Genomic DNA, 116,432 nt, shown 5'->3' on the forward strand with positions numbered 1-116,432 from the left:
GCACCTCGGCCTGCCAGGAGGGGGTCTTCTTGCTGGTCATGTGACGGCGGGCATGTTTGGTCAGGTGGTCGCTACGCATAAAGCGCCGTTCACACACGGGACACACAAACTTCTTCTCGCCCGTGTGGGTCCGGCGGTGACGCGAGAGCTCGTCAGAGCGCGCAAACTTCTTGTCGCAGCCCTCCCAACTGCAACTGAAGGGCTTCTCACCTGAGAGAGAAAATTAGAAATAAGAGTGTAAGTGAGCAGGTCATTATCATTTAGTCACCAACAAACCCCAACACGCTTTGAGTCAAATAAATGAACTTATAATCTTCAGTTTAAATCGTGATACACAAATCAAGATCCTAACATTTTATCCCAAAAATGTCAGGTTCTCTCTACTTCCACTCATCCATGAGAAGCACTGTGAACTCTCCCTTACCTGTGTGTGTTCGGAGGTGTGCCTTGAGGTGGGAGCTCTTGAAGTAAGTTTTCCTGCAGCCGGGGAAGTTGCACACGTAGTTCCTCCGGCGGGAGAAGTCCATCTTGGTGGCGCTGCAGGGCCCGGCGGGCACGTAGACCGGGGCGGGGGCCAGAGGTAGCAGCTTGGTGTGGCCCAGGGTCATGACAGTCTGTGGGGAGCAGTGGGGTGCCTGAGACATGTGGGACTGGGGGAGAACCAGCATCACAGTGCCCTGGGGCATAGCCTGGCCCATGAGGAAGGGCTGCTGGAGGGCCCCTAGAGGGCCAGACTGGGGCAGGATGGATGTGGGGGTCCTGGATGTCTGCATCGGGCCCTGGATGAACGCTGAGATCATCCCTGATTGGCTGGTCACCGGGAACATCTGGCAGATGATTGGAGGAATGGAGGTGGGGGGCGGGGAGAGGCGTGTGGGCAGGCTGTTTTGTGATTGTGTGTTAGCGGGAGGAGGGGAGGGGCTCTCCTTACAGTGGATAGCCTTTGGCTCTTCCTTCTCAGTCTTGACTGGCTGTTCCCTACAGGAAGAGATGAGGGCAAGGTTGGGTGTTAAGGGAGGTTTGCTGCTCTGTTCAGTCTTTACTGTGTGCTGTTGATGGACCACCAGCTCTGAGATCCTCTGTTGCTCAGTGGGGTGTGCTGGAATTTGCTTGCAGGGCTGTGTGTCTGCGGTGTGGCGGATGACGCTGGTTACCATTGCTCGGCAGGGTGCCGGTGGTGGGGACTTTCCAGTGGTTGGGGACTCAGCAATAGAGGCCATGAGCGGTCGTGGGACCCCACAGACCCTTACAGAAAGGCTGGAGCTGGGCCGGCTCAGAGGAGAGGTGCTTGTGTGGATGGCAGCGCTGGTGGGGGTTTCAGCAAAGCTGGGGCTGTGAGGAGGTGTCATACACTGGAAACCAGAGAGAAAAAGGCAAGACAGAATCAGTGTATGTGCACCATACTAGGAAGCTTTTTCAAACAGAAATGTGCATCCTGCAGCACTAATTCCAAAAAGTTTTGGGACACTGAAGTCCATGGAGAATAACAGTACCTCCTCCCAGCTGCCCACTGCACTGAGGCTAGGAAACACGGTCACCACCGATGAATCTACGATAATCTAGAGTTTCAATAAACATTTGTCTACGACTGGCCACGCTTTCCACCTAGCTACCCCAATCCCAACCAACAGCTCTGCAACCCCGCAGCAACTCGCCCAAGCGCCCCCAGCTTCTCCTTCACCCAAATCCAGACAGCTGATGTCCTGAAAAAGCTGCAAAACCTGGACCCCTACAAATTAGCTGGGCTAGACAATTTGGACCCCCTTCCGAAAATTATCCGCTGCCATTGTCGCAACCCCTATTACTAATCTGTTCAACCTCTTTCGTATCGTCTGAGATTCCTAAAGCTTGGAAAGCGGCCGCGGTCATCCCCCTTTTCAAAGCGGGTGAGACTCTAGACCCAAACTGTTACAGACCTATATCCATCCTGCCCTGCCTTTCTAAAGTCTTCGAAAGCCAAGTGAACAAACAGATCACCGACCATCTCGAATTCCACAGTACCTCCGCTATGCAATCAGGTTTCCGAGCTGGTCACAGGTGCACCTCAGCCACACTCAAGGTTCTAAACGATATTATAATGCCCATCGATAAAAATAAAAAAACAGTACTGTGCAGCAGTCTTCATCGACCTGGCCAAGGCTTTCGACTCTGTCAATCAAAGTACGCTAATGACTGCCTCGCCTGATTCACTAACTACTTCTCAGACAGAGTTCAGTGTGTCAAATTGGAGGGCATGTTGTCCGGACCTCTGGCAGTCTCTATGGGGGTGCCACAGGGTTCAATTCTCGGGCCGACTCTTTTCTCTGTATATATCAATGATGTCGCTCTTTCTTTTATCCACCTCTACGCAGACGACACCATTCTGTATACTTCTGGCCCTTCTTTGGACACTGTGTTAACTAACCTCCAAAACAAACTTCAATGCCATACGACTCTCCTTCTGTGGCCTCCAACTGCTCTTAAAACGCTAGTAAAACCAAATGCATGCTCTTCAACCGATCGCTGCCCGCACCCGCCCGCCCGCCAAGCATCACTACTCTGGACGGTTCTGACTTAAAATATGTGGACAACTATAAATACCTAGGAGTCTGGCTAGACTGTAAACTCTCCTTCCAGACTCATTAAGCATCTCCAATCCAAAGTTAAATCTAGAATCGCCTTCCAATTTCACAACAAAGCCTCCTTCACTCATGCTGCCAAACATACCCTCATAAAACTGACTATCCTACCAATCCTTTACTTCAGCGATGTCATTTACAAAATAGCCTCCAACACTACTCTGCAAATTGGATGCAGTCTATCACAGTGCCATCTGTTGTGTCACCAAAGCCCCATATACTACCCACCATTGCGACCTGTATGCTCTCGTTGGCTGGTCCTCGCTACATATTCGTCGCCAAACAATCTATAAGTCGTGGCTAGGTAAAGCTCCGCCTTATCTAAGCCCACTGGTCACCATAGCAACACCCACCCATAGCACGCGCTCCCGCAGGTACACAGATGAGTCTGAAGTTTACATAAACTGAGTTTAAATGTATTTGGCTAAGGTGTTTCACAATTCCTGACATTTAATCCTAGTAAAAATTCCCCGTCTTAGGTCAGTTAGGATCACCACTTTATTTTAAGAATGTGAACCCCTATAAGCTACAGGATTGAGGTCAGGGCTTTGTGATGGCCACTCCAATACGTTGACTTTGTTGTCCTTAAGCTATTTTGCCACAACTTTGGAAGTATGCTTGGGGTCATTGTCCATTTGGAAGACCCATTTGCGACCAAGCTTTAACTTTCTGACTGATGTCTTGAGATGTTGCTTCAATATATCCACATAATTTTCCTGCCTCATGATGCCATCTATTTTGTGAAGTGCACCAGTCCCCCCTGCAGCAAAGCACCCCCACAACATGATGCTGCCACCCCCGTGCTTCATGGTTGGGATGGTGTTCTTCGGCTTGCAAGCCTCCTCTTTTCCTCCAAACATAACGATGGTCATTATGACCAGAGGACATTTCTACAAAAAGTATGATTTTTGTCCCCAATGGCGGTTTTGGAGCATTGGCTTCTTCCTTGCTGAGCGGCCTTTCAGGTTATGTCGATATAGGACTCGTTTTACTGTGGCTATAGATACTTTTGTACCCATTTCCTCCAGCATCTTCACAAGGTCCTTTGCTGTTGTTCTGGGATTGATTTGCACTTTTCGCACCAAAGTACATTCATCTGTAGGAGACAACGTGGCTCCTTCCTGAGTGGTATGACCGCTGCGCGGCCCCATTGTGTTTATACTTGGTACTATTGTTTGTACAGATGGACATGGTACCTTCAGGCGTTTGGAAATTGCTTCCAAGGATGAACCAGACTTGTGGAGGTGTACAATTTTGGCTAATTTCTTTTGATTTTCCCATGATGTCAAGCAAAGAGGCACCGAGTTTGAAGGTAGGTCTTGAAATACATCCACAGGTACACCTCCAATCGACTCAAATGATGTAAATTAGCCTAACAGAAACTTCTAAAGCCACGGCATCATTTTCTGGAATTTTCAAAGCTGTTTAAAGGCACAGTCAATTTAGCATATGTAAACTTCTGACCCACTGGAATTGTTATACAGTGTATTATAAGTGAAATAATCTATCTGTAAACAGTTGTTGGAAACATTACTTGTGTCATGAACAAAGTAGATGTCCTAACTGACTTGGCAAAACCAATATTTGTTAACAAGAAGTTAGTGGAGTGGTTGAAAAACGAGTTTTAATGACTCCAACCTAAGTGTATGTAAACTTCCGAATTCAACTGTATATTTCACTGGTCATCCCCAAAGCCAACACCTCCTTTGGACGCCTTTCCTTACAGTTCTCTGCTGCCAATGACTGGAACGAATTACAAAAATCACTGAAGTTGGTGATATCTCCCTCACTAACTTCAAGCATCGGCTGTCAGAGCAGCTTACCGATCGCTGCAGCTGTACACAGCCCATCTGTAAATAGCCCATCCATCCAACCAACTACCTACCTCATCTCCATATTAGTTTTTTTTATGCTCTTTTGCACACCAGTGTTTCTACTTGCACATCCTCATATGCACATCTATCACTCCAGTGTTCATTGTTAAAATTGTAATTACGTCGCCACTATGGCCTATTTATTGCCTTACCTCCTTACTTCATTTGCACACACTGTATACATATTTTATATCGTGTTATTGACTGTATGTTTGTTTATCCCATGTGTAACACTGTGTTGTTGTTTTTGTTGCACTGCTTTGCTTTATCTTGGCCATGTCACAATTGTTAATGAGAACTTGTTTTGTAGAACAAAGAACCACTGTGGTGTTCTAGTACAGCCACTGTGATGTTCTAGTACAGCCAATGTGATGTTCTAGACCAGCCAATGTGATGTTCTAGTACAGCCACTGTGATGTTCTAGTACAGCCACTGTGATGTTCTAGTACAGCCACTGTGATGTTCTAGTACAGCCACTGTGATGTTCTAGTACAGCCACTGTGATGTTCTAGTACAGCCACTGTGATGTTCTAGTACAGCCACTGTGATGTTCTAGTACAGCCACTGTGATGTTCTAGTACAGCCACTGTGATGTTCTAGTACAGCCACTGTGGTGTTCTAGTACAGAAGTCCTAGGTTGGGTGTGTTCTGTTTCAAATTGGAGGTTTAATGTAGCTGTTAGGAGAGATACGTGACCACAGTAGGCACGTATGCACACTACACTAATGACTAGTTCGAGATGGGTGGCTGTAAAACAGTGATTTTTACAACCAGCAGCTGAGAGAGATGAGCACTGGGTGAAGTTGAAACCGCCTCTCTCTTTATCTCTTTCCTGACACCTGTGCAACAACCTCCCTAACCCCTCCAACCCCTATAAGCCATGCAAAGTTTTTAGCAAACACACCAACCTGAGATAAAGACACTGTCTCAACGCTGGTTTACACAGTAAGTCAAAGCTAGGACTCACAGATGTTTACGCGTGATGGTTGTTTTGGATGTGTGGTGTTTATGGTTGTCCATAGAGAATACACTCTTACCAGGGAGGAGAGCGAGACAAAGTCTTTGGGGGGCTCCGGTGGGTCCGGAGAGTCGCAGGAGTCCGAGGCGGGGGTAAGGGGTCTGGGTTTGCAGGGGTTGGGGCGGTGTTGGCCCCAAGAGCTCATGCAGACCAGAGCCTCTGCAGCCTCCAGGTCTGTGTACTCCAGACTGCAGCCTGGGGAGGACTGCTCACTGTAGTGCCTCTTCCTCTTCAGATAGGAGCCGCAATAGTCCATCACCATCCCATTCATCTGGAGGAAAGAAAGTTTTTCTGATGATGGTATAATAGAAGACTGGTGAGTCACAATAGGGACTAATCACAACGATAACTGGGAAATGAGACCCAATCAAAACCATACAGCTAGATGTATTCATTTGCATCCAAATGACCTCAAATAAATGTGTGAAATGTTTCTATTCTTACCAGTCATTAGCTTAATGTCAAGTGCCAGTTGCTGCGAGGTTGTCACAGTGTGGCCGTTAAGAGTGCTGAAGGAGCAGACTTTTGAGATTACATCCCATCTGCCCTAAGCCTACGAGCCAAGTAACCTCCCATTGCCAAATATAGACCAACTAGTAATGTATCCCTACCACTGGCCACGTGAGACCGAAACCCGCATGCACAGGGGATGTTACCCTGTGTGAACGCTGCATCAGGAAGTGCTTTGTCTGCAATGACACTATCAGTGATCGTATGGCCACTCCCAACATCAAATAATGTGACCAGTTTCACATAGTGAAAGCGTAGCCCGCCTAGGCAAAACAATACCACTCTACTGGGCTACCTGGTTATCATAGGGTGACGTTGGGTAACGTTAACACAGGTCAATAAAACAAATGCTACATTATTGCACAATTCTGTGAACTGGGCACTGTTGAATTAAAGATATTGGACCAACAGTCAATCATTGCGAAGTCATTGGATAATATGATTGGATGGTATAAATGTAAATAAGTCTCAATTAATCTTGTTTTTTTCTCAATAATAATTAACATGACTCAATTACCAACTGAATAATATTGTAACGGAAAAAGTCCAAAGTGAAACTAATAAACTGGAGTGACAAACAAATACAGTATCCTATTGACCGATTATTATTCGAACGTTTGCCATGAAATAACACGCATGTTGACTTGAAATAATAATATTAATTAAAAAATATAAATCTTCTTACCCCATACGAGACTTCAATTTCTGAACATTTTTGTAACGGCATTGTTTAGGTATATTTGAATTAAGTTTAGCGTCAACCGGATATGGAACAAAAGAAGCGGTGTCACTCCGCCCGATCAGTAGAGACTGGCTGTTCAATTCGTTTTCACTACGTCCTCTCTCAGCTGTGTAAAACATCAGGATAAAAAAAGGAAAACAAAATTCACAACACACAGGCGGATGGCAACATGCCACCAATGAAAAACAAATGTGTGTGAGATCTTATCCAATAGCAGGTGAGACGACGCGTGATCAGTGCATGGTGGCCGGACGATTGGAGGAAATAGGGTGCGTGGCTGTTGGTGGGCGTGCAAAGGGGTCATCGGTGTCAGAAAGAACCCGATGAACTGCAAGTCTGAAAACTAGGTGAAAGGTCTTATGCCGCGTTCATTACAACTGGGAGCTCGGAAATCTCTGACTTCAATGCGTATAAAACAACTGGGAACTCGGAAAAAACTAGCCTCGACTGGGAATAATCGATTTGTACGGTCAGAATTTCAGAATTCCAACTCGGGACTCTTTCTAGAGCTCCAATTTTCCGACATGAAAATCACTGACGTCATGATTCGACCTCGTATTTTCCGAGTTCCAAGATGTTTTGAACGCGGAACTAGTGCCGAATGAGGGGACTCCTGAGTTTCTCCCATATGTTTTTGACATACTTTTATGTTTATTATTTTTTACAGGATATCTAAAGCTTTTAGTTTGCCAATGAATACTCTCGTTTTTTGTCAGTTAGTAGTTTGTCAGCTATTAACATCACAATGCTTTTCAAATTCAGTAAAACGTCATGCTCTATTTTAACACCTTAATGATGTGCATTTCAAGCTACACCATTGTTACATCGTATCTACCTAACAAAGCAGGCGTAACATGAACATTGTATCAGACCTTAGTAACATTCATATTATATCTGTTACAAAACGTCTTTACTTATTGCTACATGTAGAATATATATTACTATGTAGCTAATGTTGGATTTATTTTGACACTTCTGTTTTCAAATACTGCATGAGACCATTGTGAACTTCAGAGGCCTCAGGTTGTCTAATGCATAAAAATATATAACAAACGTAAATCCAAAATCACATTGAAAATTCAACACCCCACAGTAATATAAACATTGTTGGGTCATATTTGAGTTAAATATTGTTTTTAGACCCACCCCTCTCAACCCCATATGGTTTATATGGGCTCATAAAAAACATCTTTAGAGGAATTCTAGGGTGGAGCTTGTGAACAACCTAGCCTCTCTGTTTTTGTCCATAGAGCCCAACATTTTGCTCCGGGCCCCATTGTTATGGTACGGAAAAACAGAGTACCGGTATGTAGGATATATCATGTCAAAATCACAGGATGTTGTGTAGGCCTAATACATAATGAAATATGTTATGAACTTAGAACAAAGACAATGCATCATATGGCTTCAGAGAAGGCTTACTGTAGCCCTGGACTCAACATTTCATTGCACCAAGAGCATAGCTGTGTTTTAACCATGGGCAACACATTTAATGTAATATCGAAACGGTATTAAATATCCAAATATAATTTTGTTTTTGCAGTTATTGTACATGTCTCTACATTACAGGCGGCTGGTGGCACCTTAAATGGGGAGGACGGGCTTAATAGCTGGAATGGAATAAATAGAAAGGTATCGAACACCCGGTTTCCATGTATTTGATACCATTTCATTCACTCCATTCTAACCATTATTATGAGCCATCCTCCCCTCAGCAGCCTCCTGTGCCTCTATATGTATGGTTTCTCAGAATTGCATGTCACAAATTCAAATGAGTGCTGACCTACATCTCCGAAACTTTGCATCATCCAAATTGTTTACACGATGGAAGAAACTATAGTGTATGTCAAAAACTCTGCAACTGCAGTAGCCTATGTAATTAGATTACAATCTAAGATCTCTGACACACAATTAACACTGTTTAAATGTTTTCTACATTCCCCATTCTCTGAACCTCTGAAAAGATTCAAATGAAACCGGTCATCTTCATTCTCTCTGTAGTTCAATTAACCACTTTTCCCACCCAAATGCCCTGGTGTGTCAGGAGCGACCAGGGAGGCCGTGCTCCATTTCCAGTCACATAAGAATGACCTCAGGCAGCAGGGCTGAGTAGGGCTTGGTTGTACAATGCAACCCAGTGCCAGCAGCACAGCATAAGCAGTGAGAGGTGCAGAGGGAGGAGCAGGGCTAGAGATAGAGGCTGCAGCAGCAACAGAAACTGTTTGTGATATAAGTGGGGTAGAACCGTATGAACTCGGCCAACAAGAAAACTGGAGGAAAGGTTAACGCTGGTCAAATCTAGGCTCACACCTCCCCTCGCCTGATAACTCCTCCTCTCAGGAACTTCCATGAGGGGACACAGAAAGGAGGAGTTGAGGGCTATTGCCCTGTGAGAGTTAGATATACCACCCCAGAGGCTATAACTCACTCCCACCCCCAAGCCCTGAAATGCGGTCACTTCGGACAGGGGAGCAGAGTCAAGTAGAGAAATAGTCATTCTCACAGAAGTGCTTGTGCAAGCCCCACTTTTCAACCTCTCAGATATCAGCCTGGTCTCATAGACTAGACGTAACATAGTACATGAAAATCCAGGACACTCAAATTCATATGATATGTTACGTTTGGCATGGTTACATAAGACAGAATGTTACTTAAGGCCAAAACAAAAAGAGGTGGTTAGTCAGGGTGTAGCAACCCAATGGTTGCGTATTCTAATCTCATCACGGACAAGTTTAGCATTTTAGCTAATTAGCAACTTTTCAAATACTTACTACTTTTTCGCTACTTTGCAACTACTTAGCATGTTAGCTAACCCTTCCTCTAACCCTAACCTTAACCCTTTAACCTAACTTCTAACCTTAACCCCTAGCCCTAATGTTAGCCAGCTAGCTAACATTAGTATTAGCCAGCTAGCTAACGTTAGCCACAACAAATTGGAATTTGTAACATATCATATGTTTTGCAAAATCTTGTAACATAGTGTAACATATTGTACGTTTTGCTAACTCGGGAACGTATCATTCAAAATTGAATTTGTAACATATCATACGGAATGGATGATGGACATCCACAAATTAATACGTACCATACATAACATATCATACTAAAGGAGTTTCCCCAGATTTACATACAGAATAATACCAAATGCTCTGGGACCAGGTTGCTGCCATGCATTATTGCAAACTTGTGCTGACTATACACCAAATAGTGTATTAATGATATCAAACCTGTTTGGATTTGTCAAGAGAGGGTTTGATATAATCAGCTGGTGTGATGGCACAATGGACAGGAATTTTGTTTTGGCAGTAACATGAGGATAATGATTAAATGCCTCAACTGAACAAACAGACAAGGGGCCTCAAAATGATTGATCAGGGTATCAACATTGAGCATGACAACATTATAACAAACTACCATTGGGCAAATTTGATCCCACAGGCACAAATGACATGTAATGCATTGAGTTCTAATTTGAACCAATACCCTAAAGTTGGTTAATAAATAATAGTTTTTTGATGGTATGACCATCTGGAGATTATCTATATGGGACTATCCAAATAAATTGTGACCATAAATGCAAAGTCCTTATTATGACTAATTGCTGTGTACTATAAAAAAGGAAATACTTGTTCATAGTAAACTAAATGTGTGTTCCTCTAAAATGATGTCCTGTTCAGATGTTATCAACATCTAGTTAAATGGTGAGAACTCTGAGTATGACTCTGGGTCCCAGAACATTATGGTCTCCAGGAAACATACGGCAGCAGCACCTGAATCTACATCAGTGGAGGGGAGGGCAGCTCATAATAATGGCCATAATGACCATGTGTTTGATGTATTTGATATCATTCCACCTATTCCGCTCCAGGCATTACCACGAGCCTGTCCTCCCCAATTAAGGTTCCACCAACCTCCTGTGGTCTACATACACACCTGTCTTCTGCTCTGTCAATTCAGACAGGCAGCCACGAGAAACATTGAACCCATGCCCTAGTGTGTGTTTGTTTGTGTGTCTGAGGAATGCTGAACCCATCCCCTAGTGGAAGCTTCACTGGGCATGGGACCATGAGGTTCCGAGGAGGGCCTGCCTAAAATACCTCGGAGAGATGACATTTCACGCTGACAGTCGGTCATGACAGTCATCGAAGCCACAAGGGGATTGGCATCTGGGTGAAAGGACAACAGCAAGTGAGACCGTCTACCTACCGTGTCACGAGTGGCACATGTCCCAATGGTCCTATGACCTGTCACTGTGCCTGTTGGCATGCAGAATTCAACCTGCCCTGTGGGGCACAGCCACTGTGCCATGCCATGCCTGGCATAGGTAGGGGGTTAGTTGTACTACTTCCTTTTACATTGCTGACAAGTTGTTGGCCTATGCTCTATTTTGATGTCAATCAGTGTGTTAGCCTATCTATTTTCGAAAAAGGTTTTGGCTTATGCTATGCCGTTTTTCCATGGTGCTCACAGAAGAACAGGTTGTCTCTTTGTGTGTGTGTGTGTATTGTTGTTGTTAAGTGTTACCCTTATCAATACTGACTGATTTGACTCCAAGCTTATTTGTCCCTCTAAATTGACTATATATTGTACATTGATTGATTAATATAAGATCAAGATGACTCAAAATAAGCACAATTGACAGCAAATAAATATGCAAACAAATGCTAATAAGCAGTTCTCATCAGATTTAAATGTGAAATGCTGGTTTAGCAGCAATCTCTGTTTTCAGGTGAATCATATTCCATACTTGGCTATCTGTTCAAGTCGGCCATTTTCCTTTTGTGGGAGTACTGTCTATCAATCATCTGAGAACAGGACACACCCCCCAAAGACATAGCAGTGCAATTCCTAACAGGACTCACTCAGGATTGGTGCGTATTGGATGCCAAAACCGATCTGTTACTATGACACATGAACACATTAGCTGCTAAATTTGCCTGCTGTTGTCTAGGTAACTGCGAGTGGCGAGGCAGGTTTGAAGGCTTGGCGGTTCCCTAGTGGAGCTCCATTGAGACGGTCTGGGCATGTATGGTACCTCTGAAATTCGAGAGAATTGGAGTATTTTGTGTTTGTACAAGGTATTGGGATCAGTGCCTGTTTTATTGTTTGTGGCCTTTGAAAATAGGGGATTCTGGCACCAGGATCAATACAACAAGATAGTAGTGTCTACCATCCATCTGTGCTGCTTATGTCTCCCTATAAACACTCAAGCTTTATCTGCAGTTGCAAAAAAGTAACTGAACCGTCAGTGGAAGGTTGAAGAGATGTTGATATCTACGGTGCCTTCGGAAGTATTCAGACCCCTTGACTTTCCCCACATTTTGTTACATTACAGCCTTATTCTAAAATGTATTAAATAAAACATTTCCCTCATCAATCTACACACAATAACCCATAATGATGAAGCGAAAACAGATTTTTTGAATTTATTAAAACGTATAAAATATATACATATATTTTACATAAATATTCAGACCCTTTGCTATGAGACTCAAAATTAGGCTCAGGTGCATCCTGTTTCCATTGATCCTCCTCGAGATGTTTCTACAACTTGATTGAGTCCATCTGTGGTAAATTCAATTGATTTGACATGATTTGGAAAGGCACACACCTGTCTATATAAGGTCCCACGGTTGACAGTGCAAGTCAGGGCAAAAACCAAGCCTTGAGGTCGAAAGAATTGTTCGTAGAGCTCCGAAACATGATTGTGTCGAGGCACAGATCTGGAGAAGGGTACCAAAACATTTCTGCAGAATTGACGGTCCCCAAGAACACAGTGGCCGCCATCATTTTGAAAAGGAAGCGGTTTGGAACCACCAAGACTCTTCCTAAAGCTGGCTGCCTGGCCAAACTGAGCAATCGTGGGAGAAGGGCCTTGGTCAGGGAGAAGGGCCTTGGCCAAGAATCCAATGGTCACTCTGATGGTCACTCTCCAGAGTTGATGAACGGAGCAAAGTACAGAGAGATCCTTGATGAAAACTTGCTCCAGAGCGCTCAGGACATCAGACTGGGGCAACAGGACAACGACCCTAAGCACACAGCCAAGACAACACAAGTGTGGCTTCAGGAGAAATGTCTCTGAATGTCCTCAAGTGACCCAGACAGAGCCTGGACTTCAACCCGATCGAACATCTCTGGAGAGACTTGAAAATAGCTGTGCAGCGACGCTCCCCATCCAACCTGACAGAGCTTGAGAGGATCTGCAGAGAAGAATGGGAGAAACTCCCCAAATACAGGTGTGCCAAGCTTGTAACGTCATACCCAAGAAGACTCGAGCCTGTAATCGCTGCCAAAGGTGCTTCAACAAAGTACTGAGTAAAGGGTCTGAATACTGAATGTAAATGTGATATTTCAGTTGTTTATTTTTAATCCTTTAAATCCATTTTAGAATAAGGCTGTAACATAACAAAACGTGGAAAAAGTCAAGGGGTCTGAATACTTTCTGAATGCACTGCACTCTACTTGGTCCTACAATCTCAATAACAACTGGAAAAGATGGGTGCTATGCAGCAAAGGGAATCTAATTGTGCACTCTAATAATCTATCCATGTTATAGTCCAACTGTGACCACTAAGCAAATTTACATGGATGCCTTTTCCAGATCCCACTCTGTGAAGTTCCCTCTTTGGCCAAGTGCACTTTCACTTAAGTCCAATAATGCCTCCCCTCAGTGCGTAAAATGAGCCGGACCGGAACAGGATCCAGCACCTCTCAATTTTGGACTGTTTTGTTCAGGAACCTATTTGACCGGATCCAGTACCTCTCGTGGTATGAATTTTTTCCTTTACTTTTTGCAATGTAAAATATATAATAAAAGGGATCAAAGTTCATTTGAGTTGCCTCTTCGTTAATTCTCCTGCCCCCCAAAGAAAACGTAATGTGAAAAAGTAGTTTTTGGTTATGGTTTATGGTTTGCGCAACATTGTAAACTATGTTTGAGACCAACGTGTGGCTGTGTGAGAAGTCCGCCTGTATCTCTCACAGAGCTAGAATGAAATGTACTTTCTTTTCTGATCTCTCTACTCTGATAGACAGGAGCCTGTAACTCTCATCTCTCTACTCTGATAGACATGAGCCTGTAACTCTCATCTCTCTACTCTGATAGACACGAGCCTGTAACTCTCATCTCTCTACTCTGATAGACACGAGCCTGTAACTCTCATCTCTCTACTCTGATAGACACGAGCCTGTAACTCTCATCTCTCTACTCTGATAGACACGAGCCTGTAACTCTCATCTCTCTACTCTGATAGACAGGAGCCTGTAACTCTCATCTCTCTACTCTGATTGACATGAGCCTGTAACTCTCATCTCTCTACTCTGATTGACATGAGCCTGTAACTCTCATCTCTCTACTCTGATAGACATGAGCCTGTAACTCTCATCTCTCTACTCTGATAGACATGAGCCTGTAACTCTCATCTCTCTACTCTGATAGACATGAGCCTGTAACTCTCATCTCTCTACTCTGATAGACATGAGCCTGTAACTCTCATCTCTCTAGCGTTGCAGCACCCCTGATAGATTTAAATACATCTGTTCAGAAATAAATGAAATAATTCATAATAGCCTCCTACACCCTGAGAAAGCCTGTAATTTAGCCAGAGAGGATCAATAGCTTTTTTAAAAAACATATCCTGACTGTGGAGTTTAGTCCAATTACAAGGCCTAGCCTACAGTCGGGAACATGCGGTATATCTGTCAGTCAACAAACAGCATGCAGACAAAACATTATTTCAAATGCAATCTTGGGAAACACAGGTTGGAAAGCAAATGGCTCCTGCTGAAGAGAGAAGATTGTCTGTTGCAGGCTACCAAAATATTTGATAAACTTCCCAAATATTGTTTTACCAACTTAAAGCGCACTAGCACGAGCATATCGGCCATCACCAGAGAGTGAGCTGCACATCATTGGGTGAGTCAGTGAAACTGGAAAGCATTTTTAGGACTAGAATTTCCTCTTCTCATTGTAGACTACAGTATGTGTCTCCATACACCTAGCCTATTGATGGATTGAAGATAAGGTCGTTTTTATTGATTTCAGATTCTCAGTTTGTCAATGTCAAATGATCCTGTCATTTCGATAATTTGTTTGGTATTATAAAAGATTCTAGATTAAAAAACATGAGCTGGCGCACACCCAGAAAAAATAGTTTGTGTGGAGCTGCTGACTAACGGCGAATAAACTATAAATGATCCAAATAAAGAAAGTCGCACACTCCAAATATAAACTGCCAGCAATTTAATGGGTATTTACCAACATTTCGGCATCACTGTGCCTTCCTCAGGGTAAAGTCCAGGTTATGTAGACAAACGGTGCAATTAGTGCAACCAATGACAATAGTGAGGGGTTTGTCATAATGATTAAGTTAATTAAAATTCATTTGTGAAACTGTTAAAAAAAACAATAGTTTATTGCATATAAAATATATTATGCTATTGTTATCATAGAAACATAATTGAATATTATACATTATACACATTATTGTTTAATTCAATTTCACATAATTGTTTCGTATTTCATTTCATATTTGTTACCTGTAATCTTTTGGTTCAACCTCAATGTATAATGAGCATCATCAACAGGGGGAACATATTAGGTGTATGCTAATAAGCTGTAGAAGGAATATATCAATTTATAAGACTTGTTCACAAATTATAAAAGATTCTGCCAATGTCTCCAGTCAAGTAAAATGACATAGAATTGCATGAAATGCATTTATAAAAGGCTAAATTCTCACACTCAGCTTTTATCACGGCACCTCCTGGTTTACAAATGAAGCACTGCCCTCACTGCCAACTCACTGTGTTGTGTATGGACACATATGGGTCTATGTGATAGGCTCAGAGATTCTTGGGAATATGGGTCAGGCGGAGGGCCAAGTAAGCCTCAGAGGTTCAGACACAGCCTCAAGAAGCAAAGTGTCACCGGCCGCATCATCGTGATGACGCAAAATGAATCACATGATGATGTGGCCGGTGAGACTTTGCTTCTTGTAAGTCCCAAAACTTCAAAACGGAACTGCTGAACTGCAAAACATTTTTGGAACTGTATCAACAATCGACTAATGAAAAATACCAAAATACCCTCAAGGAAACATGCAAACAGTGAGTGGGGAAAGCTGGGGCTTTCCCATGACAAACAGGTTTGGAATGTATCTCAAATGAGGTTCGTTTGACGATTCTGTGTAAGTGTTTTTTGTGTAGGTCAAATGACCAGCAACAAAATAATCATTATACATATGTGGGAAACATTTCATGGTACTCAAGGGGAGGGTGAGTTGGCCTCATAAGTGGGGTGAGGTACTAACTCATGCAATCTATCAAGACCATGCTGAATCATAAGGACTTGTTGAAATACGTGGGGCTGATCTATATCTCGAAGTATGGGTACAGTCAGTGGTGACCCGTCATTCAGGGAAGATGAGTTTGCAAACAATGTACAAAAAAAAGGTATATTATTCCCCTCTTAATTTAGCCTACTGTTCTGACTTGGTGGTGCACATGTGGCCTGTAGCCTGTTTTAGAGAAATGTAATCATCGAATATTGTAAGAGCTTTCATTGTCTGCTTAAATGCCCCCTGCATTTATCCTACGGTTCTGACTTGAGGTACAGGGAGAACATTGTAAGAACGGCCCATGTTCTGAATTCTGTCGCTGCACATTTCAAAAGTGCTGAACAAATAGTTATATTGACAACGTCCGTCCTAGCTCGCTCATCAATTTCTTAATAGAAATTATGGCCTCTTATCCGCTTGTCGTCCCCTTATGCCATAATTTTTACATCTCAATTGTCAGTAGAAACCACATTTGTTTAAGAAAGTCAGCCATATCAGCAAATGTTTTTTAGAGGCAGCAAATGAGGCTGAATGAACTGTTTCGCTGCCAGACAAGGTTCTGCTGATAGCCAGGTGTAAGTGGTAAGGTGTTGGGATTCTGCTGTTGGGACTCTACTGTTGGGACAGCTTTATGTAGGTCCTAACAGTTTGTGGGCACCGTCTGTTATAGTTATAGTTATACCGTTATATTGCAATTAATGTGTTGTTTAGTGTTGTGTTCTGTGGTGGCTTTGCTGGCAAACATAACACTTTTTATTTTTGCCACACCAAGATTTACATGTATTTTTACTGCTCTAATTACATTGCTAACCAGTTTATAATAGCAATAAGGCTCCTCAGGGGTTTATGGAAGATTGCCAATATACCACGGCTAAGGGCTGTATCCAGGCATTCCATGTTACCTCGTGCATAAGAACAGCCCTTAGCCGTGGTATATTGGCCACATACCTCATCCCCTCGGATCTTATTGTTTAATTGTATACTGTATAGACTCGGGAGAAATAAAGAGAGCACCTTGCGTCTCTAGCAATAATACCATTCTTTCCAGATTACTTTATTAGTGACCCAGAAGTATTTCAACGAGTGTTGTTAATCATGACTTGTGATCGGGAATCTTCTCCTACTATGATGCTATTTTGAGAGCTCTGAACAAACGCCTAAGAACCATCCAATCATTAATGAAGACCTGTCACAGAGTCAATAGTCCTCAATATGAGTCAACACATTAGGATAGACTGAACAGCAATATATAACTGATACGGGATGTTTACTTCAATGGACTCCCTATAAATATCCCGATCAATTTTGCACAAACACGCAGACTAAAACAGAACCATCACTGATGAAAATAGAGGTGTTGACCTGCATTTGAGGTCTCACTGTCTTGACCAAACAAAGAAACATCAGACAGTCATGCTTTCACTTGGTATTCCCACAGTAGAGCGGTCCAAGGTTACAAACCCCTGGTAGCAAAACAAACACATGTTCTTGAAAAGACATTGCTCAACTTCATTGGCTCTTTGAGATATGTTCCAAAGAGCTGAAATTAAAACACAAACTCAAGATATTAATAAAATGACTGACAGGGTTACACAGGATGTAATCATTAATAACTCAAATGCTATATATACGGTATTGTTCTAACTGAACCGGAATGTCTTTTTTTTAGCAAATAATGACTTGCCATGGAAATAGTGGCTCAAAACAAACCTGTGAGCGCAACAGGTGAGACGAAAGAGTCTCTGGGGTAAAATGCAGGACATTCTGAGAAAAATGCAACCGAGTTGCTAAGCAACCATGTCTTCCCCACCCCACCAGTCTACAGCAGCAGGCCCAGTCAGTCTCTGGCACTACTTCCCTCAAGCTATTCAAGTCTGTTTTTCACTCTCTAAGGGCAGTCTATGGACCCCAGCCAAGAAAGACTTTACGTTGCCTCTCTTATCGGGCGTTCCTCCTCCACCCAGTCCTGTGCCAGACAAGAAAAAGGGAGGATGAGTGGAAGAGAGCAGATGGCCTAGTGCTCATGGGTAGCACTCTAGGCTCCGCTGTGTGTATAAACTTTAACTTAATCTGTCCGCCTCGCCTCACGCCTCTTATCTTCATACCCAGAAATCTCAGTTAGTGGCTCAGTCATGGTTGTATAGCTCCGCCCTGTCCACCCACCCACTCAGCCCCAGATTTAGATTTATTTCACAGTATCCTGCTTTGGTTACAGCAGGCCAGGCCCATTCACATCCACAGCCATATAAGTCTCTCTGTCAGTCTGTCTTGTTGTCTAGGATATAATGAGCCACTTCAGAGGGCCAGGTGCTGTTTGTGGTTATGCAATAGGTGACATGGAAGTACAGTATCCAGTCTGCTAAAGTCTGTGAGGATTCTACATTGCGTTGAGCTGGAAAAAGCCCCTCTCTTTACTTCTAATACACATATCAGTTTAGGAGCATTACACCTGTTACATTTTCACCTTTATTTAACCAGGTAGGCAAGTTGAGAACAAGTTCTCATTTACAATTGCGACCTGGCCAAGATAAAGCAAAGCAGTTCGACACATACCACAATACAGAGTTACACATGAAGTAAAACAAACATACAGTCAATAATACAGTAGAAAAATAAGTCTATATACGATGTGAGCAAATGAGGTGAGATAAGGGAGGTAAAGGCAAAAGAAAAAAAGGCCATGGTGGCGAAGTAAATACAATATAGCAAGTAAAACACTGGAATGGTAGATTTTCAGTTGAAGAATGTGCAAGGTAGAGATAGAAATAATGGGGTGCAAAGGAGCAAAATAAATAAATAAATAAATACAGTAGGGGGAGAGGTAGTTGTTTGGGCTAAATTGTAGATGGGCTATGTACAGGTGCAGTAATCTGTGAGCTGCTCTGACAGCTGGTGCTTAAAGCTAGTGAGGGAGAAAAGTGTTTCCAGTTTCAGAGATTTTTGTAGTTTGTTCCAGTCATTGGCAGCAGAGAACTGGAAGGAGAGACAGCCAAAGGAGAATTGGTTTTGGGGGTGACCAGAGAGATATACCTGCTGGAGCGCGTGCTACAGGTGGGTGCTGCTATGGTGACCAGCGAGCTGAGATAAGGGGGGACTTTACCTAGCAGGGTCTTGTCTTAGATGACCTGGAGCCAGTGGGTTTGGCGACGAGTATGAAGCGAGGGCCAGCCAACGAGAGCGTACAGGTCACAGTGGTGGGTAGTATATGGGGCTTTGGTGACAAAACGGATGGCACTGTGATAGACTGCATCCAATTTATTGAGTAGGGTATTGGAGGCTATTTTGTAAATGACATTGCCGAAGTCGAGGAAGATGGTCAGTTTTACGAGGGTATGTTTTTGGCAGTGTAACAGTACAAGTTTTAGACCGTCCCCTCGCCCATACCCGGGCGCGAACTAGGGACCTTCTGCACACATCAACAACTCACCCTCGAAGCATCGTTACCCATCGCTCCACAAAAGCCGCGGCTCTTGCAGAGCAAGGGGAACTACTACTTCAAGGTCTCAGAGCAAGTGACGTCACTGATTGAAACGCTATTTAGCGCCCACGCTAACTAAGCTAGCCGTTTCACATCCGTTACACTCACCCCCCTTTTGACCTTCCTCCTTTTTCCGCAGCAACCAGTAATCCGGGTCAACAGCATCATTGTAACAGTATAAATTTAGACCGTCCCTCGCCCATACCCGGGCGCGAACTAGGGACCTTCTGCACACATCAACAGTCACCCTCGAAGCATCGTTACCCATCGCTCCACAAAAGCCGCGGCTCTTGCAGAGCAAGGGGAACTACTACTTCAAGGTCTCAGAGCAAGTGACGTCACTGATTGAAACGCTATTTAGCGCCCACGCTAACTAAGCTAGCCGTTTCACATCCGTTACAGCAGCATGAGTGAAGGATATTTTGTGGCAAAATAGGAAGCCAATTCTAGATTTAACTTTGGATTGGAGATGTTTGATGTGAGTTGTGAAGGAGAGTTTACAGTCTAACCAGACACCTAGGTATTTGTAGTTGTCCACATATTCTAAGTCAGAACCGTCCAGAGTAGTGATGTTGGACAGGCGGGCAGGTGCAGGCAGTGATCGGTTGAAGAGCATGCATTTAGTTTTACTTATGTTTAAGAGCAGTTGGAGGCCACGGAAGGAGAGTTGTATGGCATTGAAGCTCGTCTGAAGGGTTGTTAACACTGTGTCCAAAGAAGGGCCAGAAGTATACAGAATGGTGTCATCTGCGTAGAGGTGGATCAGAGACTCACCAGCAGCAAGAGCGACATCATTGATGTATACAGAGAAGAGAGTTGGTCCAAGAATTGAACCCTGTGGCACCCTCATAGAGACTGCCAGGGGCCCGGACAACAGGACCCCCAATTTGATACACTGAACTACATCAGAGAAGTAGTTGGTGAACCAGGCGAGGCAATCATTTGAGAAACCAAGGCTATCGAGTCTGCCGATGAGGATGTGGTGATTGACACAGTCGAAAGCCTTGGCCAGGTCAATGATTACGGCTGCACAGTATTGTTTCTTATCGATGGCGGTTAAGATATCGTTTAGTACCTTGAGCGTGGCTGAGGTGCACCCATGACCAGCTCTGAAACCAGATTGCATAGCGGAGAAGGTATGGTGGGATTCGAAATGGTCGGTAATCTGTTTGTTGACTTGGCTTTCGAAGACCTTAGAAAGGCAGGGTAGGATAGATATAGGTCTGTAGCAGTTTGGGTCAAGTGTGTCTCCCCCTTTGAAGAGGGGGATGACCGCAGCTGCTTTCCAATCTTTGGGAATCTCAGACGACACGAAAGAGAGGTTGAACAGGCTAGTAATAGGGGTTGCAACATTTTCGGCAGAAAGAAAAGGTCCAGATTGTCTAGCCTGGCTGATTTGTAGGGGTCCAGATTTTGCAGCTCTTTCAGAACATCAGCTGACTGGATTTGGGCGAAGGAGAAATGCCAAAAAGTTCAATTTTGGTTTCATCTGACCAGAGCACCTTCTTCCACATGTTTGGTGTGTCTCCCAGGTGGCTTGTGGCAAACTTTAAACGACACTTTTTATGGATATCTTTAAGAAATGGCTTTCTTGCCACTCTTCCATAAAGGCCAGATTTGTGCAATATACGACTGATTGTTGTCCTATGGACAGAGTCTCCCACCTCAGCTGTAGATCTCTGCAGTTCATCCAGAGTGATCATGGGCCTCTTGGCTGCATCTCTGATGAGTCTTCTCCTTGTATGAGCTGAAAGTTTAGAGGGACGGCCAGGTCTTGGTAGATTTGCAGTGGTCTGATACTCCTTCCATTTCAATATTATCGCTTGCACAGTGCTCCTTGGGATGTTTAAAGCTTGGGAAATCTTTTTGTATCCAAATCCGGCTTTAAACTTCTTCACAACAGTATCTCGGACCTGCCTGGTGTGTTTCTTGTTCTTCATGATGCTCTCTGCGCTTTTAACGGACCTCTGAGACTATCACAGTGCAGGTGCATTTATACGGAGACTTGATTACACACAGGTGGATTGTATTTATCATCATTAGTCATTTAGGTCAACATTGGATCATTCAGAGATCCTCACTGAACTTCTGGAGAGAGTTTGCTGCACTGAAAGTAAAGGGGCTGAATAATTTTGCACGCCCAATTTTTCAGTTTTTGATTTGTTAAAAAAGTTTGAAATATCCAATAAATGTCGTTCCAATTCATGATTGTGTCCCACTTGTTGTTGATTCTTCACAAAAAAAATACAGTTGTATATCTTTATGTTTGAAGCCTGAAATGTGGCAAAAGGTCGCAAAGTTCAAGGGGGCCGAATACTTTCGCAAGGCACTGTATATATATATATATACTGTGTATATATATATATATATAAAATCATATATATAAAATATTAAGAACACCTTCCTGATATTGCGTTATGCCCCCCCCTCCCTTAGGCATGGACTCTACAAGGTGTCAAAAGCGTTTTTCAGGCATGTTGGCAATTGTTGACTTCAATGCTTCCGACGGTTGTGTGAAGTTGCCTGGATGTCCTTTGGGTGGTGGACCATTCTTGATACACACAGGAAACGGTTGCACTTCTTGGCACAAATCGGTGCGCCTGGTACCTATTACCATACCCCGTTCAAAGGCACTAATCTTTTGCCTTGCCCATTTAACCCTCTGAATGGCACACACACAACCCATGTCTCAATTGTCTCAAGGCTTAAAAATCCTTCTTTAACCTGTCTATTCCCCTTCATCTACACTGATTAAAGTGGATCATAGCTTTCACCTGGATTCACCTGGTTAGTCTGTCATGGAACGAGCACGTGTTCACAATGTTTTGTACACTCAATGTATACAGTATATATACTGAACAAAAATATAAATGCAACAGGCAACAATTTAAAAGATTTTACTGAGTTACAGTTCACATAAGGAAATCACTCAATTGGAAAATGCATTACTCCCTAATCTATGGATTTCACATGACTGAGAATACAGATATGCATCTGTTGGTCACAGATACATAAAAAAAGGTAGGGGTGTGGATCAGAAAACCAGTCAGTATCTGGTGTGACCACCATTTGCCTCATGCAGCGCGACACATCTCCTTCACACAGAGTTGATCAGGCTGTTGATTGTAGCCTGTGGAGTGGCTGGGCTAAGTTGCTGGATATTGGCGGGAACTGGAACGTACATGACGATCCTGAGCATCCCAAACATGCTCAATGGGTGACATGTCTGGTAAGTATGCAGGCCATGGAATAACTGGGACATTTTCAGCTTCCAGGAATTGTGTACTGATCCTTGTGACATGGGGCTGTACATTATCATGCTGAAAAATGATGTCATGACGGCGGATGAATGGTACGACAACGGGCCTCAGGATCTCGGTACAGTATCTCTGTGCATTCAAATTGCCATTGATAAAATGCATATGTGTTTGTTATCCATAGCTTATGCCTGCCCATACCATAACCGCACCATGGGACACTCTGTTCACAACGTTGACATTAGCAAACCGCTCGCCCACACGAAGCCATACACGTGGTCTGCGGTTGTGAGGCTTGTTTGGTGTCCTGCCAAATTCTCTAGAAATACATTGGAGGCGGCTTATGGTAGAGAAATGAACATTCAATTATGTGGCAACAGCTCTAGTGGACATTCTTGCAGTCAGCATGCCAATTGCACGCTCCCTCAAAACTTGAGACATCTGTGGCATTTTATTGTGTGATAAAACTGCACATTTTAGAGTGGTCTTTAATTGTCCCCAGCACAAGATGCACCTGTGTAATGATCATGCTGTTTAATCAGCTCCTTGATATGCCACACCTGTCAGGTGGATGGATTATCTTGGCAAAATAGAAATGCTCACTCACAGGGATGTAAACAAATTTGTGCAAAACATTTTAGAGGAATAAGCTTTTTGTGCATATGGAAAATATCTGGGATCTTTTATTTCAGCTCATGAAAACCAACACGTTGCATGTTGCATTTATATTTTTGTTCAGTGTATATGGTAAAAAATACCCTTTTTCCCATTCTCATAATAAATATATAGACATTAAAGATACAATCCGGGATATTAACCACTTAACATATCATACGAATAAAACATTTTAAAGCATTTTGTTATTGTAGCAGGGTGTAACTTATCATGCGAAATGGATAACATAGTGGACAATATCCGGGAACAGGTTTTGGTTGGTGAGCACTACTTTTAAAACTACTGGCTGAAATTATACATAAGCGCTGGAGCATCACTTTGCTACTCTGGTGCAAAGAGGAGCTGTGACGGTACACAAGGAAAACAATGTCCCCCACATTTTTCAAATGGACACAAATGTCATGTTATCACACTATTACTGTGTCTGATATGTGTATGAAAAGAAAGGGAAAATCTGTCCATCTGAATGTGTTTGAGCTTCAATGACTGCCTTATTGCACTTCCTTTGTACTAATAGACTAATAGTCAATCACAGGAGGTTGGTGGCACCTTAACTGGGGAGAACAAGCTCATGGTATTGACTGGAGTGGAATCAGTAGAATGGTATCAAATACATTAAACGTGGTTTCCAGTTGTTCGATGTCATTCCATTTGCTCTGTTCTGGCCATTATTATGAGCCGTCCTCCCCTCAGCAGCCTCCTGTGGTCTGAATCCTATTCACACCATAGCTGAGTGACAGAAGGGTTGATACATTTTTATCTTATTATAATTTTTTGACATGTAATACTTATGAAGAGGCCATATGCTAAAGCAGTATGAGGGAAAATGTCTGCTCTCCCTTCTATCCAGAATCCATATGACACACACATACATTACATGCTCATTCTCAAAACACACATACAGTAGCAACAAACACAGATTATATCATACTAACTGCCAGACTGTGGTAGTGTGTACATTACATACATACTAAATACTGCCAGGATGTTTAGTATCAATACAGTGAGTAAGCCAACCAGGCCAAACCATCCTCTCTATTTACAATACGCGTTTGCACTCACCTTGTGTGCGAAATATCCTAATAGATATCCTAACAGATATCCTAATTTAATAGATTAAGATCTGTCTTCAGTACTATGGCATTCCGAGGTTTGTCACTAGTTACCACATAGTCATAGTTATGGCTAAACCCAGGCTATTTCTACAATTTCTCTTCTTTAAAATCTGATTTTAAACCTTACCCGAACCGTAACCTTAACCCTAACCACACAGCTAACCTTATTCCTAACCCTAACCACAAAGCTAACCTTATTCCTAACCCTAACCACAAAGCTAACCTTATTCCTAACCCTAACCTTAAATTAAGACCAAAAAGCTGCATTTTAGTTTTCATTAATTTTACAATATAGCCAATTTGGACTTTGTGGCTGTGGTAACTAGTGACAACCCTTTCCAAGGGGGCAGATATAATGCAGCCTGAGGCATAAGGATAGTTGTGTTTTCACTGTCTTGCCTTGTCTGGCTTGACAATCCCCACATGAATTGGCAAGACAGACCAAACAGATCGAGGACCAGGCTAAACGATTGCATACATCTCCAGATCACTATGACGCTAATGCCAAAAGCAATGCACTATTAGACTGATGCTTTCACTTATACCATATACAACACAAAGATACTGAGAGACACGCCACACAAATAAACAAAGATTCTCAAATGGCCTCAGCATACCTATAAGACATAGCTAAGAGGACTTCTTGTCAGACTCAATTCTTAAATACAAAAGTATCAAAAAAGTATGAAAAGTCTACATCAAGCCATCGACAGAATGTCATCGTGGCATAAGAGCAGTGGCTTTGTAACTTGGATTAGTGACATCACAAATAAAGAAGAACACAGACTCTCAGACAGGTGGACAGTTTAAACCTGGTCCCAGATCTGTCTATGCTGTCTCGAAACAATGTGATGATCATTGGTAAGCCTAACAACAGATCTGGGACCAGGCTAGTGGACCGTAGATACAGCTAATGTCTGAGACATTCTGTCCATTTTTGATGCCTGGGCCAATGCCATGTGTATCTGTAAACTAAGAGTCTTTACATTTACAACAACTTTACAAGCTGCCCTATCGCCACACTCTTTGCGGACTGAGCGGTGATAATGTCAATCACTCCCCACCCCTCCCTTTGGGCCAATCAGATTTCAGTCAGGGTGAGTTTATAAATGCCCCCTAGCTCCTCCATAGAGATCTGGAAGGTGTCTTCGTTGGAATAGTGTTTGATGATGTTGTCATCCATGTTGACTAGAATCCTAACAGAGGGATAGACAGAAATGTCAGTATCACAGTAATAAAATAAAATCATTACATTTCTATGGCCAGAGTCTTATGTTGTGTAAAATACATAAAAGGCCTGATTCTTCACAAATATAACTTTTACTTGTTGTAGAATTCTTAAATCATGGTAAATAGATTTACCGTTGATGAGAACAACTTACCCTTTCTTGCATTTCTTGTAGACTTTCCCCACTTTCTGGAGCGGCACGTTGTATTTCTCAGATATCTAGAAGAAGCGGAGCAACAAAGGCTTGTAATACAGTAGTCTCTCTTTTGAAAGAAGAGAATGGAAATGAAATACACAATACACCACTCTAACAATTAGTCAGGTCGAATGGCAGACATTAAACACAATCTGAATTCAACCCGGAAAGAAAAGAGAGGTGTGCGGTATCTTTGCCCACATTTTCTCCCCAGCTCTTCACACTTCCCTCCCAGAGAAACTAAGAGGCCAGGTCCAGTCCTGTCATGACTCATTTGGCCTGTTGAGAGGCCAGGTCCAGTCCTGTCATGACTCATTTGGCCTGTTGAGAGGCCAGGTCCAGTCCTGTCATGACTCATTTGGCCTGTTGAGAGGCCAGGTCCAGTCCTGTCACGACTCATTTGGCCTGTTGAGAGGTCAGGTCCAGTCCTGTCATGACTCATTTGGCCTGTTGAGAGGCCAGGTCCAGTCCTGTCATGACTCATTTGGCCTGTTGAGAGGCCAGGTCCAGTCCTGTCATGACTCATTTGGCCTGTTGAGAGGCCAGGTCCAGTCCTGTCATGACTCATTTGGCCTGTTGAGAGGCCAGGTCCAGTCCTGTCATGACTCATTTGGCCTGTTGAGAGGCAAGGTCCAGTCCTGTCATGACTCATTTGGCCTGTTACGGAGGCGGTTGGAGACCCATGTCTAGTTTCCCCACAGCCCGTGTTGTCCCCTGCTAAGGGATGTCCTCTGTCCCCTTTGTCTTAATGCACTAAGCCAGACAGACAGACCCCCCTGATCAGAACCATAGCACCCCCACGTGATGGGAAGGCTGAATGACTATACGGAGAAGCGGAGACCCTACACATGGTAATGCCTCTGTCCTCCTTTCTCATTCTCTTTCACTCTCTCAGTCTGTCCCACTACTTGAATTAGCATCAAGCTGAGAGAGAAAGATAGTGGACATGGGTAATTGCAGGATAGAGGAGTCTGTGTGGCAGAGTGGGCCGTGTCACAAACCGTGCCACTGGAGGGATGCAATGGGACCAGCCTCCCATAACGGACAGCATGTGTCTGGCAGTGTTAATTTCCTGTTCATATTGAGTAAGAACTTACTGCTTCCACCAGCCCGTTCATTGTTGGGTTCTTCAGCATGACCGCATCAAACACCTCCTCTGTCTCCCTACGCACGTACAGCAGAACTACACAGGAGAGAGGAGGCGTGCAGTGAGACATATTGATCACACACACACACACACACACACACACACACACACACACACACACACACACACACACACACACACACACACACCACATTAACTTGGCAATGTCAGATATCTTTTCTGCTGAAACTAACAGTGGTGAAGCCCTTGATGTGGGTTTGGACATCTGAGCATCTCACTATGTCCCAGTCCCATGTGGCCAATACCTGACACAGCATAGTGACACACGCATGCACACTGCTGCAATATAAACACAATTTTAGCAGACGCTCTTATCCAGAGCAACTAGGGTTTAGTGCCTTGCTCAAAGGTACATGGTCAGATTTTTCACCTAGTCAGCTCTGGGATTCGAACAAGTAACCTTTCGGTTACTGACCCAACGTTCTTAACCGGTAGGCTACTGAGTTACAGTTCATAAAGAAAATCAGTCAATTGAAATAAATTCATTAGGCCCTAATCTATTGATTTCACATGGGAATACAGATATGCGTCTGTTGATCACAGATACCCCAGGGGCTTGGATCAGAACCAGTCAGTATCTGGTGTGACCACCATTTGCTTCATGCAGCGAGACATCTCCTTTGCATAGCGTTGATCAGGCTGTTGATTGTGGCCTGTGTAATGTTGTCCCACTGTGTGAAGTTGTTGGTTATCGGCGGGAACTGGAACACCGTCATACACGTCGATCCAGAGCATGCCAACAATCAAATTGCCATCTATGAAATGAAATTGTGTTCATTGCTTATGCCTGCCCATACCATAACCCCACTGCCACCATGGGGCACTCTGTTCACAACGTTGACATCAGCAAACTGCTCGCCCACACGATGCCATACATGTGGTCTGGCATCTGCCGGGTACAGTGGAAACCCGGATTCATCCGTGAAGAGCAAACTGCTACAGCGTGCCAGTGGCCATGGAAGGTGAGCATTTATCCACTGAAGTCGGTTACGACGCTAAACTGCAGTCAGGTCAAGACCCTGGTGAGGACAACGAGAACGGAGATGAGCTTTCCTGAGACGGTTTCTGACGTCACTACAGACACCCTGGTTCGAGCCAGGCTGTATCACAACCGGCTGTGATTGGGAGTCCCATAGGGCGGCGCACAATTGGCCCAGCGTCGTCTGGGTTTGGCCGGTGTAGGCCGTCATTGTAAATAATAATTTGTTCTGAACTGACTTGCCTAGTTAAATAAAGGTTACATAAAACAATAATGTACAGGCAAATTCTCAAAAATGAGGCAAAAATGAGGCGGCTTATGGTAGAGAAAACAACATCAAATTCTCTGGCAACAGCTCTGGTGGACAATCTTGAAGTCAGCATGCCAGTTGCATGCTCCCTCAAAACAGAGACATCTGTGGCATTGTGTTGTGTGACAAAACTGCACATTTTAGAATGGCCTTTTATTGACCCCTGTACAACGTGCACCTGTGTAATGATCATGCTGTTCAATCAGTTTCTTGATATGCCACACATGTCAGATGGATTGATTATCTTGGCAAAGGAGAAATGCTCATTAACAGAGATGTAAACAAATTTGTGCATGTGGAACATTTCTGGGATCTTTTATTTCAGCTCAGAACACATGGGATCAACACTTTACATGTTACGTTTATATTTTTCTCCAGTATACATCTACATACTACCTCAATTAGCTCAACTACCTGGTGCCCACATTGACTTGGTACCGGTACTCCTTGTATATAGTCTCGTTGTTATTTTAGCACTATTTCCTTTTTTATTTTTAGCAGAAAAAGGGCTAGTAAGTCAGCATTGCATGGTAAAGCCTACACCTGTTCTATTCGGCACATGTGACAAATAGAATTTGATTTGATTTGGCTCCTTGGGACAGTATGTTGTTGATTTGACATTGGTTGTGGGAACGAAGCCATACGTTTCCTGACCAGTAAAACTTAACGTTTTTTAAATGTTCTGAAAACAGAAGTGAAAATGTTGCCTGTTCTAGGAACCTTTATCTTTAGGTTGCAGGGAGGTTCTGAGAGCGTTTTACTCTGGTTCCTTGTAAGTTTTCCTGAGAGGTTTTAATAATGCTTTGAGAACGGAAGGTCATTTATGACAAAATACTGTGAAACAGAACCAAAACAAACAGCAAATGCATCCAACAAAGTTTGTTAAGTTACAAGCTTGATGTAAGCATTGCGTGCTATGAATATGGGACTAAATAGTACACTTTTGACTACTTTAATACACATAAGTGAATTTGTCCCAATACTTTTGGTCCTCTAAAATGGGGGGGATTATGTACAAAAAGTGTTGTAATTTCTAAACGGTTCACCCGATATGGATGAAAATAACCTCAAATTAAAGATGACAGTATGCACTTTAACTTCATACTCATTGTATGATTTCAAGTGCTGGAGTACAGAGCCAAAACAAAAATAAATTGCTCACTGTCCCAATACTTTTGGAGCTCACTGTATGTGCAATTTTCAGGGCCACTTTTGGCATGAGGGTGCTACTTTCAGAACTACTGGCTAAATTGTATAAAAAAAATCCCCAAAATTGGCAATTGGCAATTAACCCCCTTAACAACAACATTCTCAGTAAGGGTTACAGAAACGTTTTACTTGCTCTGACTATGTGTTTTTTCATCTACCCTAGTTAAATGCACTACTTGTAAGTCACTTTGCATAAGAGCGTCTCTAAATGAACAAAATGTAAATGATCAACTGCAAAGCACACTGGGTTTTTTATTGGCCTAGTTTCGGGGTCGGAGTGCTTTAGAATAATACTCAGCATGCTTTGCAAGTGTTCATTTTGACATTTACATTTAGGTCATTTAACAGAGTCTCTTATAACACTATAGTGCAATCAGACTTCTGACAACAATCCAGGCTAAAAGGGGGATACAAAATTGTGAACCACCATAAAAAAATGGTATAGAAAAGTATTTTGAAAACAAAAATTACAACTCTCGAAAGTGTCTTGTTACATGGATTGTAACAGGCAAATGAAATACAAATTACAAAACAGTCAAAGGTAGATGAAATACGTATTTCTAATGAATTGAACAGAAATACTGCCCAGCTCTCTGTGTGTGTGTGTTTTCCATGTGTGTTTGCATGTGTGTTCATATGCTGAAGAAGGATGAAGAACGTGTCCTTGTGTGTGAATTGTGAGAGAGGTGAGAATGAACAATGATATTGTGTTGTTCACGGTGGGAAGGGGGATACTGCTGTTGTGTTTTCAGGGGCTGGGTAAATAAGGAATCACGTGCCTCACATCTATGGGTAAGGTGTGTGTGGAGCAACGAACCGCCCTTGCTGTCTCTGCCTGGCCAGTTCCACTCTTTCCACTGGGATTCTCTGCCTCTAACCCTATTACAGGGGGCTGAGTCACTGGCTTACTGGTGCTCTTTCATGCCGTCCCTAGGAGGGGTGCGTCACTTGAGTGGGTTGAGTCACTGATGTGATCTTCCTGTCTGGGTTGGCGCCCCTCCTTGGGTTGTGCCGTGGCAGAGATCTTTGTAGGCTATACTCGGCCTTGTCTCAGGATGGTAAGTTGGAGATATCCCTCTAGTGGTGTGGGGGCTGTGCATTGGCAAAGTGGGTGGGGTTATATCCTTCCTGTTTGGGCCTGTCCGGGGGTATTATCGGATGGGGCCACAGTGTCTCCTGACCCCTCCTGTCTCAGCCTCCAGTATTTATGCTGCAGTATTTTATGTGTCGAGGGGCTAGGGTCAGTTTGTTATATCTGGAGTACTTCTCCTGTCTTATCAGGTGTCCTGTGTGAATTTAAGTATGCACTCTCTAATTCTCTCTTTCTCTCTTTCTTTCTCTCTCTCGGAGGACCTGAGCCCTAGGACCATGCCTCAGGACTACCTGGCATGATGACTCCTTGCTGTCCCCAGTCCACCTGGCCGTACTGCTACTCCAGTTTCAACTGTTCTGCCTGCGGCTATGGAATCCTGACCTGTTCACCGGACATGCTACCTGTCCCAGACCTATTATTTGACCATGCTGGTCATTTATTAACATTTGAACATCTTGGCCATGTTCTGTTATAATCTCCACCCGGCACAGCCAGAAGAGGACTGGCCACCCCTCATAGCCTGGTTCCTCTCTAGGTTTCTTCCTAGGTTTTGGCCTTTCTAGGGAGTTTTTCCTAGCCACCGTGCTTCTACACCTGCATTGCTTGCTGTTTGGGGTTTTATAGGCTGGGTTTCTGTACAGCACTTTGAGATATCAGCTGATGTACGAAGGGCTATATAAATACATTTGATTTCATTTGTGTGTGATGGGGTGTTGGTGGCCTTCAAGGCAAGCCATAACACACACACTCCTCCCTCTCCATACCTAGCCCTCTCTCTGGTTTCGTGTTAGACAGTGACCTTATCAGTAGTGTATACACAGCGCATGGGCGGGGCAGGCACACACACACGTCATACCTTTCTTGGGCTTGTCCATTCTGGCCAGCTTATTGGAAGGTGAACCAAACTCATCCTCGGCGTAGAGCGATCTCTTCATGCCCGAACTGCAATGGACACACACGACAGGTTGGTTTAGAGCGCTTATGCACTCACACAGACACTCACGTATGCGCGCACACACACACACACACACACACACACACACACACACACACACGCACACACACACACACACACACACACACACACACACACACACACACACACACACACGCACACACGCACACACACGCACACACACACACACACACACACACACACACACACACACACACACACACACACACACACACACACACACACACACACACACACACACACTCCAGTTAGGCCCTCTCCCAGAGAAATAGCAGGAAGGCCCTAACAACCCTAACAACCAACCTAACAACCCTAACAACCACCCTAACAACCCTAACAACCACCCTAACAGCCACCCTAACAACCACTCTAACAACCCTAACAACTACGTAATAGACCATGACACAAACAGCTCTCAGGGTCTTTCTTAGAAGTAACTGGTGTAGCTAAAGGTTGAAACTGGAAGAGCTAAAAGTGGAAACTGGAAGAGCTAAAGGTGGAAACTGGAAGAGCTAAAGGTGGAAACTGGAAGAGCTAAAGGTTGAAACTGTAAGAGCTAAAGGTTGAAACTGGAAGAGCTAAAGGTGGAAACTGGAAGAGCTAAAGGTGGAAACTGGAAGAGCTAAAGGTTGAAACTGTAAGAGCTAAAGGTTGAAACTGTAAGAGCTAAAGGTGGAAACTGGAAGAGCTAAAGGGGGAAACTGTAAGAGCTAAAGGTTGAAACTGTAAGAGCTAAAGGTGGAAACTGGAAGAGCTAAAGGTTGAAACTGGAAGAGCTAAAGGTTGAAACTGTAAGAGCTAAAGGTTGAAACTGTAAGAGCTAAAGGTGGAAACTGTAAGAGCTAAAGGTGGAAACTGGAAGAGCTAAAGCTTGAAACTGAAAGAGCTAAAGGTTGAAACTGTAAGAGCTAAAGGTGGAAACTGGAAGAGCTAAAGGTTGAAACTGGAAGAGCTAAAGGTGGAAACTGGAAGAGCTAAAGGTGGAAACTGGAAGAGCTAAAGGTGGAAACTGGAAGAGCTAAAGGTTGAAACTGAAAGAGCTAAAGGTTGAAACTGAAAGAGCTAAAGGTTGAAACTGGAAGAGCTAAAGGTTGAAACTGGAAGAGCTAAAGGTGGAAACTGGAAGAGCTAAAGGTGGAAACTGGAAGAGCTAAAGGTTGAAACTGAAAGAGCTAAAGGTTGAAACTGGAAGAGCTAAAGGTTGAAACTGGACGAGCTAAAGGTGGAAACTGGACAAGCTAAAGGTGGAAACTGGACGAGCTAAAGGTGGAAACTGGAAGAGATAAAGGTGGAAACTGGAAGAGCTAAAGGTGAAAACTGGAAGAACTAAAGGTGGAAACTGGAAGAGATAAAGGTTGACACTGGAAGAGCTAAAGGTGGAAACTGGAAGAGCTAAAGGTGGAAACTGGAAGAGCTAAAGGTGGAAACTGGAAGAGCTAAAGGTTGAAACTGGAAGAGCTAAAGGTGGAAACTGGAAGAGCTAAAGGTTGACACTGGAAGAGCTAAAGGTTGACACTGGAAGAGCTAAAGGTTGACACTGGAAGAGCTAAAGGTGGAAACTGGAGGAGCTAAAGGTTGACACTGGAAGAGCTAAAGGTGGAAACTGGAGTAGCTAAAGGTTGACACTGGAAGAGCTAAAGGTTGACACTGGAAGAGCTAAAGGTTGACACCGGGAGAGCTGAAGGTGGAAACTGGAAGAGCTAAAGGTTGTCTCGGTCGAACAGCTACCATATGAGTGGCCATACTTTATTTACTCCAGCCCTTTTCCATCTACTTGTCCAATAAATCTAATTAGCGTGAAGTCAATGTTTCCAGGAACTCACCTTTCCTCTCCATCTTCTTGTGAGAAGGGCTGCATGGAGAAAGAGAGAGAATGGAGGGAGAAAGAGAGAGAAGAGGGAGAAAGAGGGTGAAGAGGGAGAAAGAGAACAGAGAATGAGGGGAGGGAATGATATGGGTTAAGGGTGAAAAAACACAGTCATTCATATGAAAGAGGTCATTTGATCTAATATGGAACAGGTCTATTCTTTGTGGGCCGTGTCAACAATCCTAAGGGACCTCTTAAATCAAAACTGATGACAGTGTTTTGGATATGATTTAAATATTTTCCCTCAACATGAGAGCATGCTTTAATTTATTACTGTAATAAGCAGTTCAGATTATTTTGAGTAACACTTTCAATTCATAAATCCTAAAGGCCATTCTTGCAGCACAAGATAAGTGCAACCTGGTTAGAAGGATACATTTAATTGGCCCACTCGCCCTCTGACCTGGTTAGAAGGATACATTCAATTGGCCCACTCGCCCTCTGACCTGATTAGAAGGATACATTTAATTGGCCCACTCGCCCTCTGACCTGGTTAGAAGGATACATTTAATTGGCCCACTCGCCCTCTGACCTGGTTAGAAGGATACATTTAATTGGCCCACTCGCCCTCTGACCTGGTTAGAAGGATACATTTAATTGGCCCACTTGCCCTCTGACCTGGTTAGAAGGATACATTTAATTGGCCCACTTGCCTTCCAACCTGGTTTCCATACCTTCATTGATTGTCTTATCAATACTAAACACATTCACAGGTAACAGAGTGCAGTCGTGTGTTGTAACTAAGCAGTGTCCATATTTTAGGAGGAATTGTGGAATGTATAATCAATATTAGCTCTGGTCCAGGTTGTTAGTGTGTACTACTCCACTATGTAGTTAAGGAGCATGTACTAAACACCTGGACCAGGCCAAATCAATAGTCTATTCTCAGAGGAAACCAAGTCCCCCTGCTAATCACTAACTGATAGGAGGGCTAGAGATTTACTGGGTTGCCATTTTATGCCAATCGTGTGTAAAAATAAACATTTTCCTTCCAGGCTGGATCAGAATGGTAAACAGTAAAGGTTTATTTTCAGCTCAGTCCACCCTGCATGTCAGCAACGCCATGTGGCCCAGAAACCAGATAACTCAGTCAGCTCAGCTGGGTCATGTTCATTATGCACCAAATGGACTGAAACAGGGAGGGACTACCTGGACTTGTCCAATGTGAAACACTCATGTTCGTTTTCTGTAGCAATAATATTTTCAAATACGCAAACCTCATGAACGGACCCTGGTGCCACTGTGGCCAACAGGGGGCAGTCAAAGTTAACTTTCTACAGAGCCACAGGGATGAATTAAAACAACTGTGCCCATCTTCCAAGTCTAGGGAAAATGTTTCACTCTAGGCTTCCAGCAACCACCCTGAGGGCCATGTGATATCACACTGCTAAGCCAAGGAGGGTTCAGAGTCCAGGGGTGGCTAGGAGCACTGCTAGTGCCAGGAAGAGGTGTGTTGTTGGGGAATGGAGAGAGAGACCTGACATACCACACGTAGACAGACGTGTGCTACACTCCCCTCTGTCTCCTGTCCCCTTCGCATCAAGCCAAGTCACAAGTGCAACAGGTGCAGTCTACTCTAGACATACTGCATTAGGTGCCGTATTAAGAAACCTTCCATAATCAATGATATTGAAATGATGAGATATTCACGCATATGAGAGTGATTCCAAACATGTTTGGATTCGTTGAAGCACCGTGTAAGATAATTTGACTCACACACCTAGAAACCTTTGGATCTATCCCAAGGACATCTCCACCTATCAGATGGCACTGGAACCTCCCAGGTTATATAACCAACCCCCAATACCATGATATTACATGATTACAGTATCCTGTCCAATTGGCAGGTCTACACTGTATGTTTTAGTCACCTTGACCTGCACCTTGTCCTGAGTAGGAGTTGAAACTGTTTACCAGCCAGGAACCACATAAGGTGTGACCAAGGTAGCCTGGTGGTTAGAGTGTTGGACTAGTAACTGAAAGGTTGCAAGATCAAATCCCAGAGCTGACAAGGTAAAAATCTGTTGTTCTGCCCCTGAACAAGGCAGTTAACCCACTGTTCCTAGGCTGTCGTTGAAAATAAGAATTTGTTCTTAACTGACTAGCCTAGTTAAATAAAGGTAAAAACAAATGATATGGTTGTGTCTGAAATGGCTCCCTATATAGTGCACTACTTTTTGGCCCTTGTCAAAAGTAGTGCACTATATATGAAATAGATGCACTACTTTTGACTGAGGCCCATAGGGCTATGGTCAACAGTAGTGTACTGCACTACATAGTAAATAGGGTGCCATTTGGGACAAACCCTCTGATCTCATAGTGACAAAGTTACACTGACATTTGCCAGGCACCAGTCGACTAGTCCGTTCTTTCTAATAGGTCTTGAAAACAGAAAGAGCTGCTTGTCCATGGTGATCATATATACATCCCAGAGAACACCACTCTGCAGGCGGCGACTGACAGAGTGTGGGGGTTTGGGACCAGTCACCTGGCCCAACCAGCTGGAGAGGAATGACCAGTCACCTGGCCCAACCAGCTGGAGAGGAATGACCAGTCACCTGGCCCAACCAGCTGGAGAGGAATGACCAGTCACCTGGCCCAACCAGCTGGAGAGGAATGACCCGTCACCTGGCCCAACCAGCTGGAGAGGAATGACTGTCATGAGGAGTGCTGGGCGGGCTATACAAGGTCATAACATGGCATAGACATAGCACATCCCTGTTGGGCGGCAGGGTAGTCTAGTGGTTAGAGCGTTGGACTAGTAACTGAAAGGTTGCAAGTTCAATCCTTGAGTTGACAAGGTACCAATCTGTTGTTCTGCCCCTGAACAGGCAGTTAACCCATTGAAAATAAGATTTTTTTCTTAACTGACTTGCCTAGTTAAATAAAGGTAAAAAAATAAAATAAATGTAGAGTTCCAAAATAAACTATTCTGTCATTTCAACCAGGATTTCGGGAATTTTTGGGAACATTTCTGAAATTTCTGTCTTAACTCTGATCCCTCATAACGCACTGGACATCAATGGTGTTCAGGGCTTAGACTTCAAACACTAGGGTTTGGTCTCTAATTCATCTATTAACAATAGGCAAAAGCCCCTACACCCTAAAGTAAGATTGCCCTAAGGGATATCCACTCTCTAAAGAACTCCTGGTATTTAGTGAAGGACTGCCAGAATGAGTGGCTCTTTAGAAGTCTGAAAGAGACACGGAGAGGGTGGACTGGACTCTTTGGTAGTCAGAGGCTGGTTGAAGTTGTATTCAAATGCCCTTTGGTAAGGTTTTAATGATTGAATCAGCACCAAGTACGGTATATTATCTTAATAGATATAACTACTATGTCATCTAAATGTATGGCTGTTGTTAACCACTTGTGCAAATATACACTACTGTTCAAAAGTTTGGGGACACTTAGAAATGTCCTTGTTTTTTAAATATTCTTTTTTTGTCCATTAAAAGAGCATCACATTGATCAGAAATACAGTGTAGACATTGTTGATGTTGTAAATGACTATTGTAGCTGGAAACGACTGATTTTATTTGTATTCTTTATGGAATGTCTAAATAGGCGTACAGGGGCCCATTATCAGCAACCATCACTCCTGTGTTCCAATGGCATATTGTGCTGTTCTGCAAAGGGAGTAGTACACAGCGTTGTACGAGATCTTCAGTTTCTTGGCAATTTCTCGCATGGAATAGCCTTCATTCCTCAGAACAAGAATAGACTGACGAGTTTCAGAAGAAAGTTCTTTGTTTCTGGCCATTCTGAGCCTATAATTGAACCCACTAATGCTGATGCTCCAGACACTCAACTAGTCTAAAGAAGGCCAGTTTTATTGCTTCTTTAATCAGACAACAGTTTCAACTGTGCTAACATAATTGCGGAAGGGTTTTCTGATGATCAGTTAGCCTTTTAAAATGATTAACTTAAATTAGCTAACACAACGTGCCATTGGAACACAGGAGTGATGGTTGCTGATAATGGGCCTCTCTACGCCTATGTAGATTTTCCATAAAAAATCTGTCATTTCCAGCTACAATAGTCATTTACAACATTAACAATGTCTACACTGTATTTCAGATCAATTTGATGTTATTTTAATGGACAAACAATGTGCTTTTCTTTAAAAAACAAGGACATTTCTAAGTGACCCCAAACTTTTGAAAGGTAGTGTACATAGATAAAAACAATTATTTATTTTTTTTATATGTTTTTGCAGAATGCATTCTAAAAAGGGTTGGGGTTTATCATTTTGTTCCAATGAATCTGATAACAGCCTTATCACCACAACTACACTATACTAGGAAAACCAAACTGTGTTTTTATATCAGTTTGAATGTCACAGGTACCGCTGATTAACATGATTTATGTGGTAGCTATACTCTGCATAACCCTGTCTTCCGTGACCTGGCCCATAATGCTGACCCTTAGACACAGATCTAGGATCAGCTTACCCTTCCCAAGTCCTAACCTTAACCTTTAGAGGGTCAAATGAAAAACTGACCACGTGTCAGTGTTTAGGGGCTAGGTACTCACATGGCGCTGGAAGATGGAGAAGTGGATGTCAGGGATAAAGAGAACCGGCTGGGTCTCAAAGTCAGACATCATCTTAAAGGTTGTGACATCATTACGCTTCTGAAGGAAAGGGACTTTAACGTCCACATCTATGGAGGGGCAAAAATGACAAATAATGAGATTAGTTGATGTGCATCATTGCAAGATAGACGTGTGTGTGTGATTACAAAAAATATAGCACAAAATGTGCGCGTATACACATGCTTTGACTGTGTGTGTGTGTGTGTGTGTGTGTGTGTGGGAACTCACATGATCCCAGACTGGTGTTGAGGTCGGTGCTCTTGCCCTTCCTACGGGACTGCTTCTTCTCCTCGTCTCTGATCTTCCTCTCAGCTCCCTTGTCACAGAACACCTTGATCTGGCAGAAGGCCCGGTGGATGGGCTTGTTGCTGCGGTTGTTGTAGCTGTAGGTGTCTATCTGCAGGTTCAGGGGTAGGCCTTTCACACCCTTCTGGGAAGAGAAGTCTGTGCTCAGACAGTTGACCGAGATGAAGATCTGAGGAGGAGGAAGAGGAGAAGGAAAATGAGGAAGAGGAGGAAGAGGATGATGAAGGCGGAAGAGGAGGAGCAAGATTTATTACTTTGTTTTTAAAATTTTGTTTGTGGAGTAATTCAGGTACATTAAAACTGTGCATAGCAACACATAACATGCAAATTGGAATTACATAGGAGGTGGTTCCTGACTGGCTCATAGGAGGATGGGGCGGACAGAAGGGAGAAGGAGGAGGAGGGGGAGTTTGATACATTAACAAAAGAGATGTGTTCCATTGCCTCTATGTTAAACATTATAGTGATTGTGCACAGTGTATTGTATCTTACACTTCAGGCATATACCGTGTTTATATATTTTGGATACAGAATATAGGCACTGCATCTCAATGTAAGAGGCGTCACTATAGTCCCTGGTTCGTATCCAGGCTGTATCACATCCGGCCGTGATTGGGAGTCCCATAGGGCGGCGCACAATTGGCCCTGCATCGTCCGGATTTGGCTGGGGTAGGTCGTTGTAAATAATAATTTGTTCTTAACTGACTTGCCTAGTTAAATGAAGGTTAGATTAAAAAAACAAATTGATTTTTGAAATAAAATAATAATAATAATGCAAATGGGTAAAATGTTAATTCCATTCTTTGTCATTAACTGATGTTCCATACACAGTAAATTAGATCATAGTTATTCAAGAGCATTCCCACTGAATTCTCAGGCGCAAAGGATCTCTTTGTCTGGTTCCTTGTTATGTACATGCCGTCTTCACTGAACTGGTGTGTGTCTCCCTCTTTTGGCAGAGAGTGGTAATTACATGTTGACTCTTAGTTCTACTGCCAACCATTAAAACAAGATTGCGGAAAGCTATTTCAATAGATCGCTTTCTAGAGAAATAACTATTTCAATATGCTTACTTAACATATAACCACTATACTGAAAAACCTTTACTGCAAGTTGCACAGATTTGATGTAGTTAGACTGAACTGTTCATTTTTTGGAATAGCCACCTAGTAACTATTTAGTAACTAGTTTTTGCAGTTCATTTTAAGCAGAATGTAACTTGTTTTCTAAATTAGATCCTTGGTTTAATCAAATAGCCTGCTGGTTACCCAATGTGGCAAGAAACTATGTTGCTAACTTCACGTAAAGTCATGTATGGTGCAACATAGTTTCACGAGCTACGGATGCAAGTATGTTGCATTTCAACGTTTTTGCAATTGCTCATCTTCAGTAAAGATGATCTCATCGTATAATGCTCTATTCTCATGATCATTGCAGAGTGTAAAAAAAGCGCGTCAACATTTGAGAAAGGCTGCTCCTACTCTGCCTTGTTTCATTTCCTTGCTTCATTTCCTCCTTCTGAGTAAACTGTGTGTGCCTAAGTTATTAAATCATCAGGGGACACAGCGAGGGAAGGTAAAGCATCTTGCACTTGCACACACACACACACACACACACACACACACACACACACACACACACACACACACACACACACACACACACACACACACACACACACACACACACACACACACACAAAACCATCCTTAGTGTGACACCTTACACCTGACTCATCTGTGGTCCTAACAAACAGACACAGGTGATTATACACAGTACAAACACAAGGATGGAAGTCCTCGGTCCTATGGACACAGGCCTCAGGTCATGAGATGAGAAGATCCACACTCTGGTTATATGTATGCATGTGTGTGTGTGTGTGTGTGTGTGTGTGTGTGTGTGTGTGTGTGTGTGTCCCTCAGTGAAAACCAAAGAGCAAGTAGATGGAAGGGATAGATGAACTGTCTAGCTGTTAGTCTGTTTGTGCATCCCAGGCTAACAGTACAACAGTCAACAGTAGCAGTGTCATAGCACCCCATGAACATAAAGCGCAAGCTAAAGCGTCTGTGAGATTGTCTGTTGACGCCATCCCTCACAACCCAACAAACTGGTCAGGGACGGTGGATTATGTCTGTCACCTCGTACCCGGTCGGACGGGATTCCATCGCTAGCTGTCAAATCCAGTTCTGCCCCCCTGCCGCGTTTCCTCATTCCAACTCCCATTGTTAGGCAGTAGGCAAGTCCTAGATCCTTAGGCCTCCCTTGTACGTGCATCACTTTAGCTCAGCAATTGGTGTGACGTAGAACGAGTTTAGAATGGGGCCTCGACGGCAGACAAACACCTACACATGTACCTATTCACTATGGTCTCTAAGCAACCAAAGGACCCAAAACACTGGGAAAACTCCCCTTACTCCCCAATGGACAATAAATGTCTTTATTTTTCGATCAAAACTCGAAGGACCACTTTCCATAACAGGCATTTAGAAGAAAACAAAGGACAAAGCGTGTGATGATCGCTTGCTGACAAATTGGTTTGCATCACCTGACACCTTTTCTGTGATGGCCAAAACACACCCTAACCTACAGAGCAAGGGAAGGCAGTCTATTTCTGGAAGAATCTTCAGCCACATTTACACAGAATGTTGATGAGGAAGTTGTGATCAGATGACCCGAATCCTCCAGAAACACTTGGCATCATCACGTGTTCTAGGGATAAACAACTAGGCTTACAACTATCTTTCCATCTCTCTTCACCTTTTCTCTCTGATTCCTCATAACCAAAAGGTACGTTTCCTATACCTCACCTTGGCCTCCTCATTGATGTCCCAGGTGAAGGAGATGGCGTTGTAGGAGATCTCCTCAATGTTGCTGATTGTGTTGAAGCTCTCTTTGTAGTCAGCTGGGAACCATGGAAGACATAATGGACTGTTAGTACAGTTTGCACTGACATAAGACATTGAATGAAGAGAGGGTGCTAAGATAAGGGCGGCGGTGGCTGAGTATGGAGAGGTGGAAGGCTATTTTATTAGTATTATTATTATCATTATTAGGACTGGGCTGAATTAAAGGTTTTAGGAGCCTTGCATAAGAATGAAGTGAAGGTCAGTAGCTTGTATCAGATACAACCATTGAGAATGTGCTCCCACCCTGGTGAGGTCTCATCCCACATCTTAGATGTTTGATAAACAAACAAGCTTTTTGTCCTCAAAAGGTGCGGCTTAAAAAGCTTGCTCCGTGCTATTGGTCTCGTAGTCTTGCGTTGCTGTACTATGAGTCTAATCCTTCAGAAAACGTTTTCACTATGCCTCCAAACTTTAGGTTCTGACCAATCCCATCAGTCCCTTAATAGGCCTATACCCCTATGCCAGAAACCACACTGTTTTAGTAGGGCACCTCTACGTTGTTGACTGACTACTTTAATCGAAAGCAAGCAGGTTGTCTCAATGGTCACCTTTCGCCCACAGTCCTTCCATCAAAGTCAGACTGCAAGTGAGACAATACACTTTCCTCTGTCAAGCAGAACCAAGTTCTCCTTTCACAGTATGTGCGTGCAGAGTAAGATTGATCAGTCTACCTCCAGAGAATTAGGCTGCAGTATTGTCCCGACAGGAAGCTCAGTTGACACAGGTATCATTAACAAATAGGCAGTGGTGGAAAAAGTACCCAATTGTCATACTTAAGTGAAAGTATAGATACCTTAATAGAAAACGATTCAAGCAAAAGTCACCCAGTAAAATAATACTTGAGTAAAAGTCTAAAACTATTTGGTTTTAAAAATACTTAAGTTTCAAATGTAAATGTAATTGCTAAAATATACTTAAGTATCACAAGTAAAAGTATAAATCATTTCAAATTCTTTATACTAAACAAACCAGACAGCACATTTTACGGATAGTCAGGGGAACACTCCAACACTCACACATCATTTACAAACTAAGCATTTGTGTTTAGAGAGTCTGCCAGATCAGAGGCAGTAGGCATGACTAGGGATGTTCTCTTGATAAGTGCGTGAATTTGACAATTGTTCTGTGTGCTAAGCATTCCAAATGTAATGAGTACTTTTGGGTGTCAGGGAAAATGTATGGAGTAAAAAGTACATTAATTTATTTAGATATGTGGTGAAGTAAATGTAAATAGGAGGAAACCTGGCCTTGTCTCATATCCACTCAAATTATCACCCTCCTTCATCCAATCATGTGTATTGTTCTAAAGAGGTTTGTTGAGGTTCAACCAATCAGATCCAGGATCATTTTTCACTTTTAGAATAGGAGTATATGGACAAGAGGGACATGATCATCCTAGATCTCCTACTAAGTTATTTATTTAAGGTGGCATAGAGGTTTTGGCTCATTGGGTGGGTCTGTCTGCCTGGCTCCTTTGGCTAGCTGGCTGCTTCTCCTTCTAGGTCATGAGAGTTGAGCTGAGACAGAGACAGCATGTGACACGGGGGAGGAGATGGAGGGTGACTGTTGCACAACAACTCAGGAACCAACAGTGACTCGTGACAGCACAGGATGGTATGGTAAGAAGAGTGTCAGGTAAATATGATGAAATGTATTCGGAACCATTCAGGCAGAACTTCCGGTGACTTCATGTGACATAAAAACTATGGCCTGATTTAATAAGCGTTTGTAATGTGAAGTTTGCACCTGTTATTTCCCCAGAGGTAATAAAACATCTAAGCTTCATGAACAATCTTAAAGGGTAAATCAACTCATGTTTTAGCCAGTTTTTTGTCTTTCCTCGCTTTAGATAATAACAGTTGAAAACTTGTACTAACTTGTGCTTTGCACCGTAAACTAGGCTTCATGTCTTGGTGTAGCATCTTCTTCAAGAGTTTGTGAGGACTAGTGTTCCATGTAGGTTTCAGTAACATAGGCTCTTACCAATATCAAGACACCTCTGTTTGGCTGTGTGCTGTCTGGAGTGCCAGTACTTCCAGTGCTTCAGCTGGTCGTCTCTGCACTTCTCCTCTCCGAACACCACCATCACCACACTCTGAAATGGTGCACACAACCCCAGGGCCATCAATCATGCTAGCTTAACTGACACATTCCACTTAACAAGTTCCTACTTGTTAGTACATTAGCTACTATTAGCATAATAGCTACCAACTAGCCTAAGATTTATCTGTTTATTCTGTCAAAAAATGTATCTTTAACATGAGAGACCTAGCCAAATTATCTGCACAAATTTAGTTACAGACAAGGACCAATCTAAAGGTTTTCTGTTATTGACCATGAACTATTGTAGAACAACTAACTAGCTTGGTGGTGTGGTCTTACCCTGACTTTGCTGATGGGGTGCCGCAGCTTGCTGTTGTCGATCTCCCTGAGGCTGATGGGGTAGAACTGGCCCTTGTTCAGGTACGTCATGGTACCGTCACCAGTCTTCTGACGCAGCGACTTGGAAGCATCCAGGGTGTACTCAAAATGATTCCTAATCGGGAAATAAATGTTAGTGACAAAACCACAGTAGGCTACATTTGTATTTGAAAGAGTAGCCTGAAATCCAGACCTGCTTTGTGCTGACATTCCACTCCTTGTACTCCGTGTCATATGTTTGGCACAAAACAGGCCTGGATTTCAGGCTAGGGAAAGAGAAGGCCTAGAGATGGAAGAAGTGATGTATCTAGTATTCAGCTGATGTTTATCTGGTATCTATCTTTATTCTAAACAATCTAGATGTGTTTTCAGTATTTATGAAAATACCGCATGCAAATATTGATGATCTATATTTTCCACATCTGAAATACATTGCAAATGTCACCCCTTGAATAAGACCACCCTCATCAGTCCCTTCCCATTGGTTAGATTGTGACCCCGAATCCTCGTAGTGTCACTGAGCCCCTGATAACATTACGTTTGGCATTGTAGCTTTTAAACATGAGGGAATCTGCTGACTGAATGAGGTTATTCTCCTATCAGGGGCTGAATGGCGGGGTGCGAGCGACAGCGGGCAGGCGCCGGGCTGGAGGGCTTACCCCGGCACAGTGTCAAACACGCTGCATTCCTCTGTCGAGATGGAGGCCATGCGTAACTGGAGATCCCCTGGGAAGGAGAACACCTGTGGCACACAAAGAGGACAGAGAAGTGGGGAGAGAGGGTCTGGATTTAGACAAGCATCCATGACAAGGGTTGTAGCTAGCGCTCTCAGGGGTTACAGGGAGTATAGGGAGCCCTCTCTCTCTCTCTCTCTCTTAGTGTTTCTTTCTTTCTTACACTGTCTCGCTGCATCTCTACCATTATTTTTCTCTGTTACACTCTCTCGCTCTCTCTCTTGCTCTCTCTCACTGAAGTGGAAACAAACCACTTCCCATCCTACCCTCCCTCTCTCCTCCCCTCACTCCTTCCTCTTCTCCCCGTGTGAAGGGGGTTGTGTTGGGTTATCCCTTTCCAAGGTAATCCCCCTACAGGTTAAATGGAGAGAAAGTAGAGATAAAGGCCTGGGCTATTGAAGGGGGGAAATAGTACAGCACTTTATTGTGTGGGCCAGACAATGGCATAATAACACACTGGTCTGCTATTTTGGAATGTTCAAATAAAAACAGGGAGGGCTGAGACCCACTGTTGTAAGCTGCAGAGGCTCAGGTGAAAGGGTTATTGTCTGACTGGAGAGAGAGATCTGAGAGAGGGGGTGTGGAGGAGGGTGGTGAGGGTTTTAGACTAGAGAAGAGGCTATTGGATTCCTGTTGTTGTGTCCACACCTCTTGGGAACCATCCTTGTAGGTCTCTGGGAAGGTGGAGTCGGGGGTACGGGGCTGGGTACTAGGGCTGAACTGGCTGTGTGTGAGCTGCCTGGCGAACTCTGCCGTGTGGCTGTCGGACTCGGCACAGTGGAAGCTGTGGGAGGGCACCTCCATCTTGACGTTGGGGTAGTTGGGGGCGATGGAGACTGTGACAGTGGTGTCCGGGGAGGGGAAAAGGACCCCTCTCTTGTTGTCCTGGCCAGTTAGCTGGTTGGGCAGCAGGATGTTGATGGGGCCCTTCAGGAACTGGATCCTGCTCTCCACTGACGCCACGGAAGCTTCCTGCAGGGGGGCCATCAAGTGCCTGAAGAAAAACAAAAAACACGGCAGGTAAAATGTCAGTTTATGATGAAATATCACAAGGACCAAACCAACGGTGAGGTGAGGTGAGGTATGGTGTGGCAAGGTGAGGTAAGGTGTAGTGAGGTGTGGTGAGGTAAGGTGTAGCGAGGTGTGGTGAGGTGTGTGGAGGTGAGGTGAGGTGTGGTGTGGTGTGGCAAGGTGAGGTGAGGTGAGGTGTGGCAAGGTGAGGTAAGGTGTAGTGAGGTGTGGTGAGGTGTAGTGAGGTGAGGTGTGGTAAGGTAAGGTGTAGTGAGGTGTGGTGAGGTGAGGTGTGGCAAGGTGAGGTAAGGTGTAGTGAGGTGAGATGTGGTGAGGTGTGGTAAGGTAAGGTGTAGCGAGGTGTGGTGAGGTGTGTGGAGGACCTGTATTCCTCTCACTTCTAAATTCCTAGTAGTTCCTATAAATGCACACATGCACACACAGCACATTTGCCCTCCCCAGTGGTTTGTAAAGGGATGTTCTACCTACATGGACCTTTTGTTGGGATCCACATCAGAGCCCATTGACTCTGTCTTGGTCTGGGATATTGTTCTCTTCTCTCTGGGCACCTGCATGGGAAGGTAAACACAGCCGCTGTGAGTCTGACCACATCCAATAGAAGCATGTCTACATAGGCAACACTACTAGTTTTTGCTGTTTCACAGATGCAAGAAGTAAAGCTACTTGATTCAATTAGTTTCTCCAACGCTGTCGATCTATATGGCTCGGATTGTTGTGGAACAGTTTCGCAACACCTGTGGGTGAACATGGCTCCTATATCAGTAATAACTGTGGGTGAACATGGCTCCTGTATCAGTAATAACTGTGGGTGAACATGGCTCCTGTATCAGTAATAACTGTGAGTGAACATGGCTCCTGTATCAGTAATAACTGTGGGTGAACATGGCTCCTGTATCAGTAATAACTGTGAGTGAACATGGCTCCTGTATCAGTAATAACTGTGGGTGAACATGGCTCCTGTATCAGTAATAACTGTGAGTGAACATGGCTCCTGTATCAGTAATAACTGTGGGTGAACATGGCTCCTGTATCAGTAATAACTGTGAGTGAACATGGCTCCTATATCAGTAATAACTGTGGGTGAACATGGCTCCTGTATCAGTAATAACTGTGGGTGAACATGGCTCCTGTATCAGTAATAACTGTGAGTGAACATGGCTCCTGTATCAGTAATAACTGTGGGTGAACATGGCTCCTGTATCAGTAATAACTGTGAGTGAACATGGCTCATGTATCAGTAATAACTGTGAGTGAACATGGCTCCTGTATCAGTAATAACTGTGGGTGAACATGGCTCCTGTATCAGTAATGACTGTGGGTGAACATGGCTCCTATATCAGTAATGACTGTGGGTGAACATGGCTCCTGTATCAGTAATAACTGTGGGTGAACATGGCTCCTGTATCAGTAATAACTGTGGGTGAACATGGCTCCCGTATCAGTAATAACTGTGAGTGAACATGGCTCCTATATCAGTAATGACTGTGGGTGAACATGGCTCCTGTATCAGTAATAACTGTGAGTGAACATGGCTCCTGTATCAGTAATAACTGTGAGTGAACATGGCTCCTGTATCAGTAATAACTGTGGGTGAACATGGCTCCTGTATCAGTAATAACTGTGAGTGAACATGGCTCCTGTATCAGTAATAACTGTGAGTGAACATGGCTCCTATATCAGTAATGACTGTGGGTGAACATGGCTCCTGTATCAGTAATAACTGTGAGTGAACATGGCTCCTGTATCAGTAATAACTGTGAGTGAACATGGCTCCTGTATCAGTAATAACTGTGAGTGAACATGGCTCCTATATCAGTAATGACTGTGGGTGAACATGGCTCCTGTATCAGTAATAACTGTGAGTGAACATGGCTCCTGTATCAGTAATAACTGTGGGTGAACATGGCTCCTGTATCAGTAATAACTGTGAGTGAACATGGCTCCTGTATCAGTAACATGGCTCCTGTATCAGTAATAACTGTGGGTGAACATGGCTCCTGTATCAGTAATAACTGTGGGTGAACATGGCTCCTGTATCAGTAATAACTGTGAGTGAACATGGCTCCTGTATCAGTAATAACTGTGGGTGAACATGGCTCCTGTATCAGTAATAACTGTGAGTGAACATGGCTCCTGTATCAGTAACATGGCTCCTGTATCAGTAATAACTGTGAGTGAACATGGCTCCTCTATCAGTAATAACTCATCCGATTCTTGTTTTTTTAGGCCACCTTGTAATAGTCATACCAGCCTGTATTCGACCAGCCTGGGTCCTGTGTTACCTTGTAGCAGGCATCCCAGCCTGTATTCGACCAGCCTGGGTCCTGTGTTACCTTGTAGCAGGCATACCAGTTGTAGTCGACCAGCCTGGGTCCTGTGTGACCTTGTAGCAGGCATACCAGCCTGTATTCGACCAGCCTGGGTCCTGTGTTACCTTGTAGCAGGCATACCAGTTGTAGTCGACCAGCCTGGGTCCTGTGTTACCTTGTAGCAGGCATACCAGCTTGTAGTTGACCAGCCTGGGTCCTGTGTTACCTTGTAGTAGTCATACCAGCCTGTAGTCGACCAGCCTGGGTCCTGTGTTACCTTGTAGCAGGCATACCAGCTTGTAGTTGACCAGCCTGGGTCCTGTGTTACCTTGTAGCAGGCATACCAGCTTGTAGTTGACCAGCCTGGGTCCTGTGTTACCTTGTAGCAGGCATACCAGCTTGTAGTTGACCAGCCTGGGTCCTGTGTTACCTTGTAGCAGGCATACCAGCCTGTAGTCGACCAGCCTGGGTCCTGTGTTACCTTGTAGCAGGCATACCAGCTTGTAGTTGACCAGCCTGGGTCCTGTGTTACCTTGTAGCAGGCATACCAGCCTGTAGTCGACCAGCCTGGGTCCTGTGTTACCTTGTAGCAGGCATACCAGCCTGTAGTCGACCAGCCTGGGTCCTGTGTTACCTTGTAGCAGGCATACCAGCCTGTAGTCGACCAGCCTGGGTCCTGTGTTACCTTGTAGCAGGCATACCAGCCTGTAGTCGACCAGCCTGGGTCCTGTGTTACCTTGTAGCAGGCATACCAGCCTGTAGTCGACCAGCCTGGGTCCTGTGTTACCTTGTAGTAGTCATACCAGCCTGTAGTCGACCAGCCTGGGTCCTGTGTTACCTTCTAGTAGTCATACCAGCCTGTAGTCGACCAGCCTGGGTCCTGTGTTACCTTGTAGCAGGCATACCAGCCTGTAGTCGACCAGCCTGGGTCCTGTGTTACCTTGTAGTAGTCGTAGAGCATGCCCAGGGCAGCGGCGCTGTCCTCGTCCCCGTTGATGCTCATCATTGCCTTGGTGGCGGCCGTCAGGGGGTTCTCCAGGAACGACTTCCACGCCTCGTCTTCGTTGGTGTAGGGCCGACGCTGACCGTAGCTGGGCTCATTCTGCAACAACAGGACCGGCCTCTTACTGGGGAGGGGGAGAAAGAGAAGGGAGAAGAGACGGAGAAGGGAGAAAAAAGAGAGAGAGAGAGAGAAAGAAAGAGAGAGAGAAAGAGAGAGAGAGACATGTTAGCAGGAGTGCAGTGACACATTTCTTGAAGGAAAGTAACATGTACTAGCTAGATATAGTGTATGTCAAAACCAGGAGTTGCATAATTATAAGCTACACACAAAAGACGGACTGAGTTATAAATATTTAGTTAATATGGTCCTGTTTCTCTAACTGGTTCACTTCAGATTCAGACAGGGAGTCACTCACATCAGATGGATAGGCCAGACTGACAGCACATAAATCAACAGTCAGAGCAACAATCACTGCATTGTTCACAACCGACGAACAGGTTGGAGATATCAACAACATCACTCTTTATCTTCCTGACCTGTTGTACAAGAAAGTTGATTGTGCAACAAATCTCAGCTACCTGTGAGAGAAAAGATGCTCTACCTGTCTGCTGTTAAGTGTTTCCTATTGGTTACCTGTCTGCTGTTAAGTGTTTCCTATTGGTTACCTGTCTGCTGTTAATTGTTTCCTATTGGTTACCTGTCTGCTGTTAAGTGTTTCCTATTGGTTACCTGTCTGCTGTTAAGTGTTTCCTATTGGTTACTTGTCTGCTGTTAAGTGTTTCCTATTGGTTATCTGTCTGCTGTTAAGTGTTTCCTATTGGTTACCTGTCTGCTGTTAAGTGTTTCCTATTGGTTACCTGTCTGCTGTTAAGTGTTTCCTATTGGTTACCTGTCTGCTGTTAAGCGTTTCCTAATGGTTATCTGTCTGCTGTTAAGCGTTTCCTAATGGTTACTTGTCTACTGTTAAGTGTTTCCTATTGGTTACCTGTCTTCAGTTAAGTGTTTCCTATTGGCTACCTATTGGTTACCTGTCTGCTGTTAAACGTTTCCTAATGGTTACCTGTATGCTGTTAAGTGTTTCCTATTGGCTACCTATTGGTTACCTGTCTGCTGTTAAGCGTTTCCTATTGGTTACCTGTCTACTGTTAAGTGTTTCCTATTGGCTACCTATTGGTTACCTGTCTGCTGTTAAGCGTTTCCTATTGGTTACCTGTCTGTTGTCTCCAGGGAGGGATCTAGTAAAACATTCCAGAGTTTATATGACTGGGTTGTTGTTTTATTTTTAAAGAACCTGTTTGGAACAATCATCGTCATCATCATAATCATAGGCCCTTAACTGACTCAATGCCAAAGAGAATCAGTCATCCTCTCTGTACTGTATCAGACAGTCAGTCAGTCATGGTCGATTACGTACAAGGAACAAAACTGTATCTACCTTGAGAACATAGGAGTGAGCATACAGGATTGGTGATTCTACGTATTAGAGAAAGGGTCCATTATTACAATAACAACATTTTTGGTACCTATAATGAATTTTTACCAAGATGTATTGCATAGAATGTGAGAGGGTGTTACATAGCCCACAAGCACTACATTATTGAACAATTAGATTGTATTATTTCAGTGATTTGAATGTAGGCTAACAGGCATGTTATATACATGTGTATGATGATCACACAAATACTGTTTTAATAAATAGTTTGCCTTTGTTTTTAACTGAATCACAAACAGAACCTTTGAGGTTTCATTTTTAGCACAATATTTAAAGTGCAAACAATGATGACATCTTAGACATAAAGACACGCCTTATTTGTTTAATTCCTTAAATCTACTCTCGTAAATGAACAAACAAAATGCTATAGAGGCTAGTGTGTGATAAGAGACATGTACATTTTCTGTCCTCAATTCACACAAAAGCGTCTCCAGAGTGGCACAAACAGAATGTAAGGATGGTTTCCAAGCTATAGTTGCTACAGCAGATTATTTTTTTCGGTATGGTCAAGGCAAACGTATTATTAGTAATCCAATATCTAATTGTTCCATTCACAAAATGTCGAATTGGGGCGTTAGGGATTTGCAACCCGATAGATCCGTTATTCACCGCATTCCCGCACCCCCCAAGAAAAATTGGATGATATGTAATCCACTGTAAAACAAAAGAGGATAGCTAAAAGTTTTCACTGTGGAAAAAATCATTAAATTGGATACTGAATAAAAACTGCCTAAATAGTTTTTCCTGAAAGGTTGAAGAGAGAGAAACCCATGTGCCTCACACCGTATTTTGATATCACGTGAAACAGGCTGGCCTATGCAGTAAGGCCTGCATTAAACGTTTTAAAATTATGAGATTAAGAAAAGAAAACGAAAAAGCCCGTCTTCATCATCGTATAATTTTTCTTTAACAAGGGCCTATTTGTGAATATTATAATCAATTTTCTTAATACAATATTTTCGTATTGACTATCTCAATCAATTAAATAATTATGTCAACATGAATTATTCGTCCAGTGACTGTGTCTACAACACAACGGAGAAAATCTTGCTTACATTGTTCCTCTGACTAAAGGGGCCAACGCCTAAAAGGTGTACGATTTCACTGGAGTCAACAGTCTCCTTGTCATTGCCCTCAAAAACGGACAAAATACATTCACACATTATCACTCTGGAGCAAAGATAAAAATCCTACAAAAAAGTATGATATTCTTTCGATTCAAGTACCATGTTCGATTAGATATGCCATTACAACCATGGATTAGAGCATCAGATAACACATTTCAAACCTCAACTAGGAAAATAATATGGGGGGGTTAAGACGAATATCTTCGACAAACAAAATAAAGTCTAACCACATAACTGTGAGCCAAATCAAATAATGAACCGCCCATCAATAACACACGGGTTGGCAGAACGTTACTCGGAACAGGCGCCTGAACTAGCACGACAGGTGGCGAGATATACACCTGTGCTGTGCAGGCTGGAACCCGACCAGAGAAACAGTGCTTGTAGCTATGAACCCCAAACCGCGCTCACACGGATCCTAAATACGATAAATAGAGATTGAATCACTAAGCACAATAAATAAGGAGATTGAATCATACTCGTTTTGCCTGGCAGGACAAAAGTTAACTTTCCCACAGTCCAGGAAACTCCGTTAGAATCCACCTGCGCGGGTAAACCACCTAAAAAAATATCCATTGGTCATTTTGCACCAAAGTTCAATAAACTGTTAGAGCTCAACACGTTGGTTCTGCTGGACTTGCAGTGGTGACTAAAAACACTTACTTGTCATGATCCTGTGACATCTCGGTTGGTGGAACTGGACTTTCTAGTTGGTACTGTAAATCCGATCGGTCTACTTTCACCAGAAAAACTCAAGCACGATGAGGGCCACGGCAAAGGTGTCTCTGAACGAACGGGTTTTGTCGGCTTTTCTCGCTTTTGGAGTGTAGTGTGAGAATATGTGGCCGGTTTTACCTGTGACAGGGCATGGGATTGGATTAGGCTACAACGAGGTAAGGGGCGGAGCCCAATAGTCAATAACATGTGTTGGTACTTTGTGTTGGTCTACCTGTGGGCTTGGTTAGAAGCCAGAGCATGAGCCAATGAGGATGACAGTGACATGGGACTGTGACAGAATGAAGGGTAACCTAATGTAGCAGGCGTAAATAATCGTCTCACACTCAGTGGCGACTTTTGTATGTAAATCTTGGTGGGGCAAACAATTTTTTTTTTTAAATGGTTTATTATATTTCAAAGTAAGTAAATGTTTAGTAATTGTGTAGTTCTAGACAGTGGCGATTTTAGCATGTAAACCTTGGTGGGGCAAAAAAAGAAAGAAAGTGGGACGCATGCCAGCAAAGCCACTACACAACACAACACTAAACAATACATAAAATGCACTATACCACTGCTACACCTGGCTATCAGCGGAGCCACGTCTGGCAGCGAAACAATTCATTCTGCCTCGATTACTGCCTTTTTAAAACACATAGCTGATATGGCTGACTTTCTTAAACAAATGTGGTTTCTACTGACAATTTGATTACAATTGAGATGTACAAACTATGGCATAAGGGAATGATGAGCAGATAAGAGGCATTCTGTAAATTCGATTACGACATTAATGAGCGAGCTAAAACCGACGTGGTCAATATAACTGTAATATAATATGTGTTCAGCACTTTTGAAATGTACAGCGACAGAATGCAGAACATGGGCTGCTCTTAAAGTATTTCCCTGTACACCAAGTCAGAACCATTAGATAAATAAATGAGGCATGTAAGCAGACAATGAAAGCTCTTACAATATTAGATTATGACATTTCTCAAAAACAGGTTATTGACTCCATGTGCACCACCAAGTCAGAACAGTAACATTAGGCAAAATTACGAGGTGAAAATAGACCAAATTATTAGGGTGAGGCACATGGGCTACTAACAGCTTACTACATACAACATACACTTAGTATTACTTTCTTAGCTACTGTATACATGTCTCCTTGGCATATTGCATCATTTATGTAGCAGCATGTAAGACATTTTTGGGCTCACCTTTTTGTGATGTGCTCACTTGAACAGGAAGTAGTGTACCCATGAGTGACAGAACACTGCATAATCACGGTGCAATGCTCCTATCTTCTGCTGGCTTGCCCCACAACCACAGAAAGCACTGAGCTAGGCTGAAACACCTGCCTTGAGCAAGGCACTTATTTCCTGTAACTCACTCTGGATAGACTGTCTGTTAAATAACAAAAATGTCAAATATAAGACAAGCAACATGATTGCCAGCAATTCTAATTTGTACGTGCTTTGCATAAACTAGAATCATTAGTTGCTACATCGCTGAAATTTGGGGATTTATAAATTAATAATATGCACTCATTTATTCTTGAAGAATATAACTTAGGCCTACTATGGGCGGTAAATCATTGGATCTGATTAATTTGATTCAATGCAATTCCATCTTTGAGGACTGCAACCATAGAAATACAATGTATTTTTGCCTAGTAAAAGCCATTGCCAACTATGGTTATCTATGGTTATTTTGCTCACTGATTTCATACAGAAACATTTTTTTTGCAAATGCAACTGGGGCCATGAAATAATTATTAGTGTACTCATTTTGAATACACATGTTGCACTTTGTGTGACCATAAAAGTCTGTGTGTGACCAGGCACAGTAAAATAATTTGGTTGCAAAAATGACTGGCTTGTCCTAGACCTTAGAAGGCCCTTCACCATAGAAATAAATATAACAACGTTTGTGATGCATAATTACCATGGTAATTTGGAATGTTCAGTCAATTGGTTATGGTAGCAGTCATTCTACAGATTCAAAATGGGCCTATAAACGTTTGCATTAAGACAGATGAATCTGCCACAGTAAACGTGCCATTCCAAAAACAAGAACCGGGAAAATGAACAAATATACAAAACACAGCAGAATATAAAGTGGGCAGCGATGTGTAAGAGGACGATGCCCTTCTTTTGATTCCAAAACTCATCACTGCGTTCTCTAGCAGAAAGTTAGTTGGCCCTCTTTCATGTTACTAGGTTGCTACATTGCTATATGTTTTCATTTATAAAGCCTTTTTACAACAAGTCCCACTGTACCTTAAAGACATACGAGTTACCACACCCGGTCTCAGGGATGGTTAATCCAGGAACATTTCTCTACGGAGTTAGGTGAATCCGTTTTTAGTTTTCCTGCACCTTATCTGTGGAACAATCTCCAAAATGTTCTTAAACGTTAAATGTGTTTGTTTTGGTGCTTCTAGGTCAATTCAGACAGCTGACTGAGAACCTTACTACTGATGAATGTGTTTGTTTTGGTGCTTCTAGGTCAATTCAGACAGCTGACTGAGAACCTTACTACTGATGAATGTGTTTGTTTTGGTGCTTCTAGGTCAATTCAGACAGCTGACTGAGAACCTTACTACTGATGAATGTGTTTGTTTTGGTGCTTCTAGGTCAATTCAGACAGCTGACTGAGAACCTTACTACTGTTGAATGTGTTTGTTTTGGTGCTTCTAGGTCAATTCAGACAGCTGACTGAGAACCTTACTACTGATGAATGTGTTTGTTTTGGTGCTTCTAGGTCAATTCAGACAGCTGACTGAGAACCTTACTACTGATGAATGTGTTTGTTTTGGTGCTTCTAGGTCAATTCAGACAGCTGACTGAGAACCTTACTACTGATGAATGTGTTTGTTTTGGTGCTTCTAGGTCAATTCAGACAGCTGACTGAGAACCTTACTACTGTTGAATGTGTTTGTTTTGGTGCTTCTAGGTCAATTCAGACAGCTGACTGAGAACCTTACTACTGATGAATGTGTTTGTTTTGGTGCTTCTAGGTCAATTCAGACAGCTGACTGAGAACCTTACTACTGTTGAATGTGTTTGTTTTGGTGCTTCTAGGTCAATTCAGACAGCTGACTGAGAACCTTACTACTGATGAATGTGTTTGTTTTGGTGCTTCTAGGTCAATTCAGACAGCTGACTGAGAACCTTACTACTGATGAATGTGTTTGTTTTGGTGCTTCTAGGTCAATTCAGACAGCTGACTGAGAACCTTACTACTGATGAATGTGTTTGTTTTGGTGCTTCTAGGTCAATTCAGACAGCTGACTGAGAACCTTACTACTGATGAATGTGTTTGTTTTGGTGCTTCTAGGTCAATTCAGACAGCTGACTGAGAACCTTACTACTGATGAATGTGTTTGTTTTGGTGCTTCTAGGTCAATTCAGACAGCTGACTGAGAACCTTACTACTGATGAATGTGTTTGTTTTGGTGCTTCTAGGTCAATTCAGACAGCTGACTGAGAACCTTACTACTTACTAAATTATCCTCTATCAACTAATAGCCTATTTAATTTATATTCCCGTGTCTGTTAATGTTGTGCAATATCATAGCTATAGTGATTTGCCTATAACGGTTGGACCAATCATTTTTTATTTCACCTTTATTTAACTAGGCAAGTCAGTTGAGAACAAACTCTTATTTTCAATGACAGCCTAGGAACAGTGGGTTAACTGCCTGTTCAGGGGCAGAACAACAGTTTTGTACCTTGTCAACTCGGGGATTTGAACTTGCAACCTTCCAGTTACTAGTCCAATGCTCTAACCACCCTGCCGCCCCAAATGATGGACTTATACTGTAAATGAGCGCAAACTAAATCATTATGGTGCAATCCATCTGACTTGACTGTTGATGATTGAATGTGTCAATGTTTTAAATATAAAATTGTTTTAATGTATTTATTTATTTGTAAGGAATAGATAGGCATACAATTATTCATTATTTAAAATTGTATATGTATGTCCCTAACCGATTAGGCTATTATCTACTTATTTATTATTAACTCAACTGCCTAAAACTCTTATAAAACATCTAATAATAAAAAGTCAAAGTCATAACAGTTGTAGTTGAAAGCCCATCTTTTATTTAAGCAGGGGTCCGTCGGGAGAACCGGAACGGGGCAGTTAGGTCAGGTATGTTACCCGGCCAGTCTAACCCCTCCTGCGGACTATGAATGACTTTTTAGAAGCGTCCCTTTCATATGGCTGGAGGGGTGCGGGAGTGACGTCATCATGGGATAAATTATGACACAATAATGAAAGAATTGTTTAAACTATTGTCTTCATTGAGGTCATAGTAGCGTTGGCAGGATGATATTTTTGATTTAGCAAATGAAACCTGGTAGAAGTAATCACTCAGGGCTTTATTTAATAATACTTTGGAATGTCAAGTCAATGAGCATTATGGGTACAAAAGACAAAACAGTGGAATATAAAGTGGCCAGTCTGATGTAAGACAATGATACACTTCTTTTGAGCCTAAAATTAAGAAAGATCCTCCCACAACTCAGAATGCTTAGCATATTATAATAGGCTATGGATAAATGCCACAGGAGCTTAGTTCAATTGTTGTACCCCATCAGAACCCAAAATATAAGCTGGTATTAGTCCAATGTTTGTAAAAAATTTAAATGTCATTATAACCTGGGTGGTTCGAGCGCTGAATGCTGATTGTCTGAAAGTCGTGGTATATCAGACTGTATACCATGGGTATGACAAAAAAATGTCTTTACTGCTCTAATTACGTTGGTAAACAGTGTATAATAGTGATTAGGTACCTTGGGAGTTTGTGATATATGGCCAATATACGGCTAAGGGCTGGGTCCTAGCACTCCGCATTGTGTTGTGCATAAGAACAGCCCTTGCCGTGGTATATTGGCCATATACCACACCTCCTCTGACTATATTGCTTAAACATACAGTACCAGTCAAAAGTTTGGACACCTACTCATTCAAGAGTGTTTCTTTATTTTTACTACATTGTAGAATAATAGTGAGGACATGAAAACCATGAAATACCACATATGGAATCATGTAGTAACCAAAAAAGTGTTAAACAAATCCAAATATTTTTTAGATTTTAGATTCTTCTAAGTAGCACCCTTTGCCTTGATGACAGCTTTGCACACTCTTGGCATTCTCTCAACCAGCATTATGAGGTAGTCACCTGGAATGCATTTCAATTAACAGGTGGGCCTTGTTAAAAGTTAATTTGTGAAATTTATTTCATTTTTAATGCGTTTGAGCCAATCAGTTGCATTGTGACAAGGTAGGGTTGGTATACAGAGGAGAGCCCTATTTGGTAAAAGACCAAGTCCATGCAGTTGGCTCCATGCAGTATGGCATTTACATGGACCACTAATCTTTAATACCCAGCTTTAACGCAGATCAAATGAAAAAGAAACACACAAGGGGAAAATAAACAGCAGTTCTTAGTCTGAGGAGCTTTGGAGATGCTATCAGCAAGATGCAAAGTTTATCAAAACATGCTGATAGAGGCACCCCCCCCCCTCCCCCCACACACACACACACATGCACACACACACCCACACACCAACACCCACAAGCACACACACGTCCTGTTTTATTGTTGATCTATCCCGTTGGAAGGGCACCTGGCCTGCTTCTCCTGAGAGACGTGTTTTTGTTTGCACTCGGGACATGCAGAGCCAGAGGGTAGGGATACAGGCAGGGAGGGAGTTGGGAGTACTCGCCATGCAGCCAGGTCTGGAGATTAGGCCGAAAATACACTGGGTGTTGACTAAATAGTATAGCATGTAGACTAGACTGGAAGTACGTATGCAGCAAATAGGCAGGACAAACCCATGGGATCAACCTATAGGACTCTTCAAGAGAGTATGGTTACCTATAAGGTGATCTTACCTTGCGACATTATATTTGAACTATAGAATCCGACTATTACCCTACTGTTTCCAACACCAATGAAGACCAACACCAATGAAGAATGATTTCGATGACATATCTTAGCCTAAATTCCGTTGAGCATCAGACACAATGCGTTCATTAGAACTTGGGCCCTGAGTTTTCCCCAAAATGACATGACTGTGGTGAGGAACAACTCACGTCTCCCTGAATATTGCTTAGTATATAGTACTACTAGTTACTAGGCTATAACCAGGAAGTGACAGAGAGCGTTCAACTGGTTGTCTCTTTCTTTTCAAGACTTTCAAATAGTTTCCAAGGACTAAGTCTTGGCAAGCTTTGATAAAGCATGCTTTGAGCAAAACAACTGAACCATCAGGATGTATGATGCCATCTTGTTTGGTGAAGAGAGACACGTGGTGAGCTACAAGGCTCTTTTTCTGTTTCCTATGATTACAATACATAATGTGTGTTGAACATACAGACCAAATCAAAATCACCAGATCTGTGGCTGATTACTTGTTTTATGACCACTACCAAATCAACCTGATATTAATTTCTGTATTATATTACCATGCATTCTGAAAGAGCTCTAAATACTGAGGATAACTTACAATCCATTCAAAGCTTCAACTAGGAACATATAGTTTTGTTTAAAACATAAAGCATTGACATAGATTATAAGCTTTCAGTGTCTCATTGGGAATTGCCTGGACTTGAGTCTGTCTAAGCAACAAAGCTCAGTCAGTGTGGTCTTTGTGAAATCAGCAATAACATCAGCTCCTCAAGCATTTGTCTGTGGTTTCCAACAGGTTAGCAACTCTTCCTGATCTCCAGATCTCTAACTGTTCCAAACTGTCTATATATTTAGTGGGTTTGGAATAATATGTCTGTTTTGTACTGGCAAAGCCTCTTATCCTGTTCACTCTCACATCCCCTTTTCCGTTGGTTCATCCTGGAATCCCTGACAGTTGGTACTAACAGCCTGCTCTACACTCCAGGCACTCTCCAACTAACCAGGATCTCATGAAAATGACATGCAAATGAATCCTCTTATCCAGGCTTGTTAGCGCATGTCTCAGCTGAGCCTTATTCCGTGGTGAGTGAATTATGTTATGTTGTCCCGCGCACATGATTGTGGATGTCACTTTTCTTGTAATACCTTGATGAAACTAAGTAAACATGAATATGAGTATTTAATGGAGTTTCTTACATTGTACATTTGAGTCATTTAGCAGACGCTCTATCCAAAGCGACTTACAGTTACTGCATTCATCTGAAGATAGCTAAGTGGGACAACCACATATCACAGGCATAGAAAATGCTTATTTCCAAGTGCAAGTGCTGGTGAAGTGGGTTTTTTTTCGAGGTGAGGAGGAGATACTGTTTGAAGAGGTATCCTTTATATCCTATTTGAACCAAGCAACGGTACGCCTATTTGAAGGTTTCTATCAGACCAGCAGTCCTCATAGAAACAGTAAAGCGAGGTAAAGATGACAAAGTAGTAAGGTAAAGATGACAAATTAAAACACCCTCTTCCAAAAATGACTTTTTTGTTAACATACTCTATTCTTAAGACAAACACACACACAAATAATGGCACATGGTATGTATCCAATAGCCTGAAGACTGAGAGGGTAGCCGATAATAGATAGGAAAAGCATAAAGGAACGCCAAGCACATGCACGTTGAATTATATAAAACACAGGGAGGAAACACATGCAGGTATAATTAGATAAAACACAGGGAGGAAACACATGCACGTAGAATTAGATAAAACACAGGGTGGAAACACATGCACGTAGAATTAGATAAAACACAGGGAGGAAACACATGCACGTAGAATTATATAAAACACAGGGTGGAAACACATGCACGTAGAATTAGATAAAACACAGGGTGGAAACACATGCAGGTAGAATTATATAAAACACAGGGTGGAAACACATGCAGGTAGAATTATATAAAACACAGGGTGGAAACACATGCAGGTAGAATTAGATAAAACACAGGGAGGAAACACATGCAGGTAGATTTAGATAAAACACAGGGTGGAAACACATGCAGGTAGAATTATATAAAACACAGGGTGGAAACACATGCAGGTATAATTAGATAAAACACAGGGAGGAAACACATGCAGGTATAATTAGATAAAACACAGGGAGGAAACACATGCAGGTATAATTATATAAAACACAGGGTGGAAACACATGCAGGTATAATTAGATAAAACACAGGGAGGAAACACATGCAGGTATAATTATATAAAACACAGGGTGGAAACACATGCAGGTATAATTAGATAAAACACAGGGAGGAAACACATGCAGGTAGAATTAGATAAAACACAGGGAGGAAACACATGCAGGTATAATTAGATAAAACACAGGGTGGAAACACATGCAGGTATAATTAGATAAAACACAGGGTGGAAACACATGCAGGTATAATTAGATAAAACACAGGGAGGAAACACATGCAGGTATAATTAGATAAAACACAGGGTGGAAACACATGCAGGTAGAATTAGATAAAACACAGGGTGGAAACACATGCACATAGAATTAGATAAAACACAGGGAGGAAACACATGCAGGTATAATTATATAAAACACAGGGTGGAAACACATGCACGTAAAATTAGATAAAACACATGGTGGAAACACATGCACGTAGAATTAGATAAAACACAGGGTGGAAACACATGCAGGTAGAATTAGATAAAACACAGGGTGGAAACACATGCAGGTATAATTAGATAAAACACAGGGAGGAAACACATGCAGGTATAATTACATAAAACACAGGGAGGAAACACATGCAGGTATAATTAGATAAAACACAGGGTGGAAACACATGCAGGTATAATTAGATAAAACACAGGGAGGAAACACATGCAGGTATAATTAGATAAAACACAGGGAGGAAACACATGCAGGTATAATTAGATAAAACACAGGGAGGAAACACATGCAGGTAGAATTAGATAAAACACAGGGTGGAAACACATGCACGTAGAATTAGATAAAACACAGGGTGGAAACACATGCAGGTATAATTATATAAAACACAGGGTGGAAACACATGCAGGTATAATTATATAAAACACAGGGTGGAAACACATGCAGGTAGAATTAGATAAAACACAGGGTGGAAACACATGCAGGTAGAATTATATAAAACACATGGAGGAAACACATGCAGGTATAATTAGATAAAACACAGGGAGGAAACACATGCACGTAGAATTAGATAAAACACAGGGAGGAAACACATGCACATAGAATTAGATAAAACACAGGGAGGAAACACATGCAGGTATAATTAGATAAAACACAGGGTGGAAACACATGCACATAGAATTAGATAAAACACAGGGAGGAAACACATGCAGGTATAATTAGATAAAACACAGGGAGGAAACACATGCAGGTATAATTAGATAAAACACAGGGAGGAAACACATGCAGGTAGAATTAGATAAAACACAGGGTGGAAACACATGCACGTAGAATTAGATAAAACACAGGGTGGAAACACATGCACATAGAATTAGATAAAACACAGGGAGGAAACACATGCACATAGAATTAGATAAAACACAGGGAGGAAACACATGCACGTAGAATTAGATAAAACACAGGGAGGAAACACATGCACATAGAATTAGATAAAACACAGGGAGGAAACACATGCAGGTATAATTAGATAAAACACAGGGAGGAAACACATGCACGTAGAATTAGATAAAACACAGGGAGGAAACACATGCAGGTATAATTTGATAAAACACAGGGTGGAAACACATGCACATAGAATTAGATAAAACACAGGGAGGAAACACATGCAGGTATAATTAGATAAAACACAGGGAGGAAACACATGCAGGTAGAATTAGATAAAACACAGGGTGGAAACACATGCACGTAGAATTAGATAAAACACATGGTGGAAACACATGCACATAGAATTAGATAAAACACAGGGAGGAAACACATGCACATAGAATTAGATAAAACACAGGGAGGAAACACATGCAGGTAGAATTATATAAAACACAGGGAGGAAACACATGCACGTAAAATTAGATAAAACACAGGGAGGAAAAGCTGTTCAAGTGAACCATATTAGTCATCTATGCACAATATCCCCATACACGACTGCATGTTTTGCCAGGGGGACATAACACAGAGAGTTGCAGCATACAAACATGATGACTAGGCCAGGGCACATGGATCAGGATGAGTTGAGGACGTGTTTTGCTGAGGCTCGGTTTAGATGTTATCACACTGCTCTCTATGCTTACAGTGCAAATACTGGGAGACAGGCCTGTATACTAACCCGGCCACCATCATCACCCACCCCAGACCAGCTCTTCACTGTACCCTGTGTGGAAGCTAACGTGGCACTCAACTGACTAAAATGACGTTACCAATCTCTATGGAGTCATCTTAAATCTGGCACAGGTCCCATAGGTATGATATTGTGATGGTTATGTTGATCAGAATCCTGTTGGAAGGGCCGTTTACCAAGACTTTATAACGTTATGGTTCAGAGTGCCGGTCCACACCACCAATGGATTACATTGTTTGTTCAGGGACTAGACTCTTAGAAAAAAAGGTGCTATCTAGAACCTAAAAGGGATCTCCGGCTGTTCCCATACGAGAACCCTTTGAAGAACTCTTTTTGGTTGCAGGTAGAACCTTTTTGAGATCCATGTAGAACCCTATCCATGTAGAACCCTATCCATAGAGGTTTCTACATGGAACCCAAAAGGGTTCTATCTGGAACCAAAAAGGGTTCTCCTATGTGGACAACCGAAGATACCTTTTGGAACCCTTTTTTTATAAGAATGTAGTAGGCTAAACAATACTATGAGCAAGTAAACTCATCAAATATTGACACATGCAGGATTTTACACAATATAATCAAACTGTGAAAGTCTGTTATATACAGTGACAACAGTAACTCTATTTAAATTAGCTACAGTCCAGTTAACCATAGGTCATTACAATATAAACATACGTATGTTTGGGATACTATTACAGCAGTACTTGTATTTGACTTGTCTGTGCCTAGTCCTACTCAAAAATATAAATTCATGACTGTAAATCGCTTTGGATAAAAGTGTCAGCTAAATGGCATTTACTGTATAATTATTATATATTACATACAACAACTTTCAGCATGTGAGATTAACTTTGAAAGACAAAGCATCCAAACAGTTAGAGGGTGAGATAGGACATATCACAACACTCTCGTAAGACATCACAGTAAAATGGAGGTATGTATTGCAAAAGGAAATTGCTAAATGGCGTTATACTGTGAAAGATTTGTTAATCTGTGGACACCGGAGGGTTGGAGTTATACTGTGAAAGATGGGTTAATCTGTGGACATGGGAGGACTGGAGTAATACTGTGAAAGATGGGTTAACCTGTGGACATGGGGGGATTGGAGTTATACTGTGAAAGATGGGTTAATCTGTGGACATGGGAGGGCTGGAGTTATACTGTGAAAGATGGGTTAATCTGTGGACATGGGGGGATTGGAGTTGTACTGTGAAAGATGGGTTAATCTGTGGACACCGGAGGGTTGGAGTTATACTGGGAAAGATGGGTTAATCTGTGGACATGGGAGGGCTGGAGTTATACTGTGAAAGATGGGTTAATCTGTGGACATGGGAGGGTTGGAGTTATACTGTGAAAGATGGGTTAATCTGTGGACATGGGAGGGCTGGAGTTATACTGTGAAAGATGGGTTAATCTGTGGACATGGGGGGATTGGAGTTGTACTGTGAAAGATGGGGTAATCTGTGGACACCGGAGGGTTGGAGTTATACTGGGAAAGATGGGTTAATCTGTGGACATGGGAGGGCTGGAGTTATACTGTGAAAGATGGGTTAATCTGTGGACAAACATTGGCAGTAGAATGGCCTTACTGAAGATCTCAGTGACTTTCAATGTGGCACCGTCACCGTCAGTTTTTCAAATGTCTGCCCTGCTAGAGCTGCCCCGGTCAACTGTAAGTGCTGTTATTGTGAAGTGGAAACATCTAGGAGCAACAACGGTTCAGCCGCGAAGTGGTAGGCCGCACAAGCTCATAAAATGGGACCACTGAATGCTGAAGCGCGTACCGGGTAAAAATCGCCTGTCCTCGGTTGCAACACTTACTACAGAGTTCCAAACTGCCTCTGGAAGCAACGTCAGCATAATAACTGTTCATCGGGAGCTTCATGAATTGGGTTTCCATTGCCAAGCAGCCGCACTAGGATCATCATGCGCAATGCCAAGCGTCAGTTGGAGTGATGTAAAGCTTGCCGCCATTTGACTCTGGAGCTGTGGAAACACGTTCTCTGGAGTGATGAATCACACTTCACCATCTGGTAGTCCGACGGACAAATCTGGGATTGGCGGATGCCAAGAGAACGCTACCTGTGCCAATGCATAGTGCCAACTGTAAAGTTCGGTGGAGAAGGAATAATGGTCTGGGGCTGTTTTTTCATGGTTCGGGATAGGCCCCTTAGATTGAGTGAAGGGAAATCTTAACGCTACAGCATACAATGATGTGCTTCCAACTTTGGTGGCAACAGTTTGGAGAAGACCCTTTCCTGTTTCAGCATGACAATGCCCCTGGGCACAAAGTGAGGTTCATACAGAAAGGGTTTGTCGAGATCAGTGTGGAAGAACTTGACTGGCCTGCACAGAGTCCTGATCTCAACCCCATCGAACACTGTTGAAATGAATTGGAACGCCGACTGAGAGCCAGGCCTAATTGCCCAACATCAGTGCCCGACCTCACTAATGCTCTTATGGCTGAATGGAAGCAAGCAATGTTCCAACATCTAGTGGAAAGTATTCCCAGAAGAGTGGAGGCTGTTATAGCAGCAAAGGGGGGACCAACTCCATATTAATTCCCATGATTTTGGAATGAGATGTTCGACGAACAGGTATCCACATACTTTGGTCATGTAGTGTATATATATGCAGTACCAGACAAAAGTTTGGGCACACCTTTATTTGTACTATTTTCTACACTGTAGAATAATAGTGAAGACATCTAAACTATGAAATTACACATATGGAATCATGTAGTAACCAAAAAAGTGTTAAACAAATCACAACATATTTTATGTTTGTGTAGCCACCCTTAGCCTTGATGACAGCTTTGCACACTCTTGACTTTCTCTCAACAAGCTTCACGAGGTAGTCACCTGGAATGCATAACAATTAACAGATGGGCCTTGTTAAAAGATCATTTGTGTAATTGAATTCCTTCTTAATGCATTTGAGCCTGTCAGCTGTGTTTTTAACAAGGTAGAGGTGGTATACAGAAGATGAACCTGCTTGGTAAAAGACCAAGTCCATGCTATGTAAAGAACAGCTCAAATAAGCAAAGAGAAACGACAGTCCATCATTACTTTAAGACATAAAGGTCAATCAATACGGAACATTTCAAGAACTTTGAAAGTTTCTTCAAGTGCAGTCGCAAACACCATCAAGCACTATGATGAAACTGACTCTCATGAGGACCGCCACAGGAAAGGAAGACCTCGAGTTACCTCTGCTGCAGAGGATAAGTTCATTAGAGTTACCAGCCTCAAAAATTGCAGCCCAAATAAATGCTTCACAGAGTTCAAGTAACATACACATCTCAACATCAACTGTTCAGAGGAGACTGTGTGAATCAGGCCTTCATGGTCGAAATGCTGCAAAGAAACCAACAAGAAGAAAAGACTTGCTTGGGCCAAGAAACACGAGCAATGTACATTAGACCGGAGGAAATCTGTCCTTTGATGAGATGAGTCCAAATTTGAGATTTTGGTTCCAACTGCCATGTCTTTGTGAGACAACGAGTCGGTGAACGGATGATGTCTGCATGTGTGGTTGCCACCGTGAAGCATGGAGGAGGAGGTGTGATGGTGGGGGTGTGCTTTGCTCTGTGATTTATTTAGAATTCAAGGCACACTTAACCAGCATGGCTACCCCAGCATTCTGCAGCGATATGCCATCCCATCTGGTTTGTGCTTAGTGGGACTATCATTTGTTTTTCAACAGGAAAATGACCCATCACACTTCCAGGCTTTGTACGGGCTATTTGACCAAGAAGGAGAGTGATGGAGTGCTGTATCAGATGATCTGGCCTCCACAATCACCCAACCTCACTCAATTTAGATGATTTGGGATGAGTTGGACTGCAAAGTGAAGGAAAAGCAGCCAACAAGTGCTCAGCATATGTGGGAACTCTTTCAAGACTGTTGGAAAATCATTCCAGGTGAAGCTGGTTGAGAGAATGCCAAGGGTGTGCAAGGCTGTCATCAAGAAAAAAGGGTGGCTACTTCAAAGAATCTAACATCACAAATATATTTTGATTTGTTCAACACTTTTTTGGTTACTACATGATTCCATATGTGTTATTTCATAGTTTTGAGGTCTTCACTATTATTCTACAATGTAGAAAATAGTACAAATAAAGAAACACCCTTGAATGAGTAGATGTGTACAAACTTATGACTAGTACTGTATACTTACTGTATATATTAATACAAAAATGCTTTACTGAGGTGAGGTTTGAGTTAGGGAATGTTTGTGTTAGGGAAGGATTGTGTTAGGGAATGTTTGTGTTAGGGAAGGATTGTGTTCAGGAAGGATTGTGTTCAGGAAGGTTTGTGTTCAGGAAGGTTTGTGTTCAGGAAGGTTTGTGTTCAGGAATGTTTGTGTTCAGGAAGGTTTGTGTTCAGGAAGGTTTGTGTTCAGGAAGGTTTGTGTTAGGGAAGGTTTGTGTAAAGGAAGGTTTGTGTAAGGGAAGGTTGGTGTAAAGGAAGGTTTGTGTAAGGGAATGTTTGTGTTAGGGAATGTTTGTGTTCAGGAAGGTTTGTGTTCAGGAAGGTTTGTGTAAATGAAGGTTTGTGTAAGGGAAGGTTTGTGTAAAGGAAGGTTTGTGTAAAGGAAGGTTTGTGTAAGGGAATGTTTGTGTTAGGGATGGTTTGTGTAAGGGAAGGTTTGTGTTAGGGAATGTTTGTGTAAGGGAAGGTTTGTGTTCAGGAAGGTTTGTGTAAAGGAAGGTTTGTGTAAGGGAAGGTTTGTGTAAAGGAAGGTTTGTGTAAGGGAATGTTTGTGTTAGGGAATGTTTGTGTTCAGGGAAGTTTGTGTCAGGTAAGCGTGGGAGGCCACCAAACACGTTCACCCTGTCTCGTCCGGTTAGCCCTCTTTTTCACACCAATCACGTTTTGTCAAATACATTTGTGTGTGTGTGCTGTGCATGTATTTGTGAGGAAACCTGAAATTATCTTAGAGGAAGTCATTCTCTTACTTTTGACTGTGATTGGCCTGGGATTCCAATCTCCAACTGTTGGTGTAGGTGTTGCAACATTTCTCTTTTGCTTTCAGAGAGTCCTATGCAGATTCACTCTGTGACTGTTTTCTCAGAAAGAGAAACATAAGACATTTGAACAACGTCGAACCAATTAATGAAGTCTAATATGTCTGCAATCTGTTTCCTGCTTCCAAAGTTACTTTACAGACTTTACCTCTGCTTTACATCCACTTTCATTGTGGGGCTCACATGCCAATCAAATCAAGAAGAGAACCATTCCTAGGTCTACAAGTCTCATTGGGAATCACACTTTGGTCAGTCAGTCAGTCAACGCCACAGAGTCTGGGCTGAGGTGAATGAAAGGTAACAGCAGAAGCCGACAAGGAGAGAGACATTTTTTGTTGTTGTTGCCAGAAGCAGTCCTTATTCATTTCACTGAGAGGGTGTGATAGAGGATGGGGACTTTGGTTGTTCCCTGTCCCACAATGTGCCCCCCCAATACCATTAACCCCAATACCATTAACCCCCCCCCCCCCCCCCCCCCCACACACACACACACTGGAGGCCTGATCACAGCTGCATGTTTGTACTTCCTTGTTCGTTTGCATGCGTGTATGTGTGAGCGTGTCTAGAGAGTGTGTGTGTGAGTGTGTCTGGAGAGGGGCGGGATGCAGGAGAGAGAGAACACACTAGATCCAGTCAGCATAGGCTCTCTGGGCAGGTAGGAACAAGCTTAGCTAAGTTTCTGTTGTACCACAGCCAAACTCAGCAGGTTGATTACTGTCATCTACACATAGAGAGAAAGGAACCACAACAGCTCTCCAAAAGTTATCTATCCTTTTCTCTCTGTCTATTGCCTCCCATTTGGGTGTAACACAGTGAAGAAAGCAACTGTCAAAAGGGCAGAGAGCTAAATCACATCCTCATTAAGGGCTTTTATAGAGGCCCTAACCACTCATCCCTTAACATAATAGTGTGGTTTAGACCGAGTGAGGACGAGGTGTCACTTGGTTCTCAACAGACTAAATGTTTCAGTGAAGTCAGGTGTTATCCCGTACATAACTATCAACAGCCCATGTCTCATGGCATTATGTCAGTTTGGGATTTTTTTCCACAATCCCTGGGAATTCTAGGACGAGGCAGAATTACTAGGAAGAATTCCTAAGATGAGACATAGCCTTGTCCATATTGCATCATCATTTTCCCCATCCTCTGAAAAACTAGGAACTAGACTAGAGTCAATGGAACAAGGAAGAACCCCAGGCCCTAATAATGAACCAGGAAGATGACCTTTGACCTTTCATATTGATTGTGTTTAGACAAACAAACAACTTGTGTGACTTTTTGATGACTAATCAAGTTCAACTGCTTTCTTTTTTCTCCTCCCATCGAGCGCGTCCCCATTCTCATCGACGGGGCTGTAGTGGAGCAGGTCTGAGAGCTTCCAGTTCCTTGGTGTCCTCATCACCAACAAACTACCATGGTCCAAACACACCAAGACAGTCATGAAGAGGACACAACAATGCCTATTCCTCCTCAGGAGACTGAAAAGATTTGGCTTGGGTCTTCGGATCCTCAAACATTTCTACAGTTGCACCATCGAGAGCATCCTGACTGGTTGCATCACAGCCAGGTATGGCAACTGCTCCGCCTCAGACCGCAAGACACTACAGAGTGTAGTACGTACTGGGTTGTGTTCGGCGAATGTGACAAATAAAATGTGATTAGATTTTTTTATTTTGATTTAATAATATGTTTTACTGTTCCTGCACTGTCATCTAATTAACTCCTGTCAAACTGGCCTGAAATCCCTCTGGTACATAGGACCTTTATAAGGGATTAGATTTAATGCCACCGCCATGTTGTGCTAATCTGAAGTGAAAAAGGTTTGGATAGAAATGTCAGGACAACGCATTCACTTAGCGCGAGGCAACAGTCAGAGAGAAACATGAGTATGACTTGAACCTGAGCCAGGCCTCTAACCCTGCAGGGCTGATGCAGACATAAGGGTGTGTTACAGATGGTTACAGTGGATTGTGTGTGTGTGTGTGCATGTGTGTGCGTGCGTGCGTGCGTGCGTGTAAACACTTAACTAATGAACTCAACAAACCTATCTTTGTTAGAATGCTGTAATGACATTCTCATTAACAGTCAAATGACCCAATCGCCATTTAGTGGCCTCATGGGTGGAATGTTATTAATGTTTTAAATAATTAACAAACATAATAAAAATAGAAAAAACGCCAAAAATCTGGTGTTTCTATATTTCAGTCTTCTGTGATGTCTGTAAAGTGTAATATTGGAATACAAACTCAAAATGTAATACATTTCAACTCTATATCTGACTCAGTACAGTTGTGTTCTTGTTTTTAAGTCCATAACCATGTGTGGGAGGTGTATACTTTTGTTTCAAAGTAACCAGGTAGGCTAGATTTGTTTAAGACTACCAAGAAACACTCTGTTTGGCCCTGATTTAGCCCGCTGCAGTAAAATGTTATTAATGAGTGTCTCTATCCTTGGGTTAGAGTCTGTTATTAACAGAGCTGCACCTGTAATACCTGTAGTAAGTTAACCCTGACAGACAGCTAGGCTTCGTCCCATCCCTGGCTGGAGCAGATAGAAATCCCTGCACTTCACAAAGGTAGAGGTTAGTCCAACTGCCACCAATTCCAAGTGAAGTGCTATCTTCATTCAGTGGTCTTCAACCCCCGGTACATGGACTGGTATTGGTCCCTGGCATGTTGCTGACTGGTCCCTCAAAAAGATGGTTAACTTGTGTAGATTAAGCCAGTTCCAAGTGCCAATTCTAAATCGGTGGTCCCCAAACTAGGAGTCCTATAACAATAGGGGAATTCCACGTAATAATGCTTGACCCCTTAAAAAATGTATGAATTGATTAATCCAATGACCGGATGAGATAACAAGTGAACTGCAGTTGAGTAGTCTATAGACCAATGTATATATACTACAGATTGAAAGGAACAAGCCTAATAGAGGAGTAATGACATACGATGGACACCAGGGGTCGTAGTTGCACAATCTGTGTAAAAGGATATGCAACAAGAAGAAAAAGATGTGTTAGGTTTGGACTGATGTACAGTAAATCTACATGCACTCATCTCCTGTACATGTCCATGTTCTCTTCACCTATTGTCATAAGCTTCTCCTCAGGAAATGTTTTATCTTATCCTCTTTATTGTAGTTTTGAGAGAGAAATTAAACAAAATTAATTAAGAGATGATCAATCGACGACAATCTAATAATTGAAAATATCGTTGATACAAATTCAAATAAAGCACCATATCATGTTAACAAAAATAAATTCATTTTTGTATTTGACTAAAATACTATACACAATCAAAATGATTAGCTATTATTAATATAGACTTTTTTTCTATTGTATTATTGACTGTATGTTTGTTTATTCCATGCGTGAGTCTGTGTTGTTGTTTATGTTGCACTGCTTTGCTTTATCTTGGCCAGGTCGCAGTTGTAAATGAGAACTTGTTCTTAACTAGCCTACCTGGTTAAATAAAGGTGAAATTTTAAAAAAATAAATAAAATGAATGAAACTTAAATTGCGTCGTAACTAATCATTGAGGGGATTTTCATGTCAAACAGAATATGATGACTACGGGATAGGCCTTATTCACAGCTTAATGTTCTAACATACACAGCTAGTGCAGGTAAATAATACATTGACATATCAGTTAATATCAGCACACATGACAATGACAATGAAACCATCTGATTGGTCTCAGCCCGACATTCAGCAGTTATCTACGCAAACTAAATGAAGCACAGCTCAAGTATTTCACATATGTGTTTGACCTAGGTCTGAATAAACACTGTGCCAAACCAGTATTTACGTTAGGGGTGCAGCAGCGAACCCTTCTACAATTCCACCACCAGCTAATTCACATTATAGATACTGTAAGGCCACAGTAAGGTCCGAATGGTGGTTGGTTAGATTTAGAGATCCTCTGCTCAAATACAGGCGTTGAGGTCCAAAACCCTGCTGGATCGCATCCTTCCCATTGAATCAGGGATTCATTCAGATATTAGATACCTCAACCATATTCAGTTGGGCATTCAGTTGCACATTTATTTATTTTTAATGGAGTTTACCTACTACCGCCTGAGTGAAATAACAGAATAATTGTATGGTTTTACCTTGCAGAAAGACACGTCCTGCCCACACCTCATCTCCATCAGCCCCTCTCAGGCCATTTCCTGCCTAAAGGAAGGCCAAGTATAAAAAATATAAAAAATATTTAGTTATTTTGCAGTCTTCTTTAGGTAAGCACAACAGTTCTAAAATACATGACAAGACATGTTCTGGTTAGCGCATGGATTTGGTCTGTACCTCATTGAGGGGCACATTTGATGGCAGGACGATTACATTCAGAACTGACTGAGGATGGCCGAATGATTGGAGGAAAGGCAACACCTGTCCCTTGATCGAGAGGAAGGGTCTAAACATTCTGACCAGGCCCCACAAGGAGAGGTCTGTGATGTTCACCACTACGTGTGTGACCGCCCCCCACCCCTCTTCATCAGAAACACCAGCCCTGTCAAACTGCACTGGAACAGACCTGCATGGGAGCACTGGAGCCTGGAGGGCACAAGACAATAATCACACATACAACATTAATAGTCACAATAATATGCTATCAGAAATACATTCTCATCTGCACAAAGTGTCTGTAAATTCTGTGGACATTTCAGGTTTCAATTTTGTCACAACAGCAAGGGTCCTGAAAGCAGAAAGAACACATGATAAAATCAGCAGTGTTCTTAAAAAATATACTATAACTTATTCATTGATTTAGGATTTAGGTATGTTGCTGGATGTACACAACTGTGGACTTGACATTAGATACCATTTCAAGTCGGAAAACTTCTGACAAACTTACATTTTGAAGTGAACTATCACTTTAAGTATTTAGTATTCTACAATATTCAAACTGTCAATATTGTGATTCTTTAACAGAGTTGAATCCATTACTACCACAGTAATATGGTCACTGTGATCTGCTTACCTCTGATGTGGAAGTAGAGCTGTGGACAGATTCAGAGTCTTCTGTCTATGTTCAGTGAGCAAGGTTAGGTTAGTGAGATGCAGATTTAGTGTATCCATTGTTGTACACATAGTATCAAACTGACATTTTGACATGGTAGGGTGGGAGCTGAATATTTACAGCTTGTTACTTCCTCAATAGATATGATTATGACATTATTTTCAGGGGAGAATCAGAGCCTGTGCCTATCTCATACACTCCCAGCAGTAAGTCATTCTAGGCCTTATTGGCATAAACGTAAACTGGCCTACAGATACTGATCCTAATAACAGGGAGGCGTCTTCAGAGGTTCCCAGAGACTGGTTGTAAGATATGCCATGTCTAGTCGCTACGGAACATAACAAAAACATCACGAAAAGGGAGTTATTAAACTAAGCAGTGGTTTATGAGTCTGCACATGAAGTTGTGGCAAAAACAAAATACATTTCCAAAGTACAGTATTTATTCTGTGCTATGAACTATGAATTACTGTCTCATTGTCATAATCGTGTGTATAGGTGGCAGGGAAGTCAGGCGCAGGAGAATTAAACTTGGTAAAATGGAGTAATTTAATAAAACAAAACATAACCCCAAAACCATAGATACAAATTAAACAAATTGGGTACGAGGACCCGTCGCGCACCAAATAGTCGTGTTGTTTGTATTTGGTGCGCGACGGGTCCTCGTACCCAATTTGTTTCATTTGTATCTATGGTTTTGGGGTTATGTTTTGTTTTATTAAATTACTCCATTTTACCAAGTTTAATTCTCCTGCGCCTGACTTCCCTGCCACCTATACACAATACACAACAGGTAATGAATGGCAGGTGTGTAGGAAGACAAGACAAAAAACAATGGAAAATGGTCAGAAGACCGGTGACGTCAACCGCCGAGCACCGCCCGAACAAGGAGAGGCAACGACTTCCAACGACTACCTCTCTTTGCATTTATTTTTTACCATTTAAGGACTATTAATGAGAAGCATCAGTGAGAGAACCCTGTGCCTTGTTAAAGTGGGGTCTTATTTTACCTTTATTTAAGGCAAGTCAGTTAAGAACAAATTCTTATTTTCAATGACAGCCTAGGAACAGTGGGTTAACTGTCTGCTCAGGGGCAGAACGACAGATTTGTACCTTGTCAGCTCAGGGGTTTGAACTCGCAACCTTCCGGTTACTAGTCCAACGCACTAGGCTACCCTGCCGCCCCATCAACATTACTATATTGGTGTCCCATGAACGTAATTGGCGTAATTGGTGTGTAAAACAGTGTTTGTGTTTACACTTCATTACATGTTGATTGTGTTAGATTACCAGAAATGAAATAGGTGTTTCACTATAGAGATCAACCCTGACAATTCTGATCAATGATTGCTAGGTTTAATATCTTCTTTATTTATTATTATTTGAAAACAAAGGAAATTAATACAGAGATAATCAAATCAATTACAATCTAATAATTATAAATACATTTTTTTATACAAGTTCAATAACCCCCCCCTATGTTTTCCAAATAGTCAGTATTTTACTTAATTGCTATGTACAGTCAAAATGATAGCTATTGTTATTAAAATATCAATCAAATCAAATCATTATCATGGAGGTGATTATCATGTCATGGAATGTGTGACTGCATGGTATTGGCACTAGTTTACGTTACATGTTATAGTGGAATCAGAAGTTGACTGTCCAGTACAATAAAATGAGATAGTTTGTGTCTCTATATTAAAATACTGTATGTCATCAAGCACAGAAAGGACATAAAATCAAATACAGACAAAACAAAAATAGAAAAAGTGCAATTCATCTGTGAATTTATAATGATTCAACTTGACACTATAGACACTATTCACACTGTAACCTGAAATCCAACATGTTGGGCTTATTGAAGAAAGCCCAATACATTGTATATTGAGGTTATGTTGAATGACAGAGAAGTGATCAGCCTAATACACTAATTCCAAAATAATCTAAATAGATTTAGCTCAATATGCAAACTACAGACCAATTGTATCATTGAACACAGACATCATTGGCCATGCTCATCAATGCCTCACACTCTAACATGTTTCAGTGGAAGCCAAGCGTTTTGCATAAGAAGGGGTCCAGTTCAATCAGAAGGGTTTTCATTATTAAACATGAAACGTCTCCTTTCCTCAGCACCGTGTCAATGACTTCCCGGGCCTTCTCTGCCCTCTCAGGGATCACTTTTACTGTCTCCATTTCATGGTTATTAATCACTTTTTGTTGCAGAAGTCCATCCAGCAGATCGTCAACAACCGACTTTGACACACGATCCACAAAGTCCTTTCGTACAGAATGCAGTTGCTTCTCTGCAGGATCACTGTGACTGTTCTCAGCCTGATCCCGTCCCACTAACACAGCACCTGGGAGTCGGGAAAACAAAGACATGAACCTCTGTATACAATTATGTATGCTGTGCAACACCAGTGTTTACAAGCACGGTGCAGCAGGGGAAAATCCCTTCTAACATCACTAATCCAAACACATCACAGATGAGTCCACAGTAAGGTGGGAATGGTGGTTGGGATTAAAGAAAACAGATATACATATACAGACCTTGAGGTCCCAAACACAGCTGGATTTCATCTTTCATCTTAGAACTAATTTAGATATCGGGCACCTTTACCATGTTCAGTTGAGTTTATGTTTGCTAAATGTTATTTTTTTACTGGAAAACCAAAAATGAGTGTTCCTTATTGGACAAGTTCAAGTTTCCAAGTATGTTTTGTCCTGTTGTGCCCACTGAACACAATGTTAGAGAAATCTCAATGGTAGTCAACCAGTGAGAAAAGACGAACCAGCAGTACTGTGGACATTGTGGCTCAGGTATTTTAAGGTTTTAATTTAAATAATAATTGTATAGTTTTACCTGGCAGAAGGACACGTCCTGCCCACACCTCATCTCCATCAGCCCCTCTTTCCAGAAGTCTCAGCTCTACATGTTCTGTGTCCGGGTTCAGGAACACCTGAAAGGTGGGGTGGTAGTTTGGACCATAGTCCCAGTAAATCTGAATACGCTGAAACACAAAGTGACAGTAGATTAGACTACATTGTAAATGATACTTGTGCTGTTATCAAACCTTTTCCTTGTATATCAGACACACCACAATGATGAACAGCTAAAAAGCAGCGTGTGACCGTCCTATCGCTTGGTGTCGCTGCTGTGTTAAAACGTATTCTACTCAAAGGCACTCGGACATCCGTTGCTCTGGTGTGTTTCCTATATTAGGAGAGGAGCAATAACCACTAACAGAGTTGTATAGAACTGTGGTTCTCAAACTTTTTAGAGTCCCGTACCCCTTCAAACATTCAACCTCCAGCTGCGTACCCCCTCTAGCACCAGGGTCAGCGCACTCTCAAATGTTTTTTTTTGCCATCATTGTAAGCCTGCCACACACACACTATACAATACATTTATTAAACGTAAGAATGAGTCTGAGTTTTTGTCACAACCCGACATGTGGGAAGTGACAAAGAGCTCTTGTAGAACTAGGGCACAAATAATAATATAATGCTAATCAATAGTTTTGCTCTTTATTTAGCCAGCTTACATATAAAACTTTATTTGTTCATCAAAAATGGTGAATAACTCACCACAGGTTAATGAGAAGGTGTGCTTGATAGGATGCACACAACTCTGCAATGTTGGGTTGTATTGGAGAGTCTCAGTCTTAAATCATTTTCCACACACAGTCTATGCCTGTATTTAGTTTTCATGCTAGTGAGGGCCGAGAATCCACTCTCACATAGGTACGTGGTTGCAAAGGGCATCAGTGTCTTAACAGTGCAATTTACCAAGGCAAGAAACTCTGACCGCAGCCCAATCCAGAAATCTGGCAGTGGCTTCTGATTAAATTACATTTTCACAGAACCGCTTGTTGCAATTTCGATGAGGCTCTCTTGTTCAGATACTGGTAAGTGGACTGGAGGCAGGGCATGAAAGGGATAACGAATCCAGTTGTTTGTGTCTTCCGTTTCGGGAAAGGACCTGTGTAATTATACACCAAACTCACTCAGGTGCTTCGCTATATCACATTTGACATTGTCCGTAAGCTTGAGTTAATTTGCACACAAAAAAATCATACAATGATGGAAAGACCTGTGTGTTGTCCTTGTTAATGCAGACCGAGAAGAGCTCCAACTTCTTAATCATAGCCTCAATTTTGTCCCGCACATTGAATATAGTTGCGGAGAGTCCCTGTAATCCTACATTCAGATCATTCAGGTGAGAAAAAAACAATCACCCAGATAGGCCTGTCATTTGAAAAACTCGACATCATGCAAGCGGTCAGACAAGTGAAAATTATGGTCAGTAAAGAAACGTGTCAATACTTTCACCCCCTTGATAACCAGCGCACTTCTGTATGTTGTAAAAGCGTTACATGGTCACTGCCCATATCATTGCATAGTGCAGAAAATACATGAGAGTTCAGGGGCCTTGCTTTAACTAAGTTAACCATTTTCACTGTAGTGTCCAAAACGTCTTTCAAGCTGCAAGGCATTCCTTTGGCAGCAAGAGGTTTCGGTGGATGCTGCAGTGTACCCAAGTGGCGTCGGGAGGAACTGCTTGCCTTACCACTCCACTATGTCTCCCTGTCATGGCTTTGCGCCATGAGTACAGATACCAACACATCTTGACCACCAAAGTCCATTTGATGCCACAAAGCTGTCCAGTTTAAAAAAAATATACTCTAAGCCCAGGCTCTGTCGCAACCGGCCGCGACCGAGAGGTCCGGGTTAGCGAGGGTTTGGCCGGTAGGGAAATCCTTGTCTCATCGCGCACCAGCGATTCCTGTGGCGGGCCAGACGCAGTGCGCTCTAACCAAGGTTGCCAGGTGCACGGTGTTTCCTCCGACACATTGGTGCGGCTGTCTTCCGGGTTGGATACGTGTTAAGAAGCAGTGCGGCTTGGTTGGGTTGTGTATCGGAGGACGCATGACTTTCAACCTTTGTCTCTCCCGAGCCCGTACGGGAGTTGTAGCGATGAGACAAGATAGTAGCTACTAAAAACAATTGGATACCACAAAATTGGGGGGGAAATTTCAAAACAAAAAAATAATGTTTTTTTTTTTTTAAATCCTCTCCTGCTGTCCTGGTTTCCAGTGGTTTGCAGAAGATGATGTCTTCCTTAATTGACCCCACATAAACGTAACGGACATATACCAGGAGCTGTGCCAGGTCCGCCACGTCTGTTGACTCATCCAGCTGTAACGCGTATAATTCACTGGCTTGTATGCGAAGCAGTAATTGTTTCATAACATCTCCTGTCTTTTCCCCCAGTATTGTCCCAGCCATAACTGAGGCAGCAGGAAGAAGTAAGTCCTCCACAATAGTATGGGACTTGCCTGTCCTAGCCACTAGCTAGCTCACCATATAATACGCTTCTAGCCCCTTCTTATTAATGGTATCTGTTGCTTTTTATACATGTCTTACTACTCGAAAGTCATCTTAATTCTCGCCAAAAAAACCTCCTGTGGCTTATTTTTGAAATTGGCATGTTTTGTTTCTAAATGTCTGAGCAAGAGTGAAGGTTTCATTGAGTTGTGAGATAGTACTTTTGAGGAAAGACACTACTCCCAATATAAGTGAACCCCAAATCAATGTAGTTCTCATCATATTTGTGCCTCTTCGATGGCCCAACGTCCCTGTCTGTTGTTCAGTGCTTTCCCGGGTAAGGGGGCAGTAGCTCTTCAGCTGCATCAGATTCACAACTGTCAGTGTCCATGCTAGCCGGGCTAACAACAAATGCAGAATTACTGATGCTAGCATTGGATGTGCTACTGGAATCAGAACAACTTGTCGTCGACAGGTGCAGGTGTAGTACTGCTGGTAGTTGCAGTACTACCAGTAGAGCTGGTATGAGTCTCTATGGACGTAGGCCTTACTTTTTAAAACCATTTATCAATTTTCGAGCAAACGGAATGAGCAGCAGCTACTTTTGGCTACATATGGACCGTTAGTGGAATTCCCGCGAGAGAGTAACGGTTAATGTGATTGGATGTGAATTATTTGACCAGGCTCCCTGTATTTAACATTGTGTTATTTCGCTGAACACTAGAGGGTTTAATAAAACATTTGGCAGTGAAACGAGGCCACTCAGGCGAGAGAAAAAAACTCACCCAAATGTATAGCCCCGTTGGAAAATATAAATGGACTGTGAAAATTGTATGTTTTTTTTTTTTAATGTGAATCACATTTTTATTTGGCGTATCCCCGACGGCATTGTGCGTACCGCAGTTTGGGAATACCTGGTATAGAACAAGCCGTCTATACAACTTATAGGTTATGTGACACCTCAGCAACGTGAGGTAATTATTAGCATGAATGGACAATGTTTAGTTATCATTGTACATAGGGTTGGCCGCAGGCATAAACCCCAAGCAACTTACTGTTGAGAGTTAAAATAGTAGAATACACAAGGTGCAAGTTCGAAATGTGGTTGTGCATCAGCAATTTCTCTTCTGTCAGTCACTGACAGTCACTCAATCAGCCATGTCAGCTAATAATTTTTAGACTGTTAAATGAGTCTATCCAGCTATCAAAACTTGTAGTAATCATGGCCGAATACCGACCGTTCACGCAGGGCACATACCCAGGTGCCCTGACCTCTAGGAGGCCCCCATTGATTTTGATAGTCCCTCTCATTCAGATATCATAAACATTGTATAAGTCATGGCAAAATGGGTAGAATTGCAGGAAATTAGCAGTAAAACTGAAAAATTATTCTCTCTGATCCTTTGAAAAATGAGTAGAATTGCATGAAATAAAATGCATCTCCAGCCCATGGCAAAATGTACAAAATTGCAGGAAATTAATTTAGCTTAAATTTCTCTCCGCTGTTACGAGGGGGACCACTAAAATGTTTTGCCCACCAGAGCCTGGTTCATCTCTAGGTTTCTTCCTTGGTTCTAGTTTTTCCTAGCCACCGTGTATCTACATTTGGGGTTTGAGGCTAGGTTTCTGTATAGCACTTTGTGACATCGGCTGATGTAAAAAGGGTTTATAAATACATTTGATTGATTGATTGATTGATAGGTGGGCAGGCGGGCGGAGCCAGCCATGAGTGTACATCTGGCACAATGTGATGTCATCATCACTATGTGACATCATCATCACTATGTGACATCATCATCATCACTATGCGATATCATCATCAGTATGTGACATCATCAGTAAACAACATCATTCACCTTAGCTTTAGGGTAGATGTCCTGTATCTTCTTCAGATCACAGGAGAGACTGTATTTTTCCCCTCGACTCAGAGTGCAGTCCGAACAGACCGGTATGTAAGTGTTCCCTGTTTGTTGTTGCTTCACCTGCCACAGATTAACAGATGATGATCAATGAGGACATGAAGACCTAAAGGGGGAATTGAACACTACCTAAATGTTTTGTGTTGAACCATGTTAAGAAGAAAAAAACAACTTTTTGAAGTTGAACAAAGTTACACCATTTCCTGTCAAAAGGAAAGCCATATACAGTTGAAGTCGGAAGTTTACATACACCTCAGCCAAATACATTTAAAGTCAGTTTTTCACAATTCCTGACATTTAATACCAGTAAAAATTCCCTGTCTTAGGTCAGTTAGGATCACCACTTTATTTTAAGAATGTGAAGTCAGAATAATAGTAGAGAGAATTTTTTATTTCAGCTTTTATTTCTTTCATCACATTCCCAGTGGGTTTACACACACTCAATTAGTATTTGATAGCATTGCCTTTAAATAGTTTAACATGGGTCAAAAGTTGAGTAGCCTTCCAAAAGCTTTCCACAATAAATTGGGTGAATTGTGGCCCATTCCACCTGACAGAGCTGGTGTAAATGAGTCACGTTTGTAGGCCTCCTTGTGTAACAGTATAACTTTAGACCGTCCCCTCGCCCATACCCGGGCGCGAACCAGGGACCTTCTGCACACATCAACAACTGACACCCACGAAGCATCGTTACCCATCGCTGCACAAAAGCCGCGGCCCTTACAGAGCAAGGGGAACAACTACTTCAAGGTCTCAGAGCAAGTGACGTCACCAATTGAAACGCTATTTAGCGCGCACCGCTAACTAAGCTAGCCGTTTCACATCTGTTACACTCACCCCCCTTTTGACCTCCTCCTTTTTCCGCAGCAACCAGTAATCCGGGTCAACAGCATCAATGTAACAGTATAAGTTTAGACCGTCCCTCGCCCATACCCGGGCGCGAACCAGGGACCTTCTGCACACATCAACAACTGACACCCACGAAGCATCGTTACCCATCTCTCCACAAAAGCCGCGGCCCTTGCAGAGCAAGGGGAACAACTACTTCAAGGTCTCAGAGCAAGTGACGTCGCCGATTGAAACGCTATTTAGCGCGCACCGCTAACTAAGCTAGCCGTTTCACATCCGTTACACTTGCTCGCACACGCCTTTTCAGTTCTGACCACACATTTTCTATAGGATTGAGGTCAGGGCTTTGTGATGGCCACTCCAATACCTTGACTTTGTTGTCCTTAAGCCATTTTGCCACAACTTTGGAAGTATGCTTGGGGTCATTGTCCATTTGGAAGACCCATTTGCGACCAAGCTTTAACTTCCTGACTGATATCTTGAGGTGTTGCTTCAATATATCCATACAATTTTCTATCCTCATGATGCCATCTATTTTGTGAAGTGCACCAGTCCCTCCTGCAGCAAAGCACACCCACAACATGATGCTGCCACCACTATGCTTCACGGTTGGGATGTGTTCTTCGGCTTGCAAGCCTCCCCCTTTTTCCACCAAACATAACGATGGTCATTATGGCCAAACATTTCTATTTTTGTTTCATCAGACCAGAGGACATTTCTACAAAAAGTAGGATTTTTGTCCCCATGTGCAGTTGCAAACCGTAGTCTGGCTTTTTTATGGCGGTTTTGGAGCAGTGGCTTCTTCCTTGCTAAGCGGCCTTTCAGGTTATGTCGATATAGGACTAATTTTTACTGTGGATATAGATACATTTGTACCTGTTTCCTCCAGCATCTTCACAAGGTCCTTTGCTGTTGTTCTGAGATTGATTTGCACTTTTCGCACTAAAGTACGTTCATCTCTAGGAGACAGAACGCATCTCCTTCCTGAGCAGTATGACAGCTGCGTGGTCCCATGGTGTTTATACTTGCGTACTGTTGTTTGTACAGATGAACGTGGTACCTTCAGGCATTTGGAAATTGCTCCCAGGGATGAACCAGACTTGTGGAGGTCTACAATTTTTTTTCTGAGGTCTTGGCTGATTTCTTTTGAGTTTCCTATGATGTCAAGCAAAGAGGCACTGAGTTTGAAGGTAGGCCTTGAAATATATCCACAGGGACACCTCCAATTGACTCAAATTATGTCAATTAGCCTATCAGAAGCTTCTAAAGCCATGACATCATTTTCTGGAATTTTCCAAACAGTTTAAATGCACAGTCAACTTAGTGTATGTAAACTATTGACCCCCTGGAATTGTGACACAGTGAATTATGAGTGAAATAATCTGTCTGCAAACAATTGTTGGAAAAATGACTTTTGTCATGCACAAAGTAGATGTCCTAACCGACATGCCAAAACTATAGTTTGTTAACAAGAAATTTGTGAAGTGGTTGAAAAACGAGTTTGTAAACTTCCCACTTCAACTGTATAATAACATTGTATTTTTTTATGATTTCATTACTTTTTGCATACATTTTTAGGTAAGCACCACAGTTCTAAAATACATGACAAGACATGTTTTGGATAGCGCAAGGATTTGGTCTGTACCTCATTAAGGGGCACATTCAATGGCAGAACGATTACATTCAGAACTGACTGAGGATGGCCGAATGATTGGAGGAAAGGCAACACCTGTCCCTTGATCGAGAGGAAGGGTCTAAACATTCTGACCAGGCCCCACAAGGAGAGGTCTGTGATGTTCACCACTACGTGTGTGTCAGTCACCCTCAGTGGTGGTAAAACCTCCACACTGTCACCAGTAACATGGGCCACAGACAGGGAATCAAGACCCTCTCCTGCAAAATAAATATATCTTACTCATCCACTGTTGTATTGGCTGTTGTATTGGTTATCATGATGATAGTTGTGAGTGGTGTGTAACTCACCAGAGAGAATCTCACAGTGTGGGAGATGTAGCTGACAGACAGACCCCTGAAGACACTCAATACTGAACAGCGGTCCTGCAGGAGTCTGGCCTGTGGAGTGCAGGAGATTCTCATCCCATTGGACAGTTCTGTACAGCACTTCCCCCTCCCTCTTCATCAGAAACACCAGCCCTGTCAAACTGCACTGGAACAGACCTGCATGGGAGCACTGGAGCCTGGAGCACATAGGACAATTATTAGTTACAATAATTAACACAAATTCTCAGAATCAAATATATTAATGTTACCAGCAATACATTGTTACCTGCATGACGTTTCTGTAAATCCTGTGGATGTTTCAGGTGTTAATTTTGTCACAACAGCAAGTGTCTGAAATGCAGATTGAAAACACCAAATCAGCAGAAACAACTAGACAACCTTCGATATGCCCTGCAGTCCTCTTAAAGGCACAATCTGCAGTTGAAATAATAACAAATCTCTTTCCCCACCACTGTTTCGGTAAAAAGCTAAGGGATGAGGCTGGAGAAATGTAACTACTCTTTAATTCATAGACAGAGCTATGGATGCAAGGACTGACCATCCATGATATCATAATTATTGTTTCAACCATGCTTTGAGGCTATACAGTGTTTGTTTACATTTATTTTGTTTATAAACATTGGAGTAAAACAAGCTTATATTTTGGGTTCTGATGGAGTATTACAGATCTAAGCTCATGAGGCCTTTCTAAATGATATTCGTTAAGACACAATGGGTACATATCATTCATTTATAGTATGTAAAAAAAAATATATGTACTGTAGCATCTGCAGATTAACCCTTTAAAGTGATAGTTCACTACAAAATGTTTGTCCAATATTTCAAGATCTGAAACGTGGTCTAATATCAACATGATAATAGTTGTGAGTGGTCCCGAGTGGCGCTCAGGACCTGAAACGTGGTCTAATGTCAACATGATGATAGTTGTGAGTGGTCCCGAGTGGCGCTCTGGACCTGAAACGTGGTCTAATGTCAACATGATGATAGTTGTGAGTGGTCCCGAGTGGCGCTCAGGACCTGAAACGTGGTCTAATGTCAACATGATGATAGTTGTGAGTGATCCCGAGTGGCGCTCAGGACCTGAAACGTGGTCTAATGTCAACATGATGATAGTTGTGAGTGATCCCGAGTGGCGCTCAGGACCTGAAACGTGGTCTAATGTCAACATGATGATAGTTGTGAGTGGTCCCGAGTGGCGCTCAGGACCTGAAACGTGGTCTAATGTCAACATGATGATAGTTGTGAGTGGTCCCGAGTGGCTCTCAAGACCTGAAACGTGGTCTAATGTCAACATGATGATAGTTGTGAGTGGTCCCGAGTGGCGCTCAGGACCTGAAACGTGGTCTAATGTCAACATGATGATAGTTGTGAGTGGTCCCGAGTGGCTCTCAAGACCTGAAACGTGGTCTAATGTCAACATGATGATAGTTTTAAGGGCTCCCGACTGGCGCAGCAGTCTAAGGCACTGCATCTCAGTGCTCGAGGTGTCACTACAGACCTAGGTTTGTTTCCAGGCTGTATCACAACCGGCCATGATTGAGAGCCCCATAGGGGGGCACACAATTGGCCCAGTGTCGTTAGGGTTAAATAAAAACATTTAAAAAATAAATTAACTTGAGCAGATCCAACTACATGCCTGAATACCATATGAAAGGAATAGACTTCTGTAGTTATGAATTAAGACAGTGGCTTATTTTATTATTATTAATTATTAAGGCATATAGCTGGATCTATTCTACACAACTGAGGGATACAAACTTAACATTACACAACATTTGAGGAGAGAAAACATTTAAGTACTTTAAAATACTGACTGTCCTACAAAATTCAAACTGTGAGTATTGAGAATCTTTAATAGAGTTGAACTGAAACACTGAGGCATTGATAGATTACTCTACTTACACATTGATAGATTACTCTACTTACACATTGATAGATTACTCTACTTACACGTTCCGCTGGTGTAGATGTAGAGCTGTGTTCAGATTCATGGTTTGATGCATTACTGGTGCATGGATTCTTCTGACTACAAAATATTCTTCTGAGTACAAAACTATATTCAGAGAACAGGGTTAGTTAGGGCAGGGAAATAGAGAATGAGTGTATCCATTGTTGCATGCTACAATAGAAAACTGACAGAGATGAAGAAAGCTCTGAAGGTTTCCGCTAGTGCAACAGTAGCCTTGATGTCAACCTCCCCACTCTTGCATCTTCAGTACATTTTTCAGCATTTTTGTTAATATTCACTACCGGTCAAAAGTTTCAGAACACCTTCTCATTCCAAGGTTTTTATTTATTTATACTATTTTCGAACAATAGTGAAGACATCACAACTATGAAATAACTGATATGGAATCATGTAGTAACCAAAAAAGTGCCAATTAAAATATATTTTATATTTGAGATTCTTCAAATAGACACCCGTTGCATTGATGACAGCTTTGCACACTCTTGCCATTCTCTCAACCAGCTTCATGAAGTAGTCACCTGGAACGCATTTACATTCGCAGGTTTGCCTTCTAAAGTTAATTTGTGGAATTTATTTCCTTCTTGATGTGTTTGAGCCAATCAGATGTGATGACAAGGTAAGGGGGGTATACAGAAGACAGCCCTATTTGGTAAAAGACCAAGTCCATATTATGGCAAGAACAGCTCAAATAAGCAAAGAGAAATGACAGTCCATCATTACTTTAAGCCATGAAGGTCAGTCAATAAGGAACATTTCAAGAAGTGTGAAAGTGTCTTCAAGTGCAGTCGCAAAAACCATCAAGCACTATGATGAAACTGGCTCTCATGAGGACACCCACAGGAAAGGAAGACCAGGAGTTACCTCTGCTGCGGAGGATAAGTTCATTAGAGTTACCAACCTCAGAAATTGCAACCCAAATAAATGATTCACAGAGTTCAAGTAACATACACATCTCAACATCAACTGTTCAGAGGAGACTGTGTGAATCAGGCCTTCATGGTCGAAATGCTGCAAAGAAACCACTACTAAAGGACACAAATATGAAGAAAAGACTTGCTTGGGTCAAGAAACACGAGCAATGGACATTAGACCGGAGGAAATCTGTCCTTTGGTCTGATGAGTCCAAATTGGCGATTTTTGGTTCCAACCGCCGTGTCTTTGTGAGACATGGTGTGGGTGAACGGATGATCTTCGCATGTTTTTCCCACCATAAAGCATGGAGGAGGAGGTGTGATGGTGTGGGGGTGCTTTGCTGGTGACACTGTCAGTGATTTATTTAGAATTCAAGGCACACTTAACCCACATGGCTACCACAGCATAGTGCAGTGATATACCATCCCATCTGGTTTGTGCTTAGTGGGACTATCATTTGTTTTTCAACAGGACAATGACCCAACACAAATCCAGGCTGTGTAAGGGCTATTTGACCAAGAAGGAGAGTGATGGAGTGCTGCATCAAATGGCCTGACCGCCACAATCCCCCAACCTCAACCAAATTGAGATGGTTTGGGATGAGTCGGACCACAGAGTGAAGGAAAAGCAGCCAACAAGTGCTCAGTGCATGTGGGAACTCCTTCAAGACTGTTGGTTAACATCAGGTTAAAGTATTCCAGGTGAGGCTGGTTGAGAAAATGCCAAGAGTGTGCAAAGCTGTCATCAAGGCAAAGTGTGGCTATTTGAAGAATCTCAAATATAAAATATGTTTTGATTTGTTTAATGCTTTTTGTTTCTACATATGTTATTTCATAGTTTAAGTCTTCGCTATTATTCTAAAATGTAGAAAATAGTAAAAATAAAGAAAAACCCTTGAATGAGTAGGTGTTCTAAAACTTCTCACCGGTAGTGTACATTGACATGCTACTAGTGTGTATGTGCAATAATGTGTGAATGTGTACAGCTTGTTACATCCTCAGTAGATCTGATTATTATAGAAAATGTTTTGTGAGGGAGAAGCGGAGCCTCAGACAACAGTGCCTACCTCATGACATCCAAGCTGGATTTTTCTCTAGAACTCTTTGATCCAGAGTTGTGCTCACATACTGGTTCTGATGTCTGGGAGCTGTACACAGAGCTTCTCAGAGACTGGGTATCAGATATGTCATCTCCAGGTACTGGACAACATCACAACAAGAGAACTATAATACTTAGATTAGGCTTAAGTACACTACAATCCATTACTTTTTCTTGCTTGGTGAATGATAAACACATTCAACACTTTATTTGTATTTAGATAAAACTGTATTCTCAGGGAAGAACTGTAACATCCTACCCACTAGCCTCAGCAGAGATTCAGCTACAGATCCAATCCCAGACATCTGGTCTGAACCATCATATCCAGTCTCGGGTCTGCTGCCTCCACTCACTGTAGAACAAAACAATGCTTGCATCATGTAGATAACCTCCTAGAGTCAATTGCTAAGTTACATGACAAACAAATCCCCATCAATTTCCTCTCTCCAAATGTCTTAGATTCGAAAGAAATAAGCAATGCTGATATCTACACTATGATGGTGGTTGGTTCAGTTTCATGACTAATGTTAGAAACAGAAGAAAAGTGGTCTCTAGGATTTTGTTAAATTTTGCTTAAATGTTATCTTGTAATATATATTACATAACAAAACAATCCCCATCATAATTCATCAGTTTAAGGTAGATACACTACTGTTCAAAAGTTTGGGGTCTACACCAGTCTCAACGTCAACAGTGAATAGGAGACTCCGCTGGCCTTCTAGGCAGAGTTGCAAAGAAAAAGCCCTATCTCAGACTGGCCAATAAAAATAAAAGATTAAGATGGGTAAAAGAACACAGACACTGGACAGAGGAACTCCCGGAGTCGCCTCTTCACTGTTGACATTTAGACAATTTTTTGCGGGTACTATTTAATGAAGCTGCCAGTTGAGGACTTGTGAGGCGTCTGTTTCTCAAAATAGACACTCTAATGTACTTGTCCTCTTGCTCAGTTGTGTACTGGGGTCTCCCACTCCTCTTTCTATTCTGGTTAGAGCTAGTTTGCGCTGTTCTGTGAAGGGAGTAGTACACAGCGCTGTACGAGATCTTCAGTTTCTTGGCAATTTCTGTAATTGAACTCACAAATCCTAATGCTCCAGATACTCAACTAGTCTAAAAAATGCCAGTTTTATTGCTTCTTGAATCAGTACAACAGTTTTCAGCTGTGCTAACATAATTGCAAAATGGTTTTCTAATGATCCATTATTCTTTTAAAATGATAAACTTGGATTAGCTAACACAACGTGCCATTGGAACACAGGAGTGATGGTTGCTGATAATGGGCCTCTGTACTCCTATGTAGATATTCCATAAAAAATCAGCCGTTTCCAGCTACAATAGTCATTTACAACATTAACAATGTCTACACTGTATTTACGATCAATTCAATGTATTTTAATGGACAAAAAACATGTGCCTTTCTTTCTAAAACAAGGACATTTCTAAGTGAACCCAAACTTTTGAACGGTAGTGTATCTCCAAAGATGTGTTTTTGCGTTGGATGCGTCTCAATCCACTGCATCCACCAGTGTCACACTTCCGCATCTGTGGTGAAAGGTGGCAGAGCTAGAGCGGTGTTTGTCAGACCATGAGACATCTGTGGTGAAAGGTGGCAGAGCTAGAGCGGTGTTTGTCAGACCATGAGACATCTGTGGTGAAAGGTGGCAGAGCTAGAGCGGTGTTTGTCAGACCATGAGACATCTGTGGTGAAAGGTGGCAGAGCTAGAGCGGTGTTTGTCAGACCATGAGACATCTGTGGTGAAAGGTGGCAGAGCTAGAGCGGTGTTTGTCAGACCATGAGACATCCTACCAACCGTTTTGACCCCACAAATATCAGGAGAATCATTCGAAGTCGGTACCGTCGATGTGCCAACTTCTGTTTGGTAGTGTCCAAAACGTTTGGGCTACAAACTGGGACCGCACTGTGGAAAGTGGAGATTCTAACAAACATTATGGTGTTCTCTGTTTTGCGCTACGACCCCCACAGGTGTGACAGACTTGTCTGAAGGTAACCGGTACCCGTTTTTAAATAACTAATTGAAGTATGAAGGTAATTTTGTGCTTAAACATGTGTACAAAAAGAAAATTATATATATATTTCTTAAGTTTTTTTATATCTTCTAGATTTAGGACAGACACTTCAACATCTTGTTTCTTATGATTGTATTTTTTCACTGTCCTTTTTGCCATTTATTAATGTGTTTTCAATGTGTTCCTATGGGCTTTAGTAGTAAAAGGCCAAAATCAATATTTTATATCCAAAAATAATATATCGTTTTTATTTTAGTACCTAAAGGGGTCCTAAAATTCTAAATCAAATTGCTAAATGATCCATAGTATGACCATCTTAAAGCAATTCCATATGTCAGGTTAGCAGCCCCGGCACCCCTCCCCCAACATTTTAGACTAAAGAAATAAGTTATACTGATATCTACACTATGATGGTGTTTGGTTCAGGTTTATGAATAATGTTAATAACAGAAGGAAAGTGGACTGTAGCATTTATTTTGTTTAATTGTTATTTATTTTTCCAGTTTGACTGGAATCTTGATTTTAAAAAAAAATCTAAGTTGGTAAACTAACCTTTTTAAATTGAGGGTAGCCAAACAAGAACATTGTAGCACGCTTGAGATTTAAAGGTACTTTCAGAGTACCATACTTACTACTTAGAAGAGAGTGAGCTCCCTTTAATGGCAAAGATGGTTTCTCAAACATCTCCTCAGGTATCAAATGAATTCCTTCTTTACAATCTCTTTCAGGGTAAAACACATCTCCACTGTTGGCTGCCACCAACTCATCTATCTTCTCCAGCAGCTCTGTGACCTGAGTGGCATCACCACTGTTGTTATTGTTGAGGACATGAAATCTGTTCCCACATTTCTCAACAAGCCACTGGAGGGCCTTCCCTTCTCTCTGAATGTGATGCTCAATGGTTGTGTCTCCCAGACAGTCCCCATGGGTGAACAGCACTATGGTGTGACTCCAGACTCTCTCACTGAGAAGCTCCAGGTGGTCCTCTGCAGCATTTGTCTCTTCTTCTTTGAACGAAACGTCCACCCGAATGACCAGGAAGACAGTGTGGGGTCCTGGGGGACACAAAGACGCACTGAACACAATCTCCTGTTTAACCAGCTCAGGAGTGTACTCTACAGGGAGATTCTTCCACCAGCCAGGAGTGTCAACCACAGTGACCTGCCTCCCTGCTACTTCTCCCTGTCTCTTCACACACTGAGCGGCTGTCCTCAGGTCAAACTCCTCTCTGCCCAGGATGGTGTTTCCTGCTGAACTCTTCCCAGCATCTCTGGATCCCAGCAGCACAATCCTCAGCTCTGAGAGATGGAGTGAGTCACCTGTCAGAGAGAACAGAGCTTTTATTTATCTGAACATGTGATTTGGGAGCATTATGAAAACATAGGATGCAATTTTCAAAATAATTTTCAAAACATATCCATTTTAACACAGCTAATCTGAAGAGAAGTTTCAAAAATTGGGTTACTCGTATTAAGTTAAAAATAATGTCAGCGATTGATGCATGTTCAGTGCCTTCAGAAAGTATTCACATCACTTCTTTACAGCCTGAATATAACATCTATTAAATTGAGATGTGTTGTCACTGATCTTTAAAATACATATATATTTAACTAGGCAAGTCAGTTAAGAACAAATAGTTATTTACAATGACGGCCTAACCCTATCAACACTGGGCCAATTGTGCTGGATCACAGCTGGTTATGACAGTCTGGAATTGAACTTGGGTCTGTAGTGACACCTCTAGCACTGAAATGCTGTGCCTTAGACCACTGTTCCACACGGGAGCCCCACATAATTGCAAGATCTACACAATACTCCATAATGTCAAAGTGGAATTTTGTTTTTAGACATTTTTACAAATTCATAAAAAATTAAAAGCTGAAATGTCTTCAGTCAAAATTTGTTCAACCACTTTTTTTTATGGCAAGTCATAAATAGGTTCAAAAAATGTGCTTAAGTCACATAATAAGTTGCATGGACTCACAGACAGTTAACCCACTGTTCCTAGGCCGTCATTGAAAATGAGAATTTGTTCTTAACTGATTTGCCTAGTTAAATATAAATAAATACACAATTATCTGTAAGGTTCTTCAATTGAGTAATGAATTCAAGCACAGATTTAAAGACCAGGGAGGTTTTACAATGCCTCACAAAAAGGGCACCGATTGGTAGATAAAAACATATATAAATAAAAAAAGAGCTGACACTGAATATCTCTTTGAGCATGAAGTTAGCTTTGGATGGTGTATAAATACAAAGATAAAGGTGTCTTTCCTAAGTCAGTTACCAGAGAGGAAGGAAACTGCTTAGGAATTTCACCATATTGGTGATTTTAAAACAGTTGCACAGTTTAATGGCTGTGATGAGAGAAAACTGAGGATGAATCAACAACATTGTAGTTACTCCAAAATATTGAGTTAAATAAATAATAATAAATAATACAGAATAAAACATATTCCAAAACATTGCATCCAGTTTGCAACAAGACACTAAAGCAATACTGCAAAACATTTGGCAAAGGAATTAACATTTTGTCCTGAATACAAAGTGTTATGTTTGGGGCAAATCCAGCACAACACATCACTGCGTACCACTCTACATATTTTCAAGCATGGCTGTATTATGTTATGGGTATGCTTATCGTCGGCAAGGACTGGGGAGTTTTTCAGGATAAAAAGAAAACAGAATGTAGCTAAGCACAGGCAAAATCCTAGAGGAAAACCTGGTTCAGTCTGCTTTCCAACAGGCACTGGAAGACAAATTTACCTTTCAGGAAAACAATAACCCTAAAACACAAGGCCAAATTTACACTGGAGTTAATTACAAAGACGACATTGAATGTTCCTGAGTTTCCTATTTACAGTTTTGACTTAAATTTGCTTTAAAACCTATGGCAAGAAAATGGTTGTCTAGCAATGATCCACAACAAACTTCACAAATGCTTGAATCATTTAAAAAATAATAAGGGGCAAATATTGCACAATACAGGTGTGCACAGCTCTTAGACATACCCAAAAAAACTCACTGCTGTAAGGTGTTTCTAATTACAAGTAAATTCATTTTAATTTTAACCCCAAAAATTTGGAAAATGTCATGGAGAGTGGGTCCATCTATAATTAGGAAAATATGTGTCCTGCTGAGAATTAAAATGTATACTGTCAATTACAATTGTCTAGTGCTTTTATTCCTGCCAAGCAGTTTGAAAAATAAACCATGAACAGAAAACTCACCTATAAATGTTCTATGGATCTCTCTCTGTTTCTTTACCCTCATGCACAGCTCTTTAGCTTTGTCTTCCTTTTTTCTCCTCCAAACTTCGATCTTCTCTAGTAGCTCCCTCTTCATCTCAAAATGTCCTCCTCTGTTTCCTACCACCATCTCTTCTATCTTCTCAAGCAGTTCTGTGACCTGAGTGACATCCCCTCTGTTCTCATGGTTGAGGATATGATACCTGTTCCCACATTTCTCAACAAGCCACTTGAGGGCCTCCCCTTCACTCTCAATGTGCTGCTCAATGGTTGTGTCTCCTAGACAGTCCCCACGGGTAAACAGCACTATAGTGTGACTCCAGACCGTCTCACAGAGAAGGGTCAAGTGTTCCTCTACTGCTCTTCTGTCTTCCTCAGTGTATAAAAACCCCAGAGATATGACAAGGAGGAATGTGTGGGGTCCTGGGGGACACAGAGACACACTGAGCAAAATCTCCTGTTTAACCAGCTCAGGAGTCCTTTCTACAGGAAGATTCTTCCACCAGCCAGGAGTGTCGATGACAGTGACCAGCCTCCCTGCTACTTCTCCCTGTCTCTTCACACACTGAGCAGTTGTCTTCAGGTCAAATGCCTCTCTGCCCAGTATGGTGTTTCCTGCTGAACTCTTCCCAGATCCTCCTCTGTACCCCAGCAGCACAATCCTTAACTCTGAGAGATGGAGGGAGTCACCTGACAGAGAGAGAGAGCGGGAGAGATTATTTTCCCCTGTTCACAATGAAAGAGGTACATTTTTACTCTGTATAAAGTGTCCATTATAATATTCCTCATATGCCATTGCAACATGGAGGATTTAACCACAAATAAAGATTCCTGTAGCCGATACTACGTCACCTTTTCATAGGTGAGGTCCTCGGAAGTAAACTAGCAATGCACAGGTTATTTACATCAAGGAGTGGAGCATGGGAATGATCAGTCAGATATCAGATACCAAAATACATTGTATTTTCTATAACAGATTTTTAGGTACATTCGAGACATCTTCAGCTCCAAGCGCTCTGGACAATCACTGCTGACAACAAGCACAACATGGTTACATCATCTCAGTTTTATCATTAGCACAAGTACTCATAATCACATCAAGGTATCACATAATATTCACATTCCTATCATCTCTGGCCTATAAAGGCATACCAATCAAATAATACTGAGGAAAGCGTGTCAAGGGAGGAGAACAGCTGCCAGTGGAGAGGAACTTCTTGCCATAGACTGAATATTCAGCTCCAGTAGAATTGGGATTATGCCACGGCCACTGCTCCAATCCTCGCAAGGCCTGCCAGCCTTTTCACTTGTAACAGGATCCACTGAATTAATGACAGTGACACATTCAATACCGCCTTGGACACTCTTACCTGCATCTAGGGTGTAATCATTAGTCCAACTGTTGCAAAGAAGAGTTTCTATTGGACAAATCAAGGTATGTTTATCCCCATTTCATTCCGTTTGCTCCGTTTAAGAAAAAAACAGATACAGTTCACTTTCATAGCAGCTGTGTTAAGAAGCAGTGGGGCTTTTTTGGGTTGTGTTTCGGAGGACGCATGGCTTTCGACCTTCGTCTCTCCTGAGCCCGTACGGGAGTTGTAGCGATGAGACAAGATAGTAATTACTAACAATTGGATACCACGAGATTGGGGAGAAAAAGGGGGTAAAAAAAAAAAATAGAAAAAAAAAAATGAGAATCTGTAGTATGTCTTCAAAATGGCTGTATACCAGTGGAACCCATCCAACTTGAAGGAGCTGGAGCAGTTTTGCCTTGAAGAATGGGCAAAAATCCAAGTGGCTAGATGTGCCAAGCTTATAGACACATATTTGCTGTAATTGCTGCAAGGTGGCTCTACAAAGTATTGACTTTGGAGGGGGGGGGGGGTGTATAGTTCTGTTTTGTCATATTTCTTGTTTGTTTCACACACAAAAAATATTTTGCATCTTCAAAGTGGTAGGCATGTTATGTAAATCAAATGATACAACCTTTTAAAATATATATTTTTAGGGGGTTTGTAAGGCAACAAAATAGGAAGAATGCCAAGGGGGTGAATACTTTCGCAAGGCACTGTGATATGCAGTGGCGAAATGTGACTATGCCTTCAGATGGACCAGAACTGTTCCAACACATTGTATCAAACAAGAAAATAACAGAAAGCATATCATCACTTAATGCACCCAACATATATTTTGTTTTCAGACCATTCTAGTTCTAGTGAAGGAGGAGCAATAGTTTTTAATTATATTATGAATGAAACAAACAGACCTGGCTGTGCTCCTGGCTGCCGAACACACAGAAACAGAACCAGCATGGACACAACAGCATAAAATAATGCGACCAGCAAAAACAAAAAACACACTGTTTACACAACCTATGGTAGCCTAACACCACTATCAACAACAACAGTGTCACATCAAAGGTGACAGGCTTCTACCTGTGCACTCCATTGTGCTAAAGGAGAGCCAGTTTTGGTCAAACACATAGACACAGCTGATACACAGGCGACAGCAGTCAAGTACAGCATTGAATATAAGGAATCAGCAGCCCATTCACTCCAGTAGGCCCTATGAAATCAGAACAATACAAAAGCACAACCATTTCATTTCCAAAATGAAATGAACAAACCAGCTATTACTTCCCATTGCAAATATATTTGATCATGTTCATCACACTACCCGGTGATCTAGGGTAATTGCAACGATGTTTCACAGTCATTGTTTTTCTAAGAGATAGCTAACAGCAAGCGAGCTGCAGCAAAAAACTGTGCCACTCACCAGATCATGATAATTTGTAAACTAAATTTGAACGTTAATCTTGAAAAGGGTGATGCTAACAAATTAGCAAAAACATCCACCTTGAACTTGATAACAGCTGTCGAGAGAAATCACTGTTTTTAATGGTGCCACCCACTGCAAGTCAAAATGTGATTGGTTCATTCCACTGTCACTCCAAAATTCTGCTCTAATACGGTTGAATACAGAGCAATAGTAATGGCGTCTTTTTGTTGGCAACATCTCTGCCATGGTTCGTTGGACTTAGCCTATGGCCAAATGTATGTTTTTTTAAATGAGTTTTTATAGAATTTTTCGATGAATGCTGAAAGTAAGGTCTGTGGTAAACACAGGCTTAGGAGATCTTATAAGTTTTGTTCGATGAGATAATCTTCATCAACTAACATCACATTTTGTGAATTTTGAAGCATTTATGTAATTTTAAAAAGCACATAAAGGCTTCATAATTTATAAAGGTCATGTAACAGACTGATGTTATCTCATAGAACACAATTTATAAGATCTCCTAAGTCCGTGTTACCCTCAGACCTTAGTTTCGGGGTTTATCCCAAAATCCTACTCTTTTCCCAGTCATTTTCACCATAGAAATGCCTGAATGAACCAGAGGTAACAAATATCTGGGTTTTAGGACTACAAACTGGCGAGCTCTATGACATAGGCCTTCTGTCCAGCTTCTGAATGCGTAGCCAATGGCTGGCTGTGCTAGCTAGATTTTTCTACCCAGAGACCAACAAAGAAAAATCCATGTATAATGTATAATGTATAAGGAATGTAAATGTTGGGGTCAATGGAGGGTGGATAAGAACTAGGTGTATTGAAAGTTACTGAGAGACAAGGGGGAGTGCAGGAAGTTTACATTCTGTCTAACATGTTATTGTTAAATCTCATGGATCCTAAGGAGGGAGGCAAAGGGCAACAGTCTGGTTTCAGTCACTGATAAGGTAGGCCAGTCATGGATAGGGAGGAGCGAGGAATTCATCACGAGGACAGGTCAAATTAAGTGAGAAGGAGCAGTCCTATTACACACACATATACTTCCACGCCGGCATGGACACAACATGTGACACAAAGCATAAATAATGTGACCTGCAAAACAACACACTGTTTACACAACCTATGGCAGCCTAACACCACTATCACACTATCAACAACAACAGTGTCACATCAAACGTGACAGGCTTGTGGTGCTGAAAGGACAGCAACCATACTGCCTGTGCACTCCATGGAGAAATACATCTACGTCTAATTCATCTACGCCTTTTTCAATTTTCAATTTTCTTCTTTGCAAGAATCATCTAGTTTGGGTTGATGGAAGGATGTAGGAGGGAACGTAGTGAACGAGTACAGTATGTAGCTAGCTATCTAACGTTAGCTTGCTCTGATTTTCAATGCAATATTCTGTCTTGTAAGTTTTTTATTCAACTGTGCACAAACCTGATTGATGAAGATAGGTGCCTGGCAGAGCATGTGGAGGATAAATATGTTTTGACCATGACAACTTACATTGTACCAACCAAAATGGGTTTTTGACGTTGTAGATTTGTAACTATCTTACGAAAGCTTATGTTGTCAGTTCATCGTAACATTGTTTGGTGCGAGGGATATGTAACCTGAAAACTAGTTGTTATTGGCAGAGATGTTTGAAACGCTCTTTGATATTGGTCTATTAACTTATACCGCCTGGTGATGTTGCCAGGCAGGCCAAAACTCCATCCCACCAAAACAAGCAAAAGAAATAAAGAATAAAAGGCTGAAATTGATCAGTTTAAATATATAAAACGTACGTTTTTGACTGCACATACACATGATAAGGCATGCACTCTACACAGGCTGCACATGGATTTTGTATTGTAAATATGTGATAGTAGAGTAGTGGCTTAATGTGTTGTGAAAAATGTTAAAAGATGTAATGTCAGGAAATATTTTAAACTGTACATAACTGCCTCAATGTGGCTGGACCCCAGGAAGAGCAGCTGCTGCCTTGCCTAGGCAGGTTGCCTTCCTGGGCTCCAGCAACAATAAGGCAGTTATATACCGTTTCAAATATTTCATGACATTACATTTCCTGCCTTGGCAGCAGCTAATGGGGATTAATTAATACAAATACTGCACTGGGTCTTTAAGCAAATTATCCCAATTCCAGTGCAGTAGAAGCTTGGGACTAGTTCATGCTGAACATGGATTAAAACAAAGTAGCAAAGATCTTAAAGCTGTAAGGTATTTTACATACATTTTTATATTAGACCTGACTGAGATGTTGTTGTTGTCTTAGAATACCATTTATTTTGTATTTTCTTCCCCTATAATGAAAACATATTACAGGCTACATTCATCCCAATGGAATGTGTTGTAAATTGAAAGATCTTTAAACAATTTCTAAAGAGCGATACTGAAGTAGCACTTCAGAAAGTATTCAGAGTCCTTGACTTGTTCCACATTTTGTTACATTGCAGCCTTATTCTAAAATTGATTAAAAAAAAAAATTCTCATCAATCTACACACAATACCCCATACTGACAAAGCGAAAACAAGTTTAAAGGAATTTTTGTAAATGTATTAAAATTATAAACAGAAACACCTTATTTACATAAGTATTCAGACCCTTTGCTATGAGACTCCAAATTGATCTCAGTTGCATCCTGTTTCCATTGATCATGCTTGAGATGTTTCTACAACTTGACTGGAGTCCACCTGTGGTAAATTCAATTGATTGGACAGGATTTGGAAAGGCACATACCTGTCTCTATGAGGTCCCACAGTTGACAGTGCATGTCAGAGCAAAAACCATGCCATGAGGTCGAAGGAATTGTCCGTAGAGCTCCAAGACAGGATTGTGTCGGGGCACAGATCTGGGGAAAGGTACCAAACATTTCTGCAGCATTGAAGGTCCCCAAGAACACAGTGGCTTCCATCATTCTTAAATGGAAGAAGTTTGGAACCACCAAGACTCTACCTAGAGCTGGCCGCCCGGCCAAACTAAGCAATCGGGCAAGAAGGGCCTTGTTCAGGGAGATGACCAAGAACCCGATGGACACTATGACAGAGCCTCAGAGTTTCTCTGTGGAGATGGGAGAACCTTCCAGAAGGACAACCATCTCTGCAGCACTCCACCAATCAGAGTGGCCTCAGTAAAAGACACATGACAGCCAGCTTGGAGTTAGCCAAAAGGCACCTAAAGGACTCACAGACCATGAGAAACAAGATTCTTTGGTCTGATGAAACCAAGATCTTTCTTCTTTGGCCTGAATGCCAAGCGTCACATCTGGAGGAAACCTGGCACCATCCCTACGGTGAGGCATGGTGGGGGCAGCATCATGCTGTGGAGATATTTTTCAGCTGCAGGGACCAGGAAACTAGTCAGGATTGATGGAAAGATTAATGGAGAAAAGTACAGAGAGATCCTTGATGAAAACCCACTTCTGAGCACTCAGGGCCACCTTCCAACAGGATAAAACCCTAACACACAGCCAATACAATGCAGGAGTGTCTTCGGGACAAGTCTCTGAATGTCCTTGACAGGCTCAGCCAGAGCCCAGACTTTACTTGGACCCGAACTAACATCTCTAGAGACTTGAAATTAGCTGGGCAGCGATACTCCCCAATCAACCTGACAGAGGTTGAGAGGATCTGCAGAAAAGAATGGGAGAAACTCCCCGATTTGACACACTGAACTCTATCAGAGAAGTAGTTGGTGAACCAGGCGAGGCAATCATTTGAGATACCAAGGCTGTTGAGTCTCCCAATAAGAATATTGTGATTGACAGAGTCGAAAGCCTTAGCCAGGTCGATGAATACGGCTGCACAGTAATGTCTCTTATTGATGGCTGTTATGATTTCGTTTAGGACCTTGAGCATGGCTGAGGTGCACCCATGACCAGCTCTGAAACCAGATTGCATAGCAGAGAAGGTACGGTGGGATTGGAAATGGTCGGTAATCTGTTTGTTAACTTGGCTTTCGAAGACCTTAGAAAGTTAGTGTAGGATAGATACAGTGCCTTGCGAAAGTATTCGGCCCCCTTGAACTTTGCGACCTTTTGCCACATTTCAGGCTTCAAACATAAAGACATAAAACTGTATTTTTTTGTGAAGAATCAACAACAAGTGGGACACAATCATGAAGTGGAACGACATTTATTGGATATTTCAAACTTTTTTAACAAATCAAAAACTGAAAAATTGGGCTGTCACTGTATAGGTCTGTAGCAGTTTGGGTCTAGAGAGTCATCCCCCTTTGAAGAGGGGGATGACCATGGCAGATTTTCAATCTATGGGAATCTCAGACTATACGAAAGAGAGGTTGAACAGGCTAGTAATAGGGGTTGCAACAATTTCGGCAGATCATTTTAGAAAGAGAGGGTCCAGATTTTCTAGCCCGACTGATTTGTTGGGGTCCAGATTTTGCAGCTCTTTCAGAACATCAGCTATCTGGATTTGGGTGAAGGAGAAGTGGGGGAGGTTTGGGTGTGTTGCTGTGGGTGGAGCGCAGGGCTGTTGACCGGTGTAGGGGTAGCCAGGTGGAAAGCATGACCAGCTGTAGAAAAATGCTTACTGAAATTCTCAAGTATAATGGATTTATTGGTGGTGACACTGTTTCCTAGCCTAGTGCAGTGAGCAGCTGGGAGGAGGTGCTCTTATTCTCCATGGACTTTACAGTGTCCCAGAACTTTTTTGAGTTTGTGCTACAGGATGCAAATTTCTGCTTGAAAAAGATAGCCTTAGATTTCCTAACTGCCTGTGTATATTTGTTCCCAACTTCCCTGAAAAGTTGCATATCACGGGGGCTGTTTGATTGTTAGGAATTTTATGAATAATGACTAAACAATGTGTACATTTAAATAGAACTATAACTAATTCAACTCTACCCTGTTTTACTATATCTGATTTATAATGTTAGTTCATAAGAAAGAGGTTATGTAGCATGGATAAGGGGTAATTGGAAATGATAACCATTGTGGAAGAAGGAATGTATGTCTGTGTCTAAAGTAAGCAAAGAGAGTCCTTAACCTATGTTTGAACCGACTCAGATATAACTCTGTAGTGATAAAATAAGACAGCGAGAGCCCCTCCAGGTTTTCCTTATCTGGAACTGTCTGCTAAGTGGTAATAAACTATGGTGAGACTTCAGGAGTTAATCCAGATATAGTGTGTCAGGTATGTGCGCTAGTGAGTTGGAATGAACTTTTGAACCTGCTTTGTCCTGGTCGAGAGGAGGAGAGACATTTTAAAACCCATGACGTCATATGTGATATATAAACTGTTGTACATGGTTCTATGACCAGCGCTTTCGAGAATAAATGCTATTGGCTAATTTTGGTAGACTGGTCTCTGTCCATTTTATGCAAATAAGGATCTTACAAATTCTTAGAAACAGACAGTGATTTAAATGGAATTGGTTAATGAATACATATAGGAATTGTTATAATTCCTTTAACATCGATGCTAATGCAGAACGCCAGAGAATGTTTTTGTGCTGGTCAAGGGCAGTAAGGTCTGGAGAAAACCAAGGGCTATATCTGTTCCTGGTTCTACATTTTTTGAATGGGGCATGCTTATTTAACATGCATGAAACCAAGGCTTTTACGGTTACAGAAGTCAACAAATGAGAGCACCTGGGGAGTAGGAGTGGAGCTATGCACTGCAGGGTCTAGATTAACCTCTACATCACCAGAGGAACATAGGAGGAGTAGGATGAGGGTACGGCTAAAGGCTATCAGGACTGGTCGTTTAGTGCGTTCAGAGCAGAGAGTAAAAGGAGCAGGTTTCTGGGCGTGAGAGAATAGATTCAAGGCATAATGTACAGACAGAGGTAAGGTAGGATGTGAGTACATTGGAGGTAAACCTAGGCATTGAGTAATGATGAGAGAGATATTGTCTCTAGAGACGTTTAAACCAGGTGATGTCACCTCATATGTGGGAGGTGGAATTAAATGGTAGGCATATTGAGCAGGGCTAGAGGCTCTACATTGAAATAAGACAATAATCACTAACCAGGACAGTAATGGACAAGGCATATTGATATTAGGGAGAGGCATGCGTAGATCAATAGGGATCCAGTGAGTGGTTGGGCTGGCTGGAGCGATTCAGACAGCTAGCAGGCCGGGGCTAACAAGCTAGCAGAAGGGCCTTAGAGGGACGTCTCGATGGAGGAAAGTCTGTTTTGGCCTCCGTGTGTGGTGACGTCAATAGACCAGTCGTGATGGATTAGTATGGTTCCGAGTAGCAGAGGGGTCCATGTCCAATTGGCAAAATAGGTATAATGGCCCAAGAAATTGGCTGATGGATCTATACAGCTAACAGTCCAATATGCTCTAGACAGCTGGCAGCTAGCGGGACCCAGCTACCGGATGGGCATTCAGGGGTGGGAGCGATGTAGAGGACAGTTGAGTACCCCCTCGAGCAGATTACGTCGTAGTCCAGTCGTGAAGGATCGGCGGGGTTCCGTGCCCAGTACCGGCAGAAGAACAGGTCCAGGTATTGTAGCCCAGGAGTGGCTGATGGGCCTCTTTTAGCTAGCCGGGAGAAAGGGCCTAGCATGGGCTAGCTCCAGGCTAATTGGTGCTTGCTCCGGGACCGACGTTAGCCAGTACTCTGATAGCAGCTAGCTAGCTGCGAAGATCTAGGTGAAAATGTCCAGAGCTTGCAGTAGGAATCCGGGGAAATGGAGAGAAAATATGTCCGGTATACTCTGGTTTGAGTCACGTTGTACAAACTGGCGAGAACTATCCGAGCTAGAGGTTAGCTGATGACCACTAGCAGTGGTTAGCTGACTAGTAACTAGTAGCTAGTGAACTGGCTAGCTAATGTTGGGGGATTCCGAATACGAGGTGAATAATGCTTTAGAAAAAAACAGATCCACATTGGGTGAGGCGGGCTGCAGGAGTTGCAGGAGTGTTTTGAAGTTGAGTTTTAGAAAAAACATTAAAAAAAGATATGCGAAGAAAATATAAAAAAAGAGGTATCTTTTCTTCTTCTTTTTTTATGTTTTTTCTAAAACTCAACTTCAAAACACTCCTGCAACTCCTGCAGCCCGCCTCACCCAATGTGGATCTGTTTTTTTCTAAAGCATTATTCACCTCGTATTCGGAATCGACAAGACGAGGGCAAAAGACGTCTGACTGCTCCTCCATCTTGGATGACTGTGTGGCGGTAATGACTGCAAACTTAATCTGCAAACTTAATGATGGTGTTGTAGTCATGCCTGGCCGTGCATTCATGAGGGAACAGGGAGTACAGGAGGTGACTGAGCACGCACCCCTGAGGGGCCCCTGTGTTGAGGGTCAGCGTGGCGGATGTGATGTTACCTATCTTTATCACCTGAGGGCGGCCCATCAGGAAGTCCAGGATCCAGTTGCAGAGGGAGGTGTTTAGTCCCAGGGTCCTTAGCTTATTGATGACCTTTGAGGGCACTATGGTGTTGAACGCTGAGCTGTAGTCAATGAATAGCATTCTCACATACAGTAGGTGTTACTTTTGTACAGGTGTGTGAAAGGGCAGTGTGTAGTGCAATAGAGATTGCATCATCTGTGGATCTGTTGGGGCGGTATGCACATTGGGGGTGGTCTAGGATTTCTGGGATAATGGTGTTGATGTGAGCCATGACCGGCCTTTCAAAGCATTTCATGGCTACAGATGTGAGTGCTACGGGTCGGTAGTCATTTAGGTAGGTTACATTAGTGTTCTTGGGCACAGGGACTATGGTGGTCTGCTTGAAACATGTTGGTATTACAGACTCATACAGGGAGAAGTTGAAAATGTCAGTGAAGACAGTTGCCAGTTGGTCAGCGCCTGCTCGGAGTACACGTCCTGGAAATCCTTCTGGCCCTGTGGCCTTGTGAATGTTGACCTGTTTGAAGGTCTTACTCACATTGGCTGCGGAGAGCGTGATCACACAGTTGTCCAGAACAGCTGGTGCTCTCATGCGTGTTTCAGTGTTACTTGCCTCGAAGAGAGCGTAGAAGTTATTCAGCTCATCTGGTAGGCTCGTGTCACTGGGCAGCTCGCTGCTGTGCTTCCCTCTGTGGTCTGTAATGGTTTGCAAGCCCTGCCACATCCGACAAGCGGCAGAACCGGTATAGTGCGATTCGATCTTGGTCCTGTATTGATGCTTTTTCTGTTTGATGATTCTTCAGAAAGCATAGCTGACTCTAGGTCACCAGGCTGCTCGTTATGGCGCACACCTGTCACCAGCGTTACACACATCTGCGCATAATGACACTCAGCTGGACTCCATCACCTCCTTGATTATCTGCCCTTTATATGTCAGTCCCTTTGGTTTCTTCCCCAGTCGTCATTGTTTCTGTTTCTGTGTCATGTTGGTGCGCTGTTCATGTTTCTTGTTGTGCTTTTAAATGTCACTCCCTTTGGTTTCTTGTTGAGTTTCTTGTTGTAAATGTATTCACTCCCTGAACTTGCTTCCCGACTCTCAGCGTACATCGTTACAATAGCGCAATATCTTATTTTTACTTCTAGATTTGTGTGTATTGTTGTGAATAATTTTTAGATACTACTGCACTGTTGGATACTACTGCACTGTTGGAGCTAGCAACACAATAATTTCGCTACACCCGCAACAACATCTACTGTGTATATGTAACAGTATAAGTTTAGACCGTCCCCTCGCCCATACCCGGGCGCGAACCAGGGACTCTCTGCACACATCAACAACAGTCACCCACGAAGCATCGTTACCCATCGCTCCACAAAAGCCACGGCCCTTGCAGAGCAAGGGGAACAACTACTTCAAGGTCTCAGAGCAAGTGACGTCACTGATTGAAACGCTATTTAGCGCACACCGCTAACTAAGCTAGCCATTTCACATCCGTCACATATGTGACCAATAAAATTTGATTTAGTCTGTTCCTCTCTTAATTAAAAAAATCTTTACAACACTCCCCCTCGGTTACCATCAAGCCTCGGTGTGAAATAGAACATTGTCATGTTCTGATCCCATATCTCTACATAGTTTTGAGAACAAGCATGCATGATGTAGTTTACAATCAAAGTTACTTGCTGCATATCTCTGAGTTCTGCACTCAGCTTTTTTGACGCCAGTTGCTCTCAGTGTATCCATTATAGCTCAGTGGGTGTATCATACAATGCTTCCACATGGCAGAAGGAGACACATTCATAACCAGAGTGCAGAGGCCTGCCCGCTGTCCCACCATAGATGGACCCTCATCTGTGCAAAAGCCCACCATTCGATCCCATGGAATCTGTTTTTCGTCAATATAGCCACGCAGCACACTGAACATCTCCTGTGACGTTTCATGCTTGGAAATCGTGAGACAGAACAATACGTACTTGTGAATAGCATCCCCTGACATACAGTGCCTTGCGAAAGTATTCGGCCCCCTTGAACTTTGCGACCTTTTGCCACATTTCAGGCTTCAAACATAAAGATATAAAGCTGTATTTTTTTGTGAAGAATCAACAACAAGTGGGACACAATCATGAAGTGGAACGACATTTATTGGATATTTCAAACTTTTTTAACAAATCAAAAACTGAAAAATTGGGCGTGTTTTATATCTTTATGTTTGAAGCCTGAAATGTGGCAAATGGTCGCAAAGTTCAAGGGGGCCGAATACTTTCGCAAGGCACTGTATATAGCGAACAATAGTCAATGAATAGGCATCTCGGCCCTCACAGCTTACGTCCATTTGTAGAGCATAAGGTGAGGAGTTTCTGAGTTGTTCAGTTAGAGTTCCTCTTGATTGGTTATAGCATCAGTTCTTGGTTTCAGTGTTATCTGACAAAGGTATTGATGTGAGTTTCTGTGCCTCTGCATCCCCACACATTGTTTTCACCATATCAATTGTGTCACGCCCTGACCTTAGATATCTCTGTTTTCTATATATTTTGGTTAGGTCAGAGTGTGACTAGGGTGGGTACTCTAGTGTTGTATGTCTAGGGTTTTGTATGTCTAGGGTTTTGTATGTCTAGGGTTGTTGTAGGTCTATGGGGTTTGTATTTCTATGTTGGCCTGATTGGGGATCATATTTAGGCAGCCCTGTTTCCCACTTTCTGTTGTGGCTTCACGTTTCGATGGTTGTTTGTTGTTTTGTTTCAGTTCATTAAAAATATGTGGAACTCTACTCACGCTGCGCCTTGGTCTCATCTTTATAACGATCGTGACAGAAGATCCCACCAACAAAGGACCAAGCAGCGTGTTCAGGAGGAATGGACCTGGAAAGAGATTCTGGATGGAGCAGGACCCAGGTCGCATTCATAGCCCGGTGCGCTCTATTCCAGCTCCTCGCATTTGCCGGGCTAGAATGGGCATCCAGCCAGGACAGATGGTGTCGGCTCAGCGCTCCTGGTCTCCAGTACACCTCCTTGGATATCCTGCGCCAGGTCTGCGTACTGTGTCTCCGGTGAGTCTGCACAGCCCAGTGCGTCCTGTGCTAGCGCCCTGCACTTGCCGGGCTCAAGTGAGCATCCAGCCAGGATGCATTGTGCCAGCTCTATGCTCCAGTGCGCCTCCACAGTCCAGTACGTCCTGTTCCTGCTCCTTGCACTCGCCCTGAGGTGTGTGTCCCCAGCCCGGTACCACCAGTGCCGGCACCACACATCAGACCTCCAGTGCGCCTCCACAGTCCAGTACGTCCTGTGCCTCCTCCCCGCACTCACCCTGAGGTGCATGTCATCAGCCCGGTACCACCAGTACTGGTCCCACGCATCAGGCCTCCAGGGTCTCCGGCGACGGTTCCCCGGTCCGGGGTCTCCGGTGACGATCCGCAGTCGAGAGCCTCCAGCGATGATCCACGGTCCGGTTCCACAAAAGCGGAGGGATCAGCGTAAGGAGGGGTGGGGGGGGGGGGGCTGCGTCCAGAACCGGAGCTGCCACCGAAGGTAGATGCCCACCCGGACCCTCCCCTATAGGTTCAGGTGTGTGTGTGGGGGGGGGTACTGTCACGCCCTGACCTTAGATATCTCTGTTTTCTATATATTTTGGTTAGGTCAGGGTGTGACTAGGGTGGGTACTCTAGTGTTGTATGTCTAGGGTTTTGTATGTCTAGGGTTTTGTGTGTCTAGGGTTTTGTATGTCTAGGGTTGTTGTAGGTCTAGGGGTTTGTATTTCTATGTTGGCCTGATATGGTTCCCAATCAGAGACAGCTGTTTATCGTTGTCTCTAATTGGGGATCATATTTAGGCAGCCCTGTTTCCCACTTTCTGTTGTGGGATCTTGTTCTATGTTTAGTTGCTTGTCTGCACTATTCGTATAGCTTCACATTTCGTTTGGTTGTTTTGTTGAGTTTCAGTTCATAAAAAATATGTGGAACTCTATTCATGCTGCACCTTGGTGTCATCTTCATAACGATCGTGACAAATTGGAGCCGGTAATATCAAAGTCTCTGCAATAGTGTGTGGTTTCATAGTATAGCAGGCTTAGCCATTCACTGTGGGAATGTTTTAAGTGCAACGGAATGATTTTTAAGGTTAACCACGTTGCAATGATTTTGAGAGACAAAGACTATAGACTCTATTATAAAATATATATATAAATATATACAGTGGGGAGAACAAGTATTTGATACACTGCAGATTTTGCAGGTTTTCCTAATTACAAAGCATGTAGAGGTCTATAATTTTATCATAGGTACACTTCAACTGTGAGAGAGAGAATCTAAAACAAAATCCAGAAAATCACATTGCATGATTAAGTAATTAATTTGCATTTTATTGCATGACATAAGTATTTGATACATCAGAAAAGCAGAACTTAGTATTTGGTACTGAAACCTTTGTTTGCAATTACAGAGATCATATGTTTCCTGTAGTTCTTGACCAGGTTTGCACACACTGCAGCAGGGATTTTGGCCCACACCTCCATACAGACCTTCTCCAGATTCTTCAGTACTTTCTGCTCCCTCCAAAGATTTTCTATTGGGTTCAGGTCTGGAGACTGGCTAGGCTACTCCAGGACCTTGAGATGCTTCTTACGGAGCCACTCCTTAGTTGCCCTGGCTGTGTGTTTCTGGTCGTTGTCATGCTGGAAGACCCAGCCACGACACATCTTCAATGCTCTTACTGAGGGAAGGAGGTTGTTGGCCAAGATTTCGCGATTCATGGCCACATCCATCCTCCCCTCAATACGGTGCAGTCGTCCTGTTCCCTAAAGAATGATGTTTTCACTAAAGGTGAGGCTGATCCCTCACCTTCCTCATGATCATCAAAGGTGAAATCCGTTAATGGCAAGATAATTGAATTCATTGGCCTTGACAATCAACTGTTCTCTGCCGTGGATGATGTTGGCTTTCACCGACTGGTCGAGCAAGAAGGCGCTATTTTTCAGATATTGACCTACCGGAGTTACACTGTATTGTTGAAAAGCACATCTATGAGCTACTTGCTATGGGCATCACTGCTTTAAGCTTCACGACTGACATTTGGACCAGCGACGTCAGCCCCATGAGCATGCAGAGTCTGACAGCACAGTGGGTCGACCAGGATTTTGTACTAAGGAAAGCCATATTGCTCAAGAACATGCTGGTTCTCATACCGCTGCTGCCATTTCAATTGCATTTGAGAATATGTTTGAAATCCCCAAGAACAAAGTACACGCTGCGCTACGTGATAATGCACGTAACTCTTTTGAGTGTTAAGTTATTGTTTTCTTACTAGATAATATGCGTGTGGAAATGTTACATTTACTGTAGTTAATATAAGTAGACATGCACTCATAATTGACTGTAGCACATATAAAGCACCCACAAGTTACCGGTGGCTGAAATCACAATCATCGCAGGTCGAATGAGTGATGAATTTCCGAATTAATTTTGCCCTGCAAGTGTAAACACGTCAGACGTCATGGTACGTCATCAGATGTGTCCACTTAATTTGAAGGCTGAGGGGAGAGGGTGTGTCTTTTAAGTGTATGGAACGCAGCCCAGTTCTCGGGGGACGGAGTTGTGTCACACCTTTCCCCCATCCCTAGGAAACACAACAGATTAAACTAATTGTATTCCCCAACTGATGATCATGATTAGTTGATTATTGAAGTCAGGTGTGTTAGCTGGAGCTGGGGCAAAAATTTTACACCAATCAGGCCCCTGAGCATAGCTGAGGGGAGGACGGCTCAAAATAATAGCCATGACGGAGCGAATAGAATGGCATCAGAATGGTTTGACCAGCATCAGACCTGCACTGACCAGCATAGACCAGCATGCACCAGCTAGAAATGTATGCTGGTCTTTTTTTCATCAGGGAATTTTCTCTGACTGCCCCCATCTAGGAAATAAGAGCTATCTTCCTACCCAATGGGCCCTCCCCCATGCCTTTGCAGTTTATATCAACAATGTGTTCTGTCCATCTGGTTTCATCGTCACTGAATGGGGAATAAGTGAGGAAACCTCATCATCTTCAGAAACAGTGAGAGGTTGCACCTCACTCTTGTTACCGGGTCACACAGCAAACTGTTGTCTGCTTCCACATTTTACACATGGCCCTTCTTTGACTTATATTTTGCCATGAGTTTCTGTACTAAACACACAAAGCATCTTCCCATCTTCTTCAGTTTCTCTTTGCATGATTTGTATAAGTTGCAAAAAAAGGCGTTTCTTGCCTTACTGCACAAGCTGGACATCATTCACAAGTGATAAAACATCCTTCACAAGTGATAGGCTAATATCGTCACCCATCAGACTATTATTAATTTAATGTTGTCTTTATATACACTACCGGTCAAAAGTTTTAGATCACCTACTCATCCCCCGACTCATCCAAATTTAGATGGTTTGGGATGAGTCGGACCGTAGAGTGAAGGAAAAACAGCCAACCAGTGCTCAGCATATGTGGGAACTTTTTCAAGACGGTTGGAAAAGGATTCCAAGTGAAGCTGAATGCCAAGAGTGTGCAAAGCGGTCATCAATGTGGCTATTTGAAGAATCTCAAATATAAAATATGTTTTGATTTGTTCAACATTTGGTGCCATATGTGTTATTTCATAGTTTTGATGTCTTCACTATTATTCTATAATGTAGAAAATTGTTTAAAAATAAAGAAAAACCCTTGAATGAGTAGGTGTTCTAGATCTTTTGACTGGTAGAGTGTACTAAGTAATATATTTGTGAAATTAGTTTTGATATAGAATGGACCATTTTCATGCACCTGTTTCCGAACAAAGGTGTGGGGAAAAATACATGTTATCTATGCACTTAAATAGCGAATGAGGGACGCTTTTCCCGTGGTTGATTTTCATGCCAGGCAGGGAGGCTCTACTAATGTTGTAAAGCGAAGCAATGTGCTTAATATTTTAAAAAGTTGAGAAATAAATATAGTGGGCCTAGCCTATAGAAAGCTGATGAGGTCCTCCTATTTTTATTAGAGGTCATCAAACTTTGTTTTCTTACACAATTACGTAGTCTATAGAAATGGGCTCTCATTAAGTTTTTGATTAGATTTTCGATTAGATTTCCATTGATGTCAGAGTGATTAGAGGGACAATAGAGTGATGAGTACCAGGCAGTTAGCAAGTTTGGTAGGCTACTAATGAGAAGCATCAGAGAAGCCTAATTACCGTGACTAAACGGTCACATGGAATTTGACTGCCATCATGATTCGTGACCGCCGGTGTGGCGGTAATAAGGTCACTGTAACAGCCCTACTCTCTCCCTATTCTGAACCTCCCTCTGTAGGAAACTAACTATCTCAGACACTTTCCATTCATCATCTACTCTCCTTTGACGATTATAGTCAAGAGCTACTGTATGTCCTCTGGAATCATCTGCAGTAAGATTGGGCATAGTCGGCATCCATGTGTCTCTACACCCAGTGATCCCTAGCTCCTAATCTGAATTTCCCATTCATCATTTGATAAAAATATTTATGTTTAATTTCTAGATATTACCTGACGGTGTGTGTAATCCACTGGCAGCCATTTTTGCATCTCTTTCTCTCCTTCTGCCTCCCTCCAGCCAGGAACTGTCATTTACTCCTGCAGCTGAAGTAGATCGGATAGGAAAATGATTTATTTTTATTTTCTCATGTCAAAAACACCCTTCTGATAAGATACAGTAGGTGTCCAGTACATCATCATGAGGACACAGTGGTTTATCAAACAGAAAGAGAGCCTATAGATTTGACCTGCCGCATGTCAGCACGTGACAGAAAAGAAGGCATAGCCTGCATATGACACAAGGCTGGGTGCTGTATGGAGAGTCTATCTGAAGGGTAAATGGCGCCACCTGGCTGTTTTACAGACTGGTATTTAAGACTCAAGGGGCCTAATAAGTTTCTTCTGTTAATTCACAGAAACTACTGAGCAAAACAACCAACAAAAAGAAAATACATAGCTGAACTTACACAAAGAGGGTCAAGTAGTTTCTGCAGATGAGCAAATGAGAAGCAGGTATGATCTGGAGTCCAACTTCCTGTTGTTGCACAGTACCCTAGTCAGTTCTTATCATAGTCTTACTTTGATAAACATAAGTTGTCTTGTCTTAATTTTCCCTCTCATCATTATTAATCAAACACTTAACAAAATAATGAGTCATTTAAAGTTGAGAAACATTTTCATAGCCTGAAAATAATAACTATGGGAGAGATAGCTCTCTACGTAGAGTGAACATAATATAGTTGTCACATACTGGACTAGCGGACTAATGCCTACAATTAACTGTTTAAAATATATTTGATTGTGTATGATAAAAATAATTGTCCTACTGGTTCCCAACAAATACTAAATAAAAACTCTAAAAGATAAAGAATACATGACATACCGTCTCTACAGACATTCTACAAAACGAGTAAGTGAAAGTAAAATAGATGTGGAACAGCATTTACCTCTGTGGCCCATCCCATCCAACTTTATGACACAATCCCCTACAGGAAGACCTGAATTCAGACTGCTTTCATTACAATCAGTGTTGTTGTGGTAGAATTTTTTTTAGGTAGGCGCAAAACTGGCTCCATACTTCCATTCATTTTTTTAAACTCAGGAAATACTATACATGCTCTCTCTGCCTTTGGTTTCACATCATGACATGTTCACTACAGGGTGGAGAGTTGATGCATACACATGCATCAACAATCCTCTGAATTTATTTAAATACTTGTTTTCAATTAACAATTATTTTTAAACCAGCTTGTTTATCTACAACATGATACAAGCATTTCGCTAGACTCGCATTAACATCTGCTAACCATGTGTATGTGACAAATACAATTTGATTTGATTTGATTTGATTTGACACAGTGCTAATGGACTCTGTACATCTCAGAAACAAACTAAAGAAGGCAGACAACCAAGACATAAGACAACAATTACTTTGTTCACATGGATCTTTCATAGAAAGAATACAGTGAGGCTGCTTTACCAGAAAATTCAGCAGTGCTTTAACATACTTGGAACAAATCTTGTGACAATAAAGTAATGGGAAAAGCAGGGGATCAACTTTCCCTGGGGACAGGGGGGAAATGACCCCCCATTCTTGAAATGTTTGTCCCCCCCAGTTGAATCATTCCATTGGGATACAAAAAGCGGCATCGGTGTGCTTTCGGACCAGGCAGTTTGGTGGTTTCAGACGGCTGGATTTAGGACCAGGCAGTTTGGTGGTTTCAGACGGCTGGATTTAGGACCAAGCAGTTTGGTGGTTTCAGACGGCTGGATTTAGGACCAGGCAGTTTGGTGGTTTCATACGGCTGGATTTAGGACCAAGCAGACACCACAGAGCGTGAGAACAAAGGCAGCTGTTGTCTGTGTGTTGTGCTTTTTCTCTGAGTTGTAAAAGCAAGTGGAGCAAAAACGGTGTACTCTTAACTGACTGATATAGCTGGCAAGGTAACTGCAGTTTAATTTAACAGAAAAAACACGTATTTATTCCCGGTGCTGAGCTAGTAGTGTAACTGACATGTAACTTTAGCTAGTGTTTCATCCCCTCTCTACTGAAGTTCTGTCTGAAGTGAATGAACTAGCTAGCTAGCTAGTAGCTACCACAGCCAGTTCAGCTCTAGCCTCCAGCTATCTGTCAGGTAGCAGTGTCTAACAGCTCTTGTGTGTATGGAAATGTAGCCTTGTAGCCTTTTTTTTGTTCCGTTTCAACAGCAGTAAATGAACTTGACTTGTTTCCTCCAGTTGATGTACCATTAGAGCTAGCCAAAAGTTGGCTGATGCTAGATATAATTTTTTGCCCCAATCACAGTCAGTACATCAATGTAATGTAATTGATCTGATAGTTTCCCTAACTAATTCCTGACTTTTTACACTGAAACTGTATGAACAACTCTACAGGCTTCACTGTCATGATGCACAGTTAGTACACAACACTATACTCAACATGTCTTAGCAGGATCAGATGGTGACAGGTGTCCCTGCAGGGTCAGACAGCCAGGGAAGACCAGTCAATGGAGCTCAGGTTTATTTTGCAGTATATTATAACAATCAGTTAATAGATACAAAATTACATCTTGAGTTGATGGGTAGGCTACAGTCTCAGTATAATGGTCATTTCAATAATTTAACACTTGATTCTATTCTTGGAAAATATAATGTATAAATGCACACCAAGGTAATTCTTCATCATGCCTCATCTGAGCAGGATCAGATGGTGACAGGGGTCTCAGCAGGGTCAGGCAACCAGGGAAGAGCAGTCTGGTGCGGCACTGAAGTTAACTTTTATTCACTTTATTATATCTGTGCAGCCAATACTGGACAAGCCAGAAGCTTCAAATAGTCTGACAAACCTCTATAGTTGATTTCCAAACTGTAAGGTTGATTCGCTTTTCACGATGACACAAAACATAAAAAATCAAAATGTGAGGAAGACCTGGGAGCCACTACTGATGATGATGAATGGATACAGATGTGTTTGAATGCCCAGTCATGTTCATATCATCTCAGACATAAATGACTGCAGTTTAAGACCATCCATAGAATGTACTAGTGCCATTCAAAAGTATTCACCCCCTTGGAGTTTTTCCTATTTTGTTGCATTACAACCTGTAATTTAAATGGATTTTTATGTGGATTTCATGTAATGGACATACACACAATAATACAAATTGGTGAAGTGCAATGAAAAAAATAACATGTTTCAAAAAATTCTAAAAAATAAAAACCGGAAAAGTGGTGTGTGCATATGTATTCACCCCCTTTGCTATGAAGCCCCTAAATAAGATCTGGTGCAACCAATTACCTTCAGAAGTCACATAATTACTTAAATAAAGTCCACCGGTGTGCATTCTAAGTGTCACATGATCTGTCACATGGTCTTTGTATATATATATATATATATATATATATACCTGTTCTGAAAGATCCCAGAGTCTGCAACACCACCAAGCAAGGGGCACCACCAAGCAAGCGGCCCCATGAAGACCAAGGAGCGCTCCAAACAGGTCAGGGACAAAGTTGTGGAGAAGTACAGATCAGGGTTGGGTTATAAAAAAAAAGCCAAAACTTTGAACGTCCCACGGAGCACTATTAAATCCATTATAACCTGCCAGAGACGGCCGCCCACCAAAACTCACAGACCAGGCAAGGACGGCTTTAATCAGAGAGGCAAGAAAGAGACCAGAGATAACCCTGAAGGAGCTGCAAAGCTCCACAGCGGAGATTGGAGTATCTGTCCACAGGACCACTTTAAGCCATACACTCCAGAGCTGGGCTTTACGGAAGTGGCCAGAAAAAAAACACATTAGGTATTCGCCAAAAGGCATGTGGGAGACTCCATAAAACGTATGGAATGGGATGTTTTTCATCGGCTGGGACTGGGAAACTGGTCAGAATTGAAGGAATGATGGATGTTTCAGTCTTCCAGAGATTTGAGACTGGGACGGAGGTTCACCTTCCAGTAGGACAATGACCCTATGCATACTGCTAAAGCAACACTTGAGTGGTTTAAGGGGAAACATTTAAATGTCTTGGAATGGCCTAGTCAAAGCCCAGACCTCAATCCAATTGAGAATCTGTGGTATGACTTAAAGATTGCTGTACACCAGCGTAACCCTTCCAACCTGAAGGAGCTGGAGCAGTTTTGCCTTGAAGAATGGGCAAAAATCCCAGTGGCTAGATGTGCTTATAGAGATGTGCTTATAGAAGCTTATAGAGACATACCCCAAGACACTTTCAGCTGTAATTGCTGCGAAGGGTGGCTCTACAAAGTTTTGACTTTGGGGGGTGAATAGTTATGCACACTCAAGTTCTGATTTTTTTGTCTTATTTCTGGTTTGTTTCACAGTAAAACAAATTTTGCATCTTCAATGTGGTCGGCTTGTTGTGTAAATCAAATGATACAAACCCCCAAAAATCCATTTTAATTCCACATTGTAAGGCAACAAAATAGGAAAAATGCCAAGGGGGTGAATAATTTCGCAAGCCACTGTACCTATTTAGGCAATCCCTATTGCTAGGTTGCTCAGTCCTGGCCCTGGAGGTCTGCTGTACTATTGGTTGTCACTCTGGCCTTGGCCTAACAAACCTGAAACCAATAACTCATGTTTCACTAAGATCCTAAAGCTGAGTGGGTTGTAGTGGGTTGGGGCACTGCAGGACGGTGGACCCCTAGGGGCAGGATGAGAAGATCCAGCTATATTGTGTGCAAGTAAACAGAGCTCTACTGTACTATTAGGCCTATGATATGAATTACAGTGCAAACCCCAGAGGAGCCTTATTGCTATTATAAACTTGTTACCAATGTAATTAGAGCAGTAAAACTAAATGTTTTGTCATGCCCGTGGTATACGTTCTGATATATATCAGAACACAATAAATACACTGAAATAAATTCAAAGGCTAAATACAAGTGCCTTTACAAGATGCTTTCTTAAAATAGATCAATTCAATTGTTAAAACATTTGAAGACTTTTCTCATCTCACAGTTACACACAGAGTTTAAGATGATAGACAAGCAAAGCAAATTACATAATATGTTTTCTATTTTCTGCGCAAATAATATCTGATCAAAAAGAGCTCTTCTCAGAAAAACACACACCTGACTGATGTTATCGGACTAGTAGGCTGTTCACTGATCATAGTTGTAGCCAAAACAATGACTCTGCACAGTGCACACAGTGAGAATATGATACGCTATGTGTTATTTTTGCCCACCTCCACCCTCCCATAATGGCACAAAAACATTATTTATTTGCAATTTGAAAGGATGTTATATGTGTCACTCTCTGTAGAAACAGAGTGAAACAACCTGAGTTTATTTTCATTGCTTATTATCAGTCTTTTTTTTAAAAGTGTTCAGCTAAATGTCCATTTAAGGACTATGGATGACTAGGGGTGAGAAGCATCCATGAGACAACCCTCCTCTGTGCCTTGGTAGCAAAGTGAAGTAAAGAACTAAACTGGTTACCTGTTTCAGTTCAGTTGATAAGTAACATATCTAACGTGGATAAGTCCAGTCCTTGTGGGTGCTGCTGGTTTTCCATCCTCCCTTAATCAGGGACTGATTCTAACTTGGAGAATCAGTCATGTGGAATATCTAACTTTTAACATATCAAAGAGCCAGGGACCCAGAGTAAAACCAAAGAATACCAGAAGTGCCCAACCACTGAGGACCACACCTGGTCCAGTGTGCTTTTACTTTTAAAGAAAATTGTATTATATACATACAAAAAGTCATTTTTGTATCTAGAGTCTAGAACAATATGAGTGTTTATTTAATAATATGTTTTAATTTATAAAGTAATAATAAACTATATATTTGCTATGCAGGAAAATGACCAAACTAACTTTTTGTTATGAAAGGGCATTTTTCATCACTGATATTTCTTCTTGGATTCATACAAGGCCAAAGAGACCTATTGCCTTACTTGGCTAGAACGAATAGCTCCAGGAGCAGAGACACCAGTAGCAATAACTGTGGGACCATACACTTGGCCTAGACCTCCTGCTGTTGCTAAAAGCAGTGTCATCTGCCTAAAGGGAAAACTATACAGAGAAAATACCCATAAGGAGTGTCTCTCTAGGCAAAACATTACAACATCAGTAGAATATTCCTCCAATCATAGTGTCATATGCTTACCTGAGGTTAGTCACAAAATACTCACAGTTGTGTGTAAAGAGCTTATATGTCATTGTGCTGCCTTTCACTACTTCTGCTGTCTCCATAATTTCACTGGTTCCCCTTGGTTTGGACTTTCCACCCAGGTTTTTGTTGACTTTGTATTGGTTCTCTTCTGCATCATCCTTTTACTTCTCTGTTGTAACCCTGCATTTACAGGAACTGATGGATGAGCTAATACTGGCGAGAACTACAGGAGGAAGCCACTGGGCACAGACGTCAGTTCAACATCTAGTTTTGATTTACATTTGGTTGAGTTGTCAACTAGCATGAATTCAACGTGAAATCAACAAAAACATGTGGCTGTCCATGGTACTGATTTCTGTCTGTTTGCGTGTGTGTGCGTGCGTGCAAGTATAAACATTTTTGTTGACTCACCTTACTTGTAGACTAGTTGAACGCTGATGCCATCCTCCTCTCTTTCATGCTGGCTAAACGGTCTATGGCTCTGTCATACAGTACACTTTTTTGTTGTCATAGGCTACCTAGCTAAAATGCTGGCTATCCTAATTCCCTTGCATGGGCAACAATGAATCACAGAACAAGCTAAGTTAGATAGTTGATTGGTCTGAAGCCAAATCCAATCTGGCCTCCCTTGGGGGCGTTTTGTTGCACCAGGATAACCCACAGTTGAGCTCAACTCAAAGCTGATTGGCA

General features: G+C 42.3%; 3 protein-coding genes across 6 annotated transcripts in view; all 3 read right to left on the reverse strand.

The window, feature by feature from the left end:
- The window catches only part of LOC110498106 (Krueppel-like factor 11), a 7,683-nt gene extending 564 nt beyond the window's left edge, over positions 1-7,119 (reverse strand). The window contains exons 1-4 of one of the 2 annotated variants that reach the window (XM_021574695.3): positions 6,706-7,119; positions 5,530-5,781; positions 425-1,352; positions 1-210 (exon numbers count right to left, since the gene is read on the reverse strand). The exon at positions 1-210 is cut by the window's left edge and continues 564 nt beyond it. In XM_021574695.3, the coding sequence (XP_021430370.3) occupies positions 1-210; positions 425-1,352; positions 5,530-5,781; positions 6,706-6,747 (1,432 nt within the window). In that variant the 5' untranslated portion in view covers positions 6,748-7,119. Of the gene's footprint in view, positions 211-424; positions 1,353-5,529; positions 5,782-5,954 lie in introns of both variants that reach the window. The other variant, XM_036955071.2, reaches the window with a different exon arrangement.
- A 16,367-nt stretch (positions 7,120-23,486) lies between these two features.
- LOC110498107 (grainyhead-like protein 1 homolog) lies at positions 23,487-52,449 on the reverse strand. Of its 3 annotated transcripts, none has more exons than XM_036955072.2 (15): positions 52,239-52,449; positions 48,894-49,080; positions 46,113-46,192; positions 45,261-45,606; positions 44,538-44,620; positions 43,840-43,993; positions 43,441-43,552; positions 41,359-41,453; positions 38,474-38,720; positions 38,186-38,313; positions 33,608-33,636; positions 31,665-31,750; positions 27,147-27,232; positions 26,008-26,072; positions 23,487-25,821 (listed from the first exon to the last, which is right to left on the reverse strand). In XM_036955072.2, the coding sequence occupies exons 1-15, from the start codon at positions 52,256-52,258 to the stop codon at positions 25,707-25,709; spliced, it is 1,833 nt and encodes a 610-aa protein (XP_036810967.1). In that variant the 5' UTR covers positions 52,259-52,449; the 3' UTR covers positions 23,487-25,706. The 3 variants fall into 3 exon arrangements, with proteins under 3 accessions (XP_036810967.1, XP_090067601.1, XP_036810968.1); XM_090211475.1 differs by having other exon boundaries at positions 46,119-46,192; positions 52,239-52,434; XM_036955073.2 differs by having other exon boundaries at positions 52,055-52,253.
- A 22,066-nt stretch (positions 52,450-74,515) lies between these two features.
- On the reverse strand, positions 74,516-110,155 carry LOC110498108 (uncharacterized). The gene is made up of 14 exons (XM_090209709.1): positions 110,068-110,155; positions 109,613-109,705; positions 91,954-92,661; positions 89,272-90,042; positions 88,230-88,237; positions 86,955-87,087; positions 86,664-86,796; positions 84,667-84,769; positions 82,982-83,046; positions 82,678-82,892; positions 82,340-82,587; positions 79,783-79,908; positions 75,462-75,609; positions 74,516-74,955 (listed from the first exon to the last, which is right to left on the reverse strand). The coding sequence occupies exons 2-14, from the start codon at positions 109,641-109,643 to the stop codon at positions 74,639-74,641; spliced, it is 3,006 nt and encodes a 1,001-aa protein (XP_090065835.1). The 5' UTR covers positions 109,644-109,705; positions 110,068-110,155; the 3' UTR covers positions 74,516-74,638.
- Between the last annotated feature and the right edge of the window lie 6,277 nt (positions 110,156-116,432).

The sequence above is a fragment of the Oncorhynchus mykiss genome, chromosome 19 (assembly GCF_057628025.1).
Source record: "Oncorhynchus mykiss isolate SJ-2025 chromosome 19, ASM5762802v1, whole genome shotgun sequence".
Lineage (NCBI taxonomy): Eukaryota > Metazoa > Chordata > Actinopteri > Salmoniformes > Salmonidae > Oncorhynchus > Oncorhynchus mykiss.

Excerpts from the sequence above, each read along its gene's own strand:
- LOC110498107 (XM_036955072.2), bottom strand. The coding sequence starts at position 52,258 with ATGTCACAGGATCATGACAA. Across the intron at positions 41,454-43,440 it reads ACAGAGGTGTCTTGATATTG|CTGACTACAAAGAGAGCTTC; the intron begins GTAAGAGCCTAT and ends CATGGTTCCCAG. Across the intron at positions 38,721-41,358 it reads ACATCAATGAGGAGGCCAAG|ATCTTCATCTCGGTCAACTG; the intron begins GTGAGGTATAGG and ends CCTCCTCCTCAG.
- LOC110498108 (XM_090209709.1), bottom strand. The coding sequence starts at position 109,643 with ATGGCTGCCAGTGGATTACACACACCGTCAG. Across the intron at positions 92,662-109,612 it reads TGGATTACACACACCGTCAG|GTGACTCCCTCCATCTCTCA; the intron begins GTAATATCTAGA and ends TCTCTCTGTCAG. Across the intron at positions 82,893-82,981 it reads TTTACAGAAACGTCATGCAG|GCTCCAGTGCTCCCATGCAG; the intron begins GTAACAATGTAT and ends TATGTGCTCCAG.